At 32.7% G+C, this 144,179-nt stretch overlaps 8 protein-coding genes across 10 annotated transcripts in view; 5 read left to right on the forward strand and 3 right to left on the reverse strand.

Moving 5' to 3' along the window:
* The first annotated feature begins 1,962 nt into the window (after nt 1-1,962).
* On the forward strand, nt 1,963-8,290 carry LOC140039318 (carnitine O-palmitoyltransferase 1, liver isoform-like). Its single transcript, XM_072084923.1, has 17 exons — nt 1,963-2,012; nt 2,143-2,297; nt 2,725-2,850; nt 3,006-3,217; nt 3,356-3,441; nt 3,537-3,641; nt 3,862-3,993; nt 4,395-4,449; nt 4,571-4,700; nt 5,318-5,445; nt 5,652-5,851; nt 5,968-6,103; nt 6,454-6,525; nt 6,660-6,820; nt 7,126-7,279; nt 7,573-7,683; nt 7,991-8,290. The coding sequence occupies exons 1-17, from the start codon at nt 1,963-1,965 to the stop codon at nt 8,177-8,179; spliced, it is 2,202 nt and encodes a 733-aa protein (XP_071941024.1). The 3' UTR covers nt 8,180-8,290.
* A 1,095-nt stretch (nt 8,291-9,385) lies between these two features.
* Nucleotides 9,386-27,096, reverse strand: LOC140040572 (ubiquitin carboxyl-terminal hydrolase 8-like). The gene is made up of 17 exons (XM_072086607.1): nt 26,944-27,096; nt 25,363-25,492; nt 24,781-24,925; nt 24,544-24,629; nt 23,905-24,056; nt 21,820-21,982; nt 18,933-19,080; nt 18,572-18,725; nt 16,647-17,949; nt 16,223-16,295; nt 15,961-16,091; nt 15,510-15,726; nt 14,818-15,051; nt 14,153-14,295; nt 13,397-13,557; nt 11,549-11,637; nt 9,386-10,978 (listed from the first exon to the last, which is right to left on the reverse strand). The coding sequence occupies exons 2-17, from the start codon at nt 25,464-25,466 to the stop codon at nt 10,931-10,933; spliced, it is 3,351 nt and encodes a 1,116-aa protein (XP_071942708.1). The 5' UTR covers nt 25,467-25,492; nt 26,944-27,096; the 3' UTR covers nt 9,386-10,930.
* Nucleotides 27,097-27,384: 288 nt separating this feature from the next.
* On the forward strand, nt 27,385-42,167 carry LOC140040565 (uncharacterized). Its single transcript, XM_072086598.1, has 10 exons — nt 27,385-27,522; nt 29,894-30,014; nt 30,334-30,531; nt 36,081-36,179; nt 36,913-36,987; nt 37,525-37,645; nt 38,016-38,105; nt 38,563-38,723; nt 38,950-39,132; nt 39,562-42,167. The coding sequence occupies exons 2-10, from the start codon at nt 29,907-29,909 to the stop codon at nt 39,670-39,672; spliced, it is 1,146 nt and encodes a 381-aa protein (XP_071942699.1). The 5' UTR covers nt 27,385-27,522; nt 29,894-29,906; the 3' UTR covers nt 39,673-42,167.
* Nucleotides 42,168-42,466: 299 nt separating this feature from the next.
* Nucleotides 42,467-54,383, forward strand: LOC140040573 (methylcrotonoyl-CoA carboxylase beta chain, mitochondrial-like). The gene is made up of 15 exons (XM_072086608.1): nt 42,467-42,622; nt 44,085-44,236; nt 44,738-44,839; nt 45,963-46,090; nt 46,562-46,674; nt 47,393-47,506; nt 47,943-48,007; nt 48,476-48,575; nt 48,980-49,148; nt 49,818-49,894; nt 49,987-50,053; nt 50,843-50,999; nt 51,425-51,539; nt 51,982-52,067; nt 52,514-54,383. Exons 1-15 carry the CDS (start codon nt 42,497-42,499, stop codon nt 52,629-52,631), a joined length of 1,689 nt encoding a protein of 562 aa, XP_071942709.1. The 5' UTR covers nt 42,467-42,496; the 3' UTR covers nt 52,632-54,383.
* Nucleotides 54,384-55,274: 891 nt separating this feature from the next.
* On the reverse strand, nt 55,275-96,017 carry LOC140040571 (uncharacterized). The gene is made up of 7 exons (XM_072086606.1): nt 95,656-96,017; nt 86,768-86,801; nt 70,115-70,212; nt 69,389-69,508; nt 63,197-63,313; nt 62,765-62,849; nt 55,275-62,470 (listed from the first exon to the last, which is right to left on the reverse strand). Exons 1-7 carry the CDS (start codon nt 95,877-95,879, stop codon nt 59,645-59,647), a joined length of 3,504 nt encoding a protein of 1,167 aa, XP_071942707.1. The 5' UTR covers nt 95,880-96,017; the 3' UTR covers nt 55,275-59,644.
* Nucleotides 96,018-98,760: 2,743 nt separating this feature from the next.
* Nucleotides 98,761-106,825, forward strand: LOC140040567 (GDP-fucose protein O-fucosyltransferase 2-like). 2 transcript variants are annotated; one of them, XM_072086601.1, is made up of 8 exons: nt 98,761-98,930; nt 100,044-100,303; nt 100,660-100,906; nt 101,933-101,999; nt 103,881-104,006; nt 104,443-104,623; nt 104,736-104,862; nt 105,575-106,825. In XM_072086601.1, the coding sequence occupies exons 1-8, from the start codon at nt 98,761-98,763 to the stop codon at nt 105,732-105,734; spliced, it is 1,338 nt and encodes a 445-aa protein (XP_071942702.1). In that variant the 3' UTR covers nt 105,735-106,825. The 2 variants fall into 2 exon arrangements, with proteins under 2 accessions (XP_071942702.1, XP_071942701.1); XM_072086600.1 differs by lacking the exon at nt 101,933-101,999 and adding an exon at nt 102,705-102,771.
* Nucleotides 106,826-107,312: 487 nt separating this feature from the next.
* Nucleotides 107,313-120,604, reverse strand: LOC140040566 (uncharacterized). Its single transcript, XM_072086599.1, has 17 exons — nt 120,513-120,604; nt 119,999-120,122; nt 118,667-118,743; nt 118,214-118,352; nt 117,287-117,367; nt 116,903-116,956; nt 116,343-116,483; nt 115,896-116,094; nt 115,538-115,637; nt 113,130-113,862; nt 112,948-113,009; nt 112,460-112,503; nt 112,188-112,261; nt 111,624-111,725; nt 110,835-111,051; nt 109,704-110,508; nt 107,313-109,612 (listed from the first exon to the last, which is right to left on the reverse strand). Exons 2-17 carry the CDS (start codon nt 120,074-120,076, stop codon nt 109,525-109,527), a joined length of 2,994 nt encoding a protein of 997 aa, XP_071942700.1. The 5' UTR covers nt 120,077-120,122; nt 120,513-120,604; the 3' UTR covers nt 107,313-109,524.
* Nucleotides 120,605-120,855: 251 nt separating this feature from the next.
* Nucleotides 120,856-144,179, forward strand: part of LOC140040568 (ras-related protein Rab-27A-like) — a 27,341-nt gene continuing 4,017 nt past the window's right edge. Inside the window, exons 1-5 of one of the 2 annotated variants that reach the window (XM_072086602.1) lie at nt 120,856-121,019; nt 138,401-138,598; nt 139,446-139,528; nt 139,935-140,162; nt 142,268-144,179. The exon at nt 142,268-144,179 is cut by the window's right edge and continues 4,017 nt beyond it. In XM_072086602.1, the coding sequence (XP_071942703.1) occupies nt 138,428-138,598; nt 139,446-139,528; nt 139,935-140,162; nt 142,268-142,466 (681 nt within the window). In that variant the 5' untranslated portion in view covers nt 120,856-121,019; nt 138,401-138,427 and the 3' untranslated portion in view covers nt 142,467-144,179. Of the gene's footprint in view, nt 121,020-123,227; nt 123,281-138,400; nt 138,599-139,445; nt 139,529-139,934; nt 140,163-142,267 lie in introns of those variants that run through there. The other variant, XM_072086603.1, reaches the window with a different exon arrangement.

The raw sequence follows: 144,179 nt of genomic DNA on the forward strand, positions 1-144,179 counted from the left end.
TAACATAGATGCACATGTGACTATCACGACGCGTACACACACGTGACGAACACGTTCGCATATAGTTTAGTACGTCTAGTTTTGAAATGATTAAAGAATATTAAAATTGTTTCCAAAATAATCTTCTTGGGGTCTGCACGACTTTTTTTGATATGGATTCTGATATCCGATAAATAAATAAAGAGAATAAAGAGAAAAGAAAGAAAATAAAATAAAATAAATAGGTATGAATTACAAGGAAAGAATAAATATACACATAGAACAACTGTGAAAAATGGTTAGAAACACCAGATCTAATTCAATAAGAAAATTGGGCTGCATGCAGTGTTTATATTATTATTTTGTACATCAAATATATCTATATAGTATAGTGTACAAGTACGATAACAAAATATAAAATACTACGAAAGTCAATATTTTACTCATCATCCGAATGTCGCTTGATTGATAGTTACTATAGCCTACAATTTGACGATGACATACTGTTATCTATATAATCTAGTTACTGATCGATTGATTGAACAATTGACCAAATAATAGACAAGCGTTATTAACACATAGTCTCTGACCTTTATAATTCTCAATGTCAAATATCCAAGTCTAACACATCAATAATACCTATGTATTATAAGAGTCTGATATAAACACATTTTACAACGATAATAAAGTAAATACTGCACAGTTATGGTCAGGTCAGGTCAGGTTAAAAGGTAAACAAATACATAGTTAAGCTTGGTTCTCACTAGGACGCAACGCAACGACGTAAGCGAAACGCAAGCGAGTTGACCAATGGCAAGCGAATAATCCATCGTTTGTGATTGGTCAAATTATTTGCGTTGCGCTTATGTTCTTTACAAAAGTCAGCGCTGGGATTGTGAGACAATGAAACAATGATATATTTCATCAATTTAGATTACGGTACCTTTTAGAATGGGCGTGTATCAATTCATGAGAGAAAGAAAATTGGGGTGTGTGTGAAAAAAAGAACATTTTCTTGAATTTTGGAAAAATACAATTTAGAATAAATCTTCGTCATTTTCCACCAGACTGGAACACTGATGGCAATAGGTCTCCGAGGTATTACAGATTATGTTTGTGTTTATGTAACTCTCTTACATGCTTTTAAAATGATTCAATACGAGGTATTTAAACATGTTTTACTCAAATATTATTAGGTAATAAAACCGATAACAGTTAGGTACCAGTATACTATGCATTAGTTTGTCTTTTCAACACTTTCAAAAAAGAAATGATACTATGACTATTTTATAACTATTTTTCTAACCATTTCAACTCTCAACAAACGCCCTAAATACAACCTACCAGGGAACTTATGCAGCTGTTTGAAACGACTCTAACCGTAGTTAAAGAAACCGCACACATCCTATTGACTCTGGTTCGATTCTTTCCGAACCAGAGATAATGGAGATATACACATTTTATCTTTTGAAGCACCTATGTTAACTACCGCTCTATTCTATAAATAAACTAAACCATTTGTAGGTTGTTGACCAGTTCAGTCCCAGATACTGATTTTGTTTAATCGCCCCATTTGATGAAAAAATATATTTATATATAGCAAATATAACTCCCTTTCTGAGTTGTGTCCAATCATGCTGCAGCCATATTCCTTAATTGTCTATCGCTTAGTTACCTTATAATTATATCATGTATTATTTACTTGACCGCCACATTACCCAAGATAGTGAGTTAATAATTAGTTTCTTGTCGGTATTTTTAGCATATAAATCTATTTTAAGCTCTACCATCTCTTGATACTTTAAGTGGGTTTGAAAATCCATACCCCGCCCCTCTAGGTTTACGCATGCGTGTTTCTTGCACTCATACTCATGTATAAATAAAATGCAATATTGTAATTGCTTTTCATAGTTCTATGGCAGTTACAGACAGATGGTTTCACATTTTACAACATTTTAAAAGAACAAAACCTTTTTTCTCAAGATGACGTATATAAAATATAAGCGAATTTTACCATTTCGAAATCGTGTGCTGTAAGTAATTCAACAATTAAAATAGATAATTGCGATATTATCGTTTCAGTCAGAGTTTAAACGAGTTCACGGCACTGTGTTTTAATGTAATTTCTTTTATATCTGTACAAATAATTGTATTTAATTTCAGGACGCCTATTCGTAATTTTCTTTGGCCTTCGTCACTATTGGATCTTGTGGGTTCGATATTGGTCGTTTTCACGATAGTTGAAACAAAGGTGGCATTTTTGGAGCGATGGCGTGAACTACTTTGTGAAGTTGGTGATTACCTGTACGCATATAAAGGTAAGATTGTGAAGTTGGTGATTACCTGTACGCATATAAAGGTAAGATTGTGAAGTTGGTGATTACCTGTACGCATATAAAGGTAAGATTGTGAAGTTGGTGATTACCTGTACGCATATAAAGGTAAGATTGTGAAGTTGGTGATTACCTGTACGCATATAAAGGTAAGATTGTGAAGTTGGTGATTACCTGTACGCATATAAAGGTAAGATTGTGAAGTTGGTGATTACCTGTACGCATATAAAGGTAAGATTGTAAAGTTGGTGATTACCTGTACGCATATAAAGGTAAGATATAGAATTGTTCATACAATGGAAGAAAGTCGTATATCTTTCTGGATGCCTGAGATGGAAGTGGCTCTGAAGGCTCATGCCAAAGGATGTAGGCCTAACACTTTAACACTCTTTACTCTTTAACTTTCTTTAAGATGATCGAACATCCATCGCAAATCAGCTGAAGTTATCCGTTGTACTGGGTACTTTGATGTTTGCTGTTCTTCTCTACATTCGAAAGCTCCTCCTAAGATTATTCTTGTCTTACAAGGGATGGCTATGTAAGTATGCTTACTATTTTTCAAGTTTAGACTTTAGACTTTTTATTTGCATTTTGCGAAGAAAGCGAAATAAAAGTACTATTACCTGCGAATGTCTAAAATGCAATAGGCGTTCTGTAAAACGACAATAATAATAATACGTATTATTACTATAGATGAACCTCCGAAGAATGTTTCTAAATGGACCGTTGCTTGGATGTTAATTGTCCGTGTATTGGGAGGATGGACGCCTTCAACATACTCGTGTCAGTCTAGTCTTCCGCGCATGCCCGTACCAATCCTAGGCTCCACGATAAGAAAGTTTATGAAGTCAGTGAAACCCGTACTGAGCAAGGAAGAATATGAACAGTTGAAGGAAGAAGGAAAGGTAACTCTTTATGTTTTGTTACTTCACAAAATCTGTACATGAATAATTACCAAATAAACGAAAATGACTCGTGTATTGTTTGGCCTATACATAGAATTATCAAAAAACTAAAGTGAATTTTGTTTTCTTATGTTAAAGGAATTTACAAAAACGTTGGGTACAAGTTTGCAATTTTTGCTGAATCTGAAGGCATGGTGGTCACCTAACTTCGTGTCGGACTGGTGGTAAGAACGTGTTATTGTTTCACCAATCATTTATATTTTTCCCCTTTCTATTTATGCTACAAATATTTTCATAAGTTTCATTTTTCTTTCAACAGGGAAAAGTATGTATATTTAGCCTCTCGTTCGCCTCTTCCAATAAATAGTAACTACTATGGCTTTGGTAACTTTACTGATCGTCCAACAAACATTCAAAGTGCAAGGTAAATTCAGTCATTTTTTTTTTTCATTAGATAAATAGTTCAAGTGTTTAATATTAAATTAACTCATATACTTTACTCAAATTATCAATAAAATTGAAATAGGTAAGCCTAAGGCCTCATTGTCAAATGATTGACAGTATCGTACAATTTATCTATACAGTATATTCGAAGTAGCCCTGTTACCAATCAAAATTCATCGTCATATTGTTTTATTTTACAGGGCGGGTGCAATAATACATTACAATCTGTTATTTATGCTAATGATCGAAAATGGTGAATTGCCCGGTACAATGATTCGAAACGCCATTCCATTCTGTATGAACCAATACAAACGCGTATTCAGCACAACAAGGTTGGTTTTATTTTCTAAATTTTCCAAATTGGATATTGGTTGAAAATTTGTCCTTTCTTTTTGTCTTTAAATATATTTGATTAATAAAATTAAACAATAATACCTTTTTTGGCAAAGGCCAAGATACCTTTCTGATGAGATAGGGTGTGGAGTAGCCCATTATTTACTTTACATATCTAAAACTCTGTCTACACTATCAAACTTTATGTGACAAAAATATGTGATATGTCCATATATGGACATGATGATGTCCTATACTGCCAAATTTGGACAATCTGTCAAACTAGTTTGATAGCCTAGGCTAGGCTTTAGTAACAGTATATGTATTTATTAAAGATCTAATACACCGAATCAGAGTTTTTGCTGACAGTTTTAACACTTTATTCAAAATATTTCAATAGAGTTCCCGGTGACGAAATTGATGAACTAGTGCACACCAAATTTTCTGATTCTAAGGTAGGCCTACAACTCAATGAATTATTTTAGTTAATGGTCGTTATTGTTACTATTCTAAATCTTTTTTTTTCACTACAAATACATTCACTAAATCCTATCACTCTCTGTCGTTCTTATATAGTACATTGTGGTAAACAGGAAAGGTGTGATGTATAAATTGGATATCTTTGATAGCTCTGGTCAACTTCTTTCGCCGAAATCATTTCAGGATCAAATTCAATGGATAATTGAAGATGCAGATAGTAATCAAGGTAGGACATTATTTAAACTTTAACACACAAGAACATACCAAATATTTTAAAACATGCTGAATGCAAAACGAAGGAGTAAGAAAGGATAATTACTGAAATGTATCTCCTGATCATTAAACACCTTAACCATTCTGGATCAACATACAGTGTAACCAAGTAATTAACGTAAAGACTATAGACATTCACTGACAATAAATAAATATAACTGAACAAATAAACAAATAAATAATTGATTGAAAATGTTCATCTGGTTTGTAGGTATAAGTATGTTGAAAATATTCTTTTTTCCAAACCAATAATTAGTAACAACTAACCTTGACAGTTTCGCTGTCCTGATCGGACAGCTTCTTCAGAAATAATGACGATCTATCATCAAACAGACTGACCTCTAGAGGGCCTATTCTGTTTAATGACAGGGTCATACACGTGACTGAGTTGGTGGGTGCCCTCGTCTCTGTTGATGATTTGGTTTCCTCGTCTGCGGATCCAGATGGCTTCTCTGATGCGTCGGTTGTTTGTATCTGGTTCTCTGTCGATGATTTTAGGTTGTGTCCAGTCTATTATGTGATTTAACTTGGTAACCTTTGACCTTTCAATTCACTCTTCTATTAACATAGATAAGGCAACACAAATACCATCGCTAACCGGAATGGAACGTTCTGATTGGTCACAAGTTCGAAAGCAATACCTTACATCTGGATCGAACAAAGAAATACTTCGCACAGTGGAAAGCGCAGCTTTCTATGTAAGTAGTCGATATTACTTTGAGAAGGCAACTAATTTCGGGTTATGGGATTAGTAAAACAATGGGGACACAAGTAAGTAAGGTAGTAAATCTTACTCCACGTTCTATTAATATAATATAGACTGAACTCTTAACTAATATGTAGAATCAGCGAATCGACAGGGTCTTAAGATGACATTTAAAAACAAATATAATTTTTGTTATAGATAATACTTGATGAACGTGCTCCCAAGGATATGACAGAACAGGGTAAATTCTCAATAACAGGCGACTGTAAAACTGTTTGGTTCGACAAATCTGTATGTGTAATCTTCTACGAAAACGGTAAATTTTGTGTCAACGCAGAACATACACCAGCAGACGCACCAGTCTCTGCTCATTTCTTAGAATGGGCAATGGTCAGAGAGTAGGTTTTTTTAATGGTTATGATTTGTTTTATTAGATTTACAGTTGGACTATTCATTCGAGGCTATAGTGCGCACGAATACAGATTAATTCACTTAACTATTAATACATTCACAGATTGGGAAGTTACGATGACAGTGGCAACTGCAAACCATCTAAACAGTCAGTAACTTCTAAACCAACTTTATTAGAATGGGAGATGAGCGAGGAACTCAACTGGCACACTAAACGTGCCTTCAACTTTATACAAAGGGTAGGAATAATTTAAAAATTCACATTCTAAATTGAAGGAGAGAATGTACTTCTGTAATTCAATTCCTTTGCATTGGGCATTATAGCTTGGTGGGAGTTATGGCATGGTACACACGTAGTAGCAGCAGTAATAAGAATGCAGTTTACATTAAGGGACCTAATTTTGAATTTTAGAATAACGATTAGATACCATTTAAATGTCGTGAAAGTGTCTAATGTATAAATGGGGACTTTCTTATTCCATCCTATTTATACACATTGCCATGTTGGGAGTACGTAGAAATAGCTTTATTGGCTGATTATAGACACCAAGTGCATATTAACAAGTTATTACGTATATTTTGCATACAGAACAATAAAGACTTCGACACCATATCAACAAACTTTGATGAATACGGCAAAGGATTCATGAAGAAACAAAAGGTAAACATAGAGCTCATTTCAAACATCAATGTTTTGACAATTCTGTTATCCAACCATTCTAAACTTTACCTCTCTGTTTCACCTGCAATTCATTGCAAATTTTTACAAGAATTCACACGTGTTATTTCTAACAGGTGAGTCCGGACGCCTATGTTCAACTTGCGTTTCAACTGGCCTACTACCGAGAGACAGGAAAGACACCACTTACGTACGAATCATCAATGACCCGTCTATACTTACATGGACGAACGGAGACGATCCGTTCTGCCACTTCACAGTCGGTTGAATTCGTCAAGTAAGTTCATATTTGGTTTGAAGCGAAGTGCCACTAATTGATTAAGCAGCCTGGTTCCGACTAGAAAAAAATCCTTCCACAACGCAACGACGAAAATAATCAACAATTTCGGATCCCCAAAGTTGCGAAGTACGCAAAAGAACATTTTTCCCCAAATGAAAGATGGGTTTGTGTCGATAGAGTTCAGGCACGTTCCCAAGGGTGCCGTTATGGCTTTTAACTTTGAGAAGCACTTTGCGTTGATTATTGCGTCTACGTCCTAGTGGGAAATGTTTAACTATATCATTTTGTTATAAAAACTATAGGGCGATGGTTAACAATCACCCAAGAAAAGAACGAATTTCACTCCTGAAGAAAGCAACAGATACGCACACTTTACTATACAAGGAAAGTATGACAGGGAAGGGATGTGACCGTCATCTCTTTGCTCTATACATCATGTGCAAGGCTATCCATCAGGTTAGTGCATCTAACTTCTAACTCCTTATTTGTCTACATATAACATTAACTGAAATACAAGTCACCAAATACAAAAGTAAAGAGAGAAACATTATACCATGGAGGAATTTCTTCATGATTAAAAAGTACTTATCTTGTTCTAAACACATCCTGGTATCTTACATGCCTTCACCTATTTAGTAATTCTTACTAAAATGAAATAGACTAGATGTACTTACTATATATTTGACCATACGTGCACTTTGGTATATTTCATATAGCGTTTTACATTATTGTATCATTTAATATTTCAGGAAAGCCCCTTTTTAAAACATGCTTTATCACTCCCATTCACACTATCAACGAGTCAAACACCACAAGGACAAGCCGACCGACCGCCGTTTACAATGGAAACACGGGATAGGGTAAGTAGTGAAAGTTAGCTATGACAATTTAAACCTACTTAATTAAAGAAACGATGCTACCCAAAATCTCCTTTCGTAAACTCAATAGAACACTATACATTAGGCAAAAAGATGATTAAAAGGAGGGTTTGATATACAGCGTTCGAAATTCAAACATAAAATAACAATAGGGCCTATCACCTGAATAAAATCAAACGTTCCAAAAATAGTATGTATCGACTACTGTACAAATTACTGGATTTATTATTGGTTAACCTTGACAAAGAATGAGAAATTTCCATTAATCGCAACATTATTTCATTGACAGGCTTCACCAGGAGGAGGCTTTGGGCCGACATCTGATCAAGGGTACGGAGTCTCGTACATGTTTCCAGAAGATTCCAGATTATTTATCCACGTAGCATCAAAATATAGTTGTCCGGAGACAAATTCAACTCGGTTTTCTGAGTCAATATCTACTGCTCTCCAAGACATGCGACAGTTACTGGAAGGTTAAACACGTTTCCGAACTGGTCTAAATAAACCACATCAAACTCTGTTCGTAACGAACCGAAGAAAAACTTAATCCACAAACTGAGAAAAGAGTCGGACATAAACGGACACTTTGAAAATGTTCACCGATAGTGTTTATCCATCTAATTTCCAATACAATTTACTGGATCACAATAGCAATATATTCCAAAGAGTCCATATTGCTGTATATGGTTTAAGTAAACCTCTTTAGATGTATATATAAATATGTAAATATTCTCTTTTTATATCCTTTACACACTATATTACAAATACAGTATGTAGTAACTATGTTTGATTTGCGATTTTTTTTGTGAATAGAAAACATGAGCAGTGAGACGCCTGTTTTTGCTTCCGACATGGCTGATATTCCTCACAAATAATATAATTTAAAAATAGCAATATTAATCTTTTTTAATGAAGCTTGGTTCCCACTAGAAAGTAACGAAAGGACGTAAACGCAACACAAGCATTTTAACCAATGACAAGCAAAGTTATAGACAGTTAGCAATCACAAGCGAATAAGCCATCGCTTGTGATTGATCAATTTACTTGCGTTGCGTTACGTCCTTGTGTTGCGTCGCTAGTGGGAACCACGCTTTAGTTCTTGTTAATATTTTTCTGTAATTAATGTAATGTGTATTTGTTTGACAATAAAAGAATAATATACTGTACAAAATGCAATTTTTAAAAAACAAACTGATATCTTGGTACCGCAAGCGTTCTTTTAACTGATTTAAAACATCAGTGGCGTCTTTATAAAGCTTAGTTCTCACTAGCGACGCATGGTAACGCAACCTACCAAAATGCCCTTCCAATAATTGTGTTTTCCCCCGCCTGTATGAAATCAAACCTGCAATTTCTTCAGCGCTGTTGCGTCGTCGGTTCCCACTTGTGATTATATCAAGTTATTTCACTTGTTCTTTGTGTCAATACGTTGCTGTGATTCGTTCTAGTGGGAACCACGCTTTACTTTGGGATCGTCATCGATTCGGAAACCATTGTAGGCCTACTCACCAGATCAGATCTGTACTAAAGTAAAGTGTTCTGTCACATGACGATAGGTAACCAATAACCGACACGCATAGAGTCTGCCAATAGAGTATATGCATGTTAATGCATCACAAGTATAAATATCCAATCGCATATGTTTGTAATATTGTTTTTAATTACCAATTTTGCGTAGGCCTTAAATTACACACAGATATATTATATATTAATATTGCATTTAAAAATTTACCATACATTTACATATATTCTATATACATGAATAGTTAAGCTTTAAACGAATTTCAAAAAATGGTTATATATTGTATACTGTGTAAGCATTTCGGACAGGCCAAACATGTATTTCTCTATATCATACAAATATATTGAGTTGTAAAATAAATAATTCTTTTATAAAAAAAAAAAAAAAACAGGTTTGTGCAAAATGAATTGTTGCTTTAGACAAATGAGATTAGGAGTAAGTTACAATCTTACTTTATGTTTATATTTTGGGTGTTCTCAAATGTAAAAATTGTTCCAAAAGTCCCACAAAACATGCAAGGTCTAAATTTACTGGCTGCAGCCAATTATATGCATACCAAATTTCATGGGAGTGCACTTACTGTACCCACCTCTTCCGTGATACCGAAATTTGTTAAAAAATTACTATAATTGGTCCTATTTGAACAATTTCAAGTTAAATGAAACAAAAGTTATTGTTTCTACCTGCAGGATTTTGATCTATTTTGTTATGACACGCCAAATGTGCTAAAAATGTTTTCTTTATACAAATATTAAGCCAAATCGCCATTTATAACCTGGACTACAATAGCTAATATGCATTACATTCAGCTACATATGGCATTTATCGATTCTAGCAGAAGCGCTGACACTATCAAACTAGTTTAACAAAAAAGTGTCTACCAAATATGGTAATGATATGCTTAAATATGGTACTGATATGACATCATGTCGATATATAAGCACATCACATTTGACAAATGTTCTGTATACTTTTATATTATGTTGTGTGAAACAAAACTTGACAATAAAAGTACTAGTGATGGACATTTAGCTTTAAATGGCATTATCGACATAAATGCATTCTCAAAAGTAGATGACATCATATTAGGAAGGATTTTAATTGCAAATACTGTACTACTACTAATTTTCCAAAGCTATTCAATTTTACAATTAGATGCTGTAAAATTCAAAATTCAAATTCAAATCAAAGATATGCTAAAAAGTATTTGCGGCCACTGCATGGAATCAGTCCATCAATTTTATACTACCAATGACAAGACAGTCTTCTTATGTGAATATGCAAAAAGTTATTTTCATTGTAATAAAAAAATTAATTCAGCAACGACAATAGTATATTAAGCAAACTGTTGATGCGGCATAAACTGAGTGATGAATAGTAGGCCGACACTGTATAAATAATTCATACACCGTGTACGCCTAGGAATGAATATGTTATACAGTACTATCCAGAATTGAGTAACGTTTTTTTTTTGGGTAAAATAAATGATGGATTTTTATATAATACACACACTATAATATTCCCCAATAACCTTAAATACAAGTTGTACATTCTTTAAAATCATAGCTACTTTAAGCAGTAGCCAAATAACTATGATGAAATACACCTCATTTTAATGTATAGAGCACCATATAAAATGTTTACATCTCTTAATCTTTCCCCAAAATATAAGAACTATGTACAGTACCATCTGGTAACATATTATTTTTACCAGTTTTGAGAAGAGTAGAATAGAATATATGCCGCAGATCCTTGCTGTAATTATAAACGAGAAAGAAATCATTTATCATGTTGTCCATTTACCAAATTTCACATAATTAAATGGTTTATTACTTTCATTATTACACTTTTAGTAGAGGAATATTCTATTTTAGTAGGAAATCTAAACAGCGGATCAGGGTTCCAACTCTAATGTGTATAGAACAAGTTTTTATGATCATGAAACAGAAGAGGAAGGACAGGTACTTTTCAACCACAGAGTCATTATCCATCATGATTACCAGTTTACCAAATCAAACCACCCAAATTTATTTTTTTTTAGCTTTTATTTTATTTTTTTTTTAAATTGCTCCGTATTCCAACGTGTTGCATAAAATCAATATTTGCCCTAACTAACAAACATGCTTATAAAATTTATTGAGTGTAGTTTATAAGGCATATTAGAGACGCCAGTGATAAAAATTGATCTTGGTATAATTGTAGCTTGGAGGACACAAAGGACAAATTCAATAATACAGTATAGGTGTATAATTTGACAGATAAGATGACCTTTTAATTACTTAATAAAGGCAGACAAATTAAGTATTTTATGTCAATAACACATACCTTAGCTCTACTGGTTGGCATATCATACACTTCATGATCATCATACTTGTACCATTTCTTGTTGCCAGGATGTTTACACATAGCAGTGTCTAAATGTAAGAAATAAAAAAGAAAAAGCTTATATCAACATTACTAAATCTGCTGAGGTAGATTTGCACCCTTTACAAAATAGACCCCAGCAATAAGGTTTATCGCAATTAGCTTCTACAATGCATGATGGGAAGGGTTTGGGAGCAAACGTCACAACGCGTACGTACGTGATTTGTTATTTGTACGTACGCGTCGTGACGTTTGCTCCCAAACCCTTCCCATCATGCATTGTAGAAGCTATTTGCGATAAACCTTATAAAAGTAATTGTATTAATAGGCCCAACTAGCTGATTTTTTCCCCTTTTGTGTGAAAAGGAACCCCCATATAAAAAGATTAAATACGGGGTTTCTAATCCTACATTTTTCTTTAACCTCCGTTCATCTATATATAAATTTACGTAAGGGCAAAATTCGGTCAATCGCGCGTTATTTCTAGAATGTTTACTCGATGGTATATAAAGTTGGTTCGTACTTTCGGTACTGATTTTAACCACCTGATGTAACCCTGTTTACTAATTAAATCGAGTTCGATAATTAGTTATTGACGATTAAAACGAATTTAGGTTCAACGATTTGCCCCAAATAGGGGTGTTTTCCGATCGTGGTATACACTGTCTAATGGATGTCAATTTGAAAAATACCCGCACACAATAATACGAGGACACTTCGCATTTTCCTATCTCCTCCTACGATAATTGTTTTTAATAGCTGAAAACCGGTTGAACAGTTCGAGTACAGTATCATAATGTTGAAGACAGGCCGATTTTCTTTAAAAAATGCTATTTTGATACATGTAATATACGTTTTTACAAATGTATTGATTTGTGATGAATGGAACATTCCAAATTATTTGGTTTAACCATAGAGGTATAGATTTAGATTTATGGGCCCCCTTGGAGAATAAACATAAATAGTATTGCAATGCTGTAACCACTTTTGATCGCAATTTGAATCGCAAATTTCTTACTGTGAGTGTTGGTACTGTTAGATATAATATAAACAAATATACAAATAAACTTTATTACTGTGAGTGTGGGTAGGCCCTACTGTTAGATTATAAACATATAATATACAAATAAATAAACGTTATTACTGACAGTTGCTTCTCAACGTTTGTATTAATTAATAATTTAAAAATATATAAACGTCGTAGTGGTGTATCGTTACATGTACTTTACTATTTCAATCGACTATGACAGTGAGAGTTTTAACAAAGTATTAAATCGTAAATATTTTACTGTATTTAGTGGTATATTATTTATAGGCCTATAAAACATTAAACACAATATTTCGTTACTGAGTGGATAAGAATATATTTTAAAATGTTTCCTCTTTGTACCAATCTTCTTCCCCCCTCCCTCAACCCTTAATGTTACTTACAAAACACAAATTGGGTTTGTTTAAATGAGTCCAAATAAATAAATTTGACTCATTTTGTTTCTCTCTCGGAAGTAATTCCCAGGGTGCTAATTTTGGTTGACTACATAAATCATTGTGTATATTTATTCGTTTCTGTAAACGACAATGTATTTTAGTCCTGCAGTAGGCCTATGTACATTTGAAATCTCCATTTTTTTCTCGCTGGAAATACTGTGTATTCGAGAACCATCTGTGGGCACGACCTAGATGGTACGCGAGCGAAGCGAGCGTGCCATCTAGTATATATAATATATGTTAATATAATACCATACCCTACAAATTATGTTTCAATTCTTGTGTATTACATAAAACAATGTAATGTTTCTATTGTGTACTTACAATGTCCACCATCTAAGCCACCAGTGTGACATGAGACCCCATATAGAAAGTAACTCTTTCTGGTCTTAGGTCCAACAGTTAGAGGAAGAAGATCCAAGTCCGTCAGCGGGAAATCAACATTGGTCTGTAGTTTCTGACGCCAACGACCTTCAAAATAGAACCTATACACAAGGAAAAACGGCATAAAAAATATTAAATTAAAAAATAAAGTTATATTATTATAATTCTTTTATGCAGACCAGGAATAAACTATAAATGGTTTAATTTATGTGTTGGCATATTGTATTTGTATCATGGTTTGGAGGACCCAACCTCTGTCTACACTATCAAACTAGTTTGACAAAAAAAGTGTGATGTGCTCAATATGGTAGTGAACTGTAGCAATGACTATAATTTTTATGTGTTTTAAAAAAAATGTAAATATGTATATGTTTGTATGATGTAGTATGTTTAAGCGGATATTAACCCTTGATGGCATTTGCAGCAATAAAGAAATTGAATTGAATTGAATTCCCAAATATGGTAGTGATAATATGAAATCATCGTGTCCAAATATGGGCACATCACATTTGTTGTCACATAAAGTTTGATAGTGTAGACAGAGCTTAATGCGTCCTCACACAATAGTATTACTTAATTTATCAAATGTTCTGTATACTTTTATATTATATTGTTTGAAACAATAAACTTGACAATAACACTACCAGTGCAAAAACAAAATAACGGATAACAACAAAATAGGTGTTAAATAATTACCGTTTAAGATGAATAATAAGAACAGGTGGAGTGCTCCAAATCTTTATGGTTTTAATCGAGTTGCGTTTCACTTTACATCGTGTACACTTCACAGCATTGTCCCCAGTCAACTTTTCAGGTTTAGAAAAATGTTCCAGACATTGCTAAGACAAAAAGTATTAATTTATAAATATACTCCAAATTTGTACAAACAAACATTGATAATAATATAAAAAAAATGCAACCAGTTTTCCATCTTGGAATGTGGTTTCATTTCAATTATCACCAAGCACAAACTTGGTTTGCTGGATTCTGGACTGCTTGTGATTTAACACAAGAAAAATGGTTTTGCATGTTTCTTACACAAAAATACATTTAAGGTCAGGTAGAGCCAATATTTACATATATAAATATTAATATCTTATTTTTACAGTCGACTCAACACTGGAAACTCTTCCACAATCAAACTTCTCTTGAGGTCCTAAAGGTCCCTTTTTTTTACAATTCACTAAACACACACACAGCCCAAGGGTGTCCAGTATTGGGAGAGCAACAGGATTTTGTGTTGGACATCTTTCCATTTTCCGCTCAGATCATGGAGCTATAAAATCAGAATTTCTTTTTATCTAATTTATAGGTTAAGAGTTCACTGTACTGTACTATACCCAAACATAATTATAACTTACTTTTAAGGAACACTTGTTCTTTGTGGGTAATGGTAAAGAAAGGTACATATAAGTATCAAACTTGACCATGGTATTCTTGCATGTTTCACACTGTACCGTTGACTTGTATTGGCCTTGGAATAACTCCACACATATGGACTGGTTAAGGCGCTTGTAGTTGTTCCAGGCTAGGTTTGCGGCTTGTATGTCAGGTAAATCATTGTCTTTCTCTTCAACGTATTCTCTTTTCTTCACCTGTTGTAATAATAATGTAATAAGATTATTATGCTAATAATATTAAGTTAGAATACCTTACTTAAAGACATTCTGTTTTTTGCAGATGTTTTTCTATATATTTCAGATTTAAGTTGTTGGAAAAAGCTCTGCAGTTAACCTATGATTAAGATATTTCAGAAGACAAAAGAGAAATGTGCAATAATAAATATAAGCTTATTCAGTTGTGTTACAATACCCATAAAAAAAATGGACTGACTGAATACATTGAAAACAAAAGCTCTGCCCTATATTATATCTTATAACATCTACTAAATAAATTCCTGTCATTTGATTGGACGATTGTGGGTCATATCGCATGCAATAATAATAATATTTCAATTTGCTCTCAATGAATGACAAACTAATTTCCTCTTTAAGGAGCTTAAGATTTATATATAATTATTCGAAACAAGAAACCGTCCTCAAATAAAACTTACTCTGTTCAAATCCTCATGTAATCCATCCATTAAGAAAATTAGAAACTCCTGGGAGTCATGGTGATGACCTACATTCTGATTGAATTGTGGGACATATTTGATAACAGTGTTGGAAAGATCACGTGGCGATACTGCGCGATACTGACCGGACCATAGAGCTCGTATGACCACAGCATAGTCTTCAGCAACTTCTCCTTTACGACCCAAAACATTCTGCCTGTTATAATATAAATCATGTATAGCAAAACACTGAAGACACATACAGTATAACTTCTATGAAAGGAATAACTTTGGGATCCAACAAATGGATGTCTCCAGAAATGAGGTTGTCACGTCTGTAGTGTATATCTCCCCTTGTTCTGAAAACGTTAATAGTGTCTCAAAAGAATGCTTCTACTAGAGTATCGTTTAAACTGGGGGCCATGTGATAAACTCAATTTATGATACTGACCTATTAATATCTCCTTGATAAATATTTCCGACAAAATAATCAGTTAAATACTTGGTGTTGCTCAGGCACTGTACAACGCTATTCATAAAGCAGGTGTTGCCAAGGTTACGTAAACCAGTAAGGCCAGGTCCCTTAAAACAATACATACAAGATCATAAGATAAAAATAATAACAGTAGAAGTAAAATTATGCATTAAACTTATTTTGTTTTTCTATTACATTTCAGCTCCCTTTCAACAATATTAGACATAAATGAACTCACCATTCCTCCATAAGTACCTGCCAAATTCCTATTACTCTTCGCAAGTTTAGTGGAGTCTTGGATGCGACTTGAACTGATAAAAATAAAATGTATGTGTATATTATTTTCATTATTTAAACTGTATGCGACATATAAACTATTGTCTCTTTGAGAAAGGCCACTTTTTACGTTATGAAAACTGGGTTTACTTTTATTTTTGGAATGTTCTAGCATACACCGAATCTGCCAGCTTACCCCTAGAACACAAACTTGTGTAACACCTAAAGTGATGGGCTTATAAAAACATATCAAAACAATTTAACTTACCTCATATGAATTATACCCAGAGTCAGTATGGCACGCAAAAACCTATCAAATTATCTGAATCACAAATATTTCTTTTTCTATACAAAAGTATATCAAATTATTAACTCCTTATACTTACGGTAATGGTTTTATATTTCGATCAAACGTAGGTGTAACTGATGCTTTTCCTTCATCAAACACCATCTGTGCAATGTTTGGAGATGACATAGATCTGGTGAGTTTAGGCTTAGGTTGGTCTTGAAGTTGTACCTTAGTTGAACTTGGCAGCTTAGCTTGAGAAGGAACTTTACTGGGAGTAGACTTCTTGTCCGGAAGGGAAGCTTTACTTGGGGAAGATGTAGGTGTGGGAGTCTTACTAGGTTGGTCTTGAGGCGATGAGCTACTAGGCTTGTCTTGAACATGTACATGCATATTTGATTGACTGCCAGTTTGTGGTATACTAGAGTTTACAGGATAGTTGCTAGGAGGGGTCCAAGATGTTTTCTTTGTGTTATGATCGATGTAATAATATTTTTTACTTTTTTCATCAAATCTTTTTTCCCAATTTGAAGGCAATTGTTGGTTTACTACTTTATGTTCATTTTTTTTTTCATTTAATTCCTCTTGAGACTTCTTTTTATTTGCTTCTATCATTTTCTTTTCCAGCTCATGTGATTTTGCCTTATCTTCTAATATTTTTTTTTCTTCCTCAAATTGTTTTCTCTCCCGTTCCAGGTTTTTGATTTTCTCTTCCATAGCTTCAATTGTTTTCTTTTGTTCCAAATTCTCCGATTTCATTTTTTCTGCTCTAAGTTTGTCAAGCTCTGATCTTGCTTGAAGTTCTTTGTCCTTATGTGATTTCAATCTTTTTTCCTGCAACTGCATTTGTTCGTCAACTTGATTTACTTCTAATTTATTTTCCTTATGTTCTTCTATTTCTGGTGGTTTTATGTCTTCCTGTACAGTACTCGTTTCATTTACATTATTTACAAGTTCTGTAGTGCCCAAATTTGGTTTTAAAGATCGATTGACTTGCGGGATAGTAGTCTTTGTCTCTTTAACAGAATGAGTTTCTTGATTCTGCAAAACAGATTCAGTAACATCTCCAGCACCAATGATGACTGGTGGAACCTTCACATCAAGCTTTTCAGTATTACTAAATACTGCTGCTTGTGAAGGTTTACTCTGTCCACTGACAGGCTTTGGTGACCCACTAACCGGCTTGGGTGACTCATTAACCACTATATTTGCTTGGTTAGCTGGTTTAGGCTTTGATGACCTATCAATAATCGGAGTAGGCTTTCCTCGGTCAGCTATTAACATATTCTGTACAATAGCTGTATTCTGACCATTTATCACACCATTTGTATGATGCTGACCATTTATGGCAGGCTCCGGTGGTTTTGGTTCATCATCTTCCAGTGTTGGAAAATCAAAATTCACTGAATTATAATAAAATATAAAGCATTTAACACATATTTTAAATTTAGTTATGAATGGATTTTATTTAAGATTGAAGAAAAACTGACAATTCTAAATTTAAAACAAAGTGGCTTAGAACACTTGAATTCCAAGGATGTTACTTTACAAAACAACTTGATGGAGAGGTTGGCCTGAATTCTACACCTGTTATACCTGTCAATCAAACTGTCATACAGACATCACTCAGGACATTACAATGATATTATTTAGTTCAAATCAAGACAAAATAGATTAGTTTTCAAGTGGTGGTGGATTGGCCTAATTCCTGCAAAGTACTGCAAAGTGTCAGAATGTAGAGACTAGTTCATTGTCAGCTTCTTTTGACAAGGTCAAAAAAGTGTTCTGAGGCATTTATTTCAGGCAAACTAATTTCAAAATAAAAAAAGTTAAAATAAAATAAGAAACACATAAAATTAAATTCATTCTTTCATTATTTTAAATTATTAACTTTACTGTTAAATTAAAAAATTGTTCTAAAATACCTTCTTCCAGTAAAAAAATTTAATTTATTCCATTTGAACATATTTAGTTCAATATAATTTTTCAATTTGCATATACATAAACTAATTTTTGCAATCTTACACAAACTTGCATTGGTCTTGAGTGAGCTGTTTTGCTCCATGACTGGAGGTGTAACTTTTGAATTTGTGGTAAATGTTGGATAACGAAGCAACCAATCATCATATCCACCCTGTAACTTGATTGGCTCATTTTTTAGAGTTACTGATGAATCCCACTGTAAAACAAAAAGGTAGTAACTTAAAATTTGCATATCAATCAATATCAATGGTAATAATGGTAAAAAAAAAGAAAACAAAACAAAATGTTAAAAAATACAAGACCGTTATTAGGATCAAGATTAGGAATGATATAACTCAAAAAAGTAATTTATATCTTCATGAAAATTATTACAACAAATTATTAATTTACTGGCAAAATGTACCTTATATAGGGCATCTTTCAGAGAGTCTATTGATGATGACGGGGCCTTATACCAATCTATTAAAATAATGTAATCCACTTCCTCTCGTTTGTTCCATAGATGTTTGCTTTCAACAGGTAGACCACACTCTATAACAGCTACTGTGCATCTAAGAAGTAAATATATACCTGTAATCCTATATTTCATATTTTGTTTTCCTTTCATAAGTAATATTTTCATTTTAAAACTTTCAAATAATAAAAAAGCAGAATTTTCCAATGTGGAAAACTAATTGCTATAAAATTACTTATATACCATATTTGTACAAAATCTAATTAATAATATTATTGTATAAATAAATTGATATTAATTCTCTAAATTTGTGACATAATATAGTAAAATAATGTTTCATTTTTGTATATTGTCAAACTATTTAGCCAATGGCAGTGTCCATGTCATAGCAAACAGCTTCCACTCAACCAGTATAATGAACAACACCAATACTATGAACCCATCAATACATGAAATGGCAGGTCATTTTGAATGAGATTTAAAATGACATCGAAAAAAAATGTTAAGACTAAAAATCCAGAATAAAAATGACATAAAATTTGACCAGTTCACATAGGAAGGGATGAGTAAGTACCATGACTTACATAAAATAAAGTCATCTTTGTTTAATTTGTAAAAAAATGTCAATGTACAGTAGAATCAATGACAAAGCAGTAAAATTAATTTTAAGCCAATATCCAGGGCCCCACCATGTACCTACAGACCTTCCACACCATTAAAAGATTAAGATAACCTATGTAATTTACATTATAAGTCTCTCGATCGCATCTCTTTAGACCTTCTTATAGTACTGTATACCATGCCCATAATATGTGATCTACAGATTAGACTATGTAAATGTTTCACTTAAAGATTTCAAGAATGTACCCTATATAGGCCTTTCTGCTTTTTAGATCTGTACACCATTCATGAATGTAGCCGAAAAAAAGGCCTTTCTGCTTTTTAGATCTGTACACCATTCATGAATGTACCCGATATAGGCCTTTCTGCTTTTTAGATCTGTACACCATTCATGAATGTACCCGAAAAAAAGGCCTTTCTGCTTTTTAGATCTGTACACCATTCATGAATGCACCCGATACAGGCCTTTCTGCTTTTTAGTACTGTACAACATTCATGATATCAAGATCCCACAATGTGACCTACAGATTAAACCTATGCAAACGGTACTAATGGCCTGTTTAGACCTAGAGAGTTATCCTTTGGTATTGTACGCGGCATACAACTCCATAGGTCTGAACCAGAAAAGATTAGTGGAAACCACCTCTTACGACACTGATCAAGGTACGAGATTAGTGAACAACGCTTATGATACGAAAGTCATGCATAAACGATATTTGCCTCTGACCAATCAAATTTACTCCTGCATACCAGATGTTCGCCCCAATGGTTTTAATTGCAAAATTAAAGGTTGGTTCCCACGTGGATGCAACGCAATGACGTAGGTACTGTTTGGGTATGTTGCTTCGTCAATACCACAATAATAAAACTATACACAAAGATGTGCTATAACTAACTTTAATAACAACTCAAGTCAAACGAACAATATGGCGGTCTACGCACGTTGTTTCTCTTTCTATCCAACTACATACGTCATACGTATGGGCGGCCTTCAGGGCCTCACAGGTACCACGAAAGTATCATTGTGTTGCGTTTAAGTAGGAACCAAGCATAATGGATGTAGTGCACATAGATAGTTCATTCATAATTTATTATTTTAACTACCATAAAATTACCCAGTGGGCTTGGTATGAAATTTGTCAAGAATTAGGAGGTGGGATTACTATATTAGTGCATTACAAATGTCCTAGTGTATCCTCAAGCATGGAATTATACTAGGTGACCATACATTAAGTTTACTTTTAGATGTTCAATTAAGATAAGTTTTTTTACCAAGATTAAAAGATAATTGTTTGTCTTTATTTGTGAGTGTACAGTATTTTTTCTACTTTACTAGGTATAGTTTTTTGTGCGATGCTTTCTTAGTTTCTTCTTTCGTCGTTAAATTACGTTATTTATTTGCTGGATGAATGCTATGGATACAGTGTGCAGTGCTGTTACGAAAAAGGCCTGAGACTCCTGATTTAGGAACCCTAAACTCAGACGTTTTTAGCCTTTCCCCCTCCTCCCTAGTCCGCTGCACATGGGTTCCATAAGCTTTAGCCAGTGAGCGCTAATAGCCGTTACACCACTGTTGATATATTTGAGCATTATAATGGCATTCTGAAATAAAAAGATTAATAAACTAGAGGGTACTCCGAGAGTACAAACCTCCGCCTACTGTAAAATTCCCCTACATAAAATGCCCCCTGAATATTTTTTTTTTTACATTTTTTTTTATTAGGGATAGTTCTAAGTGTAAATATGTTAACTGCACACTACAAAGTTGTGGATGACAGTGTGGTGTAATGGTTATGTATCCAGCCTCTCACAGTTGAGATCGCTGGTTCAAGCCCCACTGAGGGGTTTTTTTTTTTAATTATTTTTTTTTTTTTTTTTATTTATTTATTTTTTTTTTTTTTGTGGACCTTGATCTTTTACCCTGACCCTTCAAAATTTAACCACAATTATATGATGTGTCATTGATTATTGTGGCTAAGTTTGGTGAGAATCGAATCAAAACTGTGGTCTCTAGGCAGTAAAATAGTTTTTTGATAATTGTGACCTTGACCTATGACCTTTCCCCCTCAAATTCGAACTCGTCCGAGCTTTTTGGGCATAGATCATTGTGTCCAAATTTGGTTAGAATCGGATAAAAACTGTGGCCTCCAGGCTGTTCACAGACACACAAACAAACACACACACTCCTTGGCGGAGGTAATGAATATGTACTTACCCTGGTGTAATCACAGATTTTGGAACGTTGATGACACAGCTATCATTTTTAATATGCGACATTTTGTATTCTTCTACTGTCCTTACATCAATTATCAAATAGGATGGGTTATCATTATGTAGCAAGTGATATAAATCAAAAGAATTGAGTTTTCCATCCACTCCTAAAAGAGTAAGTAATACACTCTTACTTTGAGTTTTTAATTAAAGGGGTAACAAACATTAATGCCATTAAATTAACAAATTTGGTTTGTTGAACATGATGAAAGATCTTGTCATGTTCTTTATTTTAATATTATACAAATAGGTTTAAATCAGACATTTGTGATTTTAGATGAGTTTGAAATTAATTAAAATCTGCTAAAAATGCTGGTTTCCCAGTGAATAACAAACGGAAAAACCTCAAAGTGTTAATTACATGAATTAAAAGTCACATTACATTGAATGTATTGCGCAAAAAAAAAATAGTTAGCAAAGTATAATTCAATAATTCAATTGAAGAAAAACAATTTAAAAAAAAACGTTTTTACAGTTTTATATTTCAAAATGTTCATTAGTGTTTCCTGCTTGATATTTTATATTATTTTGATATATTATTATACTATCCAGTAACATTGACAAGATAAAACATTGAATCATCGTTGACACTGTCCATATCAAAGTAATAAATTATCCAAGAAAGTGAGGGAAATGCTAAACAGTATCTGCAGACTGCCCCAAGTCATATTCATTGAAGTGGTTTGGGTCAGTAATAAAATATGACATTAAATATACAAATGAATGAAATGATAGCCAGGTGTAGCCCTCCTATTTCCCAAAACATCTGCTTAAGTAGGCCAACAGGTGAATGCCGATACCAAAGATGTACCAATTCTAGTCTCATTAACACAACAAATTGTCACAGCTGAATGACAATTGAAAATTTTGCCATTTGTTGAACAAAATGTTATTTCCCGAGATCTAAACACTGATAGTGTTAAGGAAAAAATACATGCTCATCATTTATGCCAATATTTTGTATAAACATTGGCCTCATATGAGTTCACATTGATGAAAGACACACACTATCAAACTAGTTTGATGACAAAAAAAAGTGTGATGTTCCCAAATAGGGTAGTGATATGCCCAAATATGGTAGAGATATGACATCATCATGTTCATATAAGGTAATTAAAACTTTTATTAATTATGGGGCTAATTGCTAATACTGAACAACATCTCTCATTGGAGAGAACTGAAAAGTAAACAATGTTTGTTATTACACTGTTTATGTTCTTGAAGTGGTTACAATTACTTTAATAGTCATTTACAAAAAACCAAACATTTTTTATATACAACGCAACTCTTTACCAATAAATTCTGGGCTTAAGAGTCCTGGTATTGGGTTAAGTTTATTTTATAGATATTTTTTAGTTTTTTAATAAATTTAAAAATTCCTCTTTTAAGCATTTGAAAGTAAGATATTTAAACAATTTATGTTGTTTGGAATTGGCTTGGATCTATTCTATCAACACCATACAAGACAGAGTAAGATATTCCAGTTTAACTATTACTGTACTATGCCATGAATCAAGATTGTTAAGAAAAAAAGAATAGAAAAAAATAATAATTGTGATAGAATAATGTCTCTTTTATAAATGAATTCAATGTAAGGTAAGATTTTCAGCTGTAGATTCAATAAATTAATACCAGGTGCCAAGTAACAGACCCATCAAAAAATGAAATTTAATGTCATAATACAATTAAGATGTCAAAAATCATTAAACAATCCGACCCAAAATTAAATGTTAACTCTAAAGTTTTAAAGTCACAGGCAGCCGGAAGAAAAAGCTAAGTTTATTAAAAAAACGTTAGACAAATTTCTCTAGAGACAACGAATGGTGTGCGTCTGACCAATTAAAATAATGAATTTGAACCATGTGTTAGTCACTTGTGTTATGTTCTGACCATTCAGGTTTAGACAAGAGTATGGATTTCGTGCTTATGCATTGTCATAAATGTTGCGATCAGTACAGACTGGCCCATTTATATTAGACCTCAATTAGCTCTTCCTGTAATGTCATACATATCAAGGATGGACACATACCAATAACATTACTGCACACATCTGTTACTGTCTGTGTATCTTCTTTGTCACTTACTCCATTCTCAATTTCAGACCTACTTTTCTCCCTCTCTGTCTGTTCTTCACTGGCTTGTTTTTCCTTGATCAGGTTTTCCTGCTTTCTGTTGTCATACCTGATGATAGTAAAGTATACAAATTACCAACATATAGTAATTTGACCATTCCCTGTACATATGTTACTGTACCTGAATCATAAATATTTTATTGCAATGGATCACAGGTATGGAAGGCAAAAATCAAATAAATATCATATATAACTCACATATATAATTACAAAAACCTATGCACTGAACATTCTATATGTATTCTGTATCTCTAAATCAAAATAATACATTATATGACATACAGAACTCTCACTCTCAATATTACAATATATTGTAATAATATCATTCCCTCAGGGATGTCAAATCTTATATTTAACCTCTAAGCAGTCAATATCTGTATAATATGACATACAGAACTCTCACATTAATATTACAATATATTGTAATAATATCCTTCCCTCGGGGATGTCAAATCTTATATTTAACCTCTAAGCAGTCAATATCTGTATAATATGACATACAGAACTTCTCACATCAATATTACAATATATTGTACCTTTTGGTCAATGATTCTTGCAGTTGTTCAGCCTGTTCAATAGCTTTAACAAATCTTTTCGATCCCAGTAACGAATCATAGAATCCCTGAAATGAGAGTATAACAATTTCAAACATGTTTTGTTTAAAAAGGGTTTTCACTTTTAAGTATTCTTGCAACGTAATGTCACAATCCTCCGCATTTTTGTACATCTGTACAATAAAAACAAAAAGGATTATTCTTAAATAAATAACTTACTTTATCTTTAATGTATTCCTTATGCTTTTTGATCCAAGTAAAAATATTCATGTATTTGACAAAGAGAACATATGCCCGCTCCTCATCATTGGCTTTGCTGGCTTTATCAGCTTCTTGATATGCTTTCTCAGCTGTAGTACACAACCTACAAACAAAATTGGTCAATCAATATTTTGCTATGATAACTGGGTGCTACTGTAGGATATGGCTAATTTCATTGTGATACTGTACATGCATAAATTGCACTAATGCAAATCTAGAACAATTAAAAAAAAAAAACTTGTTGTAATAGTTATAGTAATCTTCACCAGTATTAAATATATTGTTTTTTATGTCTTTCCATTTTGTTTTGCTTATTATTTTTTTCATCAACATAATTTGAAATAAGTCCCAGTTTGGGATTTTGTTCTTAGATTTTTAAATGGTTTTGTTTGCTATGTTTTAAAATCTATTTATCCATAATCTTTTATTTTGAATGAGATGCAAATAAATCAAACTGAATTTAAACCTTTCGGGTCGAATATTAAATTTAGATAAAAAGTAATAAATTAATTATTGTCTCTAAAATATCTATTTTTTTACCCTTTGATCGATGTGGTTTTTTTAAGGTCACATTCTCCTTTTTCATTGAGCTGTTTTATGCTTTCAGCAATGTACAATGACTTTGGTTTGATCTCTCCTGGCATCTTGGATACTTACTTTAATACAACATCTATAAATATAATCATTATAACAAATTAACATTAATATTTCATAATAAAAAACGACACAGAGGAACAAAACATTTTAGAATCAAATTTGTTACCTTTATTTTATTCTCATTCTCAACCCTATACTTAAAGCCAACCTTTGAAAAAATTAAATAGAATCTGGAAAAAAATCAACAGAAATAACATATGTAGCGTTTTCAGAACACCATGTTAAATAAACTTCTTAATGGAGGGACTTACAGTATGAGAAACAAAATTACTGTAAAATGATTAGCCTACGTTACTGAATTATTAAAAATAATAAGACAAATTTTGTTGATCGCCTAAATTCAAACGGGGAAAAAAGAAAGTGACAAGTCACACACAAGTGCCTATGCTTATACACTGTCTTTTACTTATCATCTTTTTTCCATTGGATTTCAAGCAATTTTTCAATTTTTTTCATAAAGTTTACAGTAAAAAGTTAAGGAATTACAAATTTTTAAGTAACTTGTCCTCCAAAACTATGCTGGCCGTGCTATGTTATTTCTGTTGATTACGCTTCCCTGCACACAGAGCATCGATCGAAGATGTCTTCCATTTCGTGAAACAGGCGTATTTATTGAAAAGACTTTGTTTGGATCTCTAAGCAAACCCCATCGATGTCGTGTCTTTTTTTTTTAGACAGATTATTTAGAGGAATATATATATATATACATATCAGATGTAGTCACAAGGAAAGGGAACAATCTCTGTTCAAACCACTGGGGAAATATCAAAGGCCTCCGTTAAAAAGTGGTCAGGTCGAAACCTTACCAATTGTACTGGGGGCTATGGCCCTGTATATACAGTATAGGAAATAAGTCAGTCAGAAAATAAAAATGAATATTATGATGGCATACATAATGCGTGGATGTGGTGTGATATTCATTAACGCAAAACAATCTAGCCTTATTAGAGGGTCATGCTAATCTTCGCCCGGTGGTCCTGGTATCACCCGTTTCTGATATAAAATACATGCTAAAATAATATTTAATTAATTTAATTGTACGTTTTGTACATTTAGGCCTATAATAGCCTAGCTAGGCTAGGCCTACCTATATATTAATTATATCTTCTTCCAATTTATTTAGTGCAAACTTCAGACTAGGCGTATAGGACTAGGCCTAGGGTAGGCCTACTATACTATATATTATTATCAAAAAGCAAAGAACAGAAAGACCCCATATACTAGGCCTAGCTAGCGGTGGACTAATACTATAGTACTACTCTCTAGGCTCTATATAGTAAACCTACTGTACTACTTTAGTGGGCTTCAAATTCTAGGCCTGAGGTTGGCCCTACTTCTCCCGTTTAGTTTGGTTTTGGTGGTGGTGGTGGTGGTTTTGGTGGTGGGAGGAGTTTGATTTTGAGTCTCATCAAAATCATAACAAACGTATAAATTTAACACAATTAAATAAAACTAAATGCTTACCTTTTTCACCTACATCAAAAATAAAAATTCTTTTCAATTCAAAATGACATCTACCAAGATTTTATACAAATATAAAACATCTAGCCTGGGCCTAGGCTAGATAGAGTAGGCCTAGAGGGCTTAGTTTAGTTAGGCTAGTATAGTATCGGTCGAAGCCATTTTTATTTTTAAGATTTTTTGTTTTCACATGATTTGACCCCTCTGGACCAATCACTACGCCAAATCTCGCTTAGACAATAATATAGTTCTGATTCATCACACATACATTGGTATAATTGAGCATATTTCATTCCAATCGTGCATAAATTTGTATCAAGTTAATAAAACTAAGTATACGAGTTTTTAGTAAAATATCTATATCGTTATAGTAATGAAAAAAAAAAAAATTAGATTAGTGATATTAAAATTATCATCTGTGTGTTATCCGGTGATGACATCTATTTCCGGAAGACATTTTTTCTAACTTCCGTCGTGAGCTATCTTACGAACATACGCATTTCTTCTAATTTATTGATACATTTGGGCTCGTAAAGCAAACAGCGTTTGCATGTTTCAGTAGCAGTTAATATATTTTATCTGGTAAGTTATCTTATTTATTTTTTCGTATTTATGTTTTGAAAATTAGATTACGCCATGTAAACGTTTTGCTTCCGGAGCAGCAGCAGGGCAGCCTTCGTGTTTTTGTATTGCCTGTTGACTCTCTGTGTGTGTGTGTGTGTGTGTGCAGCATCAGCACAGGATTTATAGTATCCTTTATTGCATGCAACAGGGATTTTATTGAAAATGTAACATTGACTGAATTATATAAGTACTAGCTAGTTTTACTTCACCTTGCATATGTTTTGTTTAAAATGTTTTAATTATTAATAATTAGAGAGAGAGAGAACAGAATTCCTCATTGTTTGGCATGCTTTAAATTAAAGTTTAATAAAAAAAGATGATGCAGGATGCGCAGAGGGAAGTGGGATGTGGGGGGGTGGTGGTGGTGTGTAGGAGGAGGAGGGATCTAGAGGGAAAGACTTGGATGCAGTAGTATACAAATAATGAATGTGTTTATGAGTGCGATAGTACAAATAATTTCATTCAGTGAAAGATTAATTTTCTATTTTTCCATTCAGGCCTGCCAAAATTAGCGATAATTGGTCCATGAAGCTGTACTATAATAATTTTACTCAAAAATAATAAATTAATTTATAAAATGAGTTTGAATAAAATACCTGAGATATCCAATTAAATGAAGATAGTAAAAAAAAATTGGACAAACTGTTTTCACTGAAAAGTGTAAACAATACTGAATACCATTGACTGAACTGAAAATAGGAGATTTTTTAGCCCTTCCCTTGATATATTATTGTTTTATTTATGTTTCAATGTTTACTTTATATTTTATATGGGTAAATAAAAGAAAGAAAAGAAAGAAAATGATTAATATTCATATAAATATTATAAATGCTGAGTAAGAAGTATTGAGTGTTTGTTTTTCATTGAGTGTTTGGTTACAGTGACACCAAGTGTTAAAACCTGTCAAATTAATTCACGCAGAATTTCCTGTCGTTTTAACCAAATCAGTTCACACGGCTTTTAACAATTTTATACAATTCACCACTTTTCCTGTAGAATAATGCAATTTTTTTTTAAACTTTTAGAAACAATAATTTTTTTTTTTTCCAATTTTATTAATAATAAATTGTTCTTTTGTTTTTGTTTTTTTAATGCAATTGCAACTATTTATTTTATTTGGAAAAAGCAAGTGTCTGCAAAGAGTAAAACCTGTTTTTTTCTAGGCTCCTGGATACCTACTGTATAATACAATGGATAAGATAATTTTGGCCAATTCAAATCTTTTTTTTATATATTTTGTAAATTAATTATCATTCTAAATTTAACACTTTGACTAAATATTTTAGCTTTACAATGGTACCAAGAACGATTTTTAAATCGCAATATGTAAATCGTAATAGTAAAATGAAAGTAACCCACTTTTTGAATTTTTCGTAGTTTCGCGCAAGAAAGTCGAGATATTCGCGATTTTGTGCACGACATCACAATATGAAAATATCGCCCGGTGAGATCAACAAACAACGAAAAAGTTACTTACACGGCACCGATAGGCCTATAAAAACAAGTTATCACTATCGATAAATGTATTACATTTTATAAATCATAAATCTTACATCAATGTTTCGCCAAAATCCACATAGTAAAGACACCAGGCCTAGTTAACCAGGCCTAAAGTTGGTCCGGAACCGTTTTACGACTAGGGCTAGGCTAGCCTAGTACTACTAGCCTAGCTAGGCCTAGGAGATAGTAAACTAATGATAATAACCATACCATTTCAAAACAAGTTTGTTGCGTGAAACTCGGTCACTTTCAGTAAAACACCAAAACAATTAGGGTATACATACAATAATAAAATTCAAGACTTCATATTGAAAATGACTCCATTATTTTTTATTCAGATAACAAACAAACATGTCAATCCACAAAAACTTTTGTAATCCTTCGGCGGCATAGCTAGCGCGCGACCAATACACAATGCGCCAAGCCATCGCTCTACGCGCTACTGTGATGCGTGGTGTTTGTTATTTCGACAGGTACCATTTTGACAGTCGTTCGTAACCAGATTAGTTACTTTCAACTTGTAAAATATTGACGGTCCAGACCGAATATAGTGTTCATATTTATAGTATATACCAATAATTAACCTATCTACCGGATTTCGTAAAAAAACGCGAAAAACGAAGATCTTCGTTTTTGGCAGTCAAGCGTTGTGTTTCCAAAAACGAAGATCTTCGTGTTTGGCAGTCAAAGTGTTAAGCATCTGAGTAGAATGTGATTCTACTTCAATTTACATTGTTTGACTTTGTACAGCAAAACTAAATTTACATCTTTATTTTGTAAAAATACTATTTGAAATGATTTATATTTTGTTCTTTTTCAATCATTGTAGGCTATAAAACAGAATGTCCTTGGTTGATCTAGGCAAACGGTTGTTGGAAGCATCTAAACATGGCAGAGAAGAGGATGTCCGATTATTAATGACCAATGGTGCACCATTTACTACAGATTGGGTAAGTCACAGGTTCTATTATTATCTATATTTTTTTTAATACTAAAATAACTATCAAGATAAATAGTAATATAGTATTTGTATACCTGCAATAACTTTCCTCCAGTCCAACTATGTATAATTACCTTTTCTTCACTTACCATGCAAATATTAACATATTACTGTCTATAGGATAATTAGTAATTATACAGTATTTGTATACCTACCGTATCATTCCTCTAACTATTGTATAAATTTACTTTTTCTTCACAAACCATGCAAATAATGTATTAATTACTGTCCCATTTCACAGCATAAATTTATTTAACTGTTATTTTCAGCTTGGGACATCTCCTTTGCATCTAGCAGCACAACATGGTCACTTATCAACAGCTGAAGTGTTGCTAAGAGCAGGGGTCAGCAGAGATGCCAGAACTAAAGTGGACAGGACACCCTTACACATGGCAGCTCAAGAAGGCCATAAGGATATTGTCAACTTACTTGTAAAATTAGGCGCTGATTTAGATGCTAAAGATATGGTAAGTTTATATTGCAGTGTTTTCTTTCCAAGACTGGTTAGTAAAATGTTATTATTAAATAAAATATATAAATTGTATTTATTTTATAGTTCTATATTATATTGATTTGTTTAATAGTTTGATGGTTTTTGTGTGTATATATTATATATTGTTACTTTTTTTGGGGAAATACAGTGCTTTCAGCTTATTGCTGGTTTTTGTATTTTTATATTACCAAATGAACAAATAAATATTGAGGTTGTCCAAAATTGTTTTAAATCTCATTGTACCCAAGATACCAATATTAGTCTTTTTTACCCAAGATGCCATGATATGACTTTGAACTTTTCTACCATTTATGATTTGGATATCTACCAAGATGTCAGTTAAAGTTTATTGACAAATGTGCTGCCTAAATTATTTATTGCCCTCTTGCTCTCATACTACCCACATTGCATTGGAGGTTTGCCCATAAAATTTGGAACATAGTGTTATGGAGCATAATCCAGTTAGCTATCCAGTACATTGGCTTTCTTCAATAAAAGGCAACACGAAATTGTGGATAAAATACAATAAACAATCTACAAAAAGTAATCCTATTAAATATAGATTTACTATTTGCTATTTTAATTTTAAATAGAATATTACTGTATCAAGTTATTCAATCAAATTTTGTTGAGTCTTCATGTACTATATACTGTTTTTTTTTTTATTGATATTTTATATAACTGTTGGTATAGCATTAAACTGTATAGACCTGTAACCTGTATTATGTCCTCTGGGAAATAAAAACTTGCAATGTGGCTTATTAGAAAGTAAATTGTAACGCAGCCAAGATTTGTAGACTTTTCCTAAGTAGATATAATGAATGATGAGTTTGCCTATCTGTCTAGAATGACATGTGGCCCACATTGTTATTGGTTAGACTTGAAGACTGCATTGCTAAATTGTATCTGAATCATTATCTTTGATTTAGTTATTTTCACATTACTATAAATTGAAAGTAGAAAAAGTGAACTATTAATATTTGGCTTTCTTCTGTATGATTTTGTTATAAAATATTTTGATTAAAAAAAAGGAATTGAATAAAACTAGCTTTTTTTAAAACTTCCCAGCTTGTAAGACTTGTAGGAATAAATTGGTATTAGTATAAAAATTGTATAAGGAAATATTAAAAAACAATAAACATTTTCAGTTTAGTAGTACTAACTAAAGTAGGTTAGGCCTATTGCTGCAATTAAAAATAAGAGAAATCTTGCATTGTTAAACCTAACTTTATTGTCCCGAATTGATTTCTAAATTGGGAAAAAATTACATATTCATCCTGGCAATTTAATAGCTGTGTGTGGAACATAAAATGATAATAAAAAGCTCTATCTACACTCTCAAACTAGTTTGGCAAAAAAAATGTAATGAGCTTAAATATGGTAGTGATGCCCTAATATGGTAGTGATATGACATCATCGTTTCCATATATGGGCGCATCACTTACATTTTTTGTCACATAAAGTTGGATAGTGTGCATGGAAAATAAAATAATACTGTTAATTGTAAGATCAATGATTCTTTAACATGATGAATATATTTATTTTAAATTAAATGGTATTATTTAGTATGGTATTAGATTAAATAGAAAAAAAATATATTCTAAAATTGTAACAACTAAGGTAAAAAGATTCTAGCAATTATAAAAAAAACCTGTAAATTTCAAATAATCTATAGTCAATATGAGTCATGATCGATCAGCACAAAGCAACAACCATATGATCATTTTAGTTTTATAACCTTCGCTGACTTACCCCTACCAAACCAAATGCATTTCCTCTGCCGTCAGTCATTAGCGTCAGGTGCAACCTCTTGCAAAATCTACTGTCTTTTCAAACAGCCAATCTATCGAGCAACTTTTAAAATGTTTGCGACTGTTATTTGTCCCGACAACGAGCATTTGACTCCTCTTTTCCTGCTCTGACAGTTTACTCTCAGCTTTTTCGAAATTAAAATGCAATTTTCTGCTTTATTTATTTTAACAGGTCTTGAATTGACAGGAAGTGGTGTTTAGCCATTTCTTATAAAGTGCTTTAAGTTTAAGCATGGACCTAATTTATAGGTCCATGGTTTAAGTAACAGATAATTGATGAACAACAGACAAGATGTATTTTTAAGTGGGGCGATAATATTGATTTATAAAATTGTTGTACTGTATAGTAATACCCTCTATGCTACGTTTTGCCTCCCAATAATTTACAGTATTCTTAATGCATTTTTTTGGACAATTTCTTATAACTTTTTATTTATCGATTAATTCTTATTTTGTACAGATTTAGTTCACATAATGTTATAATATGCCATGTATATATCATTTTGATACTTTGCAATAATAATCCACTGGGAACATGTACATTTCCTCAAGTCACAGAAACACAAGTTACAATTTGCAAATTCCCTGCTACTGTAAGTTGTCCATACTAGGTTAAAGTGTATGGAGTATCCACAAAAAAAAATAAAAAATAAAAATTCCCTATTATAAAACACTACTTTAGAAATGAAAGAATAAATATATTTTTATTATTATATAATCAATAAATATAATTTGATTTTTATCTCTTGAAATATTAAAATAAGTATATTTATGAGGTCTGTTTAAACCCCTTTGCAATACCAACATTGAACTGTAGAATTACAGTACAACAACTGAAGTCAATGGAATTGATAATAATTTTATTTTATTTGATTCATTAATGTTGACATGTGCCATTATCTTTGATTTAGTTTTGATCTGGCATTTTCTAGGTCACCATAGTCCAGTAGTACCACGTGATTCCTGTCAGCTGTGTCCATCATGCAACTTGATAGCCAGTCCGTTATGCATGACTTCACTTCACACACACATGGTGTTTACGTGCTCTATCTATTCACCACGTGTTATTCATTTTCTTAGAGACACGTACTTGTTCGTGTAAATACGACATCTGGATTCTTTACAAGAAGCATGCCAAACATGTGGATCTTTTCTATCGAATTAAAGAACTTGGTGTCATTTGTAATGTTTGATTTCAGTATTATGTTGAGCAGGATATCTTACCAAAGAATCCATCCTATTCGCAGACATTTGGCCACCACTGACCTTTCCATTAGAATGTATTTAAAGCAACTTACTCCATTATAATTAATTATTAGTGACAATGACATCAGTGAATTTCTACAATATCTATAGGATATATGTATACAAAATACTGTATCATTATTCAAGATTCAATTCAAATTTGATTGGTCCATGCAGGGAGATGTAAAATTATAACTGTTTTACATCTCCCTGGTCCAAAATGGAAATTCACTTTGCTTGGCATAATTGGCATAAGATATGCAACAAATTTAAAAAATGCTATACAATTGCCAAAATGTGTTTTATAAACACATACAGTATATATTGGCATTACAGGAATAGTTTAAAAGTTTGTTTATATACAGTAATTTCAGAGCACCTGAAATGATCCAAAAATGTGTATTATTTCATTGGTACCGTACTATACTGTAGAATGGCTAATTACAATGTACAGTAGTGGTCCTCTGCTTTATGTTCACTTCAATCTATGAGTTAGGCTATTTTGAAGATAAATAATTTGCTTGTCATCAGTTTTTTAATAATCTCATCATCGATCAGTTACTATTTCTGGATGGATATTCTATCATAAAACACTTGAATGAAAACTTGATAGTTATATATCTTATGTCGTTCGATTGATATTATGTAAATGTGTGATTGTCATCTAACAGGTGGCTTCACCAGTTTGATAGGAAACTTCATTTAAATTGTAGAAAAAAAAGTCCAAAGTCATGATAGATCCCGGAGATGTTGTACTGTTGTGATTTTTTTCCCTTAATTTTACAGTACATTTTTGGGGAATTCAATATCAATCATAGTAATAATAAGAATTTTACTTTTTTTAGTGTTATGTTTTTACAGTAGTGTATATAAAAACTAAAAATTCTTCAGTTCATTTCAAAAGAGCTCTTTTCAAAAGCATTATCTTTTATATTACGTCTATAGTTTTTAAATTTTATTGTAAATAAATTTGTAAATTCAGGGTCAATACTATATCTGAGGTCATGCCTATATTTAATATGCTGGTTGTCTTGCCTTGTGTTGGGTTTAACCATATCCATATTTTATATTCCAATAATAATAATATAATTTTTGTAGGAAATAAACAATGATAAGAATTAAGCAGCAATATGATAGCAAGGCTGTAGATATATTTGTGGCTAATTTAAATATCTAAAATTCTACAAATTGGAGCATTTCCTTTAGAGATTTGGCGAGATTACAAGAATAAAAAGTATTTAAACTACCCTGGATACAGTCATTGCTATGCTTATGATGATAATGATTGATGATCACTATTGTTCTTCACTCCCCAACAAAGAAACAGTTTATAATACCACTAACCCAGCCTCAACATTAGACCCTCATCAACTGTTTACACAGTATACACATGATTATAATTATAACCAAAAATATACAAAACATTAATTTTGTGACTCAACCCAGTACGATTTGTCATTCTAATTCTCAAGAATTGTATAAGCTTAAAAAAATTGATAAAGTTTTAATTGAATTAAATGTAAGGTCTTTACGTTTGAGTCTGTTAGCACTCCAGCGTGGTATCATTACTACAAAACAGTGTACGCAGTAAGCGATGTTGTGTTTCTATTTTGAGTCGATGATACTTTACTTCGCATTTGTCCGTCCTGTGAGGAAACATCACGGCCATGTGTGACAATTGCATTGTCATGTGTAATTGAAGATCCTCGACCCTGTCTCATATGCCATCAATTACATACTACCTCTATGGAAAAGTACACAGGACTGTCATTCATGCGCTGCTTTAACTCAGGATTCTCCATAGAAGGAAGTTGGATGCGATAGTCCTTGGGGGCCTATTTGTACCATTACAGTTAGATATTAGAAGCCAATTACAATTATAGTTTAGCAACTCGGCATGTGTCCTGGGACATTAAATCCAGGTTTTTTTTTTTATTTCTATAATTTGTCTATGTTTTTACCTATTGATGTTATTAACCCTAAAATTGTATTTTTATGTTCGATTAATTTTTCATCCAACATACAGTCTGGATTAATCCTATAAGAGACCGTATTCTTATTCTACAGTATAGCATACTGTACTATAATGGAATCATCTCAGGTTATATAAAGAATCTATAATAAAATTATTTACAGTAGACACATTTTTTTTTTAATATTGAGAATGAGTAAACATTACATTTTTAGATCAAAAAAGAAATAGAAAAATTTTTTTTTGTTGTTAATGTAGAAGTTTACCAAATTTAAGCGTGTTGTAAATCGCACTTCTCAAGGGCAGTTTAGGAGTGCGTTAGGTGAGTGATCACACTCGCTCGCCTTAAAAGACAAGGCCTGAAAATCTAGAAGTTTTCTTTAAAACTATGTATATTTACATTAATGTGTATGAGCTGTCCCATTTTTCAGATTTAAATTTAGCAACATTAAATGATCCTTTGAATTACTAATATTATCGTATTATTTTTTCCAGCTAAAAATGACACCCCTTCATTGGGCAGTAGAAAGAGGTTTTAAAGATGTCGTCAAATTATTGGTTGAAAATGGTGCAGATTTGACATTACTTAATAAAGTGAGTCTTGAATGTTGTATGTTATCAATAATGTTAGCCATTGAAATAAGTTAACCAATATCTAGAGCTTTGTCTACACTATCAAAGAAGTTTGACAAACAAAGTGTGATGTGCAAAAATATGGTAGTAATATGACCAAATATAGTAGTGATATGACCAAATATGGTAGTGATATGACATCATGTCCATGGGCACATCACATTTTTTTTAGCACATAAAGTTTGATAGTGTAGATAGGTTGACAGAGCTTTAAGCACTATAGTAAAAATTTATAGTATAATGGTTATTCAATTCAATTCAATTCAACTTAACATTTATTTCTTCCTTCAAGAAAATGAGGTAAACATAATAAATTCCAGTAAACCAGAAAGGTCCAAATTAATAACAGGGATGTTTCAAACCAAGGACATTGGGCTTTACCGCTCACCCTTACTGCTTCATAATCTTGACCTCAGTGTCACTTGGAGTAACCTTTTGTATATTAGGCTCTAATAAGGTACAAATAACACAGGAAATGAAACTTATCTCTGTGACAAACATAATATCCAATTCCATGCCAATATTTTATCCCCAGTAAGTATTAACCTTTTTTTTAGATGACCACAGAATATGAAAACTGAAAACATAATTAATATATATTATAAAATAATATTAGTAATAATGTTACTTATTCGAATGAAAGTTCATAGGTGCTGGTAAAAATATAACTACTTGTGTTTTGCTTTATTTTTAGTTTGATAAAACAGCAATGGATATAGCAGTGGATAATGGCAATAGTGAACTATTAGATATCCTGTCACAAGCAGGCGTAAGTATTAATTCCAAATAAATACATTGATTATCTCATATTATATAACACCTATATAAATTCCTGTCATTTGACTGGACGAATGTGGGTCACATGGCGTGCAATAGTACGCACTATTCAACGATCGTTAAATAGTACTTTTTGAAACATTTTTGTTTGTTATTTAGATGTTATATAAAACAAATAATGAATGTTTTGTATTCGTGTAATGGTACAAATAATGGCACTTGGTGAATGATGAAAGGTTATATCAACTCGGCTTTGCCTCATTGATATAACCTTTCATCATTCACCTCGTGCCATTATTTGTACCATTGCACTCATAAACATTCATTATTTGTATATTATGTATATCTATAAAATGAATGATTAGGATTATACCCTCTAGTATGACATGGCAGCAATGTCTAATATTATCGGCCTAGTGAGAAAATATCCACTGCTTGTTTTAATAATAAAGGTACATGGTTCACTGTCCCAACCATCTTACACACTCCGTAAAAATATTATTATGATTGTGTTTTTCTCATCTTTCAGGCAACTCAAAATGGGAATTGTAGTCCAATGTCGGACAGCCCTAGTAACCAGTTATTTCTTTCCAGTAGTTCATCATCGCCTCCACCAATCACAGTAGCACCTATTTTCAGCAATTGTAAATGTAAGAAGTTTTGAATATAGTTGTATTCACAAACTATCAAACTAATTTGGAAAAAAGTGTGATGTTGGTAGTGATATCCATATATGACAACACAACATTTTGTTGTCACATAAAGTTTGATAGTATAAACAGAGCTTTAAAATTCCATGTGAAAAATGTAAACTAGCTTTATTTTAATTGTGAATGAAGATGAGCGTTTAAATTAACTCTTGCCTATTTATAAAAGACAGTTATGAATGTTGTCAATATCTATGTAATAACATAAATATTCAGTTAAAACTATTTGTAAAGAGGAAACTACTAATTTCTTTGTATAACAAACTATATAGATATATTTAATGATAACAATTATGTTTTTTTATGTACTTAGCAAGCTATTCTAAAAGTTCCACAAGTTCAACATCAGTATTAGCGACATTAGCTGCCCTGGCTGAGGCTTCTGCACCCTTAGATAAACCAGGTAATTCATATCATTAATTAATCAATTATTCACATTTTAATATGTAAATTTGTATTTTATTCTATTATGTTGCCCAAGCATCAATTAGAAAGAGGGATTTAGAAATGAGAAATTTCTGTTAATGGCAATAATATTTAGTTTTATTGAATTATTTTTATTATTGAAAAACTTCTACTGGGCCCACAATATAAAATAGAGTTACTATTCATAATGCATGCAATTTTTTAAATAAATTATTGTTTTTAGCCGAATACAAAATGAAGTTTGAATAGGCTGTTTTACATTTTAATTGTATGAAAGATAAATAAGACAATTTTGGGTCAGTCAATTATCAATAATTATTAAGTTACCGAACCAAAAATTTAAATGAAGGCGTCACCTCTGTAACTCCTAGTAAGACAGCATTAACCAGTATTTACTGTGAGATTACCTACTGAATTGTTATTGTTTATTTCAGTTAGTCCTAGCGATGCGTTAGCCTGGCTGGAAGCAAATGCTGTAGATGGTAGCCATGGATTTTCAATCACAGAGGCAGGGAGGCTGGCTTTAAACCTGGCTAAGGCTAATGACCACACTCAGCAAAATAACCTTCTAAATTCTTCAATGCAGCATGTTCAAGTATGTTTCTCCATTAACTTACTTTACAAAAACGGGTTCCGTTAATAACTCACTGTAAATACAGTACAGATAATGTTATATTCATTTTTTCTAGTCATCTATTATCATTATATTTTAATATATAATGTGTATTGATAAATATAATGTATTGAAACACATTTATTGTACACAAAAATGTGGTAAAAAATGTTGTTGAATTTCTAATATATCACATATTACTTTTTAGTTGCTTGGAAACAACCCACAAAAGGTGATAACGATTGTGACAGACCCAACCAGCGAGTTAACAGCTGCAGATTTGTCATCCATCAAAGCTGCGGCAACAGGGGTCGGTACTAGCCCTGTACTACTTGCCCTACCAGCGGAAACACCTTCAGCAAGTATTAAGCTTATAACACAAGATGTACAGGTAAATTAATTACGATTAGTATATTTATTTATGAATAATAAATCAGTTGTTGCTACCCACAAACAAAAATTGATATCGAAATAAAAATGACATGTTGTTAATGACTTATAATTGATTGAATAATTAAGTATACAAATTAACTCGGGTAAAACTGGACACATTTGAGCTTTATCAGAATTGTTTGCTTTTCAGAATCCCATTTTGAATAGTTTGAAAGAATTTGAGATATAACCAGTTTTCTTGAAGCTGTTAAGCAGCCCTGTCTACACTATCAAACTAATTTTTTTTTAAAGTTTGATGTGCCCAAATATAGTAGTGATATGACATCATTGTGTCTATTATATGGGCACATGCACATAAAGTTTGATAGTGTAGACAAAGCCGTAGAGGCTTGATTTGATTGTATTTTCTTATTTTGTCCATGTTTAGACAAAGGCTGACCGAGCTATGATAGAAGCGGTACAAAAACAAGCGGAACAACTCAAACAACAGATTCAACACAATCAAATTGTTATTGAAAAAGCTAATGAAGCAACTTGACCTTGATGGTGAACTTTTACAAACGTTAAGGTTGTATTCTAAAAGAAACATTTCATTGACCGTTTTGAGATTGACAATCCAGTTTTATACAAGAGTGTGCCAAAGTTTTGTACAAATTTACTTTCAAGATGTTCACAATTGGTCACCTGGATTTCTGATGGCATAGTGTTAAGCTCTGTCCACACTATCCAGCTAGTTTGACAAAAAAAAGTGTGATGTGCCCACATATGGTGGTGATATGCCTAAATATAATAGTGATTAACATCATCATGTCCATATATGTGCACATCACATTTTTGGTCACATAAAGTTTGATAATGTAGACAGAGCTTTACTGTGTAGCTGGACCTCATTATGGTATGTTTGTAGCAATACCACAGAGCTCTTGCCGATTCACCAGCCTTTAAAACATTTTAAACAACTTGTGAGGATCGTTGTCTAGTTATTATACAGTTAGGGGGAAAATGGCTGTGGTCATGTTACAAAGTCAGTAAAGAGTTGTCAAAACAATATATAGACTTACTATCTGATAACTTAACCACATAAAACTCCTAGAAAGTAGGAAGCCTTTTGCCATTTTCGCCCTGACTGTATAAATAACATGCAAAAAGCAGTAAGTTTCTAGGGGTGAAATTTTCAGGTAAAATGTGATACAAGTGATTCTACAATTTTGTTTGCTAGAATCTAATCTAAAGCTCTGTCTACACTATCAAACTAGTTTGAGGAAAAAAAGTATGATGTGCCCAAATGTGGTAGTGATATCATCATCATGTCCATATATGGGAACATAAAGTTTGAGAGTGTAGACGGGGCTTAAAAAACATTGATAATGTAAAACAGAATTTTCTTGACACATGATTGAGTGGGAAGATCTGTGCTTTACATACAGTATGGTTTTTAAAAGTAATTTCCAGCTGTGGTTTTTAAAAGTAACTTCCAGCTGTGGTTTTTAAACGTAACTTCCAACATGGTGTTAATGCCTTGATCATGATTGCTGGTTTAATGTATTAATATTTTCTCAAAAAATTTCCTCTGGTTTCAATGGATATTAAATAAATAAAGGTTAACTTTTAGTTAAACCATTTGACAAGTAAGTAAGTACTTGTCAACTGGTTTAACTAAAAGTTAATCTTTATTTATTTATTAATATTTTTATGATGATTTTTGCAGTTTAGTTTGGAGTAAATCAAATGTACACATGTGATCAAATACAGTCAGAACAAGCACCGAGTCAAAATTAAATTAGAATTTAGCAAGGGGGAACTGGATTCCTAAACTATTCACACCCAACATATTTCATAACCTTAACCTACCGTCCAGCCTAAAAAGTCAATTGCACAGTCTATAAGCTTGTCTTGTTAGAGAGAGGTGACAGGTTCCAATCATGTATTACTGTAAATCTGTACAAATTATTTCTTTAAATTATTTTGGTGACAGATAAAATGGCTTTTATAGTTTTTGGATGTAATATATTTAAAAATGCTGGTTGGTTATTCACATTTGATGTGTGGTTCTTGGTTGGTCAGTTAGTTGGGAAGTAAATATACATTAAAACTAAACTTTGTAATTATGAATTACAAATTCTTGTATTACATACAACCATGTGATTAGGTGGGGTATTACTTTTATAAATACTAAAGCATTTTCAGTATACATTCAACAAACATTTTTTGTTTTAAGGATTTAAAATGGTAATGTCTAACATTTGAACATTACCTTTATTTTAGCAAATATGGTAATTGTTGTCATTCGGTGGATGCTTGCTTTTGTTGATATTTTGTATAAATTTACATTTCTAAATATCAGTATTTAAAAGATATCAAAACCTTTGACAATGTTAGTTTTTATTTTAAAAACATTTTGAATAACTTCCAGATATTTCCTAATTACAAAAAGTTAGAAAAAACTGTTTATTTAATTTATCTACTGAAATCCGAATGTTGAATACATTATCAGTATTTATGATATTAATCGCCAATATTCCGATTTCAGTTGATTATGATTGTACTGTATTAGCAGTATTCTAATAATATGGTGCCATAAATATTAAATATATTAAAATAAATTACATTTTACAATATTATATCAGCTTCTAATATCTTAATTTAATATTTGTTTTTTTTTTATGATTTTCTACTGTAAGTTATTAAAAAATATAAAAATGTATACAAAGCTTCATAAACAAACACGAAAATGTCCCTCGAGCTGTAATATTCAATGAAATAAAATTGTAATTGTACTTTTTGAGTTATGAACTTTTGATAATTAATTTCAAAATTTGGCAGATCTAATTTCATGTTGTTAATTTTTTGTTGAAATCAATTATGTTGCCACTCGCTCAAATAAACTGCATTTTATGTACATAGTTCTGTTAGGGCAGATTATCTGTTGACTTATATGAAGTTATGTAAATAATATTTATTCCGATATTGCATTTCCTAATTTAAAAAATGGAAATAATGTATGTATGTATTAGATCATGTGAATTAAACATGTTGGATATGGATTCATATAAATGTGTTGATTATTTTATGGTTTCTTAAAAATACATTCATACTCATACAAACGACAATCCTATAGACCAATATTGGATACTTTTACTAAAAAAATTGTTTGCTTCAAATGTCCAGATAATAATAATTTTAAATATTGTTAAACCACAAAACATCACTTATCACAGTTATCTTTAGTTTCGGAATCAGTATTTCGACAGTTTTTCACATTAAAAATGTATAAAATAAAATAAAACACATAATCAACGTTGGTGGCCCACTTCTAAAAAACACATTGGTGGAATGTTGGATGTTTATGTTGTAAAAATAAGATGAATAAAATCGGTTGTATTTCTAGACTGTCTGTCAGGTTGCTTAAATGTTCAACTAGAAATTACCATGGAGAAAAGATTGCAACTATTGGATCAGCACCCGACAAAAATTCTACACAGTATAAGGTTAGAAACTCAGATGTAATTGCTAGGCCACCGGCCGTCAATCAACCAGTAGACTGAGCATAATTACCACCATGTTAAAGGCACTCTGGCGCACTAGATATCTGCTTTATCTCCAAAGCTGGCCTAGGCCTTACAACGACTTTTCAAATATAGGGCCCATGACATAAACTAATGAGTGTGATTTTAAAAAATTTAAAAAATTAACTGACTGCTCAATATTTATTGTAATAATGATTCTTTAAAATATATCGCAGACCAACCAAACAATAATGGAGAATAAATAAACCAACCATTAAAAAACTTTATTTAGGCTGTATAGTATAGGCCTAGTATAGAAAATCTATAGAAAATGTTATATAGATCTTCTATAGAATTTTTTTTATAGAATTCTTATCTATATAAAACTTTTTGTAAGGGAATAGGCCTATAGGCCTAAATGCTTGTGCATAGAAGGTATATAAATAAAATTATTATTGAGACCTCAGATTTTATATAGCGTATTTAATCACATAAACACCCCACAAATGAAGACCTAACTTACTAACGCCCCTCGAATAAATGCCCAACATGCATACACAATATTATATTACACTATATTTATATTTCAATTGTAGATCTTGAAAGATCTACAATTTACCAAGCATTTTGATACAACTTCACTTTATTTTATCACTTCTCGATATTAAAATTGTGTTGTATTAAATTATTATAAAAGGGGGTACACTATTTATTTGATAATACAGGGCCGTATGCAGCATTTATAATGGGGGGGGTGCGAGCGAAGCGAGCAACAATGGCTGGGGGCCGCCGAAGGCCCTGGCAAAATTTGCGTTATTTGACGTTCTAAAGACTGATTTAAGACTCTTTGTTGTGGCTTGGGCTAGTTGAACGATGGACACCAGAACTTAACGCTTTCATGATGTTTAAAGGCCTTCCTTCCCTTGTTTAGGCGCCGTATTCGATAGTGTCTGTATTTCCAGACACGTCTTTACCGCCGGTTAACTTGTCTGTATTTCCAGCAATACAAACACTTTACCGCGTACCGCGTACATGAAGTGCTAAGCTATTGCTTGTCGTCACATGATCGACTGCGCATGTTTTACACCGAGTTTGTAGTCAGTTCAGATTCCGTAATTTAATTACCGGTTTTTTTTCATTTTATATTAACATATTTTTGTTTGTATACCATTGATAATGTAAATTTTGTATATATAATGATATTGTCTTTAGTTAAACAAGACAAGAAAAAATACCAACCGAGGAAATAGTGGACCTTTTGGGACTTGGGGGGGGGGGGGGCGGGGGGTGCGTCTGCACCAAACGCACCCCCCTAGATACGGGCTTGTAATACATGTTTACCATATCACACCCAACGGTAAATTTATTCGAATAAATACAGTACTTATAATTATTGTATTGCACTAATATGATATAACCAAAATTATGTGATTTAACTGTATAGGATAATTATGGCAAGATGCAAGATCTTGTTGCAGAGTTAAAAGAAAAAGTTGGTGTGATTACTCAAGGAGGTGGAGCAAAATATATTGAGAGACATGTCTCACAGGGTAAAATGCTACCAAGAGATCGAATCACAAATCTGTTGGATCCCGGGTATGTATCCTAAACATTCAGGGAAAATTAATGAATGGTATACATCCTATAATAGCTTGGTTTCCACTAAGAGTAATAAGCATCGCAAGGACGACATAGGCACAATGCAAGTAAATTCCTGTCCTATTGTGAACCAAGCGTTTGTACAGTATTAATATACTTTTTAATTATTTATCTTAGTATATTTTGCAATTTAATAATATCAGTTCAAATAAGTAATAGGCATTGCAAGGACGACGTAGGCACAATGCAAGTAATTTCCTGTCCTACTATAGTGGGAACTAAGCTTATACAGTACTATATTGTACAGTATTAATATAATTATATTAAAAATTATTTTTATTAGTATATATATTTCGCAATTTAATAATATTGATTCAGAGGTACATAAGGTAAGATATCCATTACACAAACCCCCATTGTTGTTAAATAGGTTGATATATTGATTGAATTGGGTTATTTATTATATAATGTGTTTTGAATTTTTAATTCTTTTGTTAGTTCACCATTTCTTGAGCTATCTCAACTAGCTGGTTATGAACTCTATGGAAGTGAACAGGTCCCAGCTGGAGGAATAATCACTGGTATTGGACGAGTATCCGGGTAGGCTTGACAATAATCACAATTTTATTATTACTCAAAATTTAATCATAAATATTTGTGAATCATTTAAATTTTTATTCTGTCAAGCACTCTGGCACAAAAATTGTTTTGCTTGTCACGTATATAAAAATTAATAAAATATGATAAAATCGGTAAAATACAAGTAGCATGACACCAAAGGGTAAATTAAAAAAGTTACCAATTACAAAAATTACACAAACAAGTTAAAATATGGCAGTAGTAAAATAATATCATAAAAATGTTAGAAAACATGTCATAAAAATTGGATAAAAGTATGTTCACCTGACAAAATTTGGATTAGAAAGCCTCATAGCAGATTGGAGAAAACAATTTCGTAATCTAGGCCTATTAGTTTTGATCATAGGTAAGCGAATTCTATCACTTCTGTTAAAGAAAACATATTTTTTGAGTGGATGGCTATTCTTGGGGTAATAATAACTTCCATTTTTTCAGTAACAGCTTCTTCAGTGGAAATTTCTTCTAATGTATTAACATATATGATTTCAATTATTTTACTAGTTGCTATAATTGTTTTCTCTAATTTATGAAGGTTTTGTTCGTCAGCCCATTAACAATACTGTATGGCAAGATTGTATAACCCATTAATAAAATAAATAAAATATAACTTATTAAAAATATCTCTATTATCTTTTTGATGTTTCCAAGAATTATGATGAAATAATAACATTTTCTATAAAAGAAATAATCAGAAATATATTTTTGGTTAATAAATGATAAAGTAAGACATCTGGATTGAAGGCCATATCATGAAAGTACAGTAAATAGAATGACTAAATACAGTAGATCACCTATTATCCCATCAGGACCCCAAAAAGTGTCCCCTTAAAAGGGGTGTGTCCCTTGAATGGGGGTTGGTTGTTGTGCTAAAACATTTCTCCTTGTTTGTTTCACAGAAAAGTGTTTTCTTAATAGAGGTATCCCCTGAATAGGGGTTGGCTGTAGTGTTTCACAGGAAACGGGTGTATACCCTGTATAGGCGTCAAACATGGGTTGTATACTATCATCATACAACATTGCATCTCAAATATGTAAAACAATTTAAATTTAAATGTTCTTAACAAATACCAATTATTATTTGTAGTGTTGAGTGTATGGTTGTGGCAAATGATGCAACAGTGAAAGCAGGAACATATTATCCAATCACAGTAAAAAAGCATCTGAGAGCGCAAGACATAGCACGAGAAAACAACCTGCCTTGTATATACCTCGGTAAGTCAATAAATATTGCCATTGACAGTAAATATCTATATAAATAGTACAATGCAATAAAAAATAATTTTTTTTATATTTTTTTTTTTTAAATTTTATACTCATCCAACAGCAAGCACAAACTCGCCAATTACAGGATGGATAAACTATTTTATAGTTTATCGTGCATTTGAGGCTTAGAGAGTGGAGTTGAAAGTCGTGAGTTACAACCCTGGCACTAGGTCAGGATTGAACCCTGGACCTTAGAATTGGAAGGCAAGCACGTTAACCACTACAGCTCCACTAATAGACCCATGCAAAAGGGCAGAAAGTGAACAAATATTTAACTTTAAGAGAAAGAAAGGGTAGAGTGGGATTTTTTGTATGGAAAACAACATTTTTAAATGACTGTCAGTGTCAGTAAGTGTAAAAGGAACAATGGCAGTTTTGTTTTATTTATAAAAATAATAGTTTAATTTAATTGTTTTAAAGTTGATTCTGGTGGTGCCAATTTGCCAAGGCAGGATGAAGTGTTCCCTGATAGAGATAATTTTGGTAGAATCTTCTTCAATCAAGCAACATTGTCCAGTATGGGTATACCTCAGGTAAATTAAGATATTTATTTCGTCAAAAAGACAATAAGAAAAAAAAGTAGTGGACGATGGCAAAATTTTGTGGTGGGATTGCCTTGACAAATAATTATTAATTATTATTATAAATAATAATTAATTTTATTAATATAAAAAATATATACCAGTAGATAAAAGTTGAAAACATAAAGTAAAAAAGATGAGCAGATAAATGTACAGCTGCTGGACATATGATGATTAAAAAACCTACATTCATCAGTGAGTGGCCGAGCGGTTAAGACAGTGGAACCGTAATTACGTAGCCATAACATCGGCAAGGGTTTGAGGCTCACTCGCTCCATGGTTCTGGTGGTACAACGAGTCTTCTCGGATAAGGACTATAAACCGTAGGTCCAGTGTGCACATAGCTGCTCATGCGCACTTTAAAGAACCTAGTACATCTTTCGAGACGAGTAGGGGGTTACCCCGTTGTACTAGTCCACACAAACACAGCCACTGTCACACACAGCCACTGTGCAAATTGTTTACCACCTGTTAACTGAGTTAGTGAGAAGTCGAATAAATAAAATAAAAATACATTCAAAACCTAGAATGCCATTTCTAAATTCTTATGAGACTTCATGCCTGTATTAGTGCTACAAACCAAAGTGGTAAATATGGTAAATTGTGTACACAATTTTAATAATTCTTGATTCAAAATTCATGATTATATTTTGCTTTCTCATATTGATAGATAGCAGTTGTAATGGGTAGCTGTACAGCGGGTGGCGCATATGTCCCAGCCATGGCAGATGAGAGTATTATAGTTAAACAACAAGGGACAATATTTCTAGCTGGACCACCATTGGTATGTGAGAAAAAAATGAATAATGAAAGAATGATGAGAAACTAGCAAGGAAAAAGAAAAAATAAAACCAAGAAATTTAAATAAACATAAATTTTGCTTTTGAATTACATAAAAGAAATGGGAAGAAAAATGTTACTCTAAAAAATAAGTAAAAGACATGATAAAAAATGTGAGCCAACTCAACATATTTAAGAATTAACAGTCAGTTTGCATGGGTATGCAATACAATAAATACACATAATCATTTATTTAACCAACCCAATTATGTTTTCTAATGATTTTTTTTCCACTCGGATGCAATGTGAGGATGTAAGCGCAACGCAAGTAGTTTGATAAATTACAAGCAATGTTTTTTATTGGTCAACTTGCTTGCATTGCGCTTACATTGCATTGCCTCCTAGTGGTGCAAAGTTTAATTAGTAAACTTTTTTTAAAGGTAAGAGCAGCCACAGGTGAGGAGGTGTCTGCAGAGGATCTAGGTGGGGCTAATATGCACTGCAGGTAAAATGAACAATCTATGTAGTCAATCAATCCTGTTGACTCTATTGTTGAATCAATATATCAATCATAATATACAACAGGCCTTGTTGATATTTTTACTAATTACACTCCTCAACACATTCAGGTGTGTACTGTTTGGTGTGTTTCTTATATCTAGAAGTCCTAATTTTAATTGGGCTGTAAATGGCCTACATCAAGGGCCTTTTACGTGTGTGTTAGACACAATGACTCCACTCCCAAAGACTTGTAATAAGACTTTTTATATAGAGCATCTTGTGTATATGTTTGTCTTGTGAATGGGATTGCCACCTTTAAGAAGGATAGTGAATGACTTCTCTTGGCAATTTGCTTATTTTATGTATAAAAAAAAAAGAAAAGGTCCGAAGTAACCAGCATTTTGCTTTCTATGTACTGTAATTGATTACATTATTATCTTTTGGTATAATTTTAAAATATGATTATTTATAGAACATCTGGAGTAACAGACCACTATGCTCAGAATGATAAACATGCTCTACATTTAGCAAGACGAGTTGTAGCAAACCTCAACCGACAAAATACGCCAAATGTAAGTGTGTGTAGAATTAAATGTTATGTTTGGGACTGGGAAGTCTTTACCACAACTGGGAAATCTGTACCGGCGTACAACTCCATAGGTCTGAACCAGGAAAAGATTAGTGGAAGCCACCTCTTACGACATTGATATTTTGTGTGTTACAAAAGATCAAAGTACAAGATTAGTAGATTTACAATCTTGACCTCTAACCAATCAAATTTACTCCGGCATACCAGATGTTCGCCCCAAATCGTTCACACTTCTAACAAATGCGTTAGATAAGCAAATATGAACACTTTTCTGTTACGACGCTAATTATAATATGACATTGTGATATGAAAGCATAACTTCATGGATCTGAACATACCCTAATTTTATGTTGTATTCTTTTCCTTATTTCATCATCAAACATTAAGGTAAGCATTGTGAAACCGGAGGAGCCTCTTTATTCAATAGATGAGTTGTATGGTATTGTATCTACAGACTTCAGTAAGGTTTATGATATACGTCAGGTGATAAGCAGGATTGTTGACGGAAGTGTATTTGATGAATTTAAGCAAATGTATGGTGACACAATAGTTACAGGTAAAATGTTGTGTTATAGAGAATTTTTGTTATACCAAATTATAATAGAACCTCTCTTTTTGGACACATCTATTAAGGGGACTCTCATGAAACAAACAATCAAAAATATATGTTTTAACACTACAGAAAACACTACAGAAAACACTACAGAAAACACTAAAGAAAACACTACAGAAAACCCCTTTTCAGAGGACACCCTTATTAATGGGACACTTTGTTGAGTCCTAAAGGTGTGTCCCCCTTAATAGGTGTCCCCCCTTAATAGGTGTCCCCCCTTAATAGGTGTCCCCCTTAATAGGTGTGTCCCCCTTAATAGGTGTGTCCCCCTTAATAGGTGTTCCCCCCTTAATAGGTGTCCCCCCTTAATAGGTGTCCCCCTTAATAGGTGTCCCCCCTTAATAGGTGTCCCCCTTAATAGGTGTCCTATTGTACTATTTCAAACATATCAAAGCTCATTATCAGTACTAGTTTTGTTCCCAAACCAAATGGAATAAAATATTGTAATGGTAGATTTAAGAATGGTTTTTGTTTTGGTCTTTAATTAGAATCATTTTAATAAAGAATCTGCATATATTTTGTATTTATCCTAGCTAAATTAAAGTGGTAATTAATTAGAAGTGTTCTTTTTTGGTTTCTATACATCATTAATGCATTATATTTGTTGTGTAGGTTTTGCACGCATACATGGGTATCCAGTTGGTATATTAGCAAACAATGGTGTTTTATATTCATCTTCTGCTCTAAAAGTAAGTTTTGTTTAAATGATATTAATAAACGTAAAAGACAATTTGCTGTTATTATTAATGAAATATATTATATATACGATTTTCTTTTACAGGCAACACATTTTATAGAACTTTGTAGTCAGCGTAAAATTCCACTTCTTTTTATGCAAAATATAACAGGTAAGTGGCTGTATTGAATTTCAAATTACTGAATTAATTATAAAATTTATGTGGGTAACAGTGCATAGATCTCTAATAAAAAAGAATAAATCTACATTAATATGTAAAAGTAAACAGTACTTGACCCCTATCATTCTATTCAGGGTACGCTTTCTTTTGAAATAAATGAAGGGGTGCAGTATATGTTTTAACACAACAGCCAACCCCTATTTAGGAGACACCCCTATTAATAAGTGGGACATCCCTACTAATAAAGGGACACAACACTTTTCTATTGGGTCTAAAAGGTGTTCCATTAATATAGGTTCTACTTTAGGATACACTTTTCCTTTATCATAGTTTATAAAAGGAAAAGTCCATCTCTTATTATTATTATTATTTATTGCCAAAAACCAGATACAAACAAACAAAAACACAGAAACTAAGGGAGTAGGCAGGAACCTAAAAGTGAACCTAATCACTATAACAAGAGTTCAGGTTCCGTACTCCCAAAGTTACAACAATGATATATAATAAACTATATAAAAATATTTAAATAACAAATAGACGAATCAACAGTGTCAATATAAAATAAACGGATAAAATACATTATAGTCGATTCAACAAAGTCAATATAAAACATGTGATTTAAGTGAATTTAAAAATGTTGGAAAACTGTCTGAAATTAAAGAGTACAGGATACATTTATAGATCCATGGTGGAACAATGTGGTGTACAGTAATATATTGAATAACTTATAGTCATATTGTAAATTCAGTGTTGACAGTTTAAATGTTGGTATCATTATAGGTTTTATGGTTGGGAGGGAAGCTGAAGCTGGTGGAATTGCCAAGAATGGGGCCAAGTTAGTGACAGCAGTGTCTTGTGCAAAAGTACCTAAAATTACATTAATAGTTGGAGGCTCATTTGGTGCTGGTAACTATGGAATGTGTGGAAGAGCCTATGGGTAAGATACTTCATTCAATTTATATCTTGGTTATATCATGGACCTATAAATTCTAATTTATAGGTCCATGGTTATATTAATATCAATGAATATATAAATCCAAAAGCAAATCCCTGAAAAACTGACAATGCTGTGGGTATCAGCGGCTGGAACTTAATAGAGATACAAAATAAGCAAAAATCTAAATCAACGATAAAGTAAAACAGCTCTTAGGCAACACTAGCCCTTCATCAGTGCAAGAGAATACTTAGACAACAAAGAAGGCACAGGCTGGTGAATAGAGGGTGGAGAGAGTAAGAGTAGAAAACAATGAATATATTATTATCTATAAATTAAAGATCGCTATCCTAATTGTTAAAATAATTTGTTGAAAATATGTAAATACATGAGTAAATATTTACCTGTGCATTGTTCTTGTTATCTAGGCCAAGATTTTTATACATGTGGCCAAATGCAAGGATATCAGTGATGGGGGGAAAACAAGCAGCTCTAGTGTTAGCTCAAGTCATGAAAGCACAACGTAAACGGGAAGGAAAAGAAGTAAAGTTTATGCTTTTATTTAATTTGTCTATAATTGTATAGACACAATATAACATAGTAAAGTAATAATGTCTCTATAATACACAATTAGGACCAAATCCTTCATTCCCTAGTTCTGTCTACACTAACAAAGAAAGTGTTATGTGCCCAAATATGGTAGGGATATGACATCATCATGTCCATGGGCACATCGCATTTTGTTGTCACATCAAGTTTGATTGTGTAAACAGTGATTAAGCAGAGCAAAACACTTTTAGGAATATCACTGTCTCCAAAGTTTTGTTTGGCACAAGGAGACTAAGGATCACAAAAAAGGCACAAATCTAATCAATGCTGAACTATCAATAGCCTTTGATACTAATCCTGTAATAATCATAATCTAATCTGTATATAATCTAATCATAATCTAATCCTTACAATAAAATAAGATGGATTTTTGTAGTTCACAGCTGAGGAAGAAGAACAGTTAATGAAACCAATCTTAGAAAAATATGACCGTGAAGGAAGCCCCTACTATTCCAGTGCAAGGTAGGCTATAAATAATACATTATTATTAGTTAAACTAATTTAGTGCTTTTGTCAGGAAAGTAGCAAAAAAAAACCTTAAAACCTCAAAAAGAAGCACATAGGCTTTGATCTATTGAAAATGATAAACACCATCATACATATTTCTATTCCTTTTACATTCAAAAATACATTTTATATGTTTTACGGATAACAATAATGAATATAGTAAATTTATTTATCAATGCTGTTACCATTAAAGATAAAAGTTTTTAAAATATCAGATTTACTGTTATTTTACTGTGTTTTTATATCCAAATATTTTTAAGGCATCCTATAATAGGCAATTTTTTGCTGTTAGATGTAGTTGAAATAAACAAAAAATGATATAATAGGGGAAAACGCTAAATTATGGAAATTGAGTTTTAAGTTGAATATAAAAGTTAACACATTTACACATGTTATTTCAGGCTTTGGGATGATGGTGTTATAGACCCAGCAGATACCAGAACAGTCCTTGGTCTTAGTCTCAGTGCTGCTCTCAACGCATCTATAAATGATACACGGTTTGGCGTGTTCCGTATGTAATCAATCCACCAAAAACAGATTTATGAAACAGATGAATATTATATTTTAAAAAGTGTTTAGAGATAACAGGGTCTCCAATACTGGACAGCAACAATAGTCGTATATTGTTTGAAGGTTTGCATGGCAAAATCAATATTTCTTTTCAGAACTAAATATATGTGGTGTACCGCAAACTTTATATCAACAATGTTTATTATGGTTCATTTAAAAATTTTAAACAGTTTTTTTTGTCATAAAGATCGTTTTGCTGCCTACTTTTTACTCGGGGGGAATAAACAGGTTTAGCCTACCCTACATTATTTTGTGGCCGTGTTTCCACAGCTATAACAATTATCGGTTAACTTTAGCTGTGGAAACTCTGTGAAGAACGATAAAACAATCGATGGTTGCCACACATGTGCAGAAAATGTCACTGTGTTTACCAGCAGAAAATATATCTGATGTCATTGTTATCAACAGAGAATAGTCAAATGAGGTCAAATTGAGCTAGAAATTGTGCAAGGAAAATCTGTATTCTTGTGCTCAATAGAAACAGGCCATATGATCATTGGTTGAAATTTGTAGACTAAAATTATGGTTATCAACAAGAATCATCGACCTGCCATGTATAAAATATAGTATTAAAATTGTTGCTATCTAAAGGTAGTTATGAATTTGAAAACAAACTTAGTTTCTGTGAAATGTAGAATGACAACCAACACTATTTATTTTCTTAGACCAGAAGCATTCTGCAGAATAAAAATATGTATGTGTACTATCAAGTGTCTAGATATGCTGTGTATAATGTATTTATTTACCAACTATCTATAACCTGTGTAGATTTTTAAAAAAACCAAAAAAACAGAACTCTATTAAAATACATATGCAACAATATAAATATGTTAACAATAACATACTGGTATAATAGTACAGTATAAACAGGTTTCCATATTCTTGAACTGTAATCTCACTGCTTCCGCGAGTGAGGTCCAACCAAGGTGCACGCCATTTTCTCTCAAGATGTCTACTACTACTATTATATATACAGTAGTGTACATTAGTGGGTTCCCATAAAACACAACAAACCCTCATCTGCACACATTATGGTCATGCTGTCTTTCCCGTACTGGATTTAGCCAAATGCAAGCATGCATTAGACATAGATGTGCAAAGCCAAGCAATACATACAGGGCCCCTTGTCTGAAATTTCCCTCTTAATAATTATCCTCGGTTTGTTGTACAAGGTTTGAGATGCATGAAAACTATCAAATATTGCATTATGGTAAATTGAATGGGAAAGAATCGGCTTATTGCTGTCTGTAGGAAATCAACTGAATTACTCATCACATATTTCATAACTGCTTACTTTGACTCTGTATGTTTTTAATTATTTCAACAATGTTTCAATAAAAAGATAATGAATATAAACTACAAGCAATCTAGTTTAACAACATCTATGTTATAGTAACTTTTGGTTTTAATCATTTAATATCGGTTAAAAAAATAATAAATTGAAGCTGGGTTAAATGATATATTTTTAAAAAGATCGATTTTTAAATATTTACAATTCTGTATGACTTGAGGGGACGTTATTTTTTACCCATAGATTGTTTAATATGAAAATAAGAGACGAGTTTAATATCTGAATATGAGTAGGGGATTTTCTAAACAAGTAGTGATCAACAGTGAAATACAATATAATTCATTATCAAATTATTAGAAGATTTCGTTCAAATTAGTGAAAGTGAAATACATATTAAATGCAAGTCATTATATTATATTGTTTGTTCATCAAAGGGAAATTAAACTGAAAATGTACTAATAGATTTGAAGACGTCATGTATTTGCGTAATTAGATGATGAGTATTGGTGTCCAAGGTCGGTATCCTTTGAACTGATACAGATAATGAGCTAATAATTAGCAATACATCATGTTTAGACACATTATGAGCAGTGTTATTAAACCAACATACAAAACCAATCTATTTGACGTTTTCATTAAATCAATTCTGAATTCAGCCATAAAAGAACCTTCTAAAAATAACATCATCAGTATTCAAAGTACAGGTATAAATTTACATAAAAAAATAATTATTGTTTTCAAACATATGTTCAATTACAACATGGATTAGTGAAACACAGTTGTTTACAGTTATAGGAGATAGAGGTACTATATTGACTTGCCATAAGCCAAAGCCAGTCTTTTTTTTTTCGTTATTAGTATTACTGTGATTTTTACCCATAACTGGAGTATACGTACAGGCACGGATTTAGGCAGGGCTAAAGAGGCTTTAACCACCCGCTAAAATTTAACAGCCATCTATGCATTAATGCAAATCAAAACAAGTCACTGTCAACTCTGCATGAAGAACAATCAAGGGTACGCAAAAAATGTTGTCACTGTGTTTACTGGTCAGAAAAAGCTTGATCGTTTTGCCGATTGATGCGCGATATATAAGAGTGTCATTTCCAGGCCAACTAGACTAGTGGGAGGTGCAAGATTACTTAAAGTCGCTCGCCCCTAATTCAAAATCCTGAATCCGCTCCAACGTATAACACTACAGGTGTGGCAAAGTTTACCGATATTAAACCGAATGGCTGTCTAGAACCAAAATTGATACTGTATATAGTATAGTAATATAACATCACAACAAACAACAACAGTTATCTCAAAAACTTTTATTTCGACCTCAAATGGTGAAATGTCAAAAAATGTCCGTGGATATTAAACGGTACCGGTATTCTGCCATTTGAAAGATAAAAAATATAGTAAAAAAAATCACGTCAAAAAATTGTGTCCCCAAAAAACACACCTTTACAAATGGGTGTCAATCATACCTGGACCTTTGACCTTTCTGCACTCCACAGACTATCTATATAAATATAGACATTAACTTTTTTCATCCCCAATAGAATACATCTTTCTATCTAACGCTTATGTACTGTATTCATAAACAATACAACATTGAATCTAAAGACGCATCTCATATTTCCCAGGAAAATTAGTAATTCATTCAAATTTGTTTCTTGCGAACATTATTTTCTGCGAATTAAGCACAAAGAAAACAATGCCATATAATTACAACATATGTATGACTTAACATAATTTCAAATGTTGAGACAAAATAAAAGTACATTTTTAATATCAGACTGTATGACATATTTTATATTAATTCTAAGCTACAGTAAATAGTGTAGATGTAAACAGGAGTGAACACGACAAACACAGCATGCATCTGCAGGGCCCAGCCCATTTCTTGTTATTGTAAGAGTTATTCTTAAATATATACTCCAAACTCCACTCATGTAAACCGGAAAACCTATCTAAAACTTTACGGTACTTTCCAAAGTTCCCAAATTCTTACCTACTTTTTAAAATGCACTTTGAATAGGGGACTTTTCCCCAAGCAAACAGAGTTTAAAATCAAGTTTAAACCCTATAACCTTCCATCCAATATACACAATTTACAACTAAAAAAAACTTCACTTTAACTGTATTAATACCTGAATTGTTCTAAATGTTACCACATATTGTAACAAACAATAAATTAATATCTAAAACTTAAACTTACAGTAATCAGTAAATTTAGTTAAATACTTAATCCTTACCAATCCAAATAATTAATATTACAAAAAATGACTGTTTTATATCAAACAGTAAATTCACATTATTCATCTAATATTAAAATTCTTTAAAAATTTCTCAATACAGCTAAAATTTATTATTAATTATTGCAGTAAAGATGAGCATTAATGTGGTAAATTTAATGTCTGTAAATAATCATTGTTTTAACAATAAAATAATGTTAATTTTTAGCATTAATGTACTGCACATTTTATGTTAAAATGCAAGTTGATTGCCATGTTCTTAAAAGTAGTTTCCTGCACTTTAAAATATTATTTCTTAACCAGTTAATAGTGAAATTATGTAACTTCACTCTATCTATCATAGTAGATATCATACAATGGTTTCATATTTCGATTAAATATAGTTGAACATAATAAAAAAACATGTATAAATTGATGAAAATAAGTCATTCTTATTTATCCTTAAATACAAACAAACCAAAATAAATTACAAAAACCATGCTTTTTTTTTTGCTTTATGTTATATCTACACTATTTCTCCTAATTATGCGTAAATAGCTGAATAAATCTACTATTTGTGCTTTAAAGAATTAAAAGGACATCAAATTAAAAGAAATCTTGTGTTTTTTTAACACAGGATTTAAATTGGATTTGGTTTCCTTGGTCAGACCATGTAGCTAATTCTATGGCTCTACGGTTAGACAAAAGTTTCATAAACATTGAAATGAGTTGGATTTTATTTCTATTCCTCAATGCAGCAACATATGTACCAGTATCTATTCACATGTACAAAGTACAGTTATTAAACAATAGGTTAAATGATAAACATGATATTTCTATATACTGTATAGGTCCATGCTGTAACATACACAAACAACATTGGCGTTGTATATATGTGTCTCTTTCCAACCCAATCAAAATAAAATTTTGCATAAAAATTACTCCTAATTTGGAGGGTGGGTTTATACGTGTATCAAACAAAGGTCAAGACATATTTACTATGGGTAATTGGTAACAGTAATTGCACTCTAAGAGCTTAAGTTTTGATTGAGATCAGAGGTCCAAAGAAATCCATCAACACACAGCTATACAGGACGCCACAAAATAAATATCTGTGAACTGTCTTATCATCATTTAAATTGACTGGTAATCAACTGTTGAATGAAGAAGACTACTACAAAAAATAGATTTAAATATCAAACTAGTTTGACAAAAATAGTGTGATGTACCCAAATATGGTAGTGATATTCACAAATATGGTAGTGATATGATACCAACATGTCCATATATGGGCACATAACATTTTCTTGTCACATAAAGTGACATAGTGTAGACAGAACTTTATGAATTAACTTTTACAACAATAAGATAATTGTATAGTGAGGATCCCTATACTTTAAATGGTGTAGATGTGTACCAAAAATAAAAATACAATTGACTTTAAATTTAGAAACAGGGAGTACAAATATGACATAAGATATGCAAAAACCTAGCAACCATGCGTGTTGCCATGAATGCTAAAAGGAGCCATAATCATAGACATAACGTCAGATAGAAGGCGGAAAAGGATAGAAATTAAAGAGACAACATGGATGGAGCAATGTAGAGAGAGCCGAGAATAAATAAAAGGCATCCGCCAACTATACGATTGATCAGTGTTTATTTATATGTCGGGGTCCATAGCATATAATAAGGAACACCAAATTATAAGTTATAGTAAGAGCAGGAAGAGGGAGTCGTGGGGGGAACATACAATCAAGATTGGACTAGGCCAGCCTAAACAAATCTAATATAACAAACCATCACAGAAAATCAATTACTGTAAATAGCTTTAAATATACTGGTACTAAAACAACCAACGTTTAATGACACTGAATTTATTTGACTAAAAACCTACAGGTTAGCATGGACAGTAGGTCTTAATGCAATGTTCTTTGGGCAAGATATTTTGGGCTAAAACTAAGAGTACTAAAAGTAGTAATGTCAATTACTTTGACTTCATTAAAGATGATACTAATCAAGCGAATTGGAAAAGCACACATAAGATATATAATATAATAATGTACACATATTTACAGAAAAAACACACATCAATTAAGTTATTAAATAAATACTACACAGGGGGAAATATATTATATATATTGTGGAAATATGAAAGGTAAAATCTATATCTAATTGTTTTAATAGTAAAGATATTTACTAAATAATTTGTCATACATGCAACATCATGCAACTATCTAAATTGGCAATTCATTGAATTAACTAACTTTGATTGTAAAATACTTTTGTTCTCTACAATTCTAAAAAAAAAGTGCATTGTGGATATTTTGTGTATAGAATAAATTATAATTAGGTTTAGTGACTATTCACTATATATACTTATATAACTCTACTCGGTAGTGACTTATTAATCCAAGACTTAAAAAGTGGGTGTATTTATTTTAGGCAATACCTTGCAGAGCAGTATGCAGCCATGCAACTTTTAAACCAATCTTTTAAATAATTAACATTTACTTGTTGATTTAATGTCAAGCTTAAAATTTTCAAATTTTGACACATTTTCTGACACAAATTCGGACGAAATGTCCTGACTGACTGGGTTGAAACGTTCCTGCACTGAAACTTTCCTAACTCATTACCATACTTCCCAAAGATTCTTACGTTGTTGCGGCCTAGATTGGTGATTCTAGGCCTGATGAACAAGTAATTTGAAACAAGTTTGAGATTCGTGGAAAAGCGTGAGATTTTAGGTGCGGTGTGCGAGAGCGTGGTATTTGGTAAAAAACACAAGATGCGCGGACTTGACGAGTGTGCACACCAGATTGGTTTTGTATGAAACTAATCTGGAAGATATCCGAGTAGAGAGAATATCTCCAACAAAAACAATAGGAATGATTCAAACCGCTAAAAACAAAAAATGTAGCAAAATATGTTAATGCGTAGGAATAAAAATGATAAGTTATTGTTTTCATAAAGATATGTGTAATAGACGAATCTGCAAATCAATATTTTAAAAAATTCATTAATTACAGTACTTACAGTATTTTAACTGCAAGTTCATTGATATGGAGTACTGTATAATTGTACAGCACATTCAGACTGCAAGTCTAAAAAAAACTAGCAAATTATGATATTGTTTTTCTTTTAACAAACTGCAATTCAACCTAAACTAAGAAGTTTCAGTAAACTATATTTTGTACTTTTAAACATCACACACTTCTCATTTTGGTATCTCCATCTTCTTGTCATGTTTATACAATATGGTATAATTCATGTTTTATACATTTTTATGTCTTAAGAAGATAGTATATCCAACTTCCAACCGGGAACTATCATTTACTTGTAACAGACCTGGTTTCTGTCATAAATCTGAGAATACTATATAGTATATATATTTATACAGATGACTAAGGTTTTATAATAAAAAATGAATTAAATAAATAATTTCATGATCCACATGGAAGAGAAGATAAATGACCTAAAGACCATGAAGCATCAAAAGAATCCGTATCCATATCTATAGAGTTTTCACTGCCGGAGAAACTAGAAGTTGTGCTTATTTGTTGTAGAATATTATCTTGTGTCAAGCTATTAGTCATGACATCATCTGTGACATTGCTGCCACAGTTTAGAGTACTGGTGAACATAGTGTTGGCAGCATTGCTATTTGTCAAAACAGTGTCTTCCCTATCAAGATCCCATGATGGCTCCATCATACTATTATCATCAGCACTTACTGAGGTAGTTACGCTTAGGTCTCCAGCTTGCTCATCAGTACCCAGAAAATCCTCCTCACTTATGCTTATTTCTTGTAAGTGTGATGGCAATGGAGTCAGACTTTCTTTGGCACTCCACATTGCTTGATATTTTGGCAGTAGAGCGTCAAATCCTAACTCTGGCAGCGGTACCGACTGACTTCTCTGACTTTGTCTAATGGTCAATGATATTGTTGCATCAGCATTTAGCAACTGTGGACCGACATTTGTTAACGAGAATTGGGTTGGGGGTCCTGAAAGCCTACGTTGTCTTCTCCAAGCAGCTTGATCAATACTTCTGTTGTTTAACAAACTAGATGCATGTGCAACACACGGGGACACTTCAACTTTTAATGGATTTGGTGAAGGGGGAGGCATACTCTCAGATTCTGACTGATACAGTTGTATATTACTGGCATTTGTAAGCATACATGACACTGGAGTGGCACTTCTACTGTTTCCAGGTGAAGTTAGTACCCCAGCACCAATTGTTGTCTTTGACACATAGGGTTGGTTCATCTTTTTCCTCGAGGATGCGGATACCCTACGATTTCTAACAGGACGGATGTTACTCTGTCCACCTCTCAAGGCATTCAATTCCTGCCTAGCTGTTTTAGGTACCTGTCTGGGTGAGTCTTGACACATCACCAGTTGAGAATTTTTTTCAGAAAGATCAAGTTTTACACCCATGGTTGGCTTAGGTTTAGGCATTGGCTTGGGACTTATAGGTAAGCCATTTTGAAACCCTGTGTTTGCAATTGGAGTAAAGCTGAAGACATTACCAGATTCCGAAGGTCCAGGTGATGATATAGTCTGAATAACATAATGTTGCCCATGAGTTGGTGTGTGTGGTTGGGATATGTAACCAGGACTTGATGGTACACTAGTACTACCAGACTGTGCAACAACTGGCAGTGTGTTATTGTGAATGTTGTAGATGGTGCCGATATTGTTAGTAGGAACCTGAGATGTATTAATCAAAGTCAATGAGTTTGCATTGGCTGAAGAGGCCCGTGGAATGGTTGAGTTTAATACTTGAATAGATGGTGAAGAGCATGTATTTTGCCAGTCATGGATATTGCCATCACTCCGCAACACTAACATATCCTGGAGAATGGAGCCAGTACTGGAATCAGGTTTATTAGTGGTCTTCACACATAGTCTAGTTGACTGGTCTTCCTTTTGTAGTCCAATAAGCTTGAGTAAACTAGCTGAGCTTGAATTATCACTTACATTTAATGCTTGTGTTTCTGGTTTAAGTGACTTGTTGTCGCTCGATATATGTAGCTCATTGACTGAAATAGACCTACTCTGAAGTTTGACCTGATTCTCATTCACAGAACCACCAGCTACTGAAATAGATACTGGTATAGGACCAGAGGTAATTTTCTTTGGAACGCGGGACATCATTGGTGTAGATGTCATCGGTGTAGACTCAGGTGTGGATATGTTAGATGTCAACTTTGAAGTGGTGTTATTTAGCACAACATTGTGCATATTACTTGACTGCACAGGAAGTGACAAAACTCTTAGGCTCCTTTTACCAATACTTATGGTGGAAGCGTTTGGCATAGTAGAACATGAACCTCCTACAATACCAGTCTGACAATTTGATTTTGTTGTCACTACACGCTGTGGACTATTTGTAGAAATACTGTTTGTAGCAACGATGGTTGGTGCCTTTTTGATAGAATCAATGGCTGGTGTCCCACTACTTTTAGGATCTTGCAAGATAGCTGCACTTGTGCTTGGTGTAATTAATAAGTATGTTTGATCATTCACTTGAAGTACAGGTGTCACAGGTGTTACAGGTGTTGTACACTGCCTGGGTTGAGTTCCTGTCATCTGAGATCCAGCCATCGGGCTGCTCATTAAACAGATCACCTGTCCTCCTCTCTGTTGAGACTCAGAGATTGGTGTCTTTGGCATCAGTGGCTTAAGTTTTCTTGTGTTTGGACTTTCTTTATGACTGATATTATTCTGGTTATTAGCTGTGCTACTACAGAACTTCTTTGGAGATGACAATAAGTTATCATGATCAGTAGCAACATCACTGCCGCTAAAGCTTGAATCCGATCCTCTTGAATGTCCGCTGTCGCTATCTATTTTCAATTGATAATCACTGTATACCATTTCCACCGATTCAACAGTTTTGGAGGAATCTACTTGCTTTGGTACTGTTGTTGAAGTACAACTTGACTGCTTATTGGCCTCAGATTGTTGTTTCTGTTTGTGCATTTGACGACGTTGTATTGTCCTCTGAAGATGTAAGTTAGTTTCCTTGTGAGTCAAAGCACCAGTTCTAACTCGGTGAAGCAGCTGTTTTGATGGATGCTCAACAAGAAGATTAAAAGCTGCTGCAGATTTTCCCTGTACGTTATTGGTACTGACAAGATGTTTGGCTAAATCGACGACTGAAGTAATTGCACATCCAATTCGTTTAGATGCCCATTCACAAACTACAATGTTGGCAGAATCATTTATTTGTTGATCAGCACCAAGAATAGAACCATGTACCTGATGAAAACAAAGTACAATATATTTAATTATCTTTTAACATTCATACCAAATTATAGTTATTTCTTGATGTTTAGGTTGAATAATAATAAGTGTATGTTTGTGCGTGTTGTGAGGTGGTTTCCCGAATGATCGTAAAATCAAAACGGTACTTGGTATGACCAACTAGCGTTCTTGTCACCAACTAGTCATCCATTCATAGATAATAAGTGTGTGTTGTGATATAGATTACTAGAATGACAAACAAACAAGAACAATACAAATACTACATATATATTTTTTAAATTTCCTTACCGACTTCTTTGTACGTATTAAATCAAGGTTTGGCAAAGACGGTGGACGGACCTCTGTTTTTTTATTGATGCCACTGTAGCAATACGTAGAGATTAGTTAAAGATTAATAACAATAAGATTAAATAAGATTATATTAGAATAACTGCTTATAATAAATATTACTATTTGATCAAGGCAATCAAACAACAGGAGACTGAGCTCGCCTTGCCAAGATAGGAACTCATAACAGTCCTTTGATATTATGTCTGGCTGCAACAAATACCAACTGTTAGGGGTGTGGATCTGATCGTGTAGCCGCCACAGATAAACCTTTTGCCTTGATTTAAGTAACTGATTAAGTACTTCAATTTAGATAGTATCTAATTAAATGACAGATCATCCACTGGGAATTACACAAATGACAGATAATTATTGAATAAAAATAAAGGATATTTTGAATTTCCTCTGGTTCCAAGACGTCGTACCTTGATGTTGGGAAAAACCTGTTTAACATGTTTTCCAAAGTCTGCAGCACTTAGAATTTGATAGTTGGACATTTCACAGAAGTTCCTGAAAGAAGACAACAAAAGTTGATAGATATAAGTATAAATGAATATACTGTATCCACACAATACTGACATAGCCTAACCAAAATCTGTTATATAAATCCAACCATGACCCTACTCTATATCATCGTTAATTAGATAGTATTATTAATAGTCATATTTTTTTCTCAATTAGTTTTCCCTTTTATATAAAATTATTTTAATGTTGAGATAGAGATAAAATATAGAAGACTAGAATTATAAAAATTTGACTTATGTAATGTACAGTACTACTACCAGCTAATATATTGATATTACCACTAATGAAAATTGATTACCCAAGTAATAGTATTTTTACAATAAAACATTATTAAACGCAATACATACATAAATAATGTAATCTAAAGAAAAGGAAGGAAGTCTACCTACTGTACATGCAAATTTATGTATGAGCTGTTTTCATTTTGTTTGTAATAAACCAACTATGTTGGTGAATAAAATTATATTATTATACTGTAGGTAATAATTATTAGTGGAATATAGAATTAATAAAGTTCAATGTGCAATACAGTCAACTCTCCCAATACCAGACACTAACCTAATATGTCTGGTTTTCCGCAAATCTGGTATTTGGAATGTGTTTGTACATAATGGTAAAAAAGAATTTGACACCTTTTGGACCTCAAGAAAAGTCTGTTTTGGGAGAGTTTCAGGTTTCTAGAGAGTACGATATTGAGAGATTCGAGTGTATAGCGCAAATGCTTGGCGCCTATAAGCGCTGACCAATTAACAGAAAAAAAAATAGAATAAAGAATAAAATACTGTTTAATGTTCATAAACAGATTTATATTGCTTACGTAATTGGTCTGGAGATTTTATATTCTATTTTATTCATGCTAAAATTATGTCTATAATATATTTTCAGAATGTTCACTTGAAGTCCCATTCCCTACGTATTTTAGATCTAATTTAAAGACCCCTTCACTGCAATTTTGGACGTTTTTTTGGAAAATAATACATATATATCACTTTAAAAACATTAAACCATGTAATTCCTTGTCTTAAATGTACATTTTATGGTAAATTATGATAAAAAGTGAGAAACAATGCACTACCCAAGTAGCTCGTGGCGATCGACCTCTCGTGGACGGTCTTAGACCTAGCCTAGCTAGGCTTAGTTTTGTAGGCCTAGCTGGTAAACATCGGTAACGTACGAACATCATACGCTAGCTATATACCTAGCCTGACGTTGTATAGTTGCTGCATTAATTGTCTTTCTATTTTTGCCAGACTCCGTTGATACAAATTGGGGAAAACCCGGTATTTTCGCTGAAAAGTTAGGAGTCTTCCATTTGTTTTGGCCTCACGATCGATCGAAAAGTGGGCGAATTACAGGTGAAAAACAAACATATCAATCCGCGCGCAATGCATTTTGGGATTTATAGCGGGCCGCTATAATTATTAGAATCGACTTATTTTTCACATTTTTAACCGTTTAAAGACGAAAAAAGTTATCGCAATAGGACTATATAGTATTATTTTTACATTAAATATAGTTTGTGATCTTAAATTAGATCTAAAAAACGTAGGGAAGGGGGCTTTAAGGTCACAAACTACATTTAATGTAAAAATAAATACTATATGGTCCTATTGAGATAACTTTTTTCGTCTTTGAATGGTTAAAAAATGTGAAAAATAAGGTGATTCTAATCATTTTACTGGCCAGTTATAAATCCCATGCATTGCGCGCGGAATGATATTTCGATCGAACGTAAGGCGAAAACAAATAGAAGACTCCTAACTTTTCAGCGAAAATACTAGGTTTCCCCCAATTTGTATCAACAGAGTCTGGCAAAAACAGAAATATAATTAATGCAGCAACTATATGGTAGGCCTATAGCTAGCGTACATTATTTGTATGTTACCCATCTCTACCAGCTACAGTAGGCCTACAAAATTAAGCCTAGCTAAGCTACAGTAGGCCTAAAGACGGCCAACGAGAGGACATTCACTGCGAGCTACTTAGGTAGTGCATTGTTTCTCTCTTTTTATTATAATTTACCATAAAACGTACATTTAAGACAAGGAAAGACCTGGTTTAATGTTTTTAAAGTAATATAATATATATGCATTTTTTTGCAAAAACGTCACAAATTTTAGGGAATGGATCTTGAACAAATGAAATAAACTATGGAAATAGGATAATGAATCTACAGTACAGTATTGTATACCGTTTGAACTTTAAAGTAATCTGTTAATTTATAAAAACAAAAGAAATTTAAACAAATATAGGAAAAAAAGTCCTAAAGAAACTGAAAGTAGTCTAGAACTAGTCAGCAGGAACATATCAAATATAAAGGATGTTGAAATTGAATTGTCAAATTATTAGATCAGACACTTGAAGTATGTGGCTTATGTTCTTAATTTGAAAAGTATTCTGCATGATTGTAGTAAACTGAACATTTAACGCAATCAATTAACTTTAATCAGCACAAATACACTTCAGCACAAATACACTGTATCCAATACAGTGTTCTCTCGAAGCAGGTTTTGTCAGCAAGATTTGCCGGTTTAAATTTGCTCCAACCGGTATTAAAAATGTTGTAAGAAAATCATACATTCCATAAACGCATCTATTTGTATTAGTCACAGATTAGGCCTAGCCATTAAAAAAAACCAACCGAAGGCTACAGTATATTTTGTCAATTGGATAGGGAAAGTACATTATTTGACTTCTTTGTATTTAGTACAGTAGTATCATTATCAATAATTCGGTATTTCGCTTAATTTGCCAGACTTGATTTGATGGTGGGAGAACACTGCAGTAATATACTAGCTAAGGCCTAGATTTCCGCAGTACAGATAAGTGTGATTGTAATTTTTTTTTGGTTTAGCGTGTAAATTAAAATTTTTTGTGTCTGTATTCTAAAAAAAAAAAATATAATCTGGAAAAATTAAAATGGTATTCAACGATACAATCGGGAACTTCTTTTTTGTTTTACGTGGGTTCATTCCACTTTTATTTCCATACAGTACATTTCTCTTAACATACAGTATGTTATGAACTTGGGCATTTGGTCTTAACATCTACTGTAGCATTCAAATATTTATTATGATTATCACATGGCAAAAATTCATACACAGCCACATGGCAATAACCAATAATCATTATTAAATTATAATCACGGAAAAAGATGTGACAATTACAAAAGCGATCCATAATAAAAAAGTGTGTTAATCTGATGAGCTCTGATTATGTAACTGTGAACACTATCACCTATTGTTCTTTGTACAAATATATCAAACGGTACGCCTATTATGTCAATAGATTTGTCCGCTTATACAAAACAGTAATACATATTACAGTATGATTGTGTTGTTGTTCTACTTGTATTATTAAATCATTTATTTCTTGATATCTTGACTATACAATTATGAATGACAGATACACTATCAGTTACATTAAAATAAACAATATATACATAATTTACATTTATTGGCAAACCTCTGAATTTTTCAAGGTATGATTACTTTACAATACAAGGCATGATATTAACATACAGCAATTTGTGTTGTGATAATCTTAATTAATGTGACCTTCACATTCATACCCCATGAATTAATTGCAGTGTCAATTAGTCTAATTAATTAACAAGGTTTATTAAAGGCTTCACTTTTGCACTTTCCCAATATATTATGACCTGTCAAATTATGTATTAAAAATTGCATATCGTAGTGGTAATGCAGTATGTTGTGAACACATGTAGAGTTCTTTATTGCATGTGATTTGGTATGGAAGATGCGAAAACCTATTAAAATTCTCGAATTATAGGCCTACTACTGTCAAATGTTCAGTACATGCCTAGGATATATGTCTGGTACCTAAATGTAAATATCATGCTTAATATCTGTTGTCACAAGGTAGACAAGGCAAGCCGAGGCAGACAATTAATAAAATCCAGGCGAAAGAAAAAGATTAAAAACAATATACAGTACTTGTAAAATGACGAGTAGATTTTGAAACAAAATGAAAGATCCTTATTTTCCTTCTTTTTTTTGGAAGAGGCGGAGGGATAGGGAGGAGAAGAGGGGGTTTTCATGCCACAACAACCATTATCTGGATCTCAGCTTCAAATATAGTTTTATTGAATTTGACTACATTGATTATTTTTTTATTCAAGATACAGTAATAAAAATATATCCATTTCCTTATTAAAATTATATATCAAAATGCCGTTAAATTGCCATGGAGACCTGTAATTCAAGGTCAACAAAGCTATTTATAGATTTCCAATTTGTGGTGGATCAGTTGGCAATAAAATTTTATAATACAATTTAGTAATTTTAAAAAATATATTGCTGTACCATATATCAACTGAAAATTTGAAGACTTTGATTGTATCTTTAGATCAATCTAGTAGTATACAGTAGTAAATGAAGATAGTTTGCATTGGTATCAAGTTCGACGAAGAAGTTTACACAGCAAACGTGTAATTAAAAACATTTTGGAAATAAAAAGATATCATCCATCTTTGTCGTCATGGATGTTACTCAGTCCTTCGTTTAAAAGTAAAAAGTTTAGCTTTTCTGTTCGCAGCGTATCAAAATTATTTTAAATTCCGTCGTAAAGTCTCCACGTAACAAAAAGGAATGATGGTTCCCACATGATGGCATGATTTTGGACTAGTCCATTATGGTCCAGGAGTGTTCTTTTTGTATCTAAGCCCTCCCTTTGGAGAGCACGGGCTATTGTCGGTTTATCCAGGTAAGCTAGGCACAAAATAGACTGCAACATTTTCAGGATAGCAATTACTGGCAAAGTTTTCGATTGAATGCAGACAGGGGAATCCCCTTTCTTGGTGCCTCTGAGATTTAAGGAGGATGATTAGTTGCTCTCCTTGAAGGTGTTAAGGAGCTTGCTAAGAACTGGTTATAGAAATGATAGCGATGATCAATTTGTAATAGGCACACATCAAAGTTTAGTTCCTTTTTATATGTGAAATTAGTGTAATGTTTCGCCAATGTTAAAAAAACAGCAAAAAAATTATTGTGAATGATTATGATTTCAAGGACACAATGCTATTTTAGTAGTGTACAAACATATTGTACTTGGCAGAGGATATTTGCCAAGATAGCCAAGGATGTTGGTAAAGCTCAGGAAATATTAACTGGAAGTTGAACTACAGTATAAAAAAAGCAACATTTACTGTAAATAACATAATTATCAGTTTTAAACCACAGATATATTGTTTATAACAAGGTGATGATGACGACAATGATGATGAAGACAATGATGATGAAGACAATGATGATAATGATGACAACAATATGACAATGATGATGACGACAATGATGAAGATGACAATGATGATGGCGATGACGACAATGATGATGATGACGACAATGATAATGAAGATATCATTAGCACGATTCAGAAATACCAAAAATCGAAATTAACACAACACTAATAACCACTAAAACTCATATCATGGATGCACTCTGTTTGACTACGACAAGTTTGTAAAATTAAATATTGTTTCAAATTTAATTAGGTTAATAAAATCTTTTTTTAAAAAAACAAGATAAGCAGAAAGTATCATTTTTTTCTTGAATATTTAGGTAAAAAAATATAAATGTATTTGTCACATGAACATTCTATTTAGTTTTTCAGTCAAATTATCTCGCATACAATTTGGTTTCAAGCCAAGACTTAGCAAAACACTACGAGGGTGACTCATCATGTATTATTTACGTCATCTTGCTCCTGTTTGATTATAATAATTTTAAAGTAGTTAAAAATAAAACTAGTATCAAGAAGGATTTTACTGGGTACCTAAATATATTTTAAGGCCCTATTATTAAATATCTATCTAATACTGAACATTTTTAAACCTCACAATACTGTTGTAGTCTGTGGCCGCATACTGTTGAATGGGGCCACAAGTTTAGAACTAACAGGACTAGTGGATAACTACAGTAGTTAAAAATTTCTTTAAACCACTTTCTCGCAAAAAAACCCATATAAGAAATTAGAAATTTTCATGTTCTACAAAAATAAAAACCATTAACAAACAATAGTCCTGTTATTGTCGATAGTTACCTATAATCATCATAAATGTCTTGTTTTGATAGTGAAGTTTCAACACTTTCCTCAAGGTGGGTGCGTATCCAGTTTAAACCACGCCAATGTGTAGGGCGTGACGACAACACTTGACTTGAACTGCAAGAATAAAAGAATGATATTATAAAATAAATGTGCAGGAAAAATACATTTTTACTGGTCATCCACTCCTTTTACTGGTCCCAGAATATGGGCCTAGATATAATAGGAAGGCCTTTCATTTATAAAATACTGTTTGTACATGAACATTAACTTGAAAAAAAAAAACAAACCTAAAAAATGAGGTACAGAAAATCGATCTTGTTTACCTTAGTATAGGTGTGAAATATTTTGTAAGGAAATCATGTCAACGTGAATTGAGTAAAATTATTGATATTTTGTCGGTTTTACTGAAATTTTAACTGTCCAAGCAGACTTGTTATTTGACTACTTAACTGGTCCGCTACATATTTAACTGGCGATTGGTATGCGGACCAGTGTTATTACGCTGCTAATGCTTGGTTCGCACTAGAGACGCAACACAAGGACGTAACGCAATGTAAGTGAGTTAACCAATCACAAGCGGTGGATTATTCAAACTGTTGCTTGTCATTGGCCAACATGCTTGCATTGCATCTAGTGGGAACCTTATTTAAGTCATAAAACAAAGTTTGTATTCCTTTTACAAATTGCTGGATGCCAATACAGTAAACTGATTCTACTTACGATTTGTCTTTATTTGGTTTTGTGCATAGAGAAGATCCTGTAGGTAGTTTGAGGTAGAGTAGTAACTTCTCTAAGTCATTGAACTTGCGAGTACTTGCCTATGTAAAGAAACAAACATAATGCTTAATTGTATTACAATTAATTTACAAATAAAATATTGATCCTTCCTTAACCATGAATTGAATAGCCTGCTGCTAACTGTGAAGAGGACTGGTTAAATAATGCATCCATATAAAAATATTTAGTTGTTTATTACAAATTATACCAACATGGTTAAAGGAAAGACAGAATCATTAATAAAAGTGTCAAGTGAAAATAAACTATTAAATTATTTCAATATATTTAAAAATAAAATAAGATTGTAATTTCGGTGAAGAGGAGGAAATACATATAATGAAATAAAAGGAGATGGGACCAAAAAAGGAGGAGGAAATTAGCATTGGGTCCACATGTGTACTCCAGGTACAGGTACGAATAGCAGTACTATACTATAGAGTAAATTAACCATAGAATAAAATGTGTGTATAAAATTTAACATGTAGTCTATACTATTATGAAAATCAAATCACCACAATATGCACATATTGTACATAACGTACAATATAATATACAGTATTTATATTATAATTATAATATAATATCGATTATATATGAATATGATCATAATCACCAGCTTAACACATAAGACCAATTTAACAGTAAGCTTGTACAGTTAAAAACAATGATTAACAGAGATACACTCTATTGTATTGATTAAGCTGGGTCAAAGTTTGCATTTGTAGCGGGTTCATTGTTTAAAGTTAATCACTATTAATAAAGATGAAATAAAAATAACATACAATATAATATGTAATGTTGGTCCTAATTAAAATAAATTGATTTTCTACAACAAAGCATATTATTTAATTACAAATATGCATAATAAAAACAGTCCGGATCTGAATTATTTCTTGAAAATTTGGAGAGAACATTTTCATATTCACTTAAATATTTTGCTGGATGCAGTTTAAAATAATATTGTGATCATTTTAATATCGTAGTTTTAATAGTTTCAAATATTATTTGTTTTGTATTTTATTTACTGCGCCTATGAACAATTTGATTGGATCTATATGGTGCATTATAATGCTTTTATTATTAATGTACATTACTATTTATTTTATGTATTTTCTATATTGCATTAATATGCAAATGTTCATGAATACATGGAAATAGTGTTTCCAATGAGAATGAATTTATTTATTTTTAATCAATGCATAAATACAACATGAAAAAACCCCATTATAACATGTTAAAGGAACACATTGTGTTGTAGGTTTTATGATAGAATATTATGATAGTACTTGTTGTTGCCAACAACAAACCATGCGTTTCCAACTCTTATCCATGTCATTTATTGTCAAATGTCTTTATGGCATATATACTGTGGATATTTTAAACCATATTTCAATCAACCCTCGTCACGGTGATCATCTCATATTTGTACACCCTTTCGACCGGACAAATTCTTTAAAATACTCAATTTTCCACATATTTCCTCGTGCTGAACTACCGGTAGAAATAAGGGATTCATTAATTTTAAATACAGGTATTAAGAATTTTATAAATAAGCTTAAAATATATTTTAAGTAAGATTTTGCTATGTATTGACGATTTTTAATAATATTGTAATATATTTTAATTTATTTTGATATAGTTATATATATGCATTTTCAATGTTTTTACACATTTTATTCTAAATGTTTTTTATACAATCAGTGCAATAGGAGACCTACTAGATAGTGATTAAGTTTGCTTTTTAGGAATCCTGTCTCTGCCTGGTTTTGTGTGATGTTTTCTTGTTCATGTCCATGTTTTTTTATATTGTATTTTTATGAGACAAAATAAATGAAATGAAATGCCACGAATGTAGAAAAACAAAGTAAGTGTTAAATGTGTAATCATACAGAAAAACAAAAAGACCCTATAGCTACTGGTAGTACAGTACAGTAGTTTGGCCCAAATTATTTTGCCCAAGGCCTAGGATGTAAATTGAAAACAAAACCCTGAGTGCCTGATTGGCCGTGTCATCTTACCATCTATTGATTCTATTGTAGACTTTAAAGGTTCAAATAAAGTGCAAATCATAACAAAAGGTCCAAAACATTCAATTGTTGTTAGAGTATTTATTATGAGAATTTTATGAGAATTCAATTCTGCAAAAAGCCTATTGTGAAATATTGATGTTTTTCACATTGAATAAATTAGCCATTTGCTAGGAAATACTGAACTCAGTTTTACCTTCAAAATATATTGTTATATAATAATAATAATAATCATAATGTTAATCTGAGTGTGTAGAATAAAGTATTTTGAAATCCTTATGTATGTAAACAAGTTTGTACTAAATTTACCCATATCATGTTTATTAATCATAAATAGTACAGGAAAGATATGCTCAGAATCAGTAAAAGGTTGAAAAAATTGCAACAGAATTTTTTTCACCACAATGCATTTCTATAAGGTCCCTATATGAACATACTAAAAGTCTAGAAATATCCAGGTAGTGGAAATAGGTTTTTTTAAACAAAATGGCCGCCAATGGCGAAAAATGTCTAAAAATGAACAAAAAACATATATTTTATATCTAATTACCACTTGATAGCAGTTTTTATAATGCTTTTTATATTTCTTTAGTGTCAAACATTTAAACTGCAATATACATATTAATTTAAATGCTATTTAGCAACAAAAACACACATTTAAGTATCAAGATATCACCACGGTTATAATAATAGACAACGTAGTCCTATGCATTATAATGCAGGACTACGGTGTCTAATAAAACAGTTTATTTACATTTGTACTGTCACAACAATAGAATTATACAATCTTAGAATCTATTAATCCATTCATTTTCATTGTCCAGTTATCATCCTCTGTCTATAGGTAGGAATTAAGCATGTGCTGATGCCGTGGTATTCGTCACAAACAGTGGTACTGGTGGTAAATTTGTCATCAATGGACACATCACGCCATTTGTAACTTTCCATCCCCCAGTCTGTGGGTTGAAGAGTACTTTCTATCCACTGCTGTACCATGGTAATATACACGCAGGGAATGACATTTTGCAGCATTTGTTGTAGGGGGAATAGACTTTATTTCAAGTGCTGTTTTGCTTTTTGCTACTTTCTCCCAGAACGTATTCCTCCTCCATACAGTATAGCTACCAATGCCAATTCCTCTGATGCGATGGGTTCTTTTTTTTTTTGGAGACGTTTGGTTTTACAGAGTTTGTAAGCATACTACTACCCAGGTGTTAAGACTTTTTAAGACCTTTTCCTATACCAAATAGATGGGATGTAGTATCATATCCCTGGATTCCATGTATAAAAAGCAAACTAATTTTTACAGAGCTTCACACCAAGGACAGACTTTACATGCATTCACAGTGCTCCCCCATCGAGAACATACAGTATTAAATCAATGAATGAAGCAACCGTGACAGAATATAAATTTAAGAGGAAAGAACACATGGGTCAAACCAACCATATTCATCAATAAAGAAGCAGTGCACATTCCCTCACATATACTATTTCATCATCTATGTGAGACAGTCATACACAATGCATCATTTGGTCAAAAAAAAAATCTTATACTTTTCCTGCAGCCCTCTTTTACTCCATTGACTCCATACACACTGCTAGACTACTCAGAAACCTTCATCTCACTGCCCACTGTTTGCTACATCAAACCTCTTGGCCCGAAACAGCAACATTTCAAGACACTTATTATGTACCATGTATGTTTGTTACGTTATGTGAAGGCAAAGTAAACTATTGTGTTTAATGGCTATAATTATGGGCCGTAAGTAAATTTGGTTTAGGAAAAGGTGTTGGTCTTAAAAATCATCACATCACAGTAGGAGTTGTATGTCAAATTCTGTAAACCAAACAGTTTCCAAAAAAAAAAGAAAACATTGCATCAGGAATTTGGCATTGGTACCTATATATTATGGAGGGAAGTCAATGGAGACTTTAGACAGCCTCTTTTCTTTGAGAAAGTTGCAAAAAGCAAATCTATTCCCTTGCTGCAAAATTTCATTTCGTGAGTCTTTATTACCAGGTATAGCAGTGGATAGGAAATACTCTTCAACCCACAGACTAGGGATGGAAAGTATTGATGACAAATTGACTACCAGCACCAGAGAAACTATTAAAGTTGATTAGATGTACCTATAAATAAGGTTGTAGTAAAATGAATTGCCGTTGCAGAAAATATGGTTTGGATTGCTGCTCCACTATTTTTTAAGAATGCCACGGCATCAGCACATGCTCAATTCCCCACCAATAGATGGAGGATGAGATACTGACAAGATGAAAGTGAAATTACCGCATTTATTTGAATAAATGCCCTTGGTGGTTGATTTTTAAGGAGGGTAGTGGGGGCGTGTAATCGTCGTGAGGAGTTTATTCGGAGAGGCGTATATTTTTGTGGGTGTAATGTGGGAAACGTGTATAATCAAATAAATACACCCTTTAGATATGAACAAATACAACACCATTCAGTGAATTCTATTACAAATAGAGATGTGTTAAAATACAATATTGTGTATAATATGCATGTGGCGGGGCGTACATTCGAGGAAATAAATTCAAAATGATGTCCGATGGGAGCGGGGGAGGGGGTGCGGTGGCGTAGGTTATTCAAAATGATGTCCTATGGAGGGGGAGGGGGGAATTTATTCGATTTTTCTAAATGTAGCGTTTATCCGAATAAATACGGTAATAGATTGTGGCGCAAGGATTTTCCCGATGGGGGGGGGGAGGGGTGGAGAGCGCAGCCAGCATCAATTGGCTGGCCAATCAATGGGAGCGCACCCAGAGGTTCCGATAATATTATACCGGTAAAGGTTAGTTTTACTCACTTTTAAAAATGAAAATCCTTGAAACAGCACTCAATGGGGTATTGTTTTATATTAGGAAATATCATCATATTGTCTACATAAAAAATAGCCAATTGTGGAGAGGGGATGGGGGGACGGACAGACTCCCTCACCCTTCCCATTTGATCTCCCATCCCTATACCCCTCCCCACTGGCACCACCAATGTTGTAATATATTGTTATAACAGTACAAATGTGAATGAACTGATTTATTAATAGACACCGTAATCCTATGTATTAAGCATAGGAAGGACTGCGTTTTATATATTATTATAACAATAGGGATATATCTAGATACTTAAACATTTGTTTTTCGGCCATTTTCTAATTAACAGCACTTAAAATAATGTGTTTATTGTAGGTCAGATCTTCGAAATTGTAAAGAAATATATAAACCATTGTAAAAACTGTTATAAAGTGGTAATTAGATCTATCATTTATGTTTTTTTGTCCTTTTTTAGGAATTTTCGCCATTGGCGGCCATTTTGTTTAAAAAAACCTATTTCCCCTACTTGGATTTTTCTAGACTTTTAGTATGTTCATATAGGGACCTTATAGAAATGCACTGTGGTGAAATAAATTCTGTTGCAATTTTTTCAACCATATTTCATAGTTTTCCTGTACTAAAATTATTATTGCTAATGTTATTAATTATAGTCAATCAATTAGGCGTTTCCATTTAATAGCAATACAGTATGTGGATACTACTGTATGGTTTAACCACCCATGAACTACTGTACTTTCTCACAGGATTGTGTATAGTAGTAGCAGATTACAACTCTTTGACCCACTGTTCATTGGCTGTAATCTTGAATCTTGAATTTTGATTTTAATAAAGAATACACTATGGTTATTTCAGGAATCAGCCAAGTCTGATATTTTTCCTACTCTGATGTAAAAATTAAACACTCCATCAAAGACCTCTAGAACCCTAGGCTGGCGTTTATACTAGACTACTAAGCTTCATGTCATCTTCCGCTTTGCCACTAAAATATACTTTTAGATAAACATAAAAAAATATCCTGATAATGGCGGTAGTCTCCCGATATTTTGTGTCATTTCCGGCAATATTCACTAGATGCTAATATCTTTTTGTTTTTGAATAGTGGCCTAATTAGTTTGAGGTAATTTCAAAATATTATAGCGCCCTCTATATTTTGGAAATGCTTTAAAAAATCCTCTCGATTTCGAGGTTGGGAGGTCTGTACATTGAGAACACTTTGAGACAAAAATTGCAAGCAATTGTTGAGTGGAACAAGAAAACACACACACAAATAACATTATAATTACTACATATAGTACAGGTACATCATGGCTGTTGATTCCGAATTTTAAATAGGACGTCACTGAACATTACACACTAGTGTAATATTGTCCATAGGTGCACAGTATCAGTACATTTGACAGTATAACATATTAGTATAACGCATACAACAATTGTCCTTTTGACGTACTACTGTGTCAGTATTGATGAGTATTATGTATGAATTACTAGATTAGATTTCATTTTAACAAAAAGATTTATGCATAACACTACCTGACTGCTATGCATGTGTAAACATACACTTAACCTGTTCAACTAGAAATAATGTGAACACATGCTAAAAATACACATTATCCTTTCAATTTGACCTTTTAATTATGTTTAGAATATTCATGTACTTTTTCACTGTAACTAATTAAACTAACAGAACAGTCAGTACTTTATTTTATTCAATGTATGTACTTAGCATTCAAGAAATTCAGAATACACTCTTTAAAATAATGTAATTTTCACTAGAAATGGTGAACCACAATTATTTAATGACATAATAAATTACAAAGGTACCAACAATGCCAATGACGATTTAAAAAAGATTACTGTTGATTTTGTTTACTGTAATATCAAAAACTTTCCCAAAACAGTACTGTATTGGAATGATGTCAATTATTGCATACAAAATGATCCATGAGGTATTTATTACTGTAGTCAAAAATTTAATTTCGCCTTTCTTTTAAACTTACTGTACTGTACATTCATTCATACAGGACTAAGAAGTCATTACACTATAGAGCTGTTGAGTAGAAAAGTCATTCTGTTCACGTTTTAAAACATTATGATCATGCTAATGATCATGCAATAACTTCTGTCGACGATCACCCACTGATTTAAACAGTTATTTAGGAGAAATGCAGTCGATATAACAAATTATATTTTAAATAGTTTATTTAGCACTATTTAGCAGAAACAGAACACGTAACTAAGAATATATAACCACACCTCAAGCTTAAAGTCTAACAATCCACACCTAAGGTCATTCTTGTGGTTTTGTGTATTATTCGTTTTAAAGTACTATACTGTAAATAATAATTTTGAGAAATGTGAAAAAATCATCTTACTTTTTATTTCCAGTATTACACATCTTAATTATAGCAATTAGAAAACCCATTACAAACCCATTGAAGTACTTGCATTGAAGTAAAGTAAAATCTTAAGAATTGTTTGAGTAGAAAAGCATTGATTATTCTATACTGTATATTAGTTTAAAGGTCAAACATTGAATTAAATTACTGTTTATTTTACTGTGTAGCTACAACAACCTATGTAGCAAACAGTGATCATCATCTCAACATAAGTAATTTTAAGTAATATTTTTTTAATAATCAGTCTGGTATTATTGAATAAAATGTTATTTTTAAATATGCTTACTCAATTTATTTTTATATTCACACCAAAATTGAGTAATGAAAAGAAAATACTCAAATGACCACTACAGTACTACTCTTTATTTTGGCCAATTTACTGTGTTACCTGCACAGAAAAGTAGGCCCCTATTAAATTTCAAGATCCAATGACCTGTGGAAAGTCACATGACCAGTTTGAGGTTGTTGCCTTTGGCATTGGGCTCATCATTATTAAAGTGCTCGATCCAGAGTTAACAACTTCTAACTGAGGTCTATGTGATTCTTTCGCAGGTAAGTTTATGATATTTTATATTCCTTTTAACTTATATATATTATAATTATGACAATTTGTTATGTTATGTTTCATAAGGATACTGAGTTATTTCTCCAGTACCCAGATTGAAATTATTAAGTAAGAAACTGAGAGGATAAACAGAGCGAATACTGTGATCAGATGATTGTTGTTCATTTTAGAAAACAATCATTATATTTTAAGGTTAATGCTAGATGATTAAGTTATGTATTTAGTACAGGATAGAGATAATAGCTAAATGTTTATACTTTCATTTTATGTCAATATAATGTAACGAATTATTAGGCTCAATAGCTATTAGAGGCCCTGTTAACAAAAAGAGTATATACAGTACAGTGTATAGGGTTAATGACCTTGCCATTAATTGCTGTGGTATGTAAGGCTCTGCTAGTGGAACTGGCCGTTACTATGGTAACCAAGGTAGTGAGTCATTGTTGCACTGATAACTACACCCAGGGTACCAATTTAGAATTGGGTTTTATAACTATGCTGGTTTCCTTATTTAGAAATCACATATGCTAGTGTAGAGTTGTATACACTGATAAGATGACCTTAAATTAATGTATCATGTTTTTGGTTTAATTCAGTCAGATAATTCAATCAATAATTAACGAGTTTATGTAGAGATTATTTAGTTAGTTATTAAACATAATGTTTGGTAAAGGACCAATAGCTAGATTGATGTATTAGTTAAATTGTTTCATGTGTTAACACTCGTCATTATGATTGTAGTGTGTTAAGATTATTAAAGTGCTCGATCCAGAGTTAACAACTTCTAACTGAGGTCTATGTGATTCTTTCGCAGTCGAATATCCTGAACCGTAAAATCTGGCGATCCTGCCAGGACTATTCTGACAGAAAGATAAACATGGACCTCCAGACACTGGAGAGAGAAGTGAAGGATTGCTTGTATAAGCTAACCCTTCCTCAGCTAAAAGAGGTGGCTGGGGCAATCAAACAGGATGCAGGAATTGCAGACAAGCCAATCCGGGCAGTGTTAAAACATATTCTAAGATACCTCGAGAGCGAGGAGGTAGAGGCGCTCGAGGATGGAGGTGAGAGCGTCCTGTTGGTGGTAAGAACAAAAATGGAAGAGTTTAGAACATCCCCAACAAGCTCAACCGAAACCGAAACCACACGACCATTGCCGTCATCTATTGAGATGTTTAAAAGAGAATTAAAGATAAAGGGACAGATTGGGTCTACTGGACAAACTGACAAACTATCCTATTTAAGCGTGATGAGACAGATAGAAGACAGTCTCACCCGTGGTTACAACCGTAGCGCCATTTTAAATGCTGTAACTATGGCTGTAACAAGTGGAACTCCACTCCGAGGCTATCTAGAAAGTCGACCAGAAATGAGCCTAGCTCAACTCAGACGAGTCCTACGGTCCCATTTTAAGGAAGGAGATGCATTGGACTCTTACCAACAACTATCTGCCGCTTACCAACAGCCAGATGAATCGGCCCAAGAGTTCGTTGTCAGAGCTATGAATCTCCGTCAAAAGGTGAGGTTTTCATCCAATGAGGAAGGGGCACCACTGATGTATGATGATCAATTGTTGAGAAGCACGTTCCTCCAAACACTGCAGACAGGTCTTAGAGGAAACTTGCGCATTGAGATGAGAGAGCACCTTCAGGAACCCAATATCTCAGATGAAGACCTCCTTGAGAGACTAGCCAGAGTGGAAAACCTCGAAGATAAACGGAAACAGAAACAATGTACATCAAATACTGTAAAGGTTGCCAGTGCAACCGTTACCACATCTTCGCCCAGTGATGAAATCAAGATGCTGGTAGAAGGTTTGAAGACACTACAGGCAAGTGTTTCCGCTTTACAGGGAGTTGTACAACACACAAACAAAGGTAGACGGAAGTCAAGAGGAAGAGGATGTAACAGTTGCAAGCAGGACGGTAAGGGAGATGATTGTAGGCATTGTTACAAGTGTGGAGGTGACAACCATTTCGCTAGGGCTTGCACCACCAACCAGGGAAACGGACCCCGATCATCCCAACGGGACTTGGAATGATCGTAGAAAAACCCAACATGTCCCCTAACTCCAAGAAGCGTGAGATAGAGGTGGCCAAAGGTGATCACATGTATCAAGGCCAGTCTGGGATTGATCACTCGAAAGGAAGTCACAGTAACCAGTCGAAGTTTGATCCAGAAAAGAAGCACCAAATTAGCCACCTCACACCTGGGCAACACCTAAGATTAGTCAACCTCATAGGTAGACGATGCACTGTCAAATGCAAATTAAACGGGAACATTGAAGAGGTTCTATGGGACACAGGTTCTCAAGTGTCGATAGTGTCTCAGACATGGTGGAAGACAAATTGCCAAGGTGAACCGCTGAGGAATTTAAGGGAGCTTTTGCAATCAGATCTCAAACTTACTGCTGCAAATGGTACTGATATACCTTATATAGGATGGCTTTCTCTGAAATTTCAACTTTTATCTATTAATAATAATGATACCTCAACATTTTCTACTTTAGTACCAGTCTTAGTAACAGCTGATGAACTTCCACAACCAATCATTGGCTACAACGTAATCAAGGAAATTGTACAAATTGAGCAACCAGAACTTGTTAGGACAGTAAAAACATCATTTTCAAAATGTAATAACATCAAAGCTCAGAAGTTAATTTCAATGATGCGAAATTCCGATCCTACAGATTTTTGCAATATATATTCAGGAAATTTGGTACATGAGGTCCCAGCGAAACAGACAACGTTCATACGAGTTAGAGCTATAACTGGTCCTATCCAGGAGAAGATGATGGTGATAATTGAACCATTACTTGAACCACATCTCCCCGATGGATTAGAAGTCAACGAAAATGTAGTAGAGCTAACATGCCGTCCCTGTAATGATATCAGAGTCTCAGTTACCAACAAAACGGACCAAAATTTGATAATTCCCAAGAAGACCTTATTGGGGAAGTTACAACTTGTGAGAGCTATCTATCGAGGTGTGTTCGAAGCTGGAAGCGATGAAGTTGTGCCAACAGTAGGGGTACAGACGGCCAGAGTAGATGTGACGCCAGAAATCAATACTAGAAACTGGAAGTCTCAACTTGACTTGAGTCATCTAAGTTGCGATCAACAGCATATAGTAAATCAGATGCTTGACGAAGAATCCAATAGTTTCTCCCACGGTGAGCAAGACATGGGTTCGATACCAAGCCTACAAATGAAGATTAACTTACTCGATAACATCCCAGTCCAGAAGACGTATCAGTCCATACCAAGACCTCTTTTTCAGGAAGTCAAAGACTACCTTACTGATTTAATTGATCGAGGGTGGGTCGTCAAATCCAAATCTCCGTATGCATCACCCGTCGTGTGCGTTCGTAAGAAGGATGGAGGACTTCGTTTATGCATTGATTATCGGGAGTTAAACCGCAAGACGATCCCTGATTGCCAACCTATTCCCCGAATTCAAGACGTTCTCGACAGCCTTGGTGGGAACCGCTGGTTTAGTACCCTTGATCAAGGAAAGGCGTACCATCAAGGATATATGACAACCGATAGCAGACCACTCACCGCTTTTGTAACACCTTGGGGTCTTCATGAATGGGTCCGAATACCTTTTGGACTCAAGAATGCCCCAGCTGCATACCAACGATGCATGGAAGACGCATTAGAAGGTCTAAACCACCAAATCTGTGAGGTCTACCTAGACGATATTATTGTTTATGGGAAGACATTCGAAGAACATCAAATCAACCTACAGAAAGTACTAAAACGTATACAAGAAAAAGGAATGAAATTAAAACCTGCCAAATGCAAACTGTTTCAATCTGAAGTGAAGTACTTGGGGAAAATCATTAGCCACGAAGGCTACCGGCCTGACCCTCGAGACACCGAAGCATTATACACCTTGAAGTCCAACATTCCTCGGACTGTAGGGGAAGTAAGAAAACTGCTAGGATTTACGGGATATTACCGTCGGTATCTTAGGGACTACTCCAAGCGAGCCAAACCATTATTTGTGCTGCTAACTCAAGCTGGTACTACTACAAAGAATAACCAATCAACCAATAAAAAGAACCAGAGAAAGAAACAGAAGAAACACAGTAATAGAAAGGACAACGGACAAGTTCCATCTTCAACTCCCATAACATGGCTCCCAGAGTACCAACAAATAGTTGATTCATTCATTGACGAGTTAAGCCGAGCTCCGATTATGGCATTTCCTGATTTTGAGAGACCGTTTGAGCTGCATACAGATGCCTCACAAGATGGACTTGGTGCGGTCTTATATCAACGCCAAGATGGAGTACTACGAGTCATAGGATACGGATCTCGTTCCCTTACACCAGGGGAAAAGAATTATCACCTTCACTCAGGCAAGCTGGAATTCCTAGCTCTGAAGTGGGCCATAACTAGTCACTTCAGAGATTACCTATCCTTTGCAAAGTCATTTACCGTTTATACGGACAACAATCCTCTAACTTACATACTAACCACTGCCAAATTGAATGCCGTAGGTCATAGATGGGTTGCAGAACTTGCAGACTTTAATTTTACCATTAAATACAGGCCAGGTCGCAACAACGAAGATGCAGATGTACTATCAAGAATTCCGATGTCACCCAGTGAATTTGATCAATGTACTGAAGAAATTTCACCATTGGTAATGGATGCTGTTGTTCAAGGTATTGCAATACAACAAACAGCTGACTTTGCTTACATCAATCATATCGTTACCGATCATGTGCATATACAGGACCAACCATTTGGCATCACACCGAACCTATCTACATTATCAATTGCGGAAGTACGTTTGGCTCAAGAAGATGACCCTGCCCTTGCAAGATTCCGAGAATACAAAACCAAAGGTAGATGGCCCACTAGATCCGAGCGCACCAATGAGATTCCTGAAACCAGGACCCTGATGCGGGAGTGGAGTAAAATCAATCTTGATAAAGATGGTATTCTTCGCCGGACGACGAAGACTAGGACACAACTATTGATCCCGAAAAGCCTTCGTCCGATGATACTCAAATCGCTACATAATGAGATGGGACATCTTGGCACTGAGAGGGTACTTATACTAATCCGAGAGAGGTTCTACTGGCCTCACATGGAAACTAACATCAACCATTATATAAAACAAGAATGTAGCTGTGTGAAAGACAAGAAGCCATCCAGAATTACACGTGCACCTCTGGTAAACATCAAGACATCGGAACCATTTGAACTTGTCTCCATAGATTTCCTTCACCTTGACAAATGTAAAGGAGGATATGAGTACATCCTCGTAGTGATGGATCATTTTACAAGATTCGCTCAGGCTTATCCAACCACCAACAAGTCGGGCAAGACAGTTGCTGACAGGATTTTTAACGACTTTGTTCTGAAGTTCGGTTATCCACGCAGACTACATCATGACCAGGGTCGTGAATTTGAAAACTCTCTATTTCGACGCCTTGAACAACTCAGTGAAGTCAGGGGTTCCCGAACTACACCATATCACCCTCAGGGGAATGGACAGGTCGAGAGGTTCAACCGAACCCTGTTGTCAATGCTCCGCACTTTAACTACAGAGCAGAAGCATGACTGGAAACAACATCTCAACAAGGTTGTTCATGCCTATAATGTTACTCGACATGAAAGCACAGGTTACTCACCTCATTACTTATTGTATGGGCGGTCACCCCGACTGCCAATTGATCTTGCATTTGGATTATCCCCAGATGGTGATGCCGCTGCAAGTGAACACCATGAATATGCCAAGAACTGGAAAATGAGGATGGAAGAGGCATACGCTTTAGCTAGATCGAACATGCAGAAATTAGCAGAAAGAAGTAAACACCGACATGACCAACAACGGCCAATCAGTACATCATTATCACCAGGTGATAGAGTCCTGATCAAGAACTGTGTTCCACCAGGTGGTCCTGGGAAACTTCAAAGCTTCTATGAGGACAGAATATACATAGTGGTGGCGCAAAAACAGGAGTTGCCAGTGTATGAAGTTCGCCCAGAAAACGGTAATGGTAGAGTACGGACCCTACATAGGAATTTACTTTGTCCCTGTGACGCTTTAGTACCAGATACTCAAAATGTTGCATCGAAAAAGAAGACAAAGATAACTCCAGAACAACGATTACCTAGTGATCCGACGGAGAAGGCTACACCACAACCTGAGACAGATTCAGTAGGTTCGGATGAAGAAGATGAAGTATATTTACAATATCCCCTATTAACCAATCCAGAACCACAATATGCATGTACCAGTAATGATTCATTGGTACAAGTTGAACCATATGCCACCCCACCAACAGCAGAGGATTCTACTGTGGATGAAAAGCACATGGAGGCAGCCGGCGACACACAACATGCTGATATGGATGAACCAGTTAGTTCAAATGAACAGGTACCAGCAGCAGAGATTGGACGACCAGTTCGTCATCGCCAACCTCCTACTTTGTTTGGCTACCACAACTTGGGCACACCAGCACCAGGCTGTATGCAGATAAATGGTGCTAACACCAGACCACTACAAAATCCATATTGGGACAACCACTACCGGAATGGACCTATCCAATTTTATCCACAACCAACTCAATATGCAACTCAACAACCAATCTGTACAGAATTTCATCCTACCAGACAATGGATACCACCTACTGTACCAGGCCAATATCCAATGTTTCACAGAAAGTGTTAGGATCTTATCTTATCTTATCTTATCTTATGTAGAGATTATTTAGTTAGTTATTAAACATAATGTTTGGTAAAGGACCAATAGCTAGATTGATGTATTAGTTAAATTGTTTCATGTGTTAACACTCGTCATTATGATTGTAGTGTGTTAAGATTATTAAAGTGCTCGATCCAGAGTTAACAACTTCTAACTGAGGTCTATGTGATTCTTTCGCAGTCGAATATCCTGAACCGTAAAATCTGTAACTAGTCAATTACAGTTACATGATGGATAAAATATATTGTGCTAATTAAACAAAGTCTCATTTGAGGCTCAAGTTACAACCCTGCTACTATGTCAGGATTTAAGTCTGGGCCTTGTGATTGTATAAGGCAAGTTATAGCGCCACTATTAATTTGAACCACAATATACACAATCATTATTTACCTTCTTGAATGCAAGTTTTTGGCTATTTGTAAATTTCATTATAATATAATGTTTACATAAAACAATCAACAAAACATAAAGAAATAATTTTTTTTTACATGGCACCAATTAACAAATAATAACATTTAACACAAAAGGAGATACAGTACAAATTTTAGATCGTTTTAATTTTGACTACTACGCCTTCTATTCTACAGTAAAACAGCGATGTTTGCCAACTAATATAAAGAGTTGGAAAACACCATCTTCCGTTGCGTCAGTCAAACAACAAGTGAATGTAGCTTACAGTATTGTAAGTTATTCATTTTCTATCTTGCATCGCTACACTTAAATTAAATACAGCACACTGACTGACACAGTACATTAGCATACAATCAACAGTTTAAACCTATTACTAAGTATAAATTAGATATTGATCTCACATAGAATCATTTGAAGCTATAACAATATAAATCATAGTCAATTATTTAATTTTATTTTTTAAATTAAATTAAGAACTTCACCACAAATACCATATCAGTGAAAATAGCAAATTAAGTTGGTGTTTTTAATCACTATTTTGGTACAGTAATAATAATAATATCATTAAAGCCTGGTTTCCATAAAATCGGTACACCGTCGCTACAGCGTTTCCATTAAAATCGCTACACGCGCAGATGTTGCCGACGCAATCGGGAAGGCTCCCCGATTCATCGCAGTCAAATCGGCAAAGTTCAACCATGTTCAACTTTGCCGATTTTGTCAGTGATGAATCGTATACGCGTATCAAAGAATATTTAGTGCTCGTGTACTAGATCCCCGATAAATTCTAGCGTTTCCGTAGAATCGCTACGCTCTGTCGTGTAGCGATTTTATGGAAACCGGGCTTAACTGTGATTTAATGTATGTGATCGAATGAGAGGTGAAATTATGTTTGTTTCCTTAGCTAGTAGAGAGGTTTCGCAATCTTACGAATACGATAACGAAAACGGATACGTCATGCACACGTATTCGTTTTCGTAAGCCATAAAAAAATCTGTTTTGCATGGCAACGAAATATTGAGGCGCGTCCAAAATATGACTGCGGTAAATTTGAGCGAAGCGCAGGTACGTGTTGCTTGGTGCTTGGCTGCCTAGGCCTAGCGTAACATCAAAGCGAGTGAGGACTTTAAAAACTGCTATTTATCAAAATTGACTTGGCATTTTAGTAAATTACTTTAGTAAATTACTTTCAATAAATCTATAATTATATTATAATCAAAAACTCGTTTTGTAGTTACGAATATGACTGGTGATATTCGTCAACACGAATACGCTTTACAAATATGAAATAGGGATCAGCTCAAAAGTTTCACAAATGTATGACGTATCCGTTTTCGTTATCGTATTCGTAAGGTTGCGAAACCTCCCTATTAATATTGTACTTTGTCCAGTACTCCAACCAATTAGTGCATCCAATACAACCCCAGTCAACAATTATTTTTCAATAAAGCATACAGTATTGTAGGTCCAACTAAGCTCCTCTAGGCATACAAATTATACTGTATGCATCTAAAATCTATGCAGCTTAAAGGAAAACATCCATGCTTAGTCGCAAGGGCGGGCAGTCTATTAACGCAGGTGCTTTCCTTTTTATCCAACCTCTCAAATGTTTCTATATACTCACCACAATCTCATCAATTTTTCTTTTTATTTCAGGTCTGAAAAATACAAATAAAACATAAATTTGAGGAGTAAAAAATAAAAAGGCAACACAGTCAAATTTGCCTATTTTTCTAATTTCTGATATTTTAAAGATATTATAGACATGTACAGTAGTGTACGGTTGGATTAAACAATTAATAGTGTAGGCCCACCATCTTATCTACAGTACATACAATAGGCCCACGATTTAGTCTCGGCAGCGTAACGCCAGGCCTCGAATTTTACCACGGCCAGTGCCGTCGGTGCCCTCCCAGTTGGCCTCAATGCCCTCGAAAATGAATAGCACCCACGGCCACTACTGGCCTGCCCTTTTTTTGCGTTGGCCGCGAGTGCCCTTCCCGAGTTTTACCACAATAAAAACCACTGAATTAGATAGAAAATAAGGCCTAAAAAAAAAAATTGTTTGTTTGCTGTCAAGTTTTTTTATTTTGGTAGGCGGGGGCGGGTGGAAAAAAGTTAATTTCTCTGTTATTATTAATTGCTCGCGAATTTGAGAGTAACAAAACACACTGAATAAAACAACGAGCTCAAACAATTGGCCCTCCCATTTGGCCTTGGTGCCCCTAAAATCAATGAAAACCGGAGGCCAAATGGCCTTGCCCCTAAAATCCCCAAATTCGAGGCCTGAGCGTACATCCGGCCAAATAGTTTAACCACTGCATAGGGCGGCTATAAAAATGGTGATTATTAACTCTATGAACCACCCTATAATTAACGCGTAGATAATTATCATAACAATCGTATAGTACAGTAGGCTATATTCACAACAATAACCTATGATCTACCTGGTTTATCCAGGTAGGATAGGCACAAAATATACTAATCAAATACTGTAGTGGTACTACTTCTACAGTACAGGACAGAATTATTGCAAAAATCCCAACGCATTCAACACGTTGTCGTTGCGTTGTGTTTGCGTTGCGTTGAACGGCTTTCAACGTTTAGTTGTTTATTCAACGAAAGTCATTATCAGCATGTCAAGTAAACAATTAGTTATTTCAACGCTAGCTGCTGCAGCACTAGACTGGCCGATTGCACGCCTGAACGATCAGTAACAACAACAGGCAAAATACCCATCGGCAGTCACTACCAGATATTTTAATATAAATAAAATATATTTGAAGCTTAGATATATTTTTAAGTAATAGTATTGAACGGACAGTTACCAAATAAAACACACAGTGATATTTCCCAGTGTTTAGTGAAGGAAAACATCGAATAATAAGGTCGATGCCAAGTCTAACAGTTAACACTGTACTGTAGGCCTTCCGGGGGAAAACACGATCTCACGTCGTAAAATCAAACAACGTGGAAATTACTGACATCAACACACGAGGCCGCCACCCTGGTTTCCTCGAGAAAAACACCACGTGTGTTATGACGTATTTAACGATCGTTAATGACGACGAAGTAATTAATTTTATTTAGGCCTACATTTTTTAGCTGTTCGAGATTCAAGAGATAAAGTTAAAATATTGTTTCTCTATTTTGGTTTTTATTTTATAATTGTCCCATTGTTTGTTGTAATGTAATTTGAAAGAACTAAAAAATTTGACGTGTCCGACACCCATCCATGAACCAATTTAAATCTTTATAAATCGAACAACATTACATTTTTAAGTACAACAAGCGTTTTGAATACGTTAACAATAGAGCGTGTTGAATGTGTTGAACCCGTTGACCGTTCATTGACGACGTTAAACAATTGAATCCCATAGCGTTGAACGCGTTGAAAACGTTGCGCGTTTTGAAAAGCATCACACTGTAAACTGATTAAAATGTTGGCTGTTCGCTCGCATATTCTCGCAACTCCCATCCCATTCATACAGTTTCAGGAGGAGGCCAATATAATTATATTAAGAAACAATAGTATGTTAAAGAGAAAACGCCTAAACCTCGCGCCTGTAATAATATATTGTCTTGCATCAGAATAAAGTGGTTCTTTATTCTGAATTGTTTGGTTATTCAAATATTTGTGGGTTACACCTTGGCGTGAATAATATGGTATGGCACAGGTTTTGATTTTAAAGAAAACGCCTAACATTGCCTATTGTCATCAAATTGGTCATTCCTATTTCTTGGTTATTAAATTTAACGCTTTTCTCTGCATGGGGTTACGTTAGGCACCACAATAATTAATTTATAATATAATACATGATAATGATATATTTATGGATAATAATAAAACTAAACGATTTTTTCCCTTTTAATTATTACGCGTAATATTTCATAATGAATGAACTCTTCACCTTTCGATCAGTTCGTCCCTCACGTCACGAAAAGCATGCGTGAAAAGGACGACGTCCGACGACCATGCTGGATCGTTATGTTGGTGGTGTATTGTTGCCTTCCATGGCGGCGGCGGGTGTAGGCTACGTTGTTTTTATAAATAATCGAGAAAAATGTAGTACAGTACTGCGAAGTTTTTAGTTTGGAAATAATTAATTACGATGTGACCTAGCCTCCAAGATTCACCGCCGCCTTAACTTTGGTATTTAATACTCCAGTTAATATAGGCACACAGTAATTGAGGACATGACCACTACTTTTAACTGCGATGGCAGACGCGACTCATATACACACGGGGCCTACTCGTTAGTAGTAGGCCTAGCCTAGTGTAATATATTAAGCTAGGTTTCCGCGGAAAAATACACATTATGTTTGTTTTCTTAAATATTTGTAATACTGTATTTTATACTATTACTACTACTACTAATACACACTGGCAATCTGTAAATACCATACGAATCCGATTGTTCGTTATTTCAACGCAAACTCAACGCAACACATTGTGTTGGTTGAATAAACAGTTCAACGAACTCAACACTTTCAACGCCAACGGACAACACAGTTTCAACGCGTTGTCAACACTTTAACAATGCGTTGAATGCGTTCAAAATCTGCAATAATTCTGTCCGGTACTGTACATTCAAATTTGCCTGTTATTTAACCTCTATTTAGAAATGTCCACCGTCTATTCAATTTCAAAATGACACCCTTGTGTTCATAATATAACACATGTTGTTACACTTGTAATCATACAAAATTCATTAATAATATCGCAATTTTACCATAATAAAACTACCCAATACTGATACACATTTATAAATTGTCAAAATTCAGTTCAATTAACAGTAGTAATATTGCTAAACAAAATCTGTTTAAATCTATATTCACTAAATCTTGTTGATAATTTTTCCCATTTTAAACACCTGAACTTACAGTACATAAAGTAAAATGGAAAAAACAGTTTAATCATTATTATAAGTAAATGGAGCAAAAAGCCAGGGCAACGGTAAGAGTAAAACCGGCCGTTGTATACCAAGCAATTGATAAGCAGGCTAGTGGATAATATCAGCGCGCTAGAATAGTCACTATATGACCTTATTACATGTTAGATCCATTAATATTAATATCACTATTCAGTTTCATATTTATTTATTTACTTTACATATTTCAAGGACTGCCTTGATGCTGAATAATAAGTCTGTACAGTAGCGAGATGCAAGAAACAAAAGCACAATTTATTATACAAAGAGGAGGTAATTCAATCCAATATCAGTACAGTATTTAACCAAGGCAATCTAACAACAGTCCTTTGATCTTATGCCTTGCTGCAACAAATTCCATGCAGTACTATATTCTCCGTGGCGCGCAGCGTCTGAATGGGCGTGGAGCTAATCGTGCCGCAGCCACAAATAAACTCTTTGATCTCAGGAGCTCCTGTTGTTAGATTGCCTTGGTATAACCTTTATTTCTTTCATATGAATGAGGTTGAGGAACACTCAAATAATATTCTTCAAACAGTAATAGGATTCAACATTGAACATAGTAGTTCCAGGAAGTACTCTATTTTCCTTTATAACACTCATCTTAAGTTGACTCAGTGAAGGATCCAGAATTTTGAATAGGGCAGTCCAGGCTCTAAAAATGATGGAAATAATGCAGAACCTAATTATCCTATCTTTTGCATTCTAATTTTTTTTTTTTTATGATAGTTGAGGTGGGAGGGGAGTGGGGTGCTGCTGCCATCTCAACCTTGCTGCTGTTCTTCCTCCGCATGTACTGTGCCTGTCTTAATAACTAATTCATTACATGAAAGGGCAAATGTAAACAATTAACTACTTATCATATCCCATAGTGCTTTCTCTATTCCTACCAAGATCATTGTTTTCATGAACATTTTTTTATGTCACAAACTAAATTCTAGTCAGCTTATACTAGAAACACCCCTGGACATAAAAACCACCACTAGTCCCTCATACTGTACTATGTAGTAAATAAACCAATATGCTTTTCTATTAATTTAGATATTATTATGTATTAGTGTTTACCTTTATATTTTAAAGTGGAATTTATGTTGTTTACTCAGCTTCCCAATTGACAGGTGCTTAATTTTATGATTCAACTATTTTACTATAGAATTATATAACAATTAAACTTTGAGATTAGGATTACGTTATGACTGAGTATAATCCCATCCCTACAGTAATTTTAAGCTAAATTCAGATGCAGAGATTTGGTAATTCCATTGTTAAAATAATCCAATCTAAGTTTCATAGCCAGGCCCTCTGGTTACTGTATACTCAGCCATACAGTATTATGAAGGTGGTAGATAATTATAAAAATAGATTTTGCTGTATGTAGTATTTTAAAAAATAATCTCCACATCATTTTGTACATTTAAACTCATGTAGTTTGTGGATAAATTTTATTTTATTCTATATGAAATTCGCAATAAAAGAAATGAATGATGTACTGTACATTAGTTGTACAGTAATTAGACAGTGTAAACTATAGCTTCTTACAAGATGTTCATTCAGTCCATTTTCTATTATTATTAAAATTTAAGATTAATGGTAATAGTATTAGCTTTTCAGCAAAATTTTACCTTGTTTTCTTATTTACATCAAAATATATCCAGGGTAGTAAATATAAACCTGGTATAAGCAAGCAAGTTTACGTCATAGACTGAGAGATCTTTCCTAGAAGCTAATGGAATCTGCCTGAATGTAAGTTGAAAACATTCAATGTTATCCAGTTAATTAGATAAATATATTTAGCATATGAAATATGGATACAGTATTATACGAAATATGGAATACAAAATTCATAAAGGTCTGAATTGTACAATATTAAATGAATGCAGTGTCGTTAAAATTTAAACACAAAGTTTCACTGAAATAATTATATTTTATTGAATCACTTGTCACCACCTTAATGCAACTAGAAAAAATGCATTTTTGTTTATTGTTTAGTATCGGAAAATCATTAATAATGACAATTGTGTGCATAGCTCGTTGAAATGATGGCAGGGAAAGGGGATGCAATACAGTATTTTATTAATCTATTTTATTTTATATAGGCTTTTTAATGGCGCCCTACCAAGAACAGAGCGCCTTAAAATTAATTTAAACTATTGGATAAAAGGAAAATCCTAAAGATGTACGTGTGGGTCATTCCATCTCAGATCACCCAATGAGTTAAACCCTACCTCTTCCAATTTTGATGAAATTTGGTATATGGGTGATTCATAGCAATTAAAGCCAAAATTTCAAATTTTAACTTTATTGGACCAACGGTTTTCGAGATATCGCAATTTCAATTTTCGGTTTTTACGCAAAAAAGGGCGCGTCCGCCACGTTTCAAAGAGCTGTATCTCGGGAACTATAGGTTCGATTTTAAAAGCAAAGGTATTTTTGTAAAGGGGAGACCATAAGGAATCTAAATATACTAATTGTGTGTGTTTTATGTTAATTTTAAGTTGAATAAAACTTTGACATATATTTTGACCTTGAAATTGACCCCGTGGAACACGCCCGTTTTGTTGGTGACTATCATGAAAAATGTAGCCCTACGTGTCAACTACAACATATACAAAAATTGGAGGGGTTTTTTTCTTTGTTTCCATGAAATTACAATTTGAAGTTGACATACCTCTTCCTTTTAGTGTATTTTTGGTGTCTGTCCATGCATTACTTCAATGTCAATTTGATGTATTCCAAAATTAATTTTATTTACAAACTAAATATTATTATAATGTTACAATTGTCTATGTCTGGCCTTTACTCCTTGTCATCTGGACAATTCAAACAGTATTTAGAAATGTTGTGGCGATCATTTTGGGAAATACTGTAATTCCTAGTCGAAGAGGATTTTATAAACGGAGAGGATTTTATAAACGGAGAGGCTATAATACAATGTACATTTGATTCAGGAATCCAACAACAGTCTTCTTTGGACGGCCAATAAAAGGTTTTCGCTGACCCATGAGGATGCATAAATTTAATTTGAAAATCCCCAAACTCTTCTGAGAGTGAGACATCCACCACCAAACCAATCCATGGGACACCATCATAACTACAGCACACAAAATTCTGAAGTCTAATAATGGTGGGTTGTGTATCAGCAACAATTTCATTTTCATCACTGAAAGATTCTTGAATCACTACCACATCCGGAGGGTTTATCTGGGTACTAAGTTTGTAGACCTGCATCTGTGCCAGAGAAACGGGAACAAAGCGATGATATTGTAATGTACCCTTGATGGTCTGGGCGAGGTTGAATCTCGGCTTTATTTCTTTTTCTACAGTAGATACCTCATCTATTCCCACATGAAAAAAGTTGATGCCTGGAATGTCCATATGAGCGAGTCATATGGCCGAGCGGTTAAGGCAGGGGCGCCGTTTACCGTACCTAAAAGACAACAACATCGGCAAGGGTTCGAGGCCGACTCGCTCCTCTCTTCAAGTCTTCTCGGATAAGGACTATAAACCATAGTCCAGTGTACACAGTTATAACATGTGTGTACTTTAAAGGACCCAGTTCATTATTCGAAAAATAGTAGGGGGTTACCCCGGTGAACTGGTTCACACAATAGCCCCTGTATCAGGGGGATTACCACCTATCTGATAGGACAGTGACTAATTCACTATTGATAATCCTTGGCCACATTGCCTAAAGACATAAAATAGAAATAAAAAATTACACAGTAGTCGAACATACTGAGAGATGTGATAATATGACATTCAGTCAAACGCTGTAAGCTTCTCTTAGTGACAAGCCTCTTAACTGTTCCACCTATGCCATCACACGCACTCTTGCCATGTGATGTAGCGAAAAAATTCCACTCGGCGTCTAAACCAAAATCTTCCTGGTAGTGGCAAAGGTTAATAAAGTAATATTTGTTTTTGTATTGGCCGCCACATCCATCTGTGAAATAATGAACTTTTTTCATGGTTGGTAGTTTTGTTTTTATATAGGGGATGACAACCTTTAAAAAGGCATATACAGTAACTGTTGTATGTTCTCTGCAATCACTTATTATGCATATGTTAATGTGCATAATAACATAGTAAGGACACTAAACTATGTGTCAAAATTGATTTGAAAAGTATGTGAGTTACCCAGTATTTCTCATATCAAAATACATCTACTGTTTAAGTGGGCCTGATGAGAAAGCGTAACAATAAGACACCTTAACAGTTAGTGTTCACACTGTGTATAAGTATAACAACACCAAAAATACACTAAAAGGAAGAGGTATGTCAACTTCAAATTGTAATTTCATGGAAACAAAGAAAAAAACCCCTCCAATTTTTTTATATGTTGTAGTTGACACGTAGGGCTACATTTTTCGTGATAGTCACCAACAAATCGGGCGTGTTCCACGGGGTCAATTTCAAGGTCAAAATATATGTCAAAGTTTTATTCAACTTAAAATTAACATAAAACAAACACAATTAGTATATTTAGGTTCCTTATGGTCTCCCCTTTACAAAAATACCTTTGTTTTTAAAATCGAACCTATAGTTCCCGAGATACAGCTCTTTGAAACGTGGCGGCCGCGCGCTTTTTTGCGTAAAAACCGAAAATTGAAATTGCGATATCTCGAAAACCGTTGGTCCGATAAAGTTAAAATTTGAAATGTTGGCTTTAATTGCTATGAATCACCCATATACCAAATTTCATCAAAATTGGAAGAGGTAGGGTTTAAAATTCCATTTTTTTTGGGTGAACTGAGATGGAATGACCCGTATGTGTCCCCCAAAAACATAAAAAAATGAAGATTAGTTAAATCAGGACTTTAAAAGTTAATAACTTCTGTTAAAAAAAATGAAAACAAATTGTTTTCTCATATAAAATGACAAAATAAATGGTAAAATTCAACCAAAAACCCATTTGCTGACAGCCAATTTGACTATTTTTTGCTTTAAATTACAGATTTTCAGGTAAATTCGATTCAATTTTGTTCAAAGTGGATAACTATTATGTTACATTAAAATGGCATATGCAAAAAAAACATTATTTTTCAGGACAATACATCTTTAATATTACAGTACGTTTAAATATAGGTGTTTAAAATTGTGCGCATACTGTATGTGCCCTAATTTTTACAGGTCTCATCATTGTACAATGATCTGAAATTTCTTCTTTTTTTTCAAGTGGAGCGGATGTCGGATTCCACTAACATAGCCACAACCGATTGTAGCTCTAAGCTCTTCACCCAGAAGAAAATGTCTTGACGATACCCTCCAAAACTAGCATGACCACTACACCTTCCGTTTCTTCAATATAATAACTAATAATATACGTTGGCATGTATTGTGAGTGTGAAGACAATTCCTAAATGGGGCCTTGATATTGACGTTATATTTACACCGACTGACATGGTGTACTAGGTCTATAACAAGAAATATTGGTATTTTGTTAATTATACAAAGAAATTAGTTAGGCCTTCTCACATTTCTCATGTTTGTTTGGGTTTCATTCACAATTTTGTGATATGGTAAATTACAATCATCAGTAATTATACAATTATTAATAATATAATAATAATTATTATAATACCTGATAGTATCTTCTAATCTTTGAGTAACATAGGCCGTGGTAGGCGAGTCTGGGCGACTTCTGCTTGGTTCTTCCTGCTGAATTTTACCTTTATCAAAATACCCTTCGTTGGATTTTGAACCCATTGTTGTCTGTTCATCATGATGAACCGACGACGACTTTCCTAAAAAGTTGTCTAAACTGCGTATGTTATTTGTTGCTTTATCCGACCCAACAGACGTCATTTTGAGAAAAATGAAAAACTAAAAGGTGTGAAAATATTGATGAAATCAGCAATACCAGCCAAAAAGGCTAGATATTACAGAAATTTAGAAGTAAACTGTCTGTCTATACAACCCATGCCCAACTCTGCTGTCGGCCATTTTCCCACACATGACGTTACCAAGCGTTCGACAGAGGGCGGATAACTCACAAAATAGAAAAACAAAATAAAACACAATGACGTATTTTAATACACTTAAAAGTGTGTAACAAGCGTGTAAATAGATGAGTACCGTTATCAACAATACGGTATTGTAAACAAATCCTCTATTACTGTTTACTTTGCGGTTAACCGTTAGCTTGGGCCATTGCTAGAAACAATACTGGTAAAGTGTGCGCGTGTCGATTAAATTAATGTTTGACACGGTATAAAATGTGTTATTCCTCTATATACTAAATTATCTGGTAGATTTAGGCTAGGCTATAGTAACTATTAGAAAGAAAAAAATTTAAAAACACTAAAATAAAGCTATTTTAAAGATCCATTTATTTCAATTCAAGGAACTGTTATTCTTCCATATTATACAAAAAGCATGACTCAATATATTACTTACAATAAAACATTACAATACAAGATTTCGGTGTTGTCGTCACACCCGGAGAACAACAAATATTATTTTAAAAAGGTTTTTAATTGTATTATGCCCATATTGTTGTATAGTTCAAAACTTTAAAAAAATAAAATAAACGTTTCTTCTTATTTATGTCCGAGTTACTTTTCTATATATATGGAGGCTTCATTTCCAGTGCTCGTAAGTAAATGATTATAGCCCATAGCATAAACAGCTAGCGATACCGTACAGTTTAACTTTAGATTTTGTTTCAGTTGTTCCAGCCAGATATTTGGATTGTTTTTTCTCTAAATGAATGGTGTACAGTTCTCTCTCCATTTTTGATGCTGTATCTCAAATTCAGTTACAACTTTTGTCATAAATTTGTTTGTTTCCTGGTTAAATTCATTCTTAGAAAGTGTAACGATCTTCCATTTAATCCATTTTTCTGACCACGTTGACACACGCTTACAAAACGTCAAACGTCTTCCAGTTTTTGCTTCAATTGCATCGCAAAGTTCTTGAATGTGCGTTCGAATGAAATCAAATACATTTGGTTCTTCCTCAACCTTACAGGAACCAGACATCCGAACGGACAGGCAGATGACGAGAATCAAAAACAGTTTCCGGTTGTTTTTTAAGCACCGTCTTTTTACGAATAGACATCGTCGGTATTCAAACATAATCATGATGCAAAAACGCAGATAAGTAATAATAAAGATCTATAAATTGTTGAAAACACTTTTTAAATCATTGATTATTAATCTTGATTGATGCACACCAAAAGTCATAAGTGGTTGTACAGTGAGTTAAACTCGGCTCACTAGTGCTCTCTCTCATTCGTGATTGGAACTGAATTTAGACAAGTTTGGCACTCGGTGTCCGAAAGTGCGTGTTTGCTATCAAAACAGAAACTGCGCAGAAGAAGGGTATCACCAAGGGGGGCATTTCATTCGTCCGTGATATTGGAAAAGTTTGTAGATGTAAATGTAAATGGAGTAATAACCTGCGACTTGCAGCCGGCCTACTGGGCTGAATTGCGCACATGTGTGGACGACACATACCACAGCTTTCTACTCCCCCCTAAGGGTCCCTTTTCATGTCGAGTGCTGCCGGCCACAAACGGTGCCCGTTCGTTTGGTACATTTCAGTGTCCGAAAGTGCGTATTTGCTATTAAAATAGAAACTGCGCAGAAGAAAAAAAAAACAGTGCATCATAAAGGGGTTTGTCTATTGTCTACTTTCAGGTTGTTAGGGGCAGAAGCTGCTTTATCTTACACAAACAATCTTTAAGGCTTTATTTTTAAATTGAGTTGTATTATGTATCGGTTATAGGCCTATTTCACGTAATGATAAAAAACAAATAAGTACAGGGACTAAAACAACTTGAACTTGACTTGAACAAACCATGTAAATTTTGTTTAAATTTAGGCCTACTAATTTACTGTGTGTAAATAGGATACCGTATAGTTGTTTACCAAAAGAAGAATGTAAACTCACTCTTTCATGGTTTTCCTATTTAATTCATCAATTAACCCGAGCGAAATTGTAAAATGGTAGGCCTAAATTGAAGGCACGTGATGTTTTATTTTGACTTATGTTTGGTGTTAAGCCAAATTGTATGTTATGTATATAATTGGTGTATGTTATATGTGTTACTACTAAACGTCATTAATTCGGCCGTAAGTCAAGTTCATAAATATATTATCATTTAACACCGCCGATTGGTCGGTCAAAGAAAATGATAGTAAATTGTGGAAAGAAACATGTTTAATAACAGCATGTAAAACCGTGACTAGCCACGTGTTTTGTTATTTCCATTGCAGTCTGTGTTTATGTTTTTGTTTTATGAGCCGTCCTATATTGTAAGATCCTCGTAATACTATCACAGAAAGGTTATTCGTGGTTAAGGCTAAGCAAAATAACCTTTATAATAGTTTTGGAAATGTGAAGACTTCCATTGACATTGTACAGATGGTGCGGTTGAAAAATATATGGCCGAAATAAAAAGAAAATATATCTAAGCTTCTCGTTGGTCCAGGTTTAAATCTGTTATTAAATTATAGATAGGTTATGATTTGAAAGAATTCAAATATATCGCATCATTTAAACAAAATATAAATAATTTCTCTTTTAATTAGTAGTTATTTTATTATGATATTAATTATAATAAGCCTAAAATAAATATTGTTAACACGACAGTTTTGTCGCGTGTGGTTGTTTAAGTACTTTTAAACCCTTTTGATTGGTCATTAGTTTGGACTACTTTAGCGCATGCTCCAAAATAACAAAGATGGCTGCGTACATACGACGTCTGCTCAAGTTGTTTAAGTCTGTCGTATTATTCTCTGTTTTATTAAACATAATTGCATGTTACGCAGAAACAATTTTACTTGATGATGACATATTTCAAGCTAGTTCGTCACAAAAAGGTTTAAACGTAGGAGTCGCTAAGCCAGTAAGGTATGAATGAGCCTAGCCTAGCTAGCCTTTTAGTTAGGCCACCAAGCCTACGCGTACGGCGGAACGAGAGGCCTCTCAGCCCGCCTCTATGTGACGTGTCAAAATGGGATAACGTCAACTCGTCAGAGTGAGAGTTTGACCGGCAGCCGGTGCAATAATCTACGCCCCTAGGTTTCTAGGGTTAGGCCTACTAGATCTAGCAACCTACACTGTTATTGTATATTTTGAAAAAAAAAACCTGTTAGTGTTAAAGATATTGTCCCCCTAAAAAAATATTTTTTTAAATTTTTTTGTTGAATATGTTATTTCACATAATACTGTTATTCACTCTCACAAAAAATTGGGTCTGAAAAAAATTTATTTACCTGAGAAAAATGTAATTTAAAGCAAAAAATGGTCAAATTGTGAATTGACAATGAGGTTTTGGGTAATTTAACTGTTTATTTTGTCTTTTTATTGGTGAAATATTTTTTTTTCCCCGTTTTTTTTCTTATGGAAGTGAACAACTTCATTAAAACTGCAAAATGGCTTATTCAAAGTCCGATTTTAAAAATCTTTATTTTTCATGATTTTGGGGGACAATACATCTTTAATAATAATATATAATTATAATAAATAATAAAACATAATAATGGTAATTACTAGTCTGTAGGCCTTTAATTATAGTATACTATATATATTGAATTTTTTATATTAATTTATACATTAATCATTATTGAAATTGTATTTTTTTGTTTAATTGTTTTTTATTTTCGTGCTACTACTTCTATTTATTCTAGGCCCAGACATATCTGTAATACAGATAGATAGAAGATAACAAATAATTATCAATTTGAGGATTTATTTGTTACTTTTCATGTGATTTTCCTTCATAAAAGTAGTTATAAGGCCTAATTCTAACATGTGGTATTCACAATAAAGTTACAGTTAAGTTCTAAATTTGGAGTTGAAATACAAGACAGGTGCAAAACAGAAATAACACCAATGTTTTTGCAATCTCTCCATCTTCTGTAGCACGAAAATTGTGCATTAGGCTGTCTGGGCAGTATAACCTAACATTAAATTTGAATGGAAATTTCCAGAGAAATATCTGTTATAATTCTTAATTTATAGGTATCTACTGTATGATGTCAATCCTGGAGAAGGATTTAATTTAAGACGAGATGTTTACATGCGAATAGCAAATCTTGTTAAAACGCTCTGTGAAAAAGAAGAATGGATTTTGGTACTTCCGCCTTGGGGTAGGATGTATCATTGGAAGACGCCAAGGCTTGACCAAAATCGAATACCATGGTCTTTATTCTTTAATGTTGAAAGCTTGAACCAACATGTTCCTGTTATGGAATTTGAAGAATACCTATGGCATGCCAACAGTAATTTATTTATTATTATTATTAAATTAGCTTATAAATAAGAGTAGTTAAAAAAAGTTTATAATTGCCTCCCGCCTAAAAAATCGCAGTACTGTATACAATATTTCATATTTTTAAATAAAAATTTAGGTAACTTTAGACAATATCTAGAACCTCAGTTTGATTGCTATTGGTTTATTCTGGCTATCAGTTAAAAAAAAATCATCACACTATCATTAATAATAAAATCTATCTTCCAAATTTACAGTATCGATAAATAGGTTTCCCAAAAGAAGAGTAACAAAACAATTTAGTTTATGTTATTATTCATTGTGTAATCACACTTAATTTTTGTATTTATAATAATACATTGACAGGAGAACCAGAAATTGAAGAAATATACACACTCCAACGTTATGCTGAAGGATGGAAAAATGGTAAATTTGAAGAAAAGTATGACAGACGAGAGTGCATTGATCGACCTCCTTATATAAAAAAAGATGGAAAGTTTAGAGGCTGGTTCTGGGGTTACAACGACGTGTATGGCTTGAACTTTACATGTCTGTCTGTACAGGGCTTTGCAAGCATTCTAGCTCCTATGCTGTGGGAAAATACAACTGCAAGGTATGTTTACTTTGTGTGTTATCTTTATTGGTTCTAAGTACCCTATAATAGAGGTTAATATAAAAGTTTGATGAATGTAGGGTAGTAAACTATAGGCTTATTAAAGGAAGTAGGTGATATGTCAGTTTCTGAAACTGTTTGATATTTAAACTGTAATTGTGCAAAGTATGCATACAGTGTTAGATATTGTTTTCAATAAATTCTTATTACGAACAATTTTTAGTTTTGAAAGTATGCATGCAATATTATGATACATATTTAAAGTATATATAAAACTTCCATTTTTATTTGTATTAAAATAGTTATAATAACAACATAATAGTTATATACAGTGTAGGTGTAGCTTAGTGGTTCAAATCCCAAAGTCCGGGGTTCAATCCTGACCTTGGGTTGTAACAACTCTTTCAACTCCACTCCCTAAGAATGAAACGATCAATTATAAATATTTTATCCAACCTGTAGTAATTGATGAGTTGTTTGCTGTTGGATGCATATATGCTTATGAAATTTAAAAAAAAGTCATTATCTCTAAATTTATACTGAATGTAATTTATTTCCGTTTATGTCTGTTTCAATACTTTTAATACATATTTAGAAAATTCATTTTACTCATGATAATAATACTATCAATATACTCATAAATTCCATCATTATTAATGCTATAAGCCATTCTCTATTTCTGTCTTTATGTAGAAAGAGAGTAAACACTATGAAACAAAAACACTTTGCTAACAAATACCTGATCAATACCAAGCCATATTGGAATATCATTACAGTATTCACAATCAAAACAAAGTCAATATACAAATTTAATACATACAAACGGTATAATTATCATATCAATCATTTAGTATAGCGCTTTTGTGACTGATTCTATGATATAGTACTGTAGTAATCTAATCAGTCTAGGCACTGGACATATTTTATTGGTAGAGTAGAATCTGAAATTATGAATTTTTTAAAATTTTAGATTCTAATATATTCATCCGTAGACTAGTTGTATTTTCTTAAATTTTCTATTACCAGATCAGTATTAATAACCAGAGCAGAAACAGTTCTGCATGACAGATTCGGGGGAAAGATGTATTGGCAAGTAAGTTGCCCTTTGACCTGGGTATCTGTGAAAAATGTCAATGTTCAACTTTAAATCTCTGTTTTTGTCACTGTATTTCACTCTTCTTATTCACACATTTTTGTTCACAGAGAAAATTCTAAACTACATGGAAATTCATCTTGTAAATGGATCACTTAGTTTGCTTTGCACAAATCCTTCAAAACATTCTCTGAAATTAAATGCCAAAATTTAATACAAATTATATGATGAATTTAATTTTTTTTCATCAGAGTTTGTTTCTTAAGCTCTATCTACACTATCAAACTAGTTTGACAACAAAAGTATGATGTGCCCAAATGAAATCCAGCCAAATATACAGTGATGACACCATCGCATTTTTTTTTTGTCGCATAAAGTTTGATAGTGTAGATAGAGATTTACTGTATGTAGAAAGTTTTGCAACATATTACTATAGAGGTAGAATATATATAAAAAAAACCTTAATATATTGTATCATACTACTGCACATTCTATCTCTGCATTGGTGATGGGTTTAAAAAATCTTTTGCTAGCTTTGTTTGCTTAAAAATAGCATTTTGCACAAGCACATAATAAAATGTTTGTCTACAAGCACATGATAAAATCTTTGAGTTAACAAAATGTGTTGAACAATGGCATTCTTTATCAGGTATATGTGTGACTACTAACCTTATTAATCATTAACCTATTTACCATCGGACACAGGTCAGTGTTTGTTGACCGAGCCGAGGAGTTGCTTCACGACCATTATGGAGGAAAGGATTATTGGGATGTGAGTAGGAAACTAGCAGTTTACGTTGGTTTTATTTCTGCTGTCATTTATTTGTTTTTTTTTATACTTATTTAAGGATTTTGTCCTCCACGGATTGTTTATGTTCTAACTTCTATGTTCATATTTGTTACAAATTTAAAATGCAACTTTATGTCAGCAAATGAAATTAGACAATGCACCTATAACATTTAATAAATTGCTTTTGGGATGGTAGCAATAGAGGGAAATGACAAAGAGATGTCCAACTATTGAATTTGGAATTATAGGTATATGTTTTGTTTCCAATTTTTACCCAACTCGCAAATTTTTAGTGACGTCATCTCGATTCAACATTTCCCTCAATTATATTTTTAATATGCATGCTATTAACACACAGTAACATCTTCCAATTATAAATGCTCTATTTTACAAACACTTCGTGTACAAAGAGTGTGTTTCTCCAACCCAAACAGTGTGCCTCTCTCCAAAACAAAGGGTGTGTCTTCAACTCAAAGAGTGTGTCTCTCCAACACAAAGGGTGTGTCTATCCAACTCAAAGAGCGTGTTTTTCTAATACCAAAAATACATGTCTCTCCAACTCTAAAGACAGATGTAATGGAAGATGTTACTGTATTATTATTGTTTACGTAACTAGGTTACCAAACATCTAGATTATTTAAGATTGTAATGCTTGTGAAGTTAATAAGACATAATGCATGAACATTTATGCTGCACTGAAAAATGTACTGTATGTTCACAATCACATAGTGTTTGCTTGGGGCATCTAACAAATGGTGATGAGTTTAATCAAATACTGCTTTGAAATGTGTTATTGTCATAAGCACTATTTATCATGTTTTGTTTACTTGTTATTGGATCAACAAAAAAGACAATTTACCTTAATTTATTCCAATAATTATTGTACTATGTGACCTTTCTTTTTTGGGGTTTTTAATGGAATGTTTTTAAATTATGATAATTGAATATGTTATTTAAATATCAAGGGAGATATTATTATTAGATAGATGATAAATATATTAAATGATAAAAAGTAGTACATCGTCAGTTGATAGTAGATGTGTATTTCGTACAAAGGAGTTTCTAATTAATTTAGATTTTTTATTTTGAAGGCAAGAAGGAGTATGAGGTTCTCTGATTCTCTCATTGATATTGGAGACGCAATCAGAAAAAAGTATTTTCATTCAACTGATGAAAAAGATAACACAATTATGGAAAGAAATTGGCAAGATCAAAAGGTATATTATTCTGGTCTTGATATAGAAATGATAATGGGTAGGGTTGAAGTTAAATTCTGCTGGAAAATAAATAATTATATTATTTATATATGTATTGTTGTTTATTATAGCTATTGCATTTCTAGTTATAAATTGTTCATATACACATTTTTTTTATATATTTTCTTTTTATCAGTTTAAAATAAATGTGTTGTGAATAAATAAGTCAAAAATAAATAGTCAACAATACTTATTCTGCTGGAGAATTGCCCTAAGAATTGGAAATCTACTGATTTTGTAATACGTAGATGGGTAAAAAATTCATTTCATCATTATATGTAAAACAAGACATGCATTGTAACAAGTTAAAACTTGTGGCAAGTTTGCATGTAACTTTAAATGCACGTAACCGATACAAACATCAAAGTTAAAAAGCAAATATGTACTATATTTTCAGCCAGTAATTGGTTCTGCCAAAGGAGGAGATTATCTAGCAGTACATCTACGTAGGCAGGACTTTGCTCGCAATAAACGAAAGGAAGCGCCATCAATTAAAAATGCTGCATCACAAATTAATGAAATTCTTCAAAGAGAGGGATTAAAATCAGTGTTTCTATGCACAGATGCTATTAAATCAGGTATTAAAATCATTTTAATTTTTTCTACATAATGAAAGGAGTATTGTAACTTGTTAGTGCTGCTGTGTACTCTTTATCAAAATATTGACTTTATAATTATAATTTATGTTAGAAATTGACGACCTAAAGAGTCAAGTTGATGGCAAGGTTGTTCACTACCGACCACCTAAAGACATCATGGAGAGATTTAAGGATGGAGGTGTAGCTATCATTGATCAATGGGTAGCAGCTCATGCTAAGTAAGAGTACATTCTCATTTTATCAAAACATGTTGTATCATTTAACTTTACAGACAGCAGCCATTAAAGTCTGCCAGTAGGTGCTAGAACCGATACACCTTACTATATGATTGACTGTCTTTCCCAACAACATTTGTTTCACCATAACAATAACATCAGTATGTCTGTGTCTCAAACACATGTTAACATTGGCAATGGTTTGAGGCTCAGTCGCTCCATGGTTCTGGTAATAGAACGAGTCTTGTCGGATAAGGACTATAAACCGTAGGTCCAGTGTACACATCTAGCTCATGTGCACTTTAAAGAACCTAGTACATCTTTCGAGATGAACAGTCTTAGACTGAAGAGGCTACCCAGTATAAAGAATAAATAATAACAATTGTATTTAACACTGCAGCTTACATGTCTTAAGAGTCTTTTACACCTGTTCCGGCACGGTTCTGGTCCGGCGCTGAAAAATCAAATCGAAAGGCAATGTTTCCTTTTCACGACACTCCACGCGGCTATGCGGCAATTGATGCGCATAGCTGCTTGAAAGCAAAACATTGACCCTCGTTTTAATTCGCTGGCGCTGGACCGGAACAGTGCCGAAACAGGTGTGAAAGACCCTTACCTGCTCTCTCATCTGCTTCCCCACACCCCAAATCTCTTTTAACTATTTCAATCTCAATTGTTCTCATTTTGTTACTCAATGTTGATGTTTTTCGTGTAGGTATTTCATTGGAACATGCGTTTCCACGTTTTCGTTTCGTATACAAGAAGAGAGACAAATCATTGGATTTGACCCGAAGACGACGTACAACTGCTTTTGCGGTGACCCAGATTTAGACACAGATTGTGACCAACCTTCAAAATGGAATATTGTCTACTGATTGGTCCTTTAAATACTGAATGAATATAAAGAATGAGTATAATCACTTCTTGGTAATGCTACCATTTTGTTTGAACATTTCCACCAGCTAAGTTGGTTCGAATTAATGTTGTATCTATTTCCAAGATTATATGAGATGCTTGAGGATTTGCTTGGACAAATTAAGCAATATAATAGTAATAAAGTCATGAACACACAGTAAAGGAAGAATTTTACAAGTAGTAAGAAAGATATATTTATTATCCATATTGAATATCAATACACTGTACTGTACCAGTGGGTCTTGACTTATTTATTCACCACATTAGACAAATATTTATTTTTAAATAGCGGCATGTTTTGGTAAAATGAATTACTTATTCCAAATGTGATGCTTCTAGCATTTCTTTTATTTATTGCAGGTAAAATAGATAAATAAAATCTTATCATGTTTGTATAACATCACTCCTACATTCATGTAACTTACCAACAGCAATACTGTACCTGTACCTTGCCAAGAAATAGGAAGGAGGGGGGAAGGGAGATGAGGAACTTGTGCCATAGTTTAAACTTGAGTAACATGAAATAGCTTTGCATGGCATTTTGAATAAGACCATACAAAGTATGCTTGGATTGGAGGGATATACGTTATTAGTATTTGAATATTTTATATGGATTGATTATACAGTATATTGATATGGATATACAACAACATCATTCATACAGAACAGAAGCTCAATATTAAATATTCTTCCAAATATTTTCTCAAACTATTCATATTAAAAATTGCTTTGCTCCACCAATTAAAATCACATCCCCATGAAATAAATTTTAAAAGTAATTGTTTTTATTTAAACTGTAGAGTAGGTGTTATATTTATATGGACATGTTAGATTGATAGTTTTTAGCAGGGAAGAGTAATTTTCACGCTTCCCTGGTTTTTAGAATGTATTTTTGTAAAAACAGTTGCTTTAATTATTGTTGGTTTTTCTATTACAGCCTACACTTGTTACAATACTCATGTTTATGTTGTCATTTTGTATGTATTTATTGCTTATTTTCAATACAGTATATCTAATTGTAATATAGTTTATATTATAGTTTATTGTTAAATCAGTCATTTCTTTATTGGCGATACCTTGTCGTATGTTATATATCATCTAGTCACACATACAGACATTGTGCAATACAGTAAACCCATTAAACTTATAGTACGGTCTATTTCAAGTTCTTACAGAAAAACAAGCATTTCTGATGTTTAGAAATATTGTTTCCATTGTATAATCTAATGTAATATAATGCATTTATTGGTAAATTATTAGATAGATAAAGTGGTAGGGTATTGTAATATTACATCTGCTTATGTTTTGAATACAGTATGTGATGCACAATATTTATGTACTGTAGTATTAGAAAGGTGTAAATTAAATTAAATTTATTCCGGATTGTACAATACAAACAATAACACATACATCACACATGCTAGACCTGGAGGACTCCAACAGTGAACTCAGTCTCTTTCAGCAGAAAACATGGAACATTAAAATTCCATCTAGTGCCTGGGATAATTTCATTTTATATTTTTTTTTAATCTAGCAATTTTCCATTATTTGGGATAATTTATTTAGCACAGTGTTGTTTTTTTACAGTGTATTTATTTAGTTTGATACCTGTTTTGAATACATGTCTTTCTCACTTTAAAATCCATATCTGGTTTAAATATTTACAGCAGTTATAGTTAAAATATGTTTATAGTCGTAGAGTAAATAATAAATTCTTCTATTTCAAAGTCTTCCTGTTTTAAATAAAAAAGCAATATTTAACAATGACTACTGAGGTATTTCTATTTATTTTCTTTGAATTAGAATAAAACAAAATTGTATTGAACTCTTCCCATAAACAATGATTCACCTGTTAAGACCATTGTTTCTGGATACACTGTATGAATATATTTACGTACGTATTTCATCATGACTTCATAAATTTGCGTTCGTAAAATTGAGAATTTGTTAAATTGGGGTTTTTACTACAGGACAAACAAATTATGTTCAGTTGGCATAAATGTTACATTTTATGGTTTTGCACATTTATGTCAATGGAGGCTATATTGTAGATGTTATCAAACCTTTTCTGGCTTAAAGACGTATTTAATTTTATATTGAAATTATATAGTAAACGTCTTTTAATTCGTAAAGACGTATTGTCCCCAAATACATGAAAAATGAAGATTCATTAAATCAGACTTTGAATTGATGATTTTGTAGTTTTAATAAGTTAATCCTTTCAATAGAAAAAAATTGTTTCACTTATAAAATGACTAAATAAATTAGATTCAACCAAAAACCCATTGGCTGGCAGAAAAAAAATTGACTATTTTTTGCTTTAAATTACTGTTGTTTCAGGTAAATACATTTTTTTTTTCGGTCAAAGTGGATAACTATTATGTGACATTAAAATGGCATACTCAACAAAATAATTTTACAAATTATTTTTCAGGGGGACAATATATCTTTAAAGATAGTAGCATTTATTTTCTACAAATGTTGTAATAATGGTAATGCAAGCAATACAGTACTGTATATATACACATTTAAAAGTGAATGAATGTGGCTGTGGATAGATCAGATAAATCATTTTCACAACAGTTTTGTAGAGAAGTTAAAAATAAAAGTAATTTCAGTTTAATGGAAGAAAACAATCAAGAAGTCTTGCTACAATACATTACACATAAGTGTATTTACATTACTGTATCATAATTGAATATTAAAAATTGAACATGGATAAAGAATAATTTGCTCTGAACATTACACATTTTAAGAAAATTAACAAGTACAGAACAAAATGTAAAATTATTATTTACAATTTATACATAAGAGAAGCCTGCATTTTGTCTTGTAAACTACAGTATAGTTTATCCAAGATTCTGTTCAGACAACACAAAACTAGAATATTATTCATGCGAAATGTCTGTTCACATTATCAATTGTGAATAGTCTTTGGGTACAATATTAATACCCATTCACACAGGTTATTTCTTTTGTAGAATGGCCAACAGCATCTGACGTCACATACTGCATATACAGTAGATTACATACCATCATACACCACATTAAATGTTATGTAATGACACAATTGATATGCATTTATATTGTACAGTTCCTGTCAACACAACATTCAATTTCATAGCTAGCAAGTACATTTTGCAAAATGTCTTGCGATGAGAACTTTTTTCGTTTTAATAACAATAACATTTAATCATTGTTAATGTTTTTAGCCATGTTTATAATTATGATTGCATGAATTTTATTGAACAAAAATAGTTTATTTCAAAGTTTTATTTTTCTTACTCATAATCTAAGAAAAAGTGATATTAATCAGGTGTAAGTCTGTTTATGTTGTACTCATTAATGGCAAACTGATTATTTCTGGCAACCTTACTCAGTTCATTTAATCTATGGAAGTTATTTATTTCCAGAAACTAACCAAATTAATTATTATTAACAAATTAATATGCATCAGTGGTCTGAAATGTCCATGTTATTTTTATATTTTGGTTTCAAGAAGTATTAATACTGTATCAACGTATTTCTGGCAATCCATTCATTCATTCATTTGATCATAAGTACATTGCTTATCACTAATCATGAATCATTGTGTGGTTTTCTTTGATAATTCTGTCTCATGAACAATTGTAAATATCCATGTTACATTTTACAGTTTGTGTTTTCATGATTTCTTCAGCAGTGTATTTCTGTCAACCTTTCAGTTCATTTGATCCCAAATGTTTTTCCTGATATCATTCATTCATGTGCTCAATCAGAAATGTCCATGTCAGAAATTTCCATATCACTAGTTTCTTGACTGTCTTCTGCTTCGGTACCTGTACTATCTGTTGTGCATCTGATGAAAGAAAAAACACACATAATTCAAATTGCAACTGTAGGTTATCCTATATTAAAAAATAAACAAAAACAAGTAGTTTGTAACTTACCCTGGTGGAGGGGGTGGCATCGGTAAATTCAACAAGCTTGGTGTACGTGGAGGTTGCTTGACTGGTTCATCTTTTTGTTGTTCATTTCGTTTTCTTTCCTCCCTCTCTAATTCAAATTCTTGCAGGACATTTTTCCATTGTACAGTCGAAGCATCAAAAGCACTCTGCCAGCCCAAAGGCTCGTGGACATCTGACCCATCTTTCGATTTTGAAGATTTCTGTTCATTTTTTGATGTTCCTGATCCACTCGATTCCTTTTGGTCCCTTTTTGAGGATTTTTTACTCTCTTTGTTTGGTGGCAGTGATGGCTTTGTTGGGGTGGCATCACTCGCAGAGTCCTGTGCATTAGAGCTGCTGCCAAATGATTTCTCTCCCATTAACATTGCGATTCGTTCATCTAATGGCACACGATTCTCTATGGGTTCATATACAAATTCATCCTCTTCTACGTTATCTGTTTTGTTTTTTTCAGTGTAATTATCAGGGAATTTCTCGGTAACTTTATTAGTGACTTTTTCAGTGACTTTATCAGTGACTTTTTCGGCGACTCTATAAGTGGCTTTTTTAGTGTCATTATCAGTGACATTCTCAGTGGAATTGTTTGTGACTTTCTCCGTGCTATTTTCAGTATTATTGTGATTTTGTTGTTCTTTAGGACTAGCTGGTTTTGTATCAACACTTTCTGATTTAGCATGTTCTTTAACTTCATTTTCCTTTTCCACATTTTTCTTGAATTGTTCAATTTTCATTTCTTCGTCTTTCTTATTTTCCTTGATATCTATTTTAACAGGTTCTGCTGGTACTTCTGAAATAGCAGGTAAAAATACAAAATGTTGTGAATAAAACAAGCATGTTTTTTTTTAAAGACTTTTTTTGCATGACCTTTACTTGTATGAATCAAAAAAACAGTAACGATACAAAAGAACAAGCTAAGGGGAAAATACAACAGTAGTAGGTGCAGATGTTAAAATAAAGTTATAAAAAATAAGTTGATTTTTTACTATCCCAGCTGTCTCTAAGAATCTGATCTCTCAGTAAACCGTACTCATATGTTAAGGGATAAATTAATTATATATAACAAGTAATAACTTATCATTCTGAAAAGTTATGTTTATACTCCAAATTTATTACCTTGGATAGATTTTTTTCCATCTGAAATATCTGGCGACTGGACAGCGGAGTTAGAATTGGATGTTGATTTGAGTGATTCTACTAATGGCTGCGTAGGAATAGATGGCGATTCAGTATTTACAACTTCTCCTTCTTGTAGCAGAAAAACAGACTTGAATTTGTTGTACAGATATTCAGCCTTTTGACGTACTCGCTCATTTCCTTTATATTTTTTCACCTGAGTGAATAAAACATCATTATTTATAAGTATAGAATTTATTTTATAAAATGTATAATTTATAATTATGAATTGGCTTCAGGAATGAATGTACCGTACTACAGTAGTATCCCTATTATGAAGACACCTTAATATAAGTGTCCCCTGAAAAGGGGTTGGCTGTAGTGTTACAACATGTATTTCATTCATTCTTTTCACTGAAAATTGTCCCTCTAATACGGGTGAATATTGCTTGTCTGTAGTGTTAAAACATATATTCCCCTTTCACTGAAAAGTGTCCACTTAATATAGGTGTCCCCTGAATAGGGGTTGAAAATAGGTACATCATATACTTCGTATCCTTCAATTTTTCACAGGAAAATGTCACTTAATATAAGTGTGGAGGGATTCTACTGTATATAAATTATTCTGTGCATTCTACTTTTAGCCCAAGTGTGAATACAGCCGCGGGTACTCCTCTTGAAACACTCTGTCTGAATACTTACACAGTCATATTCAACAGAGTTAAACTTCTAAGATATATGTGATTAATTACAAAATGGAACATTACTTTTAAACAGTATGAATTTTACCTTCTTTAATGTCTGAACAAAATCAATGTTATTTTTTACAATAGCTGGTGAAAGCACAAATGAATCAAGTTTGGTCATGATACTTAAACTTTTAGCAGGATCCTATAAAATAAATGAAAATATATTTATGGTTATTGAGTAATTAGTGAAGTAGATTTTAGTTGATTTCATATATTTCATATAAACAAAGTGAAATTACTAAACTTTGATACAATCAATTAGAAAAATGTATCATAACAAAGAATTTAAATTAAAATTTTTTTTCTGAGAAGCACAAATGAATCAAGTTTGGTCATGATACTTAAACTTTTAGCAGGATCCTATCAAATAAATGAAAATATATTTATGGTTATCGAGTAATTAGTGAAGTAGATTTTAGTTGATTTCATATATTTCATATAAACAAAGTGAAATTATTAAACTTTGATACAATCAATTAGAAAAATGTATCATAACAAAGAATTTAAATTAAAAATTTTTTTCTGAGACATTTTATATATCTTCCTTTTTTTTTATTGAAGTGAATATATCCCTTGATAATTAGAATAAAGCTTTTTTACTTACTGGGCTCTCCAATCTTAGAGACTGCTTCAATTCAACATGTAGCTTACCAATGGCTAACTCAACACTAGTAACTACTGGAAAAAAAAAAAATAACGTCCAAGTAGTAGTTTTTCTTTTTCTGTACACATGTGGTCTTAGACTCCCAAATGTATAATAGATGGAGTTTTTTGTATGCAAAATAACACATGTTATTGGAGTCACTAAACATTATGCAGATTTAAAACTGAAGTATATTAAATGATTGAAATCAAATGTTTTTATAATATGCAAACCTTTTTTCTTTTTCAGTTCACTTGGATGTTGAATTTTGGTGATTCTAAAAGAAAAGAAATACATTATATAAAGACACTATAACTATCCAATTAAGATTTCAACAATATTTATAGAGGCTGACCCTTCCATTTCCCTCATCAAGGAGTCGATATCCTGGGGCCCTCTATAAATTGTAATTTTTCGGTCACAGATGTAAGGGCAGTGGCAAAATGAAGATAAGCGCTCACTGGTTAAACCCAACGGTCCAGAGCCTATAGGGCCACAGTGCATGAACAGCTCCATTGCAACTACCCAGCATTGGAGGGCCCCACAGCATTGTTAAACCAGGGGCCTTTTCCCAATGCGTTAAGCCACTGTGTAGGGGGGTTAATAGAATGTATTTTTAAATTGATTCACACACACCAACTTATTTAACATTTGAACATGCAGGAATGTAGTAAGTGGCAAATTCATTTGTTGAATCATCATCAGAAATCTTAATACTTACTCTGGATGCTTTGAATTTTTTTCCAAATCTTTTTTTTCCTCTTGTTCTTGTTTGGCTTTCCTCTACAAAAATATTTATGGATGATTAATAAATAAATTTTGTGAAACAAAAGTGACCTATACAGTAAATTGCCTTTAAAAACAATAATTTATACTGTATTTCAAAATTAATATTTGACTTACTGCTTCTTCTTCAGCAGCCTTTTCTTTTTCCAGTTGTTTTCTTTTTTCTTCTGCTTTTCTTGATTCTTCCTCTTTTTTCCTCCTCTCAAGTTCTTTTCTTTTTTCTTCCTGCTTTTTCTTTAACTTTTCATTCTTCTTTCGTTCCTTTTCTTCCTGCTTCCTCTTTTCCTTCTCCAAGCGCTTTTTCTCTTTTTCCTCCTTCCTTTTGATTCGTTCTTGTTCCTTAGCTTTTTCAGTTTTTTCTTTATCTTCCACATTTTCAATGTCTTCTGTCTTTTTTACCTGTTGGGTTCCCTTTGACTCCTCATTTTCAGACTCTTCAACATCATTATCACTCTCTTCTTTTTCACTTTTTTGATCATCATCATTATCATCCTCGCTTTCAGATACTTTCATCACTTTTTTATGACTTTTACTTTCATCCTTCTGTTTTATTTTAGGAGTTTCTACTTTTTTAGTCCTGCTTTGTTTTTTCTTTGCTTTTAGATTTTCTCCTTCAGTTTCTTTATCTAACATTTCATCATCACTATCTCCTTTACTTTTTTTCCTATTTTTCTTTTCAAGTTTTTCCTTCATTTCATCTTCCTTTTCCTTACTTCTTCTTCTCTTCTCCTCTTCTTTTTCTTTCTTTAACCTATCCTCCTCAATTTTCTTTTTTCTTTCTTCATCCTTTTTCTTCCATGAAGACACCTTTTCTTCATTATCACTAGAATCACTTGATATAGATGAGATACTAAAAACAAAGTAAAAACAACATTTAGTGCACATACTGTAAAAGGTAAAAGAATCTTTATTTGCCATTGTCAAAAACCATGAAATGTCGGTTGTCAGCAAATACATAAAACGGACAAAAAAATGACATAGTGTAAAAGTATAAACAGTAACATTAAACAACTTTAAAAAAAAAGGTAAAATCGTATTCTTACAAATTAAATTCTAGAGACACTGGTGTTAAAAATATGAATAGAGTTTGGCACAAATGAATTTCTAAAACAACATCGCACATTACGTGGTGGACAAAGTCTAATAACAGACCAATTAGACTGTGTTTACACACCATACAAAACACCAGTGTTGATGGCCAGTGTGAAAGAGATATGAAAGGGGTACAAGAGAGGCAAGGTATGTGCAGAGAAGTCTAAAATTCTACTCTTCCCCTGTATGTGGGAGTAATGCCGTTTTATTTAGAATTGTGTACACTTTGTCCACATATTTACCTAAAGACCATTAAGATTAAACCAAAAGACGCACAAACTATATTTAAATAACACGCTAGTATTGAAACCTCAATTACAGAGAGTGCAAACATGATGCTGTCTAATCCAGAAATAACACAGCAATTAACAAAAATGCTACATTATGCAAACAAAGAAGATGTAGTAGCCAATGAAAACAATGCTAATTGCAGGAAATCATGCTGATTGGTGGATTTATAAAATTGTTTACTTATTATAGAATCTGCCCATAATCAATTAATGGTGTAAATGAATAGCAACAATGGCCCAATTAACAACTATTGTTGACATTTCCTGTATGTTTCCACACAAACAAAAACATGTTGTTTTTTCAAATTACACTATTTGATTTGATAACTTGCAATTACTGTATAGGTTAATTTTTTACTTAAAGAAATCACACAAATTATTCTATAATTAAACTGATGACCGTTGATTATCTGATTTTATTATAATAATAAATAAATATATGCTATACAAGCATTGGGTTACATGCTCGAGTGACACAAGAGGGTGCTGAATATCCATGATCATATTCTTAATTTGTTTGTAGGATGAAACAATTTATTTACATATGGAACTGCAAATCAATACCTTATCACTGAAAGTGTCAGTATAAAGATAGATAAAATTAGAGGGTACTCCGAGAGTACAAACCTCCGCCTACTGTAAAATTCCCCTACATAAAATGACCTCGGAAAATTTATATATTTTTTTTTCATTTTTTAAGTTCTAAGTGTAAATAGGCTAACTGCACACTGTAAAGAGTTGAGATCGCTGGTTCAAGTTTCGCTGAGGTTTTTAATTTTTTTAATTTTGTTACTTCTTTTTTTTTGGGGGGGATCTTGATCTTTGACCCTGACCCTTCAAAATTTAACCACAATTATATTGTGGCTAAGTTTGGTGAGAATCGGATAAAAACTGTGGTCTCTAGGCAGTAAAATAGTTTTTTGTTAGTGGTGACCTTGACCTATGACCTTTTCCCCTCACAATTGAACTCGTCCAAGCTTTTGGGGCATAGATCATTGTGGCCAAATTTGGCCAGATTCGGATGAAAACTGTGGCCTCCAGGCTGTTCACAGACACACACACAAACATACAGGGAAAATATAACCTCCTTGGCAGAGGTAATAAATATTATACACAAAACAAAAAGGTTGTTACATTACATACCTGCTCACGCTATCACTAGACCCTCTCCTCACTGGCTTAGCCACTGCTCTTGGAGTTTTAGCAGCCTTGGTTGTAGTACTGTTTTGTCTCTTCTTAGGGGCTATTAAATGAGCAGAATAAGGACAATCATATTATATTTATATATTTATATGACATATAATATGACAATAAAAACACAAATTTAAAATGCAAATGGAAAGACCAGAGAACACATTTTTTAAGTATTGAATTCACAAATTTATTTAGTTAAATTTATATTGGGCAAAACTTCTTGTTACTTAATTGTTTTTAAAAGAAAATATTTATAAAAGTTATTGAAAAGTACCACAAAATATACAGAATTAATGTATGTCTTTACCTGGCGTTTTCTTAGCTTTTGTTTGTGGAGTTTTTCTTTGTCGTTTTGCGGCTGCTTTCTTTTTGGGAACTTCTTCACTCTCATCGTCATCATCATCATTATTGGAGATATTTTCTTCCTCTTCACTTTCACTAGTCTCTTTAGATTTTCTTCTGCCTCTTCCTTTCTTTGCTGGTTGTTTCTTGTCTGGCATAAAATCCTGGAATTCAACATCAAATTGTTTAAAAAATATGTATATTTTCCATAATTTATAATGCATTTTATTCTTTGTATGTTTAAATGTATGAACATACTGCTTTTCCTTTGGGAGGTTTCTTTAAAAATAAATGAAAAAAAAACAAACTATTAAAATTACCTCTATTTAACATAACATATAAAGTAAAAAGGGGATCCCATTACAAGCGGTAGTACTGTATACTAAAAACAAAGATACCTATCTACCATTACCTCATCACCAGAAGATTCTGCGTCTGGGGTTGTCGGCTCATCAAAATCTTCTTCAATATCAGTACCACCTTCATCATATCCTTCTTGCACTACACTCCCCTTACTACTCGCTTGTGAACTTTTTCTTGCTCGTTTTGTTCCCTAAAAATATATAAAACATATTCACGAAATGAATAAACATTTAAATACCAATAACAGAATATTTCATTTCATTTCTTTTATTTTGGAAAAAATAATACAGAGTACAAAATTCTCCATAGCTCAAGAACAAATTACAAGTGTTTACATTATTATAAATATAAAGAAAAAATATATAAATATATATATAAATAAATCGACGCCACATAGTCACGTGGTTAAGCTCTACACTATAAAATTTTATGTGGCAAAAAATGTGATGTGCCAATATATGGACATGACAATGTCATGTCACTATATCACTACCATATTTGGGCATATCACTACCATATTTGGGCACATCACACTTTTTTGTCAAACTAGGTGGATAGTGTAGACAGAGCTTTAGCCTCAATAAAATTTAAAAAATGCATATAGCATACCTTGCCTGTCCCAGCTTGAGATTTTCTTCGTTTCGGTGCTACCTTCTTCGTTTCCTACAATACACAAATTCAGTAAAATAATTATTTATCTAATTGTAAAGCCCTGTCTACATTATAACATTTTATGTGGCAAATAATTGTAACATGCCCATATATGGACATGATGATGTCATATCACAACCATATTTGGGCACATCACACTTTTTTTGTCAAACTGGTTTGATAGTGTAGACAAAGTTTAATTGTAAGTCTTCCTTCAAATAAACACCAATTTAGTGGAAAAATATTTAATTTGAATTTCTTTACTTTCTAAATGTTGACAAGACCTAGATTTTTAAATTGGAAATATTTTTTTGTTTAATTTTACATTAAAAATAAATAAACCTTTTTAGTGGTGATTGGCTCTGAGTCATCACTGTCTTCCTCCTCCTCCTCTTGTTCCTCCTCATCTTCTTCTTCTTCATCCTGAAATTAGGAAAAATTATTTTAAGATTGGAGTTGAAATTGATGAAATTTAATAAACACAGAGTGTAAAGAGATTCAGACATATAAATAATGACTTATTTGCAGTCAAATAAATAGCGGAAAACCACTCAGGATAGATACATGTTCTATGTGTTACAAACACGCATGCCGTTACCGCTTGTCTGTTAAATTGTCCTTTAGAAATTCAAATCATATAAAAATATTTGGAAAGGCATTTTCTTTTACAAAGTCACCATTGACAGATATACAATTACTGTAAGTGATAGGACAAGCACAGTGATTCAATAAATGGTGCAGAAATCTTGATAATTTACATGAGCATCTGCTGTTAATAATTAATGCTAACGATAATGCGCTGTTGATGTACTTTTATGTGTGAAGTGAAAATGTAGCACTAACTACAGCTAATTTGATAAACTTAATAAATCTAAACATAAATCTAATTTGAGGTATGAAGCAACAACGCTTGTTCAAATATTAAAAAAATACACAAACCAGAAATGGTGGTGGTAGTCCATAAGTGCTAGCTTACCTGGATAAACCAACAAACGCCATATTCTCCTCAAAGAGCAAAATATACTCAAAAAGTAGAAAATTAATTGAACACCCCTCTCCATAAATTATGACGGTGGTTTGTGTGGATGCACTTGAGGGCATGGTTTGTTGACTGTACCATTTATGGAGAGGGGTGTCCCATGAATTTTCTACTTTTCGAGTATATCTTGCTCTTCGAGGAGACTATGGCATTTGTTGGTTTATCCAGGTAAGCTAGGCACAAAATAGACTGTAGAATATTGAAACATTGATACCTGTCAGAATACATACCATACCATGAAACTTTATAGTTGGTTTATTTTCTATCTCCCACAATCCAACGTTGAAGGATTGATAACGTTTGTTAGGTTTCCCATATTTTTCCTTATATTTTTCATAGTCAAATAGGTCTTTTGGAAGCATAAATGCCCTGTGGAAAAAAATATTACAAAAACTTTTTAAAGAAGAAAAAAGCATTTTGCAGTTCAAAATGGTACTAGGCTAGTCAATTCAGTCGCTTAGGATTTCCAATGACTCTTCTATTGTTTATCTGGTAGATTGGAGAACATATTAATTTTGTATTGTCTTAAATAAAATATTAAATACAACAGGTTGATTTGTATGTAAAGATTGCCAGAAATATGTGCTAGTTGGAAACGGAAGTAGACTATGTTCAAGACACCAATAGCAGGAGAGAAGGCGGGTTCTGTGTGTTTTTCACAGCAACCAATGCAAGGAACTCACGTCTCATGGGTACCATAGAAAAATACAGGTAGCTTTCCTCCAGTTGGTTTCACAGCTCCTTCAGGAATCTCATCAATCTGTAATATAATGGGACACAACAAAATTATTTTATTTCTGGCATAGTATTACATACTATTATTTAATATATTTGTGATAAAAAGTCTTTATTTTGTGTACAACCACCTTGGCCGTTGGGATGATGATCAGAATGCCTGGTTTTAGGAATATTTTTGGCGCTAGTTCCGTTTCGCACCTGTTTTTATTTCGACTTCCTTTTGACTGCAAATTGTTTAGCAACTTATTGTGAATACCACACCTTAAAATTGGGCCTCATAAGTACTTTTATGAAGAAGAATCACATAAAAAGTAACAAATAAATCCTTAAATTGATGATTTTACAGACATGTTTCTCGCATACCGTTCGCGAATTTAGCATACTCAGAAGTTCAATATTTTCGTTTCTATGGAGCGCCAAAAGAGCAACAACAATAATAGATGGTTAAAACCTCAGTGGAATGCGTCTTCTTTTAATGCATTTATTATTGAAATACACGTTTAATTTTAATATATTTTGTCAATAAAAATGCTGTAACATTTTACTGCTAATAATTTGCTGTTTTCAAATAGCAACCAACCCTAGGCCTAAGAGTAAGACTAAGACAAAGAGGAATATTATTTAGATCAGGTATACCCCTACAGTAATATGATGATGAATTTGTCGATTTTCATTCCTAAAAGTTCCGGCAAAAACCATGTACAGTATCAACAGTAATATTTTTGTTGCATTGACATTGACAAAATATGATAAATTGAACGTAATTTTCACCAATAAATGCATTAAATATACGCAATTTACTGAGTTTTTAACCCTCTATTATGATTGCTCTGTTGGCGCTCAATAGAAACAACAACATTGAACATGGAGTATGCGAAATTCACGAACCGATGTGCGAGAAACGCGTCTGTAAATTCATCAATTTAAATGATTTATTTTTTACTTTTTGTGTGATCTCCTTCGTAAAAGTATTTTTTGAGGCCTAATTCTAAGGTGTGGTACTCACGATAAAGTTACTTAACCATTTTTGAGTCGAAATAAACGACAGGTGCGAAACGAAACTAGCGCCATTTTTTTTAGTAGTAAAAGTAAATTTAAGCAAATTCTAGTTTTTGCATTGTTTGGTTTTAGTATTGATCTAACCTGAGTGTTAAATAACCTTTATAATCATAATATTTATTTGTAACTATAACCCAGAATATATAAAATAACCTCTTTTAATCTTATTATAATTGTCCAATCATCACATCAGTTTGTTCAATTCAGAATAGACTTACCCTGGCAGGCCAATATGGCCATCCTTTCATCTTTGCAAAGATTTTATCAAGTGGCTGAAGTATTCTATTATTTGACATTGTTGTGTGTCAGTGGAGGGTAGCCTATAATATAGGGGGCCTAAATCTGTAATTAAAAAAACAACAAAAATTAACATATTTTTCATTAACAATAACATTTTATTTTATGAAAGAGAAAAATAAAAAATGTTCACTTTATTATCTAGGCTACCACATATTTATGTAACATTAGTTGGTTTATTTTCCATGTTGGTTGTGCAGTTCAGTTTGGTGATGGGTTCTGCATCCAGGCTGACTTCTCTCTTTCAGGTGTAGAACACAGCGCCATTCACGACCGTCAATATTCAGCAAAAATCGCGCCAACGAGGATCGCACAGATGGCCTAGCATTGGCTTCAATTTGATGTACAATTTCATAAATATTATCACATAATAAAATAAACCATTTATCCTAATAATTCAAATATATTCAGAAATACAAAATCAGTTTTTCATGCCTCAAAAGAACTTCTAAAAGGTCGTCAAATGTGAAAATATATCCCACTACGTTCTTCAAAAATGCAAATTCGATACAACCATAATGGATTTTGGTAAATAGTGTATTTGAAATCACCGAGAGAACTTTTCTTCTTCATTCACTTAATAAACATCCTTTACAAATAATTAAACGAATAGGCCTACAAAAACTGGCACTCAAATTATAATTAATTATTAATGTAGGCTATATATATGTAAATTATGTTACATATTTATATAAATATCTCTTAGTCTTATTGGCTTTTCCTTATTTTTTCCCGATTTATATATGTTTTCGTATTTTACATGATGCACAACATTTTGTGTGCAGTAAAGACATTGGTGGCGCTCTGCATATTTATCAAAAAGTATTTTTCAGGTTTCGTGTAGTGTAGTAGTACAAACTGACATTGTAGGGCCTTTACTATACTGGACATTATATTTTCATTGTTTGTAGGTTGAAACATAATTATCAGTAGGTAAACAAAGTAAGTTATTATATAATATGAAAAGATAAAGCTATTTTGACATTAATTTCAGCTCGTTACTCTATAGATGTCTGAAATATTAAGTTGCGACTGCAACCTGTTGTAAATTTTTAGATAACCACCCACCACCACAACAACACTAACACAAAGACAACCACTTGCCTGTCTGACAGCCAGACTGTCTAGGCCTACCAAGGCAAGGGGATAGGCCTATGACTGATAATAATCTGGTATAATACAGTAGGACTTAGGTAGTAAAGGAGGATGCTATACCCATGGTCAACCTTGTGTGTAAATTGAATATTTTTATTGGCTCAGTCGAACCTGTATGTGTATGTGAATTAATAATTTAATATTTAATTTAATTTCTTTTGCTCATGAATATAAATTATAGGCTATAGTATAGACGACTGCACTGCAGAAAATTGGTGGTGACAAACACCTATGCTTATACACTATAAATGTTTTTTTCGATGGATTTTAATCAGTGAAAAATTGTTTTTATTTTTTACAATCATAACAGTGATGTAGGCCAATCTTTTGAGAACATTTTGCATTAAATCTGTTTGTCATATGATCCTCCGTTCAGGAGTTATGATTTTATAATTAACATGCTTATCACGACTGTCATATTCTCTGCAAGATGGCTTCCGTATCACAAAAATCGTCTATGGTGTGTCAGTGCCAGTTAAGTTGTGTATAAATAGTAAGAGCAGGAGGATCAGCACTGTCGGCAAATTTAATTTTTAACCTAGTAAACTATGTGTCTAATGCCTAATTTCTCTCGGCTGCATACCTTTTTTCTGTTGTCTATCGGCTCAAAAAACTGGTCGCACAATCAACCGAGATTGACTGACTGGCCATGCCAATCAATAGTATTCTACTAACTTCCACAGTACAACACTTTTTTTTTTAACGTCAACATAATTCTTTTCAATAATGGAAATACACCATCAGGTTGAAATATTTTCACCAGTGAGCGTACTATGTTATGTGCAGTTTGAAATTGTGCAAGATGGGATTTTCTTTTCAACACCTACTGTATACAGGTGGTGTTAAGAGTATCGCTGTTTATCTGTGTGAGTTAGTCTATTATTAGTCATTGATATTTTCATTTCAGATTTCTCAATCATCAGAGTATAAGGTATACAAATAATAGTAATACCTCCCTGATCAGAGTAGGATAATTTACTAAAACTTATTTTTATACAGAGATATGTCTTGACTGATTCACACTGGAGGAATATTTGTAATTTAACTCATAGATGATAATTTTTGTACTGTATTGTCTACTACTACTGTACGACCAAACAAATTTCCCAGTGTGAAATGATAAAAGTTTTTTCAATAATTAATTTGGTATTTCTTAATTCTAGAGAAGGTGAAGTATGTTTTGCCATAATGACTCTAATGAAACACAGTATAAAACTGAATAATATTTTGACAATGTGGATTGGACTGTTTGTAGAAATTGATATTTCATAGATAAACAAATTATCCTCATAAATCAGCACTCTGTAAATGTCAAATGAAATTGCGTTCAATGTCGATTTCCAAATTATATCTTGATTCCAGCTAAAAAACTTTCTTTTTACATTGTATACATTTTCTTTGAAAATCACCACTCTTAACTACAAAACTGTATAACCGGATATTGTTGACATTATTTGTATTGAGATGTTGTCTGACTTTATGATAGCAAAAAGTTTTAAAAGAAAATGATACAGGATACTGTCACATTAGAAAAGCATTACTTTTTGTACAATCACTCATCTATTTCAAAGTACAGTATAGTATTCATTATTTCAAAACTTTTTACATGGTGTAACACAGGGGAAAAATCCCCCTGGCTTACTGCTAGCACTACTAAAGAGCCCTCCAGTACTGGGTAGTTGCATTGGTTTGCTCATGCTCTGGGCCCCTGGGTTTAGCCAGTGAGCGCTCATAGCTGAGTGTTACGCCCAGCCAACTACATGTGGAATTGATAATACAGGTTGCTTAAGAAAAGATTTTGAAAAACAACTGAACGCTTTCTTGTTGTTGAAACACATTTTTATTTCTTCTCCATGCCATTAAGTTTGTTTGTACAGCACCTATCAAAAAGGATGGTAGGTTTTTACTTTGTAAACACTACTATCATCAGACCTATTAAAATTTAATGTTTAAATACTAAAACTGTGTTCATTATTCACACTCATTATCATACATAGTAGACAAAGTAAATGCAGGTTGTGCAAGACTTTAAGTTAGTGTAATTTGCAGTAAGTACAAATTGATAATTTTGATGTAGAGATAATTAGTTTGACAAAAGCTTTTAATGCCATATCAACGTTGAGTTTCAGAAACAAGATCTTGTATAATATAATATAATATACAATCTGTATGTAGCTCACCAAAAATTATACCATTGATAGAAATTTACTTTTTTATTCTTGAACAAACCTTTAATTGCTTCAAAACTAGTTGTAATTTCTATAAATATACTCATACTAGTCATAGTGCGTAGCAGAGTGCTAGGAATATCATGTAAGGAAATCTAGTTTTAAAGTTAATAAAGAAGCAGTGGTATTCAAAGACCTTTTTATTTAGGTGATCATTCAATTCAATTCAAAATTCTTTAATCATCCCACACGGGGCAATTCAAATACAAAATAGGGTATTGCTAAACACCGCAAACCCCGCAAACCTCCAAAAAAACATAGCAAACCCCATCGAACCAACATAAAAGTGATTGAATCATGTAGTGTACAACCCACTGAGTATATCCATGTAAAAAAAATATTAAATTTCTACTGTTGTTAACAACTTATTTTTGGGGTAAAACATCATTTTTTTGTCAAAAATGATTGCTAAACCCCGCAAACCTCCAAAAAACCATAGCAAACCCCACTGAACCAACATAAAAGTGATTGAATCATGTAGTGTACAACCCACTGGGTATATCCATGTAAAACAAATATTAAATTTCTACTGTTAACTACTTATTTTTGGGGTAAAACATCATTTTTTGGTCAAAAATGATTGCTTATTTTTAACCAAAAAATGATGTTTTAACCCCAAAAAAGTAGTTAACAGTAGAAATTTAATAATTTATATACCCAGTAGGTCGTACACTACAAACATATACAAAATATCACAATACACAGTACAAAATAAACAAGAGTCAAGGTTCAAGAATTTAAGAGTCGAAAGCCACTGGCAAAAAACGAATTCCTTTTCCGGTTTGTTCTACATGCCGGGCATCGAAAGCGACGCCCATGAGGCATGAGCTCGAAATCACTGAACAAGGCATGGTTAATATTTTTTAGAATAGCTCTACTTTTTTCTAGAGTTTGCATGTCACAGAAAGAAGATAAGCTACGAAGTTGACAACCTATTAATTTAGAACTTAAGTTAACAATTCTTTGTAGTGAGTTTTTCTCTTTGACCCTAAGACTAAAACACCAGCATATAAAGGAAAAAGTTAAAACGTTCTCAATTATTTTGACAATTGATAATACTGTATTAACCTTTGTTTATTATGCTATGCTCTTCATTTGTTGCATACTGTATTCTATAATAACACAGTATGTTATTCCTTTTCAGACAGTAGAATATAAGTAACTGTAGGCCTATTAGCATTTGCCTTTGAATAAAAAATAGTTATTTACAGTATATTTATAATATTCAAGGTTACATTTTAAATTGCATTGAGTTCAAATACAGTAATTATTTATCAACCTAATTGTGAAATAATACTGTTTAAATAACAAAAAAGAATTACCAAGACGTGTGCAGTAATTAAAATGTTCACCTCATATATAATTGAGATGTTAGGTAAAGTAGCTTTTTATTATTTATACCACACTGTACTTGGCACGGTAAGCCACTTGGAAACCAGCAAAATGTGAAAACATCAATCTACTGTAGAGGCCAGCTAAGCACACTTCATTCAAACGCAGTAATACTTTCATTTATTAAAACTTCTTGGATTTAATACAGTAGGTAAGTCAATATTAATAATGCACTCCTACAGATTGAATCTCTTCTCAATGATACTGATGTGACAGGTGTTTTTTAAATTCATGATTTTTATATTTTTTTAAACTAGTTATTTTGGTCATCACAGATTAAACTGATTGTTTGAATAGGGAGCTTTTGATTTGCGACGATTGACGACCAATTTAAGTCAGGTCATAATGTGTTGTCGGTCGTCATCTGGACCTAGAAACCATCAAACCTGTGTCGAGGTGGAGAGCGTGGACACACGTCATACTATTTCCACATGCAGAGAATGAATTGGCATGGCGTGTAATTTGGTTGTCGGTCATCACAAATTAAAAGCTCCCTAGATAAAGGGGAGCAGTTAGCACAGGTATTAGGGTAAGGCTTTAGATGTACAGTAATATGAAATTACTGTATATAGTATTACAATGGAAAAACTGTTGATTGATCAACAGATGTATACCAACAGTATTGTACTGATACTGCAATAGTATAGTATCTCACTCAGTGTTTAATAGTTAGAGACTGTGACAAGGCTATTGCAGATAACTATACTAATACTATAGAGTAACACATACTGTACTAAACCTTTGACCTTTTTTTCAAGTCATGTTTGAACACATTTTTTATCTTCATACAGTACTTCATAGACTAAATCATAAGTCTATAAAGGTCGACATACAGATTACTGTATATCAATAGTTTATAGGCTACACCTTTACCTTGTCAACATCCCCAACGTTCCATTTTTTTCTTGCAAACACAATAAGATTACATTATTATTAATAAATTACTGTATTTGTATGAACTTCAAACTCTTAACCAGGTTGATTCTATTATCATTTTCTATAATTTTAATTTATATTAATATTAATAAATAATAATTTGTATGTTCATAAACCCTTTAGAAATTTTTATTTAGAAATCCTTAATGTTAAACTACAGTATATTCTGTATGATTCTCTTTGTTAATTAAAAAAAGCCACTCTATATTTTCCCTCTGAATTATTTTATTCTGAATGTTTCACTACTGTACATAGCATGCAATACATATTCTGTAGTTAACCCCGCAAACAGATAATGATATTGTATTATTTTGTCTTTACCACTATTAAGTTTACCATCATTTTTTTATGGTTGCCTATACCTCAGTTTTTAAATAGATGTTTCAAGCATAAATTTAGGAGATTCTAGTTATGTTTATTATTCTAATTTAAAGTTTAAATAAAGGATAGTAGTTTGGGTTGTGTCAAGCACCTTTTGAAAACCATATTTTCTTCTCATGATAGGCTTTGTTTCCGCAGCTAAAACTTAACCGATAGTTAACCGATAAAAATTAACCAATTCAGCGCGAGAAAAATTAAACTGATAATTATCTCATTCAAATCAGATCATTATTCATAAATGCGATAATTTTCAACCTTTGACCTGAAGGACAAATCGTTGTAATTGGGCACTTGGTTGATGATAATGTCTGATCATCATGCAGACTTTATTATTATACCGATAATTTTGTTACTATATGGCTTCAGAAACATGGCTATAGATTTATTCCGACAGCTTTTGAAATTGACTCTAAAAACCGCGAACAAAAGTTTTTCTAAAAAAAGACACCATATCAAAGGTGTTTTAGACCAATCTTTTCTTAATGATTATGATACCTACAGTAACATGCTTACATATTATCATTATCTTTTCAATATACACAGTGTATGTACATTATACTATAGCAGTTATTTGCTGCCAGCATAAATTTATAATTAGCAAGATGGATTTTATTAGGGAATTGAATGCGAGAATTTTATGATCTTATCATACAGTATTTGCATAAAATATTCAAGATGTAATTTCTTAAAGATGACAGCCATGTTGTTGTTACACTCAATTTACATTGCAATGTGTAATTAGAAGATTATTGAATTGATTATTAATAAACAACTAGTTACTTATTCGATTTGTAATTATTGTATGATTCTTTACAATATTTGTACTACGGTACTAGCTTCTTCACGTCTCAGTTATTGTAATGATAATTATAATGAGTTGAAAATTAAATTTTAATTTGATTGGCAAAAAAGTTACTGTAAAGCTCTGTCTACACTATCAAACTAGTTTGACCCAAAAACGTGCCCATATATGGACATGATGATCTCATATCACTACCATGTTTGGGCATATCACTACCATATTTGGGCACATCCCACCTTTTTTGTAAAACTAGTTTGATAGTGTAGACAGAGCTTATGATATTTTTTTGCTTGGCATTTGAAACAGGGGATGTAGTATTTGTAGTGTAATGATGAGGGTGGCAATGCCCATGTGGGGTCGTGGTTGGCAGATTAGTCCAATATTCCATAGGGATCACCTTGTTCAATGTACTGTACTTCTGACTTTTCTTGGGCTATTGTAGGTTTATTGGGTAAGTGGCACTTATAGACAAGCAACACCAAATGTTGGTTTGTGTAGTTTGGTCAGTGTGCGTTTGCCTACTGATTTGTCACTTATTTTTTAGAATGTAGAATTGTAGCCTCTGTCATTTAATTCATTGATTGTCAAATGTTGTGAAATTCAAACATCTTTAAATATCCACAAACGTCATAATCAAACTTATTTGTTGATTTCTTTGTTTTGATGATGTTGGTTTTGTCTTTTATTTGTTAAATTATTTAGCCTTAAAACATCCAACGTAAAGCGTCATTCTCCTTAACACAATTATTATACATTTTAAGTTATTACTAAATTATAACATTTATTTTGAACGCTGTGGTAGGAAATTAAAGTGCGAATGTTATTCAGCATAATGTATGAAAACAATCATTTTATTGGAAGTTTTCTGATTAAAATTTACTTTGTTGAAGTAAAATTCTCCATACAGTGTACATACATACAGTACTGGTTGTATAATTTTTTTAACATTCGTTTTTTTAATGTGAAAATAATTTTACATGGTCAATTTTAAAATCAAAGTTGGTCCAGAACAACTCCCTGGTTGGTCACTGATTGTCATTGATTGTCAGCTAGCTTCTACAGGGTTCAAACAGTAATTGTTTGCATTTTAAGACGTTTACTTGTTGCAATCTAATCATTGACAAATGCTTTGTGTTTGACCTAGACAAATACGCCTACAACAAACATTATCTACAGAATATTTACACTGTAGTTTCGATAAGGCAGGTCCACTTTAGTAGATGATCTGTATCGAGGTTTTAACACGTTTAAATCAAGTTAATGTCTAATGCTGTTTCAGTATATTATGGTTTTCTTTTACACTAATGAAAGAAATATACTTTTTTTAAGTACATTTTATTTAACTCTGTGAATTTTTGTTATTACTGTATTACTTTATGTATATTTAAATTTCTAATAGTACTGTACTACAGTATAATTAGGTATTATCTATCCAATGGCATTGGCTGGATCCATGGTTGTATACAATTTTAATTCAAAAAGTAGGCCTACTGTATTAGTGGTCTATTATTGTGAACATAACATATCATACTCAATATGTATAGCTATGATGCTGTCTGCAGTACATGTCGTTTGGGTGAGGTATCCTGGAATAGTACACACCTACAATTATTTGTACAATAAACAGTTGGACTGTACTCAATTCAACAAGAAGGTTGGTATAACCAGTCTATAATATATTGCAACACCCTGGAAGGCAAGCAAGTTAATCACCAAGCGACAGCTCCACTACGTGCTTCACATTAAATATTTTCCTCCAGTCATTTTATTTTAACACTTCTGCCCATAATTTTCACTAAAATAACACCAAAATATTAAATTAACAAATCAGGCAAAGAACATTAATTCTAAACCGCCCGGTGGTATACTGAAATTTTAATTAATTTATTTGAAACGATAAAGATGAGGAAATCTGTGAGAATGAGAAAAAGTCGCCCCAATCGAGACTCGAACTCGGACCGCCTGCTTGATATACAGATGCTCTAACCATTAGACCACTGGGGTTTTTATGGTATTGTTCGATTGGATAGCGACTCTTTAAGAGTCTCAACTCGGCGTGGTATGGTGGAACAGTACTAGTCCTCAGTTGTACGCACGCGCACCAGAGATCAAATTGATACGAAAATGATAAATAATGATAAACTGAGAATCTTGTTATGATGAGTAATGTTGCATACAGTATTAATAGACAGTATCCCAATGAAAAAATTTAAATTATTTATTTAACTTTTTCTTTTAGTTACCCAAAAATAACTTAATGACCCGTTCTAATGTTATGGATCTTTGAAGTTGTAAAAAATGTATGATTGTTGGTTGAAAAATGGTGTTTTTTGCTCTTAAAATTGGAAGCATTTTTGAAAGGTTATAACTTTCACAATAATGACTTCAAAGTTTTGAATTTCGTTTTGAAATTTTGACTAATTTTAAAGTAATTTTTTCACTGGAAATACTTAATAAATAACAAGTGAACAATAAAAAACATTCTTTTATTATATTTAATTTTATTTTGAATAAAATACAATTTAAATTAATGTAATAATGTTAACATCGTAGCCATCACTTTTAGAATTTTTGAAAAATATCACAACACAAAGTGCGTTCATTTAATAGATAGGTAATATTCGATCAGCAACTTGTAAGTTATAGTTGGCTTTCGTTTAAAATCAACATTGACGTCAATGACCACCTTTCATGTTATGGAACATTACACTTTAGCAGTAGTGCATGGCTTTCAATTTGAGCAAAACAAAATGTACTTTGAATTAGTTAATATTGTTTTAAAATACTAACTTCACAGTTTTTAATAGAAATAGTGTGTGATCAGTGTAAATTTCATTTAAATGAATATCAATAATGAACTTCAAAAATTTACTAAAACTAAACTGTTATTACAGTATAAAAAGATGAGATTTTAGATTTAGCAACTGAGAATAGTTTGACATACAGGTACTCACTGTTGACACGATAAATAAGATCATATTCGTTATTTAAAAAGCCAAACCGCTTGAATTAATGCAACCCTTGTTGATTTTTTTGGGTTGGCATATTATAGTGGTTGCATAATACTGTAGACCTTGTCCTCATCTGTTAAATAAAGAAATATAGTATAATAATACAGTATATGTAGGGTGAAATGTCCAAATCCAGTTCATATGTATTGCACATGGATTTTAATGCAACCTGTTTTAGATAAACTTTGTGTGCTCATGTCATATAATGTCTCTTGAATTACTAAATTACCTGTACAAAGATGACAGGTTTTCATAATGAACTATGGTAATATACTGTAGTCGTCCATTATCTGCTTATTATATTAGAGGAATATCCTGATATTAAACATTGTGATTACCTATATCCTCGGGTATAATCTCACTTTGGGTCTAATACCACCCCCTACTTTATTTCTGACTTCACAAACAGGCATATCCCCGGTATAGTCCCAGCATTGACTTTTGGTCTGGATGTACAGTAGCCAGTTCAGATGAGGTTTTACAAGAAATGCTTACCAAGTTAGTTAGATAGATAGATAGTATTAAGATTTTTCTTTCAAATACTAGGTCAACAAAATAGTAACCTTGACTAATTATGTATTATAAAGAAAACGTTACCGTGGAATTTATTATAATATTAATATGGATTTTAGTTAGATTGGTATCTGTTGTTACCTTGTTATTATTAAACAATACTGTAGTTTGTGAGACAGTCTTATTGTGTCTTTGTCATTGTGAACGTTGACTTTCATTTTAATTTTATGGTCATCTCTTTGGCAATTTAGCCGACAGTCTACTGTATCATTTAGCAATCATTTGCATGAATTGGAATCTTTGTCTCACTCTGCTTTTCTTTCTATTTTTCAGTTAAAATAAATGTTCCATAATGTGCCTAATAAATCTATTTCTTCTTGTCTTTGAAAATAAATCTTTCAGTTCAGGCTCATAGTCTTAACAGTTTTACCTTTTTTCTTATTAGCCGCTATGGCAAAATTGATAATATGCAGTACCTCTGCTTTAGCAGTTGGCTATTTCCTGCTTATTATTATATAACTTAGATTAAGACACAATACATTTAATAAAATAAATGTATTCCTCTGAATGCGAGACCATGTATCAGAATAAACAAAAGATTGCACGCAACCGAAGTGGACAGAATAATACTTTATTAGAATGAGAATGAGCAGCACAGATATCACATTTATTTTAATGTATTGTGTCTTAATCTAAATGCATGTGTTGTGAAGTATGTTGAAATGATAACTGCCAAATGATTGTTGAAGCATATTGCTTTCTCAATAACAGCACGCCTACTTTGTGCAGACGAGATAAATCTGGCAGGTTGGCGGACATTTAAGAGCACAGCAAATTATCATTACTTATCTTAAACTCTTGTAATTAAGGCATTTTATCTGTCAAGCCATTTCAACGAACATAAAACGAATCCATCTGTCATTACTATATTGGGTCAATGTGTTGCCTGAAAAACAAAACAACACAAGAATTAGGTTGCTAATTTAAAGATGTATTGTCCTCCAAAAACATGAAAAATGAAGATTAATAAAATCAGACTTTGAATAGGCCACTTTGTAGTTTTAACTTACGTAGCTCCGTAGAAAAAAAACCCAGGAAAACTTCACTTATAAAATGACAAAATAAATGGTTATATTCAAACAAAAACCCATTGGCTATTGGCAGCAAATTTGACTACAGGTATTTAAATTACAGTTTATTCAGGTCAATCATTTTTTTTTTATCCAATTTTTTTTTTGGTCAAAGTGAATATCTATTATGTGACATTAAAATGGCATATTCAACAACAAAGTTGATAAAAAAATGGATGTTTCTGGGGGACAATAAATATATTTTTAAAGAATAAATAACAATGATTTAAAGAAGTCATTTTTCATTAATGTAATTGTTTGATAATATTCAATTACTTGTCAATTGTCAATTATCAATCTCCATTTAACCCGACATTTGATCAATAAAATGATATTAAAGTACCAGTACAACTTTCTATTAATATCATGGCTTAAATTGATTATCCTTCGTCCTCTGAAAGCTCCTCTCTATGGATTTCCGTCGTTACTAATACTCTTTTTTTTTCATAAATATGCAAATCTCCGGTGTTACGCTACAACAACCATAACTACTGAAGACTTAAAATATGGCTTGCCATACTTTACTAACGATAATAACTATATTGTCTTATGTTAGCATGATGGAAGTAATGCTATAGAACTCCTCCAGGGGACAACCCTATTAATGAGGATGCTTTCTTGTGAAAAAAAAATAAGCGCAAGTTTAACACTACCAATCCCTATTCATGTGACAGCCCTATTGATTGAAATATATATTTTTATACTGGGTAACCTCTTCAGTCAAAGACTGGTCTCCCAGAGGACCCAGTTGGTGATCAGTGGCTGTGATGTACTAATACACCGGGGTAACCCCCTACTCGTCTCGAAAGATGTACTAGGTTCTTTAAAGTGCACACGAGCTAGATATGTACACTGGACCTACGGTTTATAGTCCTTATCCGAGAAGACTTGTTCTACCACCAGAACCATGGAGTGAGTGAGCCTCGAACCCATGCCGATGTTATGGCTACGTAATTACGGTTCCACTGTCTTAACCGCTCGGCCACTCACTCACTATTAAGGGGACACTGTCCTGAAAGTGTCCCCTTAATAGAGGTGCTACTGTTGTGTTATACTGTACATCATAAATACAGCAATATTAACTAAATATTCTTATGCTAACATGACAAGATAATGCTACTTGCAAATTCATATATGTAGGATAACAAATAATAACTTATCCAATGATAATTTGGTTTCATTGAAGCTTAGAATATTATATTTGATGTGTAATTAGCCGAGTAATCGTTTGCAGTCTTCTTTTATTGATGTTAAACACCAACTGTAAAGTGATTGTTGTGCTTGTTTGTATTTGCATATAACAGCTATCTAGATTGTTATGATAAGCACTCCCTGATAATACTATGGTATTTGACTATATTGAGGTGTACTGTATCGCAATTTACAATACATGAAATTAGATAGAAGATAGAGTAACTCTGAAAAATTACAACCCATGAGGCCATTTTTCGGATCAGTAGATCTTTTGATTTAAGAAATTAATGATAGCGCTTGGTTAGTATGAAAAATGCTCCACAGTATCCATTCTTTCATGGATTCCATTTATTTTATTATCGTCCTCTAATATTGTACAAGGAAAGTCAATAAACTGAAAACAGTCTTATGACAGCTGTGAATGTTTCCATATTGTTAAGAATGATATTTGGTTGTTTATGTGGGTTTATCATGCACATTAACTATGTTAATTCTCTGACTCATATTAGAGCCTTTTATACTTTGAGAGACATAGGTAGAACTGTAATTATTCAGTATTTAAAGATCGTAAAGGCACATCTATTATTATTATATTATTTTGTATACGAGGATGGGTATTTTGTACTGTAGACATAAAAAGATTTCTTTTTATGGCACTTCTAGCATTTTCTTTTATTTTCTTCCTTCCTTTTACAAACAATCTTTTCAGTTAGGCCTACATCATGTATTGTTTTCTCCACTTGGGTCTGTTTGCAACTGTACCTTTAACAACAAAAGATAACCTTTAATGACATATTGTACTGTACATACAGAAAAAATAATGAAGGAAAAAAAGTCATTTTTTGTGTTTTAATTTAGTGTTTTAATACTAGTTTTCGGGGCTTATGCATATATATATATATAAAAAGATTGGTCGTAATACAAACTTGTTTTAATTCTCTGAAGAAATAAAATGATATTGATAAACTAGTATTTTATTACCACATAAAAATTTAGCCATAATACATAACATTTGTTTAGTTAATGTTTAATCATAGAGATATTATATTTTTTTTTATTTTTTATTTATTTTATTTCCTTTTATTGCATCAAGTAAACAGTGATGAAGTTGACATAAATATAATAATAAATATATAAAAAAAAAAACATAGTATAACACAGACCAAACAAGTTACAAAAATATATCACAAATCAGCCATCATAGTACATCCAGTAACACAAACCAAAAGGGGTTCACAATTTGCTTATCATAACTCAGTTTCTGATCATTCACCAATCATTGAAAACTCCGTATAGTATAGATATTATAATATCTCTATAGTTTAATTTATAAAATATTGTAATTATTAACATTTGTTATTCTATAATCATCTATTCAGTGGTTATACAGCTATTGAGTATTGTATATATTTGCTTTTTGTACTAAATAATACCAAGCCTAATATTTGTATACTTGAACATAGATCTTAATTTTACTAATTAAGAACACAAACGTGACAGTTAACTGTACTGTACTGTACATAATTGTGTCTGAATTAATGTAAATTAGTATTTAATAATTCATCTTGATTCATTAAGTGCATTCACTTGACTTGCCACTTTATGTCTTAAAAGATCTACAATACAATCTGCAATTTGTATCATCAGTCCTGATACTATCAATATTAATTAAATTCCTTTTGTATCCATTAACACCATTTATTTAAGAAATTATGAATATTTGTACACGATTAAAAACTAGCATATGATAGCTATTCAAGACAACATTTATTTAAGATTTTTGGAACAATTTCAGCCATTCCCATTTACTAATTTGTTGAGTAAAAAAAAGTTAAAAAGAAAGAAATTCGAAAAGTTTTTATTCTAGAACTATAAGATTTACATTTACTGTATGCTGTCTTTGATAATAATATTTGTTCACATCCAATAAAGGGCGTTATGATCAATAAGAACAATAAATCAAGATTATTGCTCTTACTAATCATGACGTCATTCTCTGTAACTCTGTAGGTAAATAATGGAAATAGGTATAGATAGCATTAGCATACTATACTTCCAAGGGTATAGTTTAGAAGAGAGATAGCCGACTTACAATGATTAACATGAGAGGTTAAGAGATGTAACTGAGCATCTGTACTGTGCAATTGTATAAATGGGCCTTAAAGCGCTATCTCTGTGCCTCTGTAGGTAAATAATGGAAATAGGTATAGCATACTGTACTTCCAAGGGTATAGTTTAGAAGAGAGATAGCCGACTTACAATGATTAACATGAGAGGTTAAGAGATGTAACTGAGCATCTGTACTGTGCAATTGTATAAATGGGCCTTAAAGCGCTATCTCTGTGCCTCTGTAGGTAAATAATGGAAATAGGTATAGCATTAGCATACTATACTTCCAAGGGTATAGTTTGGAAGAGAGATAGCTGACAATACAATGATTAACATGAGAGGATGAGAGATGTAACTGAGCATCTGTACTGTACAATTGTATAAATGGGCCTTAAAACGCTATCTCTGTGCCTCTGTAGGTAAATAATGGAAATAGGTATAGCATTAGCATACTATACTTCCAAGGGTATAGTTTGGAAGAGAGATAGCTGACAATACAATGATTAACATTCATAGAGGATGAGAGATGTAAAGCATCTACTGCATGTGCAATTGAGGATGATTTGGATCTTCCAACAATAGTTATTATTCATTGCATCTGATTGACATGAATACATTGTCTTGTAATTCAGAACATTACATCAAAACCATCCAAGCAAGAAATTGTCTAATTTATCTGGCAATTTTGTTCTGGTAATTATAATATAAAGCAGTATTTGAACATTTAGAGTTTTGCTAGTTATGGTATTGTAGGAAGAATTATCAGATGTTTTTTAAAGCTTTAATTACTAATTCTGTTGTCTGTAGGATATTAAAATATAATCATGCATGAAATGAGCTGACCATACAGCACAATACATCAAAATAGTTCAATGTTTTCCTTTTCATCAGCAATTGAGTAGAAAATGATTATAGATATAGAAAGATGATAGATTGATGACAAGCTCTATAAAAACTACAATACAGTAAATAATAATAAACAATAATATTAATACAGGGATATTCAGAAATTCAGAAATTCAAAAGCTGGAAATGATATAAAACGATTTGAAAATCTTTGGGGAGGGGGCGTGGGTGCATGATTGTTTTGGGTGAAAGATTGATATAAAAGTTAAGACCATTATTAATTCTAAGAATAATTGATGAATAGCTTTTGGAGTTTATAATTAATTTAGCTATGGCCTGCTAATATTTGTGCTTTTGTTTTTGATGGATATGTTTTTAATTTATTTATTTAAATAATATTTTACAAGGGTGGTCTATCCAGCCAAAGCTGATCATTAGGGACCCTCACAAAAATACAAAATGATGAGACATAAACATGTAACAATAAAAATTAAATTAAAAAAGAATCAAAAATTAAAACTATCTCAAAGATGTGAGAAAGTCGTAAATTCTGAAAATATGCCACCCGGAATTTTTACGTATATGGCCTAAACAGTTTAAATCTATATTATAAAGGCTGGACACAAAGTTAGTCTGAGTCTTGGGGTAGGTGTCAGATGAATATTTAGACTTAGAAACACATCGGGTATTTGCATTCCACTCCATCCAGCACAATTCTGCACATATTGGAAAAATGATCAATAATATCCAAACTAGATCTTTTTAGATGAAGACAGATGATTGCTATGTTTGATTTATTAGTTGGTGCTATTTTGAGCCAACAGTAAATCCATTCCATTAAAACTATCAGCTTATCACTATCAAAACATTGTTTTCTATTGATTCTACATTAGAACTAAGTTACAGGGCTCATTAAGAATGTGGCGGCTAATTATACAGATTTACATATTGTTCAAGCCAAATAGTTTTTGTGCGTTAAGCACGACAATCGCAGCACGGGATCTGTTAATACACAGATTGGTGTCCATTCGGAAAATGTAATAAATACACAAAATTGAAATAATATGGTACAGTAGTTTGTGAATTACTAGTGATTATTGGCAAATAATGCGATGCCACCAAGTGCTAACACATAACAAGTGTTTCTTTTATGTAGAGTCATGCAATAGAGTTTCTGACCTTATTATTAGATAATGATTGTCACTGAATTCGTTTCTTAAAATAGGTTAAGTCAGGGAAGAAGAGTGAATTCCCTGGTTAAATTAATTACCGTATTTATTAAAGTAAGACTGACAATAATAGCAGATACTGTAGATAAATCATTTTTCTGTTTCTGCATTATTAATTAAAATACTATCACAGTATAATTTCTTTATTTTTTACTTATTTATTACTTTGGGTGCCAAATGTACAAATTCGTCTGAACATTGCAGCTGTGCTTTAGACTTTTTCCAATTATAGATGGTATATTTTTCACACAATGTATGATGAAGCAAAAAAAATAATGTTTACATAAATTGTGAAAACAACTATTCATCTCCTTTGTCTTGACCGATGCTGGTTATCTTAGGAGGATAGAGCTCTTTTTTTTCATAGTCGAGAACTATATTTTTTACCATTGTTACCTTAACCTTTAGGATGATTTTATTTTACCTAATCATGACACTGTACAAAAATAGTCATTTTTCATTTAACACTTACAGCCATATGAACTGTTGACCAATGCTGTCTTCAGGATATTAAGAAGATTTATTTTCTCATTTTCACATATAGATGGTCATTTTTTTTGTTTAACATAATACTTAATAGCCATAGAAGATAGATTACTACTGACGTAAGCAAGTCACATAATTTTATTCAATACTGTCTTTGATTTCAAACAGCAAACAAAATTTCCGGAACACAATTTCTTCACCGTTGCTCTTCGCATAAAACAACTACAGTAGTATCGTTCCACAATTTATTCCTGCAATAATTTAACCTCAACAAATACATATTGTATTCAGTACATGTTTTTATGTACTTACTATGTAAATTTTAGTTATAAAATATTTATTTGTCCCGATTTAGACTGGTCATTTGTTTTGTTATGAACATTTAATTTAATTGATGAAATACAGTATTTTAAAATTCTTGTATGATATGATAGTACTCTTTACCATTGGGACTGGTGGGGATTTTTCCACAGCATATGTTCAAATCCGTTTTCTCTAGTAATAGCAGATTTTCCTCATCTTAAAGATATATTACCCCCTGAAAAAATAATTTTTTAAATGTTTGTTGTTGAATATGTCATTTTAATGTCACATAATTATTCACTTTGACCAAAAATTGGATCGGAAAAAAAAATGGTTTATCTGAAAAACTGTAATTTAAAGCAAAAGTAAAGCTTCCAGCCAATGGGTTTTTGGTTGAATTTAACCGATTGTTTTGGCATTTAAAAGTGAAATCATTTTTTTCGTTTTTTTTTTCTACGGAAGTGATTAACTTTGTTAAAGCTACAAAATGGCATATTCAAAGTCTGATTTAATTAATCTTCATTTTTTATGCTTGTATACAATAATACTAACCATATTCCATTTTGTAATTTTTTGCTTATGAAAATACCTTCATTATCTTTTGAAAGATTGTTCAGTAGAATAACTAGGACGAGATGGGTGACCCGACATCATCTTCGATGACTGAGTATGACTACTTAATTAAATTCTTAGCACTTGGTGACTCCGGAGTTGGAAAGACAAGTTTTCTGTACCAATACACAGATTCAACTTTTAATAACAAGTTTATATCAACAGTAGGGATTGACTTTCGGGAGAAACGAGTTGTAAGTTGAATATATTATATATTATTATTATTCCTGTCCACCCAGGCAGCACTTGCCAGCTTTATACTCTGACTTTATCCAAATTCCTTCACTTGCACTGATGAAGGGCTAGTGTTGCCCGAAAGCTCTGCTAACTTTTCTGGCTGTTTACTTTATCGTTTTGATTTAGCTTTTCGCTTTTTATTTTTGTATCTCCATTGAGATCCAGCCACTGATACCCACAGCATTGTCATTTTTTCAGTAATTTGCCTTTGGATTTATATATTATATTATGTTATACATTGTATGTCAAATAGTGCACAAAAATTGGGACAGGAGGAGAGCTTATTCCTTAGGGTGGGCTTATTCCAGAGCAGTATTAAGTATGCTTGGGTAATAGATTAATTTTACTGATCTAATAAAATGAAAAAGGTAATGAATTTAATTTATCTCTAATAATATTGAGTTATGAAGTGCATCACCAAAGTACACCTTTGCACCTTGTGTTATGAAATGTGGTAGATATTAACAACAGTAATAATGTTAATACTCTAACAATTAAATGTATTTAAACGTTGTTATGTCATTACATCATGCATGCACTGTAGGAATTAGTTTAGTAATTATGTAGGAATTTGTCTAAACAAATTCTTTCATGATTCTATTGAGGTTAAACAGTAATAAAACAGTAAATATAATTATGATAAATTCCTCTCCATAAGGTTTTTCAGGTGATATTACAGTATTTTGAATGTTTACAGTACTTGGTCACATGCTGTCTTGCTCTCTTATTCTAAATAGCACACAGGGTTTATAGTTAGTCATTTGTAGGGGTGAATTAATATTATTGCTATCTTTTCATTTATAGATGCACAGGCCAAAAGGATCAGACAGTACAGCTAGAGGTCAAAGAGTTCATCTACAATTATGGGATACCGCCGGACAAGAAAGGTACAATTATAAGCAATCTTTTTATAATGCTGAGTTTTGTATCTATTTATCTAACGTTCATAGAATTATTGTCATTGTTGTTCCTTTGTGTTGTTTAACCCCATGCCATTAATTCTGGAATGCGTTCATGAGGAGATCAAAAGGAGTTTTAAACTCCTTTTGATGTGTATCAATGCAACTGATTTTATTTAGTGTCATCCCTAAAATTTATAATAATCTTTTATACACTTACATAGTTTATAGTTTATTTGTGCCTAGCTTACCTGGATAAACTAACAATAGCCCATGCTCTCCCGAGAGAAGACTATGATTTTATATTATTTAGAATATTTGGTGTTATTGTGTTTCTTTCCTTTCCATTTTTGATATACAGTAGATGTATTGGTATTTATTCTCTTTGTTGCAGGTTCCGTAGTTTAACAACAGCTTTTTTTCGAGATGCCATGGGATTCATCTTGATATTTGATTTGACAAATGAGCAATCGTTTCTAAACATACGTAACTGGATGACGCAACTTCAAATGCATGCTTATTGCGAAAATCCAGATATTGTTTTGTGTGGTAACAAAGCTGACCTTGAAGACCAAAGAATTGTTAGTGATGAAAAGGCAAAAGAAATGGCAGAGAAATTTGGGTAAGTGTAACCTTTGGATGGATCTTGAAAGACTGATTCAAGAAATTGTATTTGTATTTTCTCCACTTAAAATGGACAATTTTCATGTGAATCCATGTTGACATGTCAAGGTAGGTTGTGCTGTGTGGCTGATTCCTTTTATTCTATTTTTGTGCTTGTTGTCTGTGGTTTCTTGTAAAGAAGCTCCTACTGATATTGTCTCTTCTGTTCTACTGGGTGCATTATGGTTTAATATAATAGTATTTTCCGTAGGGTACAAGCAGTGGTGTAATGCAGAGACCTGAGGCCCCTGGGTTAGAGACCCAAAGTAGCCCTCTAACCTGGGGCATTTTAATGCCTGTTGGTTCCTTTGGGCTCTGCTCAAGTGCCCTTCCCTCCAAAAGCTCTGGGTCTCCGGGGTTAACCATTGGGAATAGCTGTTATGCCACTGGGTACAAGATGGATATTGAAATAATTATTTCTTAGTAATATCAAGTTATAGTGCCTTTGGTTGAAATTTCATGTTGACAATTAAGACATACAGTAACATATACATGTCTGATATAAGACATAGGACAAATTTTTTGTGTTACATTTTTTAGAGAGCAATAAGATAGTAGATATTGTTTTTTTTTTACTACAATAAATTGAAAATAATAAATAGCATTGAATAAAAAGACAATATCATTGTCATGAAATAGAATTAACAAATCATTGATACAGCATTTCTGTAATTTGAAATTGTACTTTAAATATTACTGGAACAAAATTCCTTGTTCATGTCTTAAAATGATGATTTCCATGTATACAATTATATGTTGAATTTGTTGACACTTTGGTCCTCTGAGGATCAAATTCTATCAGCGCGATGGGTATAGTGTAATGTAATCAACCAGTCTGTATGAAAGACAGCTTCCAATCGCACATTAATGTGGCACTTATTATACTAAGAAAGCAACAGAGTGGAACGTACATCTGCACATGCTCAAATGTGATTAAATGTTTATAACAGGGAAAAAGTAAATTGTCGTTGTAAAGTCATGGTATTATCATATAAATCTTTATTCACATTTTTCTGTAAAACAAACAAATCACAATTATATGCTTAACACGATGACTAATCCCTATTTATCTGTATTGAGGGACACTTTCTTGGGTTCTTAAAGGTGTCCCCTTAATAGAGGTCCTACAGTAGGCCTATTCCTATTCATAGTGCAAAATTGAAAGCTTCTCTTTGAACGAATTTGAAGTGAATTATCCAGATTAATTAATTTTAATTTTTTTTTCATATATTTCAAAAAATCTAAATCATTTAAATTTCTTCCTGAGATTTATCAATACAATTACAATTTTAAATTTAAAACCTACAAGCCATAAATGTTAATTACTATCCTAAAGTAACATTTTATCTAGTGAAAGTAATAAGAGTCTTAAAAATAATATTGATTAGTCAGATGAATTTACTAATGACCAATGCAACATAAATTGAATTTTGACATTACTGTAATGAGTTTTGTAAAACTTTGCTAAAAAATGCAATGATAATTGAAGTAAGTTTCATCCCTGCGTAAAAAAAAGGTGTTTGGTTGTGTGCGGAACTGCTAAAGGCCAACTCAGACAGCGTCGTACGACGAGGCCCGACGAATTGGCTTGACTCATAGGTGCTGTCTGAGTTGAATCCGGACGAGACGAGTCGTCTTGAGATAGTGTCGGGCGTAGTCTTTAGGTTGTCGCAAGAACTTTAAACATGTTTAATTTTCTCCAGACGAGATGACTCGTTCGGCCTCATCGTGCAACGCTGTCTGAGTTGGCCTTAATAATGATCTAATGATTTTTCGTTTATTTTTTTAATAAATAAATAGCTTGTCTATTTTTTGGTCGTCTTCTCTCATTATCGTTTATACTGTTAAACTTGAACTATTATTTTGTAAAACCAATTCTTAAATTATATAAGTAATTTGGGGTCTCTAACATCCAAAACTTCTGGTTTCCTGAGACCCCATTTCATCATTTTCTTGAATCATTGTACATACTATTATTTTATTTGTGATTTGATGAATAAATGTATTTTTATTTGTACAGTAGTATAAAAATATATAATATTTGTTGTTTTTCTCTCTCTTCAGTTTACCATATTTTGAAACAAGTGCAAAAACTGGTCACAATATATCCAAAGCAATTGAGTGTCTCTTGGACAATGTCATGTTGCGGATGGAGAGAAGTGTAGATAAGAATCAGTTTCCAAATTTTGTAGCGAAAAACGGCAAAAACGTACCAATGGATTTTGAAGATCCTGTAGATTCAAGAAGCGCTTGTGCATGTTAGATTGAGATAACGAGAACATAAAGTAGCTTTTGATTTGTGATGACCTACAGACAAACTACGCATATTGTGGTGTTGATCATTGTTTGCCCCTAGAATCCATCAAAACTGTTGTGTAATCGAGCGAGGAAACATATCACAGTTCCTAGGTACTTGGTTTTTGTAAAACAAAAGCTTCTTATTACTATCCACCGTTACAACTCAAATACCTGGATGTACACACCACGATTTATACAACCATACCTGACCCAACAGTAGTTTACTCCCATGCTAAAGTATAACCCCAAACTTCTAATTTCAGTAGCTGATTCTTGGTACTGTAATGTATGTGTCATTTTTCCGGTATCAAAGGACAATTCTGTATGTATGTGTCACAAGTGACTCCTGTATCATATAGCCTATTAATTTAATATATTGGAATATAATCTACCTTCTAATTCTTGCTAAATGTGATTTCTTGGCTCCATTTACATTATATATTTGTTATTGTACACAACTGATTACATTTCTTCTACATTTTCCTACAAATACTGTAAAATATCGGACAAGAAAAATTAAAATTAAGTTTTCTTTGCCTATATTTACACCAAATTGTTGGAAACTAATTTTTATTGAATGAGAAATCTTTCCTTTTTCCATGATTGGACAAATATAAGTTTATATAGATATTGTTTTTAGTGTGAAATGTTAGTAGATGAGGTTGAGCATAACCTCTTAAAATTGCAACAATTATTCTTTCTGGTTTTATAAAATATTTTTTCTTTTTATATCAAATTAAAATTTGGACAGTACTTTTTTTACTGTTTCCAAAAAGTTATTTCAAAATTGACAACACGAGATATTGTATTATAGGCTTTTGTAATGAACTTTGCTTATTTAAAATTGGGAAGATTTATGGTACTACGATTGATTATAATAGGGAGCTATCGATTTTGATACTCGACATCCAGACTGCAAAACCAATAGAGCGTTTTGAGTTATGTGATGAGAAATCATAAAGCTTCCTATTTTAATTTGTTTAAATATTACCATTTTTATATTAATGCAATTGTATATTTAAAAGTTATTCATTGATTCATTCAATTTTTTAATGTATTTTTCCATGCATTTCAATACGCTTTTTCTGCATGTTGTGCGTTTAGGAAAACACAAATGGTGCAGTTTCCAAGCTATGGTTTTTAAGCCTTAAATCACATTTTATAATTTGAACTAAAAAACTTTTTTGAAGACAAAAACTAACATTCCTTGTTTACATATTATTTAATAATACAATTTTTTTTTCATAACATTTTAAAACAACAAGGCAGTAAACAATATATATTGATATTAAGGTGAGGCCATGAAAACAGTATAAGTAAATTAAGTTACAAAAAAGAAAGCAAAAACAATGGATTACTTTATGCATTCTATGTATATATAATGTATTACTGTTACGTAGAGGCTCCGACCGATTCTTGATTGTAATCGCAGCGCTGGTATTTCATTGTTAATATTTTACCTAATCAATTACACTTCTGCATCTTCTTTAATTCTAATACTTCATCTTTCTTGCACGTCTTATTATATAATCTCGTTAGCAAGTTTGACCTGCTATTCGTTCTTTGTTGCCCACGTGCGATTGGTGACGGAAAGAAAAACAGGAGCCAGATAGGATTGATTTTAGCATGTGTTTTTTTAAGCCATCATTGTGCTATCGACGGTTTTGTGTACACAGTT

This window comes from Antedon mediterranea, chromosome 2 (assembly GCF_964355755.1).
Source record: "Antedon mediterranea chromosome 2, ecAntMedi1.1, whole genome shotgun sequence".
In the NCBI taxonomy this organism is placed as follows: domain Eukaryota; kingdom Metazoa; phylum Echinodermata; class Crinoidea; order Comatulida; family Antedonidae; genus Antedon; species Antedon mediterranea.

What these genes read in the sequence shown, in the direction of transcription:
- LOC140039318 (XM_072084923.1), top strand. Translation starts at nt 1,963, where the DNA reads ATGACGTATATAAAATATAAGCGAATTTTACCATTTCGAAATCGTGTG. An exon ending in CGCGTATTCAGCACAACAAG is followed by an intron (nt 3,994 to 4,394) that starts GTTGGTTTTATT and finishes ATATTTCAATAG; the next exon opens with AGTTCCCGGTGACGAAATTG. An exon ending in CCTTCAACTTTATACAAAGG is followed by an intron (nt 6,104 to 6,453) that starts GTAGGAATAATT and finishes TTTTGCATACAG; the next exon opens with AACAATAAAGACTTCGACAC.
- LOC140040572 (XM_072086607.1), bottom strand. Translation starts at nt 25,466, where the DNA reads ATGCCAGGAGAGATCAAACCAAAGTCATTGTACATTGCTGAAAGCATA. An exon ending in TATCAAGGAGATATTAATAG is followed by an intron (nt 15,727 to 15,960) that starts GTCAGTATCATA and finishes ATATTATAACAG; the next exon opens with GCAGAATGTTTTGGGTCGTA. An exon ending in AGAACAAGTGTTCCTTAAAA is followed by an intron (nt 14,296 to 14,817) that starts GTAAGTTATAAT and finishes TTTTTGTCTTAG; the next exon opens with CAATGTCTGGAACATTTTTC.
- LOC140040565 (XM_072086598.1), top strand. Translation starts at nt 29,907, where the DNA reads ATGTCCTTGGTTGATCTAGGCAAACGGTTGTTGGAAGCATCTAAACAT. An exon ending in ATATCCTGTCACAAGCAGGC is followed by an intron (nt 36,988 to 37,524) that starts GTAAGTATTAAT and finishes CTCATCTTTCAG; the next exon opens with GCAACTCAAAATGGGAATTG. An exon ending in TATTTTCAGCAATTGTAAAT is followed by an intron (nt 37,646 to 38,015) that starts GTAAGAAGTTTT and finishes TTATGTACTTAG; the next exon opens with CAAGCTATTCTAAAAGTTCC.
- LOC140040573 (XM_072086608.1), top strand. Translation starts at nt 42,497, where the DNA reads ATGAATAAAATCGGTTGTATTTCTAGACTGTCTGTCAGGTTGCTTAAA. An exon ending in ACAAATCTGTTGGATCCCGG is followed by an intron (nt 44,237 to 44,737) that starts GTATGTATCCTA and finishes TTCTTTTGTTAG; the next exon opens with TTCACCATTTCTTGAGCTAT. An exon ending in GGTATTGGACGAGTATCCGG is followed by an intron (nt 44,840 to 45,962) that starts GTAGGCTTGACA and finishes TATTATTTGTAG; the next exon opens with TGTTGAGTGTATGGTTGTGG.
- LOC140040571 (XM_072086606.1), bottom strand. Translation starts at nt 95,879, where the DNA reads ATGACGTCTGTTGGGTCGGATAAAGCAACAAATAACATACGCAGTTTA. An exon ending in AGATTAGAAGATACTATCAG is followed by an intron (nt 86,802 to 95,655) that starts GTATTATAATAA and finishes TGTATTTTTCAG; the next exon opens with ACCTGAAATAAAAAGAAAAA. An exon ending in GACATTTATGATGATTATAG is followed by an intron (nt 63,314 to 69,388) that starts GTAACTATCGAC and finishes GTCTTCTTTCAG; the next exon opens with GAACTTCTGTGAAATGTCCA.
- LOC140040567 (XM_072086601.1), top strand. Translation starts at nt 98,761, where the DNA reads ATGGCTGCGTACATACGACGTCTGCTCAAGTTGTTTAAGTCTGTCGTA. An exon ending in GGGGAAAGATGTATTGGCAA is followed by an intron (nt 102,000 to 103,880) that starts GTAAGTTGCCCT and finishes TTTATTTTGAAG; the next exon opens with GCAAGAAGGAGTATGAGGTT. An exon ending in TGGGTAGCAGCTCATGCTAA is followed by an intron (nt 104,863 to 105,574) that starts GTAAGAGTACAT and finishes TTTTTCGTGTAG; the next exon opens with GTATTTCATTGGAACATGCG.
- LOC140040566 (XM_072086599.1), bottom strand. Translation starts at nt 120,076, where the DNA reads ATGTCAAATAATAGAATACTTCAGCCACTTGATAAAATCTTTGCAAAG. An exon ending in CTCTAAGATTGGAGAGCCCA is followed by an intron (nt 111,726 to 112,187) that starts GTAAGTAAAAAA and finishes TTTATTTTATAG; the next exon opens with GATCCTGCTAAAAGTTTAAG. An exon ending in TGGAAAAAAATCTATCCAAG is followed by an intron (nt 110,509 to 110,834) that starts GTAATAAATTTG and finishes CTGCTATTTCAG; the next exon opens with AAGTACCAGCAGAACCTGTT.